This window comes from Cupressus sempervirens, chromosome 1 (genome assembly GCF_028749045.1).
Source record: "Cupressus sempervirens isolate cs-2001-9-10 chromosome 1, ASM2874904v1, whole genome shotgun sequence".
Classification (NCBI taxonomy): Eukaryota; Viridiplantae; Streptophyta; class Pinopsida; order Cupressales; family Cupressaceae; genus Cupressus; species Cupressus sempervirens.
This window is the reverse complement of record NC_143118.1, coordinates 166123297-166267475: the sequence shown is the minus strand read 5'-3', so window position 1 is coordinate 166267475 and position 144179 is coordinate 166123297. Positions and strand designations below refer to the sequence as shown.

Sequence of the window (144179 nt, the reverse complement as noted above, 5' to 3'; positions counted from 1 at the left end):
CATCATTAACTTGCTTCTGATGCTCGACACATACTGCATTACTTGACATCCACTATCAAACCACTTGGCATGAACTAAAGTTTATTGGTACTCAACATCAACCAAACTTTACTCAACTAACATTGTATTACTTGACATACACTGAAATTTGACTTTGCTCGACTCCAACAAATTTTATGCTCAACTTATACTAACTTCATTTGACACCTACTATGCAAATTGTTAAGCTTGGCAGACACAATAAATTTTATTTGTTTTTCTTAACTTAATTAGTGTATCCATCCTTTGCAACCTTAAGTAGATAATCAATGCACTATAATATCACTATCTTAATTAATCTTTGTACTGCTTTTTAATATCATAACTCAACCTTTCCTCTAGGTTCTATTGTTACCTCATTTGATCAAATCTTGTTCATCAATCAAACAAATGATAGTACTCAAATCATCTAAGCAATTTTCTTACCAAAAAGTAGCAGGTTTGACATTAGTGACAAAACAATGATTGAAACACATTCTTATACTTGTGTCAATCTATTTTCAACAATCTTGTCATGCCCAAAAATGCAAGGGCAAGAACATACATAATTTTATTTTATTTTTAGTTAAATAATAATTAAATTCTCTAGGTTTAAAATGTTTGATTTACAAGTGAAAGTAGAGGTCATTAAATTGAAATTTCTTTGACAAAGGATTATTAACAATTAAAGCAATTAATTTAAAGGCCTAAACATTAATATGTCTTTAAAGTTGACTCACAAGCTAATTAACAACTCACTCAAAACATAATTTTTATCTAATTTAAAACATATTAAAACTGGCCATAAAAACATTATCAAGCAAAATATTAAAGAACACTATATAGTAATTATTCTAATATCGATCAGGTGGAGTATAAGTCCAATTATTTCATAGCATAGACATCAAGAACTAATTACTATGATAACATGAAATAATTATCTAAACTACAATCAAACTCAATTCTACAACCAAATATATTTGGATTTATGATCTATTGTGAAATAATAATAATAATATAGCTAAAATCAAATTAACTAACATCTAACTAAATTATACTAAGATAATTTATATTTGTAACATAACAATTAACTTTCTTTATCAAAGAAAACTAGATTTACATTAACAAAACTTTTACTAATCATTTAATTTAAAATCTAATATTTAACCTCTAAAAATATTTATATAAATAAAACGTTTCTAACTATATTTACAAACAATTTTCCAATTTTTAACAAGCAATATAAAGAATCTACATACTAAATTTAATTTATACTAACTCAAAACTTAAAATAACTTAATACATCTAACTTAAATTAATAACATTAATTAAAAACAACTAATTTAATACAAACTAACTTAAACTACTAACATTAACTAAAAACAACTAACTTAATACAAACTAACTTAAAACTAAATAACTTAACCCCAAAAGAAATCCACTAACACATACCCTAACTACAACTTCCCCCCTTCGCCGCCCCCCCCCCCCCCCCCCCCCCCCCCCCCCCCCCACCCCCCCCCCCCCCCCCAACACTTTCTACTCACGTGGGCACATTGGTCAAAGGTTGTCCTATGCTGACCTAGCATACCCTCACATAGGTCTGGTCCCCCTAGTGTGTGATAGGGCTTACAACAAGTTGGGTGCTCAAAAAGGTGGCCAAGGGAGTTTAAAACAATATGCCATGCTTTGACTATGATACCCACATTCAAACTACCCTTGCCTTGCTAGTCCACTAGGATAGTACTTGGGCTGCGAAAATGATGTGACACAATGGGTTGAGTTTCCATAACACACATTTGACTATGTTCATTTAAAACTCCATCTTACCTTATTAGAATTGGCACCTAAGAAAGTGGGTTTTGAGAAGTTATGTGATAAAGTTAATTTGGTAGGATATTTAGGATATGTTTTTATATTTTTATTTCTTTATTTATTTATTTTTTCAATTACACAAAAGATCTCAAGAGAATCAAGGAGGGAATATTTCCTGTTGCATCCAAAAGATTAAAGCATTTTACTCATACAAAATCCAGAGGCTATATTGCTCTACGAAACACTTTTTTTTTTCTAAGTGTTATTTTGCCTAAGTGAAGATTTTTTTCAAGCAATGTGTTTTTATAACAAGGGAGTAATATATATATATATTTTACATTCTAATAGAAATTTGCTAAATTCTTAGTTAAACCAAGAAATTAAATACTTCATTTTAACAACATTGAAGATTTATCTTATTTCCCTATAACCCTGAAAATGAATTATCGTTCCAAACATAACATAATTTTTTTGCCTTAACATATTTGAACTTGAAATTTGCATAAGTGCACATCATCATCTTATCTCATATATATATATAAAATTGAAAACTACGAAAACCTTATAAGAAACAATATTACTCAAACATTATTTTATTGACACCTGAGTCAAAGGCTCCGCTAGGAAAGAACCAGGAAGAAAACCCAAAATCGTTGCCACTACTACAAAAAGTTTAAATACATTTTACACAGGGTTTCAATCCTGAACATAACTGAATTTCAACAGTCAATTTAAATTTCCTTCATGGCCCTTAACAAGGGACCTATTTCATTTTCTGTAATACATCACTAAGATCATGGAGAGAACGAAAATTGACCCAGTGACAAACAAACATAACAAGGAGACAAGATCAGACATTCATTCCCATACGGGGTTTTCACAACAAGTTTGACATTGAACCAAAACTAGGGAGAAGGTGGATTTTTCCAACAGGAGATGTTAGACGCAACACCAAATAGGTACCCAATCGGGGCTATAACTCAAAAACTTATGTTCTTCCATTTTTACATGCCATAACTCATACATGGTTTGTGTTGATAGGTAGGGGCCCATAACACCCTACCCTCTCCCCCTCTTCTTGTCCTAAGAAGAGACTCTACACTATTGGAGTTCAACTGAAGACCTTCCCTCAAAAATGGCCACTTTTGCCCTATCCGAGGGTGAGTAATGCCATAACATCCATAAAAGAAAACTTCAAAATTCAAAACAAACACAAAGGAAAGACATCGAAGAAAACCTATTTTCAATCCCCCCCAACATACTCAACACACACACATACATACATAAACAATAAAACTGAAACATGAAGCACAACATGAAACCAAAAAAAAGATGTGAAGTATTCCTACCTTCAAGAAATCAGTTTATGGAAAAAGAACATGTTTGAGATGAGCTTGCTTTCCTCTCCTTCTTCTTCAATTTTTGAAAATCCCTCTTAAACTAGAGGTTGGGTGAACACCCCAAACCTCCTCAAAACTGCCTCTAAATAAGGTCCTAAACTCAACCACCTCTAAAAGAAATAACTCCCCCCCACTTGCCCACAAGTTCTAGAGGCTTCTAACCCAATTAGACCTAAGGCTAACCTCAAGGTGGAGTTAAAGTTCCCAACCCATGATGAAATCAATCAATTTTCACAACAAAGCAAAAATTGGATTTTTGAGTGACCATAAAAGTCAACAAAAGGGGCTAGGGGGGTGGAAAATGCCCCCAACCCATACCCATACCGTTTGGGTATTTAGATTTCATGAATTTAGGCCTTAGGGATAAATTTGGGACCTAACAAATGCTAGGAAATTTTAGGACTAACTAACAACTTCAAAAAGTAGATTAAACACTAATTTGGATTAGGGTAATTAATCTCGATTATAAACTAAGTAGCAATAGGGTCACTAACTTAGTCCAACTAAGATCTTTAGGTTACTTGATTAACCCTAACTATCATGTTGGGATGCACATACAATTCACGAGTGTCAAGTGACACTAGAAAACACTGTTACAAAACATTAACATTAACTGATTACGAAATGACACATTCATACATCTCATGATGTAAATAAAATACATACAACGAGGTTTCCACAAATGGTACATAGGATTTAGTTTTGTTTCTCCATTAGATTTTTTGGCTAAAATATCCTGCACACTCATCACACACATCAGTAGCTTAAGAAAATCACATGCATATATGTATATAACATATTAGTGAAATCACATAAATTAAAACATTCATCTTTCAAATAATTAGTGGTTTATCTCATTCTACTCATATTCTCAATCATTAAAATTGCATAATCAAAGTGTTAATTCTACATTTACTTACTTCATCAAAATACATGTTCATAAAGCATTAAAAAAAAAGAAATCAAGTATCTAAAAGTAAACATCACACAACAGGAAATAACATAATATGCTTAGTGGATCCGATAGTGTCTCGACATATCGAGTCATTAGTATCAAAACAATAATAATGTATCACTATGCTATGATGGGTCAAGGTGAGGCCTCACAAATCTCCCTCTTTGGCATTGATGAAAAACCAAACTAAATTAGTACAACTAACAATAATACCAAAAGAAAATAATTTCTTGTATTGAAATCCCCTCCTCTATCAGCAACTTTCATCTTCTAAATAGGTTACAAAATTATGTTCTAATCAATAAACAATCAATCAACTCATCCTTGTGACTCCCTCTTGATCACTTCTTATATCTCCCTCAACACTATCTACCTCTTACTAGGTAGATGTAATTATTTATTACTCTGTAGTAATCAACAAGTACACTATCTCCCTTTCAGTAGATATTTCATGTTTCTTCTATCTGTATCTTCTATCTCCCTTGGATTTCTTTCTCCCTATATCTTCTATAAGCTTCCTCTTTGAAAACAATGACAAAGACTTGTCATCTTAATATGAAATTATGGACATATTTAGTTTCTCCCTCTGTCACCTAGCTTGTGGTTGATTTGTAACTCTAGCTCTTTGATTACTTTAGGCAACTCCTAAAGTAAGATCCATTGCATCAATGTGTTACATATGTCAATCATTTTGTTTGATGCAGGGCACTTCTCATCCTTCTTAAATAGCCTTGGATAGGGGTATCACCCCTAATTTACCTCGTAGATACTCATGAGCATCCTTAGGTAATGTGTTTGTGGAGCTATCAACTATTTTCTCTTTTGTGTTAACATATTCCATCTTCACCTCTTTATCTTGAACTAACTCTCTCAAGTAATGATACTTGATTGGAATGTGCTTAGTGTTTGTATGCATCACATGATTCTTTGATATATTTATAGAACTTGTATTATCACAATAAACTATCATAGGTTCAATGATTTCCTCCTTCATACCTTTTAGTAGTTGTTTGATCATTACAATGTTTGTACAATTTATTGCAGTAGCAACATATTTAGCTTCAATAGTAGATTGAGATATGCAATTTTGTTTCTTGCTACTCCATGTAACCAACCTTTTTCCTAAAAAAAATGCTCCTCTTCTAGTGCTCTTTCTGTCATCAATATTTCCAGCCCAATCAACATCAGTGTAGGCTCTCAATTCAAATTTCTCATTTTTCTTATAGTATAGACCATAGTTTTGTTTGTCTTTCAGATATCTCATGATTCTCTTAACAACCATCAAATGATTCTCCCTAGGATTAGCAAAGAATCTTGCAACTATCCCAATAGGTAATGCAATATCAGGTATGATGTGTACTACATACTATAATTTGTCAATCATAGACATGTACAATGTTTGATTCACCTTACCTGAATCATCATTCTTTGAAAATTTATGTCCTATCATCATAGGTGTGCTTACTAGCTTAGAATCTTCCAAGTATCTTCTTTACATATTTTGACTGGGTGATTTATATACCATATTTTATCTTATGTACTTGCAAACCCTCAAAGAACTTGATCTCTCCAACATAGACATTTCAAATTATTTCTTCATTTCATTTGCAAAAGCCTTACATAAAGTATCTTGGCCTCCAAATATGATATCATTAACAAAAATTTCAGATAGTAAAATGCATTTCCTTTCTCTATCTTCAAGTATAGATTGTTGTTATCATCAGTCCTCTCAAATCCAATCTTCACAAGATATTTATGAAGACTTTCATACCATGCTCTTGGTGCTTGATTGAAACCATATAAAGCTTTGTGTAGTCTACATACCATGTTTTTATTGTTAGCATCAACAAATCCTTTTGGTTGTTCTATATAAACCTCCTCTTCCAATATACCATTCGGAAATGCAGATTTAACATCCATTTGATAAACTTTGAAACCTTTGTATGCAAAATAACATAGCATGTGCATATCCTTTACAAACTAATCTTGCCTTGTTCCTTGTGACTTCACCATTTCCATCTAGCTTGTTTCTGTACACCCACTTGGTGCTAATCACAATTTTATCTTCTGGTCTAGGAACTAGAGTCAATGTCTTATTTTTCTCAATTTTTTCAATCTCTTCTTCCATAGCTTTCACTGTTTTATTTTCATGCATGCTAAGAAAACAAGTATCATTTCTCCACCTGTTCCTTGTCATTGGTCTTGCATATTTATCTCTAATGATATATGTTGCAAGGTGACGAGACATACTTTGACAATCTTGGTTCTACTTTGTTTTGCTCATTTGGTCTCTCAACTTTTAAATCACTATGTACATCTCTATCAGGTAGTTTAACATCTCTTTCATGTACACTAATCTCAAAATTAGAATGTACCTCAACTTCATTATGTAACTTGACATTCATAGTATGTATCTCAACAATCACTAAAACTTGTTGATTTGCAACTTGATTTACAACATCTTCATCAGTAGGCATACCTTCATAAAAATATACAAATGATTTGTATTCCTCTGGTTCTTTCATAGATTCAACCTTATGCACTTCTGTATATTCATCAAATTTCACATTTGCACTTTCCACAACTTTATTAGTGTTAGTTATAAACACTTATAAGCTTTTCTTCTTGTGGAATAGCTAAGGAATATACCTTCTTGACCTTTTGCATCTAGTTTACCATTTCTGAAATCCTTGAGAATATAACACTTGCTTCCAAATACCTCAAAAATTTTTACATTGGGTAAGTATCCATACCATAGTTCAAAAGGTGTTGAATGAGTACTTTTCTTGACTTGCACACAGTTCAAGGTATATATAGCTGTACTTACAACCTCTCTCTAGTATTTCAAAGCAACATTCTTCTCCATCATGAGTGTCCTAGCACAATCCATTATAGATCTATTCCTCCTTTCAACAATTCTATTTTGTGGAGGGGTCTTAGAGGCAAATGCATGTCTTTTGATTCCTTTGTCATTACAAAACATATCAAACTTATTTAATGTAAATTCTCCTCCTCTGTCAGATCTCAAACATTTTAGACTTTTACCTATTTCCTTCTCAACTCTTGCTAAGTACCACTTAAACATTTAAAAAGCATCATATTTCTATTTCAGAAATATAACTATCATCATTCTAGAATAATCATCAACAAATAGCATAATGTACTTATCTCCGTTGTAGCTTTGTACATAATTGGTCCACACAAGTCAGCATGAACAATCTCTAATATTCCTTTAGAAGTATGAGTCTTACTCTTAAAACTTGACTTTTTCATTTTACCTAACTAATATTGTTTGCAAATTACATTGTTAGGTTTCTTCAATTTAGACAAACCTCTAACTCTTCTCATGTTACTGATACTAAACAAGTTATCAAAATTAATATGACATAACCTCTTGTGCCATAGCCACACATCATCAAATTATACAACTAAACAAGTAGCATCCTCCATATCAAGGTAGAATAGATTACCTCTAGTTTGATCACCTTTAACAATTCATTTTCTATCAGTATCATATATCTTAGAAATCTTGTTCTCAAACTCCACCTAACAACCTAAACTATTCAGTTGTGACACACTCAACAAACTATAGTTAAGTCCTTCAACATAATAAGCATTGTCACATAAAATCTTTTCTATGAGTTTGATATAACCTTTTCCTTTTATCAGATAGGGTGCATCATTACCAAACCTAACACTATCTCCATCATAATAATTCAACGTAATGAACTTACTTTTTTCTCTATTCATGTGATGTGAACACCCATTGTCAGTGATCCATTTGTCATTCTTGTTCACACAAGACACCAATGCAATTACCTCATCTTCATTAGAATTATCCTTTATTGCAACATACACCACTTCATCACCATGATCATCAAATCCATCTTTAGTTCCCTCTTTAGCAATGTAGCAAGACTTCTTGCCTTTGTCTTTGTAATCTTTGTTGTCTTCATTTCTTCTAACCTCTATAATTTTTCTTCTCTAGACATCTAGAAGCAATATGACCAACCTCATTGCAATTGAAACATATGATAGGTAACTTACCTTTGAATTTTCCTTTACCTCTATGAAATCTCCTTGCAAGTAGTGCTTAAAGTTGTTCTACATCTTCCTCATATGTATCACTGTCACTTGAAACATATTTTACCTTTTTCTTCTTCTTCTCATTGGGTTCCTTCAATGAAAACTTGGCTTTGAAAGTAAATTCAACATTGTCATATTTGAAATTATCAAAATTAGATAGCTCAAAAGAAGTGAGCCTACCTACCAGACCTTCAAGAGTCAAATTAGAACCTGGTATGCATCTCAGTTCTTGTATTGTAGAAACTCTAATAGTATAAATGGGCAATAGTGTTCTCAAAACTTTGCTTAGTATAGTCTCATCATCTATCTTACTAGTAGCTCCTCTTATTGCATTAACATCTTTTATCCTAGAGAAATATTAAGCAACATTCTCACCTTCTTGCATTCTCATATCATCAAACTTACCTCTAAGACTTTCAAATTTGGCTCTTAAAACATTTGTGTCTCCTCCATAAATAGTGTTAAGAGCATCCCACAATTTCTTTGCACTATTACAACCCTTTATATCATCAAACTTGGCATAATTTAGAGTAGCGGCAATCTCCAACATTGCCTAGTTGTGTTCTTTATTCTTTTTTAGATCTTCAATAGTTAGGGCTCCAACAAGATTGACATGCTCTATGATGATGGTAGATTATGCATGATCTCCAAGACCTCCTAGGTGTAGCTTCATTAGAATTTACCATGCAGGGAAAATATTCTCTATTAAGCTTGGGTACCTCTCTTTTAGATATCTTGATCTTTTGCTTCTAGTACCTCCAAACTAGTCCTCTTACCTAGATGGCTCTGATATCAATTGTTGGAATTCTTTAGAATAACTGAGAGGGGGGTTGAATCATTTATCCAAAGTTCAGATGTACAAATAAAACTTTTCATAGCTTATTAAACCCATATCCATAAAACATATTCATCATGTATGCATCCATTAGATCATACAATCACTTAAACTTTGTAGGTTATTGTCAAATCAACTTTGCAGAAATGTAAGCATGGAACATAATAGATTCAATAATGCATTTGACACAATGATTTTATGCGAAAACCCAATTTGGAAAAACCACCAGTAACATGCTACTCATTCTCACTCTTCTGAAGTGATGCCTTGTGAAAGACCAACCCTAGTAAAGGTTACAATGCACACTATTAAATGTGACCTAGTTAGAGGATTTCAATCACCCTATTAGGAGTGATCCTTGTTAGAAGAATTTAGATCATTCACTTCGAATTTCATCCAATTAAAAGATTTACAAATGATTTTTGGGTTAACCTTTTTCTAAAAGATTTACCCTTTACTGATACAATGGTTAGAAAGTAATAGTAAGGCTTGATATGATAAAAATTTAAAACTCACTTTGTAGATTATAGATCTCTATTTCGGTCCTCCATTCTTCTTGACATTCACACACTTCAGCTCTGATAGGTTGTCCACCCTTCCAACATCCATACCCTTAATCCTTCTTGCTTTGCTTGCCAATAACAGTCTCTTCTCTTTGGTCACTAACTGAAGCAATACCTTAGGCTCCTTGTCTTCCTTAAGTTCTCACACATGACAACCTTTGCTTCTGACCAACCATCTCTATAGATAGAAAATTTAGATCTTTTGTCGTTCATCCTCTATCATCCATTTTAAGGTTAGGTAGGATTCAATAAATCCCATCTTTTCATTTATTCCCTTCTAGAAACTTCTTCTTCAATCCTCTTTAAATTTGCCTCAAAATAGTTCATCTTGAATTTTGTGACACCGGCTCATCAAGCTTATCTTCCACACGATTCACACAATCCAAGAAATCAAACTTGTCTACTTAGATTCATCAAATTCATGATCTTGCTCATAATGCTGACACTCAACATTAACCTACTTCTGATGCTTGAAACATACTACATTGCTCGACATCCACTATCAAATCACTTGACATGAACTAAAGTTTATTAGTGCTTGTTATCAACTAAACTTTACTCAGCTAATAGTGTATTACTTGGCATACATTGAAATTTGACTTTGTTTGACTCCAACTAATTTTTTGCTCAACTTATACTAACTTTTCTCGACACCTGCTGTGTAGATCGTTAAGCTTGGTAGACGTAATTCATTTTACTTGTTCTTCTGAACTTAATCAATGTATCCATCCTTTGCAACCTTAAGTAGATAATTAATACACTATAATATCACTATCTTAACTAATCTTTGTACTCCATATCATAACTCAACCTTTCCTCTAGGTGCTATTGTTACCTCATTTGATCAAATCATCTTCATCAATCAAACAAATGATAGTACTCAAATCATCTAAGAAATTGTCTTACCAACAAGTAGCAAGTTTGACATTAGTGACAAAACAATGATTAAAACACATTCTCATACTTGTATCAATTTGTTTTCAACACATTGTCCAAATCACTACTTACTATACGAAATTTTCACTTTTTTCATAGAAATCTTATGAGTTTTATTCTTAGACTTATTTAATTTTTTATTTAATTAGTAAATGACAAATACATGTCTTATCTAGATGTTTTAGTTGGTTGTGTAGATGGTTGCACTAGTTCATAGTGTAGGTTCAAAAGTCTATAAGTAACAAGTAGTTAAACAATATAATTCCACCTAATCAAATCTCATTATATTTTCTAATTATGTCATATTTTGATATTTCATAAAGAAAATTTAAAACTTTCTAACAAGACAAATTAATCAATTAGTTTTCCCAAACTTGATTGGCTAAAATTTTTTATTGATAAATTGCTTTAATGGGAACCTTTGATGCCCTATTTAGAAAAAAACACTAGTTTACTTAATGTAAGGTGCATGTTTTGCGAAGTTGTGAGACAATGTTTTTGTTAGAATAATAAGGTGTTCTCTTTTTAGCTCTATTTTACTTAAGCTAAACATTAGACATATAATTAATTATTTTATTAATTATTATCATGCAACCTAGAGTAGACCTTTTAGGTTTTTGATCTCTTGTATAAGGATTGATCTCTTGGTAATTATTCATTTAATTTTTGATTAATATCAATTTATCTATTTGCTCATCAAGAATGTATCTTCTATTGATCTATGAAATCCAACCTCCATAGCTTTTGCTTGTTTCTATTAGGATTAAACCACAGACATAAATAACAATTACGTGCAAATATAACCAATAACAGAAAATAATAGATCACACAGAAAAGAACGCAAGGCACCAAGATTTAATGTGGTTCACCCAATCCCTAGGCTATGTCCACCAAATAGCAAGTCCAATATTTTTATGATCCAGTGATTACAACCTGATTACAATCTGTAATCACTTACAGCTGAATACTGCCGCAAGAACCAATTTCCCATCACACCTTATAAAACAATCCCTAACCCTAAGCCCTTTTATACAAGTATTTTAACCGCTTTAGGGTTATAATTAATAATTACATGTCAACCCAAAATCTTGATAAAATAGGGCCCAATTTTATTTTTTCAAGGTGATGCCGTGAACCACAAAGAATTTATGAAGTATGTACAGTACTTTCCTGATTAGTCACCACAATCTAACAATCTCCTACTTGGGGACTGATTAGGCTCCACACTAAACAACAATCTCCCACTTGGAGACCGATCTTGTAGCAATACCGCTACCACATGGGGCTCCCACTGGATCAAACCACCCTGGACTCTATTGTTTTTTTATTCATATTTAGTCTAGAAGACTAACCGAAGCTGAAGAGGAGTTCAACTTCTCCCTTGTGACTACCTTTGTCAACATATTTGCTGGATTGTCATTGGTATGTATCTTCTCCATCTTTAATTGTCCATCCTCCAAAACTGACTGAATGAAATGGTACTGTAACTATATGTGTTTGGTCTTTGAATGCAGAGTTGAATTCTTTGTAAGATGAATGGCACTCTGACTATCTGTGAACAAATAATTATCCTTCTGAGGATGTCTCAATTCTTACAAGAAGAACTGAAGCCATAACATCTCCTTGGTTGCCTCTATAGAAGATACACACTCTGCCTCTGTACTAGATAAAGCATTAACCTTTTGTAACCTAGAAACCCAACTCACAGCTACCCCACCAATTGTAAAGACATAACCTGTAGTACTCCACCTAGTATCAATATCCCTTGCCAAATCTGAGTCAACATAGCCCTATAAATCAGTAGTAGAGCCCTCAAAGTGTAAACACTTATTGGATGTTCCTCTCAAACATTTGAGAATCCATTTGACTACATTCCAATGCTCAATTCTTGGATGACTCATATACCTGCTAACAACTCCCACTGCATGCACAATATCTAGCCTAGTACATACCATAGCATACATCAAGCTTCCTATAGCTAAAGCATAGGGTACCTTGAACATCTTATCCTCCTCTTCCTGTGTCTTGGGACACATCTCCTTAGTCAATTTCAAATGACCAAGTAAAGGTGTGCTGACAGCTTTAGCATTCTCCATAGAGAAATGTTGCAACACCTTCTCAACATAATCTGCCTGAGATAGCGTCAATGTTCTATTTTTCCTATCTCTGCAAATCTTCATGCCAAAGATTTGTTTTGCTACCCCCAAATCCTTCATAGAAAATGCATGTGCTAATTGGCTTTTCAGCCCCTTGATGTGATCCATGTTAGACCTAGCTACAAGCATATCATCAACACTTTCTAAAGACAGAAGCAAAGCATCCTCTTTGAATTTGTTACTTACCACATTTGCCTCCTTGTCTCCATCTGATTTATCTCCTTCATTTTTCTTTCAATTCCAACAATCTTTCTCTTTGTGCCTTGGTTTCCCACTGTACCAACAATCGTTCGATCCTCTCAATTGAGACCTCCTCCCCTTTGACTTTCCTCTTGATTTCCCATGATTTCCAAAATTACTTCCTCTCTCAGTCGTTCTGTCCTTGCTTTATGCATTCAAAGCACTTCCTGATGTAGATTCACCTGAGGTTTTCCTACAAGTTTCCTCACTCAAAATAACATCGATCACATCATCATATTTTAGGGTACTAGATCCAGGAACAGAATTACTCACAACCATTACCAAGCCATTCCAGCTTTTAGGCAAAGAACAAAAAATCAAGAGAGCCCTAATTTCTTCTTCAAAATTGATACCCACAAAAGATAATTGACTTGTAATAGTATTAAAATCATTTAAATGATCTGTAACAGATCCACCTTCTGCCATTTTCATATTAAATAAATGCTTCATAAGAAATACCTTGTTTGAAGCAGAGGGCTTTTCATACAATGTTGCTAGGGTTTTCATCAATTCTTCTATCGTCTTTGCTTTTGTAATATTAAATGCCACCAATGGTGTGAGGCATAATTGAATGCTTCCAAGTGCTTTTCTGTATCGAAGATCCCATTCATCATTTGACATAGATCCCTGATTCTTGGCTTTTCCTTCCAACGGCTTCCATAAATCCTTCTGATACAGATAGTCTTCCATTTGCATCTTCCATAATTGAAAGTTTTGCCCATTAAACCTATCAACCCTCAGCTTACCCTCATCTACCATTTCTCCCACTCAACCATAAGACTCTCACTCAATCGTGAAACTTTCTTGCAGAGGATAACTGAAAAACAACTAGGCTCTGATACCACTTGTTAGAATTAAACCATAGACATAAATAACAATTACATGCAAATATAACCAATAACAAAAAATAATAGATCACACAAAAAAGAACACAAGGCACCAAGATTTAACGTGGTTCACCCAATCCCTGGGGTACATCCACCAAACAAAAAGTCCAATTTTTTTATGATCCAATGATTACAACCTAATTACAATCTGTAATCACTTACAGCTTAATACCACCATAAGAACCAATTTCGCATCACACCTTATAAAACAATCCCTAACCATAAGCCCTTTTATACAAGTATTTTAACCGCTTTAGGCTTATAATTAATAATTACATGTCATCCCAAAATCCTAATAAAATAGGGCCCAAATTAATTTTTTTCGAAGCGATACCCCAAACCCCAAAGAATTTATGAAGTATGTACAGTACTTTCCTGATTAGTCACCACAATCTAACACTTTCTTTCTTTGATAGGTATTTGCATGTAGCTGATTCTTGGGAGCTATGTGGTCGACCTTTCATCAACTTCAACATGGTATCAAAGCTCTAGATCTTCATACACATGTAATTTTTTTTATGTTGACATGGTCAGTTTTTTTTAGGCCTTTTCTAGTGGTGGATTTATTTCCAGCCACACGGTTTCTTTCATTGCCACAATTGTCAATAACTTTTAGATGTATGCATGTCTTTTCATGCAATGCCAAATTTTGTTTCATGAGGATGACTCAATATTTTGTTCAGGTTAGACCCCAGACCATGCCACCAATGTGATTCGACTTCGTACACCAAGGACAAATCCCACACAGTTGACCTTGGTATGTATAGGCTCCTCCCAAGTTTTTTAGCAAAACACACAAATTTTTTTATTGTCGGTGATTTGTGATTGGTGGTTTTATGGTGGCTGGTTTGGCCATTCACAAGTAGTATTTTTTTGTTTTCTTGTGAGCAATTTTTTACTAACCTAGTGGTTTCATGCTCCATTGTTGGGTTGGATCCTTTCTTGGCAGTTTTTCCATGCACATTGGTGGTTTTTTTAACATGTACATGGATTTTGTTGGGTTTGTTAGATATTTTTAGGTCATCAGGGCTCTTTTCCGAGCACTAACCTCCTCTTTTCTGGTTGGAATTATTTTTTTGGGCAATGATGAACCTTTTTTAGGCAGGCTTGTATTTTTTTGGTAGAGGAATACTTTTCCAACGACCTAAGTTTTTTTTCCTGGCATCCTAGTTTATTTTTATGGAATTTTTTTATCTTGATAGCCATTTGACCATCAAATTTGTGCTTGTGACTTGCAAATATCACCGCTGTATTAGCACATCTAGTTACCCTTTTGGATCTGTTTAGACGCACCTTTACATTTTTGCTCATATCTTAGGACTGCAAACTCTGTTTTCCACAAATGAGATATCATTGTAAAGTTGGTTTTGATCTCATTCCAGTGATATAGGTACTTTTTAGTTTTAATGTTCTTTTAATAACTTTATTTTCTATCAAAGTTAAAGAGTTATATTTTGCACACTAGGAGACATATTTTGAGCATCTGATCTTCGATTTGGGAATTATTTATATTGTTGGAAAGGTCTTTCTATAATCTTTCTAGTGATGCTTGTTGTTCTTCTAGATTCTTCTTCAGGCACATTCTATTTAATTTTTTTAATTTTTGCATTCTGATGGATATCTTGATTGTTTTAGGTTTGGGGATCAATTTTGTTTCTTCAGATGACTCGTCATGGGTTGTGGTATCTATTGTATTAGCCTTATGTCTCTTATAGTCTCTGTAGACATCTATTGAATGCATTTTTATAAATGTACTAAGATAAAGTGTCATATTTCATCTGTATTTTTATTTCGGTTGTTTTACCTTGTTTTGTCTTTTGAGTTGAGTAGTGTCATCCGAGGACACTCATACATATCACTATATTCTTGGGATTCACCATATCTTGTGCCTTATTGTACATGCACTACTTTGATTAAAGTGCCATGGGGGGTTGATGTTTTACCTTTGTTTTCCATATACTTTGTCCAATAAGTTTCCCTTCTGTGACATTAGACTCATCATGTGTCTAAGATTGATCACCTCAATACACACATATGTATTCATTTCTACATCTTGATTGTGGTTCCTTGACATGAAGTTCCTTTGGCCTACTTTTCCAGTTTCCTATCACCTCACCCTTGTCTACATTAAGAGGGGTTCTTTTGTTAGTTCGTATGCGTCCTTGGTTCGACAGAGTGATATATGTATTCAATATTTATTCCTATGTACTAGGTAGATGCAGTGGTTGGGTACCTATGCATTTTAGTGAGATGGATTATTTACCATACATACACTTTTGTTTTCATTCATATCTTGGATGTAACCTTCCATGTTCGATTGATCAACTCTTCAAGATTTGGTTTTTCATGACATCTATATCTTTGAGTTTAGTTGTTTGCCTTTTTGTGCATCTTGATTTGAGTAGCATCTTCTAAGAGAACTCATGTAGACTATAGTCTTCTCTATCAGGCTAGATTCTATTTTGGTGGAGGTTCTTCAGATTAGTAGTTACTTTTGACATAGCTTTGCAACTTCTACATGCTTCAATGGTGTTCTTCATGAATATTCTTTATTCCCATCTTCTTAGACATTCTCTAGTTTTGAGGCTTCTTTAGTCCTTTACTAGTTCTTTCAACGTTCTTTCCATTTCTTCTTGGAGTAGGGTATTTCCCATGTGGTTTTCTCTATTTATCCTCTTTACAAATATTTGATTGTGTTTGGCTACCTCATCAGGCCTTGATGTCAGGACCAAAAATTAATTTTAGCAGTAGTTTCTAAGTTTTTAGTTATGCCCTAAATTTATCTTAAGGGGGGTGGTGCTAGAGTAATAAGTTGTTTTTTTATTAACTCTATTTTACTTAAGCTAAACATTAGACATATAATAATTTTTCATTTATTAATTATTATCATGGAACCTAGGTTAGACCTTTTAGGGTTTTGATCTCCTTTATAAGGACCAATCTCTTTGTAATTATTCATTCACTTTTTGATTAATAGCAATTTATATTTTTCGTTCATCAAGATTGTCTCCTTTATGGATTTGTAAATTCTGGTCTCCATAGATTTTTCTTCTCTCTTTTTGTGATAGGTGTTTGCATGTAGGTGATTCTTGGGAATTGTGTAATGCCCACCCTCAATTTACTTTATATTATATATGTTGAAATCTTTTAGGCCTATTTCGTACATGTGTTAATTTTAGAGATATATGGTATGATGTTATTTCATGACTTCAAAATATCATTTATGATTACATTACATAGTTGATTATATTTCATGTGTTGTCTAATGATTATGATTACTTATATGTTAGTGTTGGTTTAATGATTCTTAGTAAATGTGATTGCTTTCATAATGATGTCAAATGATATATCTTTAAAGGTGATTATTTTACATTCATAGTAATGCATTGTTATATTTGAGCATCTGATGAGTTGACTCATGATTTATGATGGTACTTACCCCATACTTGCATGTGTATGGTGTTTGTGTCTATTTTACTTTTCTGTCTGATGTGGTTAAGTAGGGAGTCGTAGTCACTTGCTAGTTGAGATTTACATGATGTACCACTCCCTACAATTACCTATCAAGTTTAGTTATATATATATGCACATGTACATGCTTGTCTTTTATGCAAGTTGCAGGTACCATGCATCAACTTCCCTAAATTGTCAGGATGAACGTGCCCTATCACAATAACTCAATGGTAAGAATGAGAAGATAATGATTAGGTCCAATCCTAGCCATAGCCTAAATAGTTGTCTTGCAAGGAGGACTTGTAATTGACTCTCTACCCCTTTTTAAATTCATGATTTTATCTTTGCATGTGTTGTTTGAGTTTGGGTAATGAATGATTTTGCTTATGTGAATTTGACTTTGTTATTTTTTTGGTAAAAGGTTTAATTATGATATTTAGATCAATCACATAGTATTAGAATTATTAAATATTATTTAAATAAAAGGAAGAATTATAATATCATGATATTTAATTAATTGGAAAATAAAATAAATAAAATATTTATTATTATTAAAAGACTTGATTTAAAAAGTCTAAATGTGAAAGTTGGAAAAAAAAAAATTAAAACATTAAAAACTAAATCTTGATTTATCATGAATATTTAATCAATGATAAAAAAATTAGAGTTGCACCTAATTAGTGGGCTTTAATTATTATCAATGATTAAACTAATTATATGTAATTTAATTGCACATTAATTACTAAAATTCAAATAAGATTTTTGAGTGAGAAATAAGATATTTAATTTAAAAGAAAGGATGTTTATTTTATTTTATTATAAAAAGATAATCTATTTTGTGAAAAGAAAGTAAATAAATAAAGAATATTTATTTATTTAATATTAAAAGAAAGGAAAATAAAAATAAAAATTATGTATTTCTTTTCTTTAAGAAAAGGTGAAGTAATTTTATTTATTTTTGAAAAATATAAGAAAACAAAGAAAAAATATTATTTTATTTTAGTTGAGTTACCTTCTTTTGTAAGTTTACTCATTTTAGAAACTTTAGTTTTATTAGTTTTACTTATTTATTTTTCTTTATTAAGAGGTCATTTTGGTCATTTAAGAAAAAAAAGGAAAAGGGAGGATTTTTGGAGAACAACTAGATAATTTAGAACAAAGATTCTAGAAGAGAAGTTACCGGTTATGCATTCAGATTTTGAAGTAAAAGATTTTTTCAAAGCTTGGGAGTAAGTCTACAATTGGGTTTCTTTATTCTTCTTAACAAATCAACTCAGTGTTTGAAGGTAGGGGTTTTCAAATCTCTTTGCAATTTTTGTTGGAAAGATTGTATTCTCTATGTTTTCTTGATTATGAATAAATTTGTTTGCAGTTACTTGTGTGTCAATTTGAGGGTTTGAAACATGCAGTTTTTCTATAAATTTTATTTATTATATTTTATCAAAAATGTAAAGATAATTTTAGACACCCTTTTGGATTTTATTTAACATATACAAAAATCATATAAGATTGTTTTGTACAGACATCGTCAAATATTGACTATCATGCTAAAACTAGACCTATTTGAGCTTGACTTTTTTAATTATAGACACTCGAACAATCACTTATAACTTTTGAAATATATATATTTAGGAAAATATATTCTTTTTTATTATAAACAAGTCTATTATGAATACTTTTCTTGATTTTGATGAATGTCCAACAATTCGAACAAAAGTTGAGCTCTTTCCTCTAAACTGGTAACCTTCAAATTTGAATAGTGCTTCTAAGAAGATTTATATTTTACACCATTCAAAATAACTTTTCTTTAGAACTAGTAATAATGAAAAATGTGTGAAATTGAATTATCTTTCCATCAATATGGGTTGCAAATCTATATCATCCCATATGAGATTATAACATTTAAATTACCAGCTGCTTTACATAGAGAAAATGTATAAAAACTCACTGTTATGAACTTTGAAAACATTTTATCTTTATTGTTAAATATTATTGATTTAAACAAAAAATCATTCTAAACTTATTATATAATTAACATACTAAATTTATCTACACTTATATACCATTTATATAATCGAACAAAACTTTTGAAAACAATCTAATCCAAATCATTTGATGGAACCTTGTATTATTTGATGTGTGTTTATTTGAGGTTTTGTGGCATTTGTTTTGTGATGGCTTTTGAAAATTTTAATGTGATGTTTTATTTTGTGATGGTTTTTATATGAACTATTTAGCTGGCCAAACTAGGATGTGCACTAGAGGTGTCTTTTAAGATTTCTTTTATGATGGTTATTTAACTAGATGTTAGGATGTACTTTATGATTCAAAATTGAGGCTTATATTTATGAGATTTTTATTTGGTGAGCATATATGATGACTTGGTTTTTGAGAACCCACTTATTTTTGGGTTGCCTATTAAGGAACCAAATTTGATCATATGAGTGTTGTGATATGGGACACGATTGTGGTTTATGTGCTTAGGGGAGGTTGTCTAGGTACATGTCTTTGGGAGCGCCTTGCAATAGGGCTTCAAGACCCAAAGTGGTCAGTACCAGGAAATCCTATTGTAAGTTGTGTAATAAGTGATAACATAGTAATTAAAATATCTTTCCTAGCCCTTTTTCTTTGAGATACACTAAAAATATAAGTTAGAGATGTGCCTTGCCCATGCCTTGAGTGCTTATACAGGGTAAGGATGGTAATGGGATGATACCTAGTGAGAGGTATGATTGGTTTCCTCATCTTTATGAGAGGGTATTCTAGTTCTACATGTTTCATGTTCAACATTCGGTGTTCAGGGTGACCAATCTAGGGTAACTCAACACTTGAGGGTCTGGGATCTAGTGAGAGACCAATCCAGGGTAACTCAACGCTTGAGGGTCTGAGGTCTAGTGAGAGACCAGTCTAGGGTAACTCAATTAGTTTGACCATGTGATGACACTCCCTAGTATGTAGCCCTAGTCTCCTTCATAGATTTTGTATTTGCCTCAAGTGGTGCAGTTATTGTTGGATGTATTTATTGTTGTTGTTTACTTTCATTGATGGTGATTGGATTTATTTTATTTTCATTGATGGTGATTGTACTTTTGACATGTATCTTTTGAATTGAGGTGGATATCTTTTGTGGATTTTATCTTGTGATTTTGGTACTCGATATATACTTGGTATATGTATGTTGACTTGGTATGTGGTGTTGGTATTAGATGAGTGTTCTTTCATCTCTTGTTATCATTTTTCTTGAGTAGATTGTGTTACCCTTAAGGTAGATTTGGCTATTAGGATTCCTTGCCTAGGATTGTTTTATAGTTTAATTTTCCATATGTGTATCATTCATTATCTTCCCTGCACGATGGGAGTGGAAGCCTGACTAGGTCACCATGTGGTCAGGAGGTAGTGACTTCTTACTATTTGGGCCCCCCTCAGATTTACAGATGTTGGAAGTTCGATGATGCAGTTGCACTTTTATCATTCTTATCCCTATCTTGGAGACTTCTATTAAGTTGATGTATTTATATGTTATCATGTATCTTGTATCTTGATATACTTATATCTATTCTTGCATACCCTACAACATGTGAAGTGGATGCTATCTATTATATGTATTTCATTATATTAGTTGTATTCATGCATTTGCTTATGAGATTAATATGTTATATTTTCATGATAATGAACATTGCACTTAAGTATAAAAAAATAAATAAAAAATCTTAAACATGACTCAACGTGAAGGAACCCTTGAGGAATGAAATCTATATTATAATTGCATGTGTAAATTTTGTGTTTGTGTATATTGCTTCCACATTGTTACTTTGATGTTGTATACACTTTAGAAAAAAAATAGTTCAACAAAATTTGTAACATATTAGGTTTATTTCTCTTGGGTTCTCGAGTGGGGTGTTACAAGTTGCGGAGTTGATCTTTCATCAACTTTAACAGTTTCAAAACACTCTTAACCTTGATTTAAAATTTGAAGGTTTTGATGTTTACAAATCCATCTAGAAAAGTGGGAGCTATGTGAGAAACTCGTTATCTAGGAATAGCTTGCTTGATCAAAATAACCAAATTTATGGGGAGAGATCAATTTGGTGGAATCTCGCTCACAAAAATAAATTCCCAACACCAAATCAAGAATGATTTGCAAAAAATGGGCTTCTAAAGGAATAAATTGCTTCCAATGTATCATACAAAATAATAAATTCATAAGGTATAATGATATGGTTGAAAGACTTGGCTTCCCACTCTATACAGTGGAGAACATATATCTCTTTGAGAGGTTCTTATAGCTTCCTTAACCTTCCTAAACACTATGGGAAATCTTATGATGGAACTGCCAACTTGAAGTGGCTGGATGGTACTCCCCTACATGTGGTCAAATCCAAACTTGTCTATAATCTTCTCATACTCTAAGTGGACATCATTGATCACCTCAACTACATTTTGAATCTCTCCCTTGACCAACCTACTTGACGTAAACACACTTTTAACCTATGACACCACCTCATTGAGCCCAAAATTTCTTGCTTCCTTTGGCGCCTCCTTCTAAACATATTTCCTTTCAAGAAATCGAATGGTGAACTTGATATCTTCTTTGTGTGAAAATGTTTTGAATTTGTCTATCATGTATTTTTTGACCTTGTATTTGCAGCATAAGTTTGGGGCATCTTTGGTTTGGTATTGAACAACAATCTCAACTTATTTCATGTGGAATTTGGAACTATTTTGAGTAATAATAAAAATAGTAATAATTTTGGTCTATTATTTCTACTCATTTGTTATGGCCCATCTAGAAATCAAGGGATGATGATATTTTCAATGAGAATGCTAGGTATCTTAGTGAGTATCCATGGTGACTCATTTAATCTAATTTTTTTAATAGGTTATAGTCATCCTCAAAATGAAGGAAATAAATTTCATCATGTTGGAAATGTAATGCAAGCTAGGTAACTAAGGATTTGTGTGTGTGGGGGGGGGGGAGGGGGCGAGGGCGGGTGTGTGCATCACAAACCACTTAAACTTCTTGAACTCAACCACTTTGTTAAGTTGTCTAATCTACTTGAATGCATGAAACATAGAACAATAAAGTAACAACACCATAACACAATATTGGTAACCCAGAAGCCCTCCAAGTAGAAGGTAAAATTGGGGTGGGGATGACACCCACAATGCTTCACTATTGCAGTAATAAAGTTGACCTGTTAAGGCTTACAAATGATCACTTTTGATGATCTTACTTGGCTAAGAGCAATAAGGACTATTAGTTCCACCTTGGGAAAGGATTTATACAATACAGTTAAGTATGTACTCTGTTATGAATTTCTACAAAGGACTATTAGGTCCACCCAGTTAAAGGATTTGGGACTGATGCATCTATTAGGATGAATTAGTGGATTGATCTCTGATGTGCAACTATAATTGCTGATGGAACTCCTTTGAAGTAAATTGATCACCTGACTATGATATATGAGTCTCTTCCTTTCCTTGGAATGCTTGTACCCTTCAAACAATCCGCTCTTCCATATTCACTGAAGTTCTTCAATTACAATTCTTACATCTTATATGTTTGGATAAGCAAAATAATTCATACTTATATCCATCAAAATAATTTCACCAAAGGTTTGCTACAACATAACTATTCCAAAAACAATTACCAAGTTGGATCAATGTTGTAACTCGGGTCTAATGACTTACTCAGGTAATGCTAAAGATAATTGGGCAACACTATCACCTTGGCTAACTCTGGCACTCATCTGGTACTAGATGCTTAGTTCATGTTGATCACTTGGTAGAAATTGCTAACTCGGTTCACTCTATTCTACCATCTTGATTATCACCTTGGAAAAAAATTGCTTTCTTGACTCGGTTCGCACTAGAGATTGTAGACACTGACAACTCGGTTGACACTATAGATCAGTGAGAACTATCAACTTAGCTAACAAAAAAACTCGGTTGACACTCGAGTAATGCTAAAAATAATTGGGCAACACTGTCACCTTGGCTAACTCTGGCACTCATCTAGTACTAGATGCTTAGTTCATGTTGATTACTTGGTAGACACTGCTAACTCGGTTCACTCTATTCTACCATCTTGATTATCACCTTGGAAAAAAATTGCTTTCTTGACTCGGTTCACACTAGAGATTGAAGACACTGACAAATTGGTTGACACTATAGATCAGTAAGAACTATCAACTTAGCTAACACAAAAACTCGGTTGACACTGGTCACTTCTTGCTTAGTTAACATTGTTTGTACGGTTCCTTTGTGAACTCAGTTAACACTACAGACTAGTAACTCGATTACTACTATCTGTCCATTACGACTAAGTGTTTTGACACTAACTAACAATATATCTTGCAATAAGATTAACAATCTCCCCCTTTGGAATTGGTGACAAATACACTTATCATACACAAGATCTAAAAAACTTCTTTAGTCAAACTCCCCCTTTGAGTATGCTCTATTCTATAGCTCGATTTGCACTAAAAAATTTGCAACTTGGTTTCAACTGAAGACTCCATTTTTGGTTTTTCAAAATTGTTTTTTTTTTTCTGCTTTTTTTACATATCTTTCCTACTATACATATTTTATCCTTCCTATACATATCTCTCTTTACATTTATAAATATATACATTCTACTTTCTCTATATACTTTCCCCTTTTTGTACACCTTCTTTCCCCTATGTACATCTTCTTTCCCCCTTGTTTTTGTTAAAAATGCCCAAAATTTATAAAGATATACAAAAATGAGAAAGAAAATCATCATGCACCTTCAAAATTATAGACAATGTCTTGTCCCTATTATCTTGTAGCACCTTCAAGATGTGTAAATCGATCTGAAGCTCTATTGATAATTCATACATATGATCTGCAACGAACAAATTTGTGTTTATGACCAATTTCCTTGCATGATCCATTCTCTTCTACATAATTTCCATGTGGGGAAGTGTAATACCTTGTATATCAATCAATGTTGCTCTTATTCTAGCCTCTTTCCTTAGTAGTTTTGCCTAAATATCTATCAATAATTTGGTTTTTGCAAAATGAATGGGACTAGAGCTAGGATTGAGTGTCAATTGATTTGCACTATCTTTCAAGTCTGTGTCAACTTTGACCAATTTCTCTTTTATTTCCTTGGGAAAGTTAGAGGAATCACTTAACTTTATAAATAAAGATAGAATATTATTTACAGTAATTTCTAATACAAAAATTAAAGTAGATAGTTCTACTTGATTTATTGTTATCTTCTGTGCTACATTTTCTAGCACTTTATTCTCAAACTTCCTTTCAACTTTCATAGGGAGTTTGTCCTGCCCATCAATGTCCTTATTGAATTTATGCACAATATCAATTAATTTATCAATGATAGGGACTTTATCATTTACCTCTATAGATAGAGCATCTATAAACATTTCTTTGATGTCTTCCAAGACTTTTCTGTTATCTCTAAATTAGCTCTTATCATTCATTGATTTGCTCTTTTCTTCCATAGTTCTCTGAAAATATCCATTTCCTCAGCTAATAGATTTGATTGGTCCTAATTTAGGATTACAATCTCCTCATCAAGATCAATTCCATCAACCATGTTCCCTTTTCCCTTACTCTTGGCTATTGAAGAAGGAATAATATATTTTCCTTTGTCAATTGAGTCCTTCTGTTGCTGCTCGGTTGAGACTATGGGAGCCTGCTGCTTGGTTTCATTCATGAAAGAACTCAATAAAGGTAAAATATACTTCACTTAAAAGCTTAGATGAACTATGCTCAACTCAATTGATTGTTTCTCAAATTTTGCCTTAGGTGGAGTGGAGGGGAGTGATGCCATGACTTCTGTTGCAATCTTCTCAACATCAGAATCCTCAATTGTCTGAATCTCTGGAAGAGTTGCTTCTTCGTTGATGCCAAAAATGTTCTTCCATGTCTTTTTTGTGGACTGTACCACATCTTCTATATTATTTGAGGAAACTTGAAAATTTTAAAATCTTGGAGTTTGTTTAGTTTTATTATTGGACATTTCCTTCTTTGTTTCTTTATCAGAGAGATTAGGCATGAGACTTCTTAGGGTCTTCTCTCTAATGTCCTTCTCTATTTTGTTGCATTGTCCAAATGGTGTGAAACAACATTTATTATATTTTCAAGAGCATTCCCTTTAAGCTTAGAAGAGTCATATTTCAACTTTTCCATTTTCACAACTAATGCTTCCTCAATCTATTTATGCTCCTCTTTGCTTTTGGAGTCATACTTGAAGTATTTAAATCCTACAATACCACTTCCTTCCCTTACATTTTCTAGTTATTTCTCAAAGGTAGGAGGTATCTTGTTCAAAGATATAATTGGAGTTTTGTCTTCATCTTCATCCTCATCTTGTAGCTTTAGCTTCTTACTTGGTTTTCTTGGCTTGGAGGTAGTAATCACAGGAGTAGACCATGTAGATCTCCTAGGTGGAGGCTTGGATGGAGTCTTCACCTTCTTCTTGGGAGGTTCATCTGCCTCTTCTTCTTCTTCTTCACTTTCCTCCTCCTCTTCCTTATCTTCTTTCTCTTCTACATCATCACCCTTGCCTTCAATGAGCTCGAGAAGAGAATATGATTTGACAAGTTTCTGTCCAGTGATTTCTAGTCTCTTCTTCCCTCTTTTTAGAATTTGAGGAATTTGAGTATCAAGTGTGATTCTTATCGTAGCTTCATCATATGTTCCAAAATAAGTAGTCTTGGGGTCTGTAGGCTCATTGATGGGTGCCTCAACAATGTCTTTTGTATCATCAATATTCACCCCATATGCCAGAGGTTTTACCCATGCAATCCTAGGTCTGACTGCTTGTATGTGAACTCTATCATAATCAAATAGGAAGCATATATCATGCTCATAATCCTCTACAAATTTCTTAGGGATCCTAAGCTTTCTTTGCATCCTTTCTTTGAAATTTTCAAAATATGCATTCATAATGTTTTCAAAGTTTTTACCCATTTCATTTATGAATTCATCTCTCTGATACATAACTGAGGTGTCTTTCTTCCAAACAACATTTCTTTTTCAAGAAAGAATTTCATAACATAAAATAATAAATAGACTAAGTGAACTGAACTTACATGTGTTGTTCTTTGAGGCTTAAATGCTCTCCATGTTCTTGCTTAGCTTGGTGCATTGAAGCTCGACAAGGTTGAAACATAGATTCTTCTTAACAACCTTGTATGCTAGGTCTACTGCCTCACATGACATGTTCTTACAACTTGACTTGTAGATCTTGTGCACAATGACATGGATGCAAAACTTGATTTCCATGTCTATTACATTGTTTAGCTTCATGTCTCTACCATCCTTTTCAGCTAGGGTTAGTTTTGTCAGTTCTACCCAACCTAGGGTTTTGGTCGCCTTATATTTCTTTGTCATTGGATAACCTGTTATCTTGTGAATCATCTTCTTTGAGATGGGATAGACCTATTCTAGCCAAAATGACATATCATGAACTTGGCTTAATATAAGCCTAATCCATTTGACATAGAATTTTGTTGGCATGTAGATGATGTGGGTCAAACCCTTGACCTCTAGATCTTTGTGCTCTAGCTTCATCACATCATTATCGTACAATGCACCATATGCCTGATCTAGCTCAAGATTCCCTAATTCTTGAATAGAACAATAATAAAATGACTTGATTTTGTGAATGAGGAGTACCTTTGGATGGATTAGCCAGTGAGCTCCTCAAGGATCCTTCTCAAAAATTGCTAGATAAAGCTAGAATTTCATAGGAATGTAACAAGAACCTTTTACCAACATTTCTGAACCCTTCTTGACCTTTGAATTGGAAGATGTTGCCATGATGCTTGGTTCATGAAAGTCTTGAAGTTGTTGACTTCGTTTGAGAATTTCCTTCAACACACTTGCTCCTAATCACTTTGGAAGCTCGAGGAATAGTCTACTCTTTAGAAAACTTTGAATTCATGGTGAAAATGAAACTATGATTTCATCTTCTTATCAAATTTTTGATTTAGGTCTTTATTAAATGCTTCATACCTATTTAGGTAGAAGAAGCTCAGTTTGGTCTTCAACTCATGAATGCTCGACTATCACTAACTAACCATGCTTGGTTAAGTTAGTAACTTGGTCAATTCTACCCATGCTTGGCAAGGTCTAAGGAGTGACTTAGCTTGGTCTAATAGTTGGGTTAGGCCAAAGGAGTGACTCAGTTAGAACTAACAGATCGGTCTGGTTTGAGTCTTTACTTCTGTCCAAGTGCATTTGATATGCTAATTTGGACTATCTTGCTTGGATGACTGGAACTGATGTTTAATGTGAGTTTGATCACAACTCCAATAGTTTCCTTTCCTATTCAAGTAGAGATGATTGAATCACCCAATCCATTGTCTTGGATGTCAATAGTGTCACTGCTTTCACTTGAATTCTCTAAAGATTTCCTGACCCATTGCTCCTTCATTTGAGTCATGATATTGTTAGCCTTTAATTTCTTTCCATCTTTAATTTTACCTCTATTCATGCAGTTCTTTGCTAGATGACCAAGCTTTGTGCATACATAGCATCTTTTGGTAGGATTTCTCTTTCTAAGGTGAGTCTTCATGCAATTATCTCCTAAATGTCCGAATTCTCCACATAAATAATATTTGTACCAATTATAGTCCCAGATAAAGATACCTTTAGCAAGTTGTTCATTAGGATTCCAACTCTTGGTGCCACATTCTGAAGATTTATGGCCTTGTTTGTTGTGTGTGAAATATTTTCCTTCAAACTTGGTTTTCTCTATGCATTCACTTGCCCTGTGTCCATGCTTATTACAACTATAACATTTGCCATTAAATTTTGACTTTCCATTACTCCAACATTTGTTTGAAGCATGCCCTATTTTTTCACAATGATTTCTTGTAGGCCTTTTATTGTTTTGAGTTCCTTGTTGTGATGACTCTCCTTGTTCAGTGTAGCCCAATTCTACTTTCCCGTTATGTCTTTTCTGAGATATTTTAGCTAATTGATCCATGCTTTCTTGTGATCTTATCATTCTTTCATTGGTTTCTCTTTCTGTTCTAAGATCATTCCCGAGTCCTTCATTTTCTGTCCTTAAATTGATGACTTCTTGATTTGCATCGTTCAATTGATTTTCCATAGCTTCTTTATGTAGTGAAAGATGGTGGATTTCATTGTCCTTTTCTTCTATCCTCATGTTGAGTAGTCTCCTATCTTCTTCTGCCATGTTTTTGTCATTTTCAGCTTGGTTCTTTTATTCCATGACTTCACATATCCCAACTGAATGAATCTCCTATTCCCTTTTCAATTTTCTGACCTCTTCTTGTAGAATAAGGTTCCTTCCAAGTAGATCTTCTATAGTTGCATCTGCTTCATCTAAACTTCTCTCTTTGTTAATATCTTCAATTCTTTCTTCTAAGTAGATATTGTCATTCATCTTTTCTGCTAATTCTTTTCTTCTTATCAAAGATTGAGAGAGTTTCTTCTTCAGTTTCTTGATTTTTTCTATGGCCACATGTAGATTTAACTTTTTATTCTCAATGGATTTCACTAGTTTGTATACTTCTATTGTCTCTAATCTTTTCTCTCAAGCTACTAAACATTATGATATGAGAACCTTGCTTTGATACCAATTGTTGGAAATGTAATGCAAGCTAGGTAACTAGTGCGGGAGGGGGGAGTGAACCAGGAACCACTTAAACTTCTTGAACTCTGCCACTTTTTTAAGTTGTCTAATCTACTTGCATGCATGAGCATAAAATAGTAAAGTAACAACACCATAACACAATATTGGTAACTTAGAAAACCTCTTAGTATAAGGTAAAATTGGGGCAAGGATGACACCTACAATGCTTCACTACTACTGTAATATAGTTGGCCTATTAAGGCTTACAAATAATCACTTATGAAGATCTTACTTGGTTAAGAGCAATAAGGACTGTTAGGTCCACCCAGTTAAAGGATTTGGGACTGATGCATCTGTTAGGATGAATCAATAAATTGATCTCTAATGTACAATTTTGATTGTTGATAAAGATCCTTTGAAGTAAATTGATCACCTGGCTATGATAAATGAGTCTCTTCCTTTCCTTGGAATGCTTGTAGCCTTCAAACAATATGCTCTTCCATATTTGTTGAAGTTCTTCAATTACAATTCTTACATCTTATATGTTTGGACAAGAAAAATACTTCATTCTTATATCCATCCGAATAATTTCACCAAAGGTTAGCTACAACATAACTAATTCCAAAGACAATTACCAAGTCGGTTCAATGTTGTAACTCAAGTCCAATGGTTTACTTGAGCAATGTTGAACATTCTCGGGCAATATTGTTAACTTGCCTAACTCTGGCACTCAGCTTATACTAGATGCTTGGTTCATGTTGATCACTCGGTAGACACTGTTGACTTAGTTCAAACTATTTTTCCAACTTGATTATCACTTTGGAACAAAATTGCTTTTTTGACCCGATTCACATTGGAGCTCAGTAGACACTATCAACTCAGTTAATACTACAACTTGGTGAGAACTATCAACTCAGTTGACACTGCTTACTTCCTGCTTAGTTAACAATGTCTGCATGGTTCCTTTGTGAACTCGGCTAACACTACAGACTAGTAACTCAATTACTATTGTCTGTCCATTATGACTAAGTCTTTTGACACTAATTGACAATATATCTTGCAATGAGATTAACACATCAATCACCTCAAAGACAAAAAAATCATTGATTAGCAGAAATGAGGTGGCTTACGAGTGTAATAACATGATCAAAGAGAAGAATCAATTTTACATTACCTTGGTAGAAATGTTACAACAACTAAAGGATGAGAGAAGAGTAGTGACATGGTCAATACCAACATGCCACCTTCCATAGAACATGCCTTTATTACCATAAACCATGTAGATGATGTCATTGCCACATTACCCACTAAGGAACATGGTACAAATTCCCTTTATATTGATGCCACCTATGAGCACCCTACAAGACCCAATCACCTCTATATTGTTCCAAATGTTATACCTCTTGAACATTCAAAGGCCATAATCTTCAATGCACCTATTGTTGGCAGGCCTCCCACCATTGATAAAACATGATTTTCCATGTTCTAGCTAATTAGCTATAGAAAATTTATGATTTTGAAATTAATTTTGTCACAATAAGTAATCAACTAGTTTAGAACTCTAGTTTTGTTTGACCTATGGGTATGTATTTGTCATCAAGGTAATACTAAACTATGGATCGACAATGTTACTATGTATGTTTATAATATATAATCAATAAAAAAATGTTGCAAGTTTAACATGATGAATTAATTAGTTATGTTTTTCAAATTTGATTGGCTAAAATATTTTATCGATAAGAGCACTTTTGTGGAAGAAAGTGATGTGAGTGACTTTAATGGGGCTCTTCGGTTCCCTATTTTGTAATTTTTTTGGCTTAATTGATGTAAGATGCCTATTTGATTGAGTTATGAGGCAATTTTTAAAATGGTCATTATACCAAAGGGAAAACATCAAATAAGGATAAACTTAAGAATGACTGAAATAATTGGTATGATTATTATTATTATTTTTTTATAGTTTAGGTTACAAGTCAATTCTTTCCTATTGACATTTCTAACATAAACACAAATTTTGGGAGTTTACATGTTTTCTATTCTAGATGAATATCCAAATCGTATGATCAAGAATTATAAATTAAATCCAAATTTATAAATGTTAACTCAATCAAATTTTATGGTTAAGGATTTAAGATTCATCTATAATTAATTGCAAATTAATAACACAAATAGAGGAATACCTATAGAAATATTGTGCTCATTTTAGTATGATTTAGTGGTTAGTTTCAAAATTTGTAAAGATGAATACCAACAAAGATTAAGATAAGGTGCAACAATTTCCATTTTTAAAATAGAAAATCTTTCAGTCAACTTATCTAGTAAATTGTATGGGTTTCAAGTCTACATTAATTGTGCTCCAAAACTCCTAGATTTGGCTTAGAAAAGATAAAAAGAGAATGAATGTGCAATGATTATGTATGTGTGTATAGACATATACACACATATATATACACTACATATATACATATATATACATATATATATACATATATATGTATATATATGTACATATATATACATATATATGTATACATATATATATATATATATATATATATATATATATATATATATATATATATATATATATATATATATGTATATATATGGACATATATATACATATATATGTATACATATATATATATGTATATATATGTCTATATATACACATATATATGTATGCGTATACCTATACCTATACATATACATACACACACTCACACCCATGATTAGTTCTTTGGGATTTTGTGAATGCATATGTTGGGTGGAGATGTTATTCACTGAATTATTTTTCATCAACAACAAGGACATCCATTCCTCAGGAACCACAAATTTCAGGTGAGGTATTTATAGATACTTAAAATTAGAGGTAATCATTATACATTCCATCTCATCTTTCAATACAAATTGGTAACATCATATACCTAATTTTTATGTTACACTAACCACTCAAAAAAAAAGATAATAACTTATATTAGATATACAATATAAAATAAATATCAATAAAGTTAGCAATGAACATCTAAGTATGAGAAATATGTAGGCACAGAGAAAATGTGTTCAGCATTATCTTATGTTAAAGTGAAGACACATTATATATCTTGCAAACTATTGTCTATATCCACCACCTGCAAATTCTTGAAATAACTTGCTCTTGTAAATATCTCATTTGTAAAATGTCTGTTGCCCATTTGTGTTGTAATGCGATATCCATCTTGTTGAATGTTTACAATTTCACCATCCCATTCTATCATAGTTGGATAATTTGATAAGTGGGTGAAAAGACTAGAAGGCCAAAATCCCACCAATGTATCATCTCCAAACTCCATCCACTACTTTCCCTCCTTAGTATCCTATAAAAAAAATCCATCACATACCTCAATTTATAATTATTATGTAAGATGAATCTAATATGATAAAATTTGTTTTTGTTTTGTTTAGCATGTGTTTTATTATCATCAATGTTTTAGATCATACTATTTGATCGATCAAAATGATGATAAATAAATCATACTGTAAGAGTTTGCATAAGGAAAAGAATAAAAATGTTAAGATCTAGAAGCTCAATTGATAACAAAAGAGAGAAAAATGGTGATCAAATGAATGATCAAATGATAGTGGATGCCCAATCAATATTGAGATATGTACAATGTAGATGCACATCAGTATATAGGTGAAGCATGATAACTAGGAGTGATACAATTGATAACCTATCAACTAGACAAGGTGTAATCACATGTCCACTAAAGGTGGATCATCCTCCATTTTGTAGAAAACTATGTGAAATATGTGCAACAATGAGTGGATGATAATACAATGAGAACATAAAGGTGGAGCTCACAAAAAATGAAGTGTGAGACAACAACAATGTGCAAGCAAATTTATCCTACACCACATGCTAAAATATAATGCAAACTCCTATGTGTCCACATGAAAAATGATCTACAAATGCATTATCCTAGGTAAACTTAAGTGAATTAAAATTAAGAATTTTTAATTACACTTACACCCACCCTTTAAGTGCAACTTAGAGGAATGCACTTAATCTTACAAAAGCTAGATGACAATTCATGATGGGTCCTGACTACTAGAGCATGCTAGGTAATGCAAAAGAAAATGATATGCAATACAATCTCTTTTTAAACCAAAGAAAGATAGAAAACCTCATGGGAAAAACCCTCCCCCAAACAAAGAAATGAAAAATAAAACAAGATATATGCATGGATGGAGTAATCAAGATCACCCCCCCATTATGGCATGTATATACAATAAAAAATAACCCCATAGGAAGGAAATAAGAATACATGATATCCATCCCATAATGAATAATATCCTCTAAGGATGGTGATTTCTTTAATACAAAAGATATTCCAATGCCTACATGCAACATTTATCCACTGAGGAAGAAGATAGATCAAGTGCAAAGGAAAAAATGCTTCTCATTGTGGATAGGAAGAAGGAAGGGGAACCCAAATAAAGTGTGCCACCTTTGAAGTTTGATGATGTCTATCCATGTCCTTGGTTGATGAATATTCCATGAACCAATAAGGATCAAGCCCAATAAAAGAAGGTGACAAACAAGGAATCGATAGTAAATGAACCATGTAAGAATGTGGATCAAAATCCAAAGATAAAGATTTATCCTTAAAAAAAGTAGTGAGAGAAGAAAATAATCTCCCCCTCAATTTAGAATGTAATAAACCCACCAAAAATGTTCCCGAATCAATGTAGAAGCTACATCGCGAAAACTAAATGATGGTCCCCCTTTAGGAAGAAATGATGTCATAGGTATATTAATGCATCATCTCCAATTAATAGGGAGAGCCCTCAAAATGTATGATGTGTTAGGAAATTGAATAAGAATCTCCAAAACATGAGTATGATCAACGTAAACCATGCAATATTTTATCTCAAGTGAAGCTTGAGACTCATGAATACCAATCTCCAAAGTCTCAAATTTCTTCTCTGAAGTCAAGTAGACATCCTATGACAAATGTACCAAAGGATCTAAAATCATGTCAAACTCAAAAGAATGATCAAGTGGAGAATGATGAGGGTTAGAGTGTTCCCTCACAAAAACTAAAGAATAATTATCATGAGCAAAGAGAAGATGAATGTCATCAATGTAGTCTCATGGATACTCAATGTAGGTATCCACAAACAAACCTACAATGTCTATCAAGAAGTAATTCTAAGGCGCTATAACTAGAAGACAAAAAATGTTTTGTTGCACTAAATCACAAGCAACTACGGTGGGAACAATACAAGAAATATAAGGAGAAATAGTAGATGTGATCTCAATAGGAGAAGTAGGAGCTATAATTGGAGGATTTGGATAATCAAGACTCAATATGTTTAAGAATTGTAATGTTAGATAAGGTATGTTCATCATAGAGAATGTTGTCTTCATCATCAATTGGAATGAGACAAACTACAATAGGATCTTTTGGAAATAGAGGAACATGTGGATCTCCAAACAATTCCTGAATAATATTCCAAAATTAGCATGGACAATAAGTATGGTCAAGAGTAGTCCTAAATTTAAAAAAGCAAGGATCTGTGGTGTAAGAAGTCAATCCCATATATCCAGAATATCTTTGCTTCCAAGAAAACTTTAATTCTTGGACTTTGGCTTATGAATAAGCCCATAAATATTATGCAATAATTTTATCTATCTACAAAGTGATGATTCCATTTTCCCATGATGCATTATCATCTCCAGTGAAGAATATAATTGCAAGATGAATTGTATATTCATTGATTTTACCCATGATGTACTTCTCTCATGAAACAAAATAAGATAACAAAATCATTGCACCCCCCACAATGCAATAAATCAAAGAGCACTCCCTCCACACCCCCTCCCCCCAACCCACCCAAAAAAAAAAGACTTGGCACTTTATACTTAGTGCGTTCACAATTTCCACTTATCAAAATGGACCAAAATAAACTTGTATTTTGGATGATTATACCATTAAATATGAAGCTATAATATACTCAACAATATAAGAAACCATATCACTCAAGGATCTAATTAATTACAAATTCCAAAATAGGCCAAAAATGACCAAATGATGAAAGTACTATGCTCACTTGCAATTTATCCAAACTAATACTAGATATGGAAAGTAGATATGTTTGTATTAGCCCAAACGAAGCCTCTGAAGTTGCAAAAACTAGGATTGGACACATATAATCACCAAAATTTGTCAATTTTACAAATTCCACCCTCCAAAACTAGAAAATAACTCCAATACTAGTAAATTTGAGAAATTTAGACCAAAAAAAAAAAAAAATTGCTCCTAGTTTAGAGTCCAAATGACCAAGATATGGCCTAAGACAAATATCACTTCTAACACAATGTAGTGGATGGAAAATGTCTCGAATGTCTTGTCTCCAACTTGTGACAAGGGTGATCAAATGTGATCAAATCTCTAAATGCAATGTCAATTGGATCACTAATTGAATGTAACTCGACTCTTCACGATCAATGTCTTCTCAAAGATTGCCATGGTGATCAATATGGACTTTCACATTTGAATGCACTATGGCGCTACAATTTTGACTTCCCACTATCACTGAATGAGAATTTTATCGGTATAAGAAATTTCAACTTCAGTAATGTTGCAATCTCTCCCATGGTGGAATAGCCTAACATTACCACCCAAACAAAAAACAATGATAAAGAAGATCCACATAGTAAATTTTTTTTGCTCAATGTCAAAGATTAGAGTGTCATTGATGTCAAATGAGCTCATGGATGAGACCAAGATGGGTGTGTGCAAAACACTAGCATATCTAGGTAGATGTGAATAGAAAATGAAGATCAGTGCTAGACATTATTAAAATATGTTGATTTTTTATTTATCAAATAAAGAGCTTTGGCTAGCCTACAAATTGTTGACTAACAATAATTGTGGAATCTAGTTGGTGTTGTTATGACGAGTAATTTTCAAATTAGGTCTTCAAATTCTATTTGCAAAAAAATGTCTCGATTTTGACTTTTACCAAATATAGGAAATTTTATAGCATGAATTTTGTAAGGTTTCTCGATATTTAATGAATAGCACGAATAGAGACTTATAAAGAGTTCTCAATCTTTTTTTCTTTCTATAAGTGTTTATTGGGTGTTTAAAATAATCAATGCGTGTACATCTCTAGGCTCTATATTCGTAAATTCTTATGTAAACATCTTTTTTCTTCTTCCATTTTTGGGTGTTTTCTTTCTTTATTTATTCTTTGAGTTTTTGTTATTTTGTTTGTTATTTCTTGTTTTGTCCTCTCTTCTTTCTTCCTTTCCTTTTATGTCCAATTCTTGATTTTTGATTTTTTGGTCTCTAATTTTTTATTTTAAAACTTTATTTAAACTTTTTTCTTTCATTTTTTCAATGTTGTGTTGTGTTTTTGTTTTTTTTTACTATCTATATATCTATTATTTATTTGTAAATTTTTGTTTCTTTTCTTATCCTTCTTTTAAGTTCTAGTTCATTGTTGAGTTTTTTCTTTCTTATTATTTTTGGGTCTCCACTTTATTTTCTTGTTGTTTGGGTAGTTTTATTAATGCACATATGTGTGTGTGTGTTGATTTCAAATGGGTTTTGACAAATGAGTGTCAACACACTTAAGTTATTTACTTAGTTCATGTCAAACAAGTAGTATATGCCAAGCACAACATGTATATATTAGACCATGCCAAGTCATATTGAATGCTGAGCCACTCACGTGTCAAGTTACTAAAGTGCCAAGTAGGTAGTGTATGCCGAGTGATTTAGGAACCAAATAAATAGTGGATGTCGAGCGTCACAGATGCCAAATCATAGTATAAAGATTAGCACATGCCGAGCATTAGAGACTTCAGATGCCAGGTGAAATAGTTTACACATATTTGTTTATAAAGGCACAAAAAACTATGTAAACTATTTTTGAGCCAACATAAGGATAAATTATGATATTTTGGATATAAGGAGGAATCTGTAGTTGGATTCCCTATGCAATTACATGCAACCAATTAGAAAATAGGAAGGAGTAAGTGGAAAAATGGATGAATCTTAGCCATAGATTCATACCTAATCCTAAGTCACTAAAGTCCTCTTAAGGAGGACAAACCCAAACTTTCTATGAATGTTGAAGGAGCGAAGAGAATAGTTTACATGAACAAGCAAAGCATTCATGGTGGCTTAGAAGTTATGAAGTGAGATTACATTGTAGAATCAGTTAGAGCAAAACAAAGGAAAGAAAAGGATACAACAAAGAGACATCTGGTCAAGAAGGATAAAAAAAAATCAGTTTAGAGGTGATCTATTATCAGGCAAGCAAGTGCTAACGGCAGGATCATTGCTGAGACATTTTAACAGGTGATTTCAGTCAAAATTTCTTAACAAAGTAGTCCTAACAGGCTGTATGAAATCCTCTAATAGGGTGCTTACTTAATTGTAAGTTAAAGTCCTTTAACCAAAGACACTTCTAACAAGGTGTTGAAATCCTTTAACAAAGTGAGATCTAATAGTCTTTGTAAGCCTTTAACAAGGTAGACCTTTCACAGGATAGATCATGTTTCATGATCAAAACATTGTAACCTTCATTGGATACAGTTTATTATTGTAGTAGTGAAGATTTGTGGGTATCATCCCCACCCCAGATTTACCTTCTCATTGGAGGGTTTCTATGTAATCATATCTGGTGTCATATGTGTGTGATTGCTTATATGTTTATATGCTTTAGATATACGGATTCACTCCCCCCCCTCAGAATTTTACTTTTCCTATTGTAATTTCAACAATTGGTATCAAAGCCTTGTTCTCTGAAAGAGAAGCTTTGCATCTATGAGGAAAGATCTTGAAATAGAAGTCTACAAGTTGGGAATGATTATTAAGAATCAGGGAATTGATATACAACTCATTCTACATCAACTGAATGAAGCAAGGGAAGAACTAAAGAAATCTTTAAAGAGAAGGAAATAAATTGACATTGTGGAGAATGACACACAATACAAAGAGTTTGACACTACCAAGCTATTTGCTAATGGTGGCTCCAATGAATTTGATGCAACAGTTGTAGATCTAATGGAAAAGAATAGACCCCAAGCTGAGAAAATTAGAAATCTCATGTTAGAGCAAGAATCACAAGCCATACTACTATGTGAGGTGATTGAACAAAAGAAGAAAGCTATGGAAGACAAAGCCATGATTGAAGAAGACAAATAATTCTAAGCAATAGACTAGAAGACAAGTCAATAGAGCTAACCAAGATTTCCAACATGTAATTGAATACTCTAAGTAAAATGATGAATGCCAAATATGAACTGAATGTCAAGGACATTGAGATAACTGTGTTGAAGTTGCAGAATGAACAATTGTAGAGTGACCTAAAGAGGGAAAATGAATTTGCTGAAAGTTTCAACAAACCAAATGAAGCCATCAAATACTTTAAGCAATTATTGAGATCCTCTAGACCCAATAATGATAAATCTGGACTAGGATTCACAAGTACTAAAGAAGGAGAATCATCTAAAAGTGCAGAAGAAAGGAATAAAAAAGGTAAGAACTCCAAACCTACTTCTCACAATTGTGGTAAGAAAGGACATACTGAAAATGTGTGTAGGAGCAAGACTATAAATCAGAATGTCAAGCCTAAGAACATAGTTCACTGCCGCAAGTGCAATAAGCAAGGTCATCAGGCACATGAATGCAGATTCAAGACCATGCACACATAGAGAGATTTGAAGGATATTGTTATAACTTTCAAAAGTATGGACATAGAGCTTTTGAATGCAGATCCAAACCCATGTGGTCATCAAATAGGCAAACAAAGGTAAGGAACAATGGCAACTCTTATAATTGAGATTATAATACAAGGTATAGCTATCATTATTGTCATCAATATGGACATGTTCCTGAGAATTGTATCAGGACACACTTCAGTCGTAACTACCAAAGGTGGTTGAGTCAAACCAAATGTTTTGGCTATTTGAAGACTGCTCACATAAGTATATATTGTCCAACAAGGTCAAAAGCACCAAGTTGTGAATTTGATAAAAGCAAAGGCAAGGTAGATGTTGAACACATCAGAGATGAGATGAATAAGACATGGAAAAAGAAAGATGATTGCAATACATCAAATGGAGAAGGGATCACTTCACCCAATGGGTCAGGTGATCACACCTCATCAAACTAGGCAACCAAGAGGTATGTGACATTGAAATTCAAATGTTATATCATACATCAGTTCCAAAGGATTTAGTACTGAAAATATTACATTGGCATGAATAAAGATGTAAGACGTTAATAGGAATCCAAGATAAATCTTTAAGTTTTTCATGTTACTAGTGAGCATGAAAAGTTTCCTATATGTGCTGAGTGGAATGTTAGAAGATGACTAGCTAACATACTAGGTAGTTAATGCTGAACTCATAGTGATTACCAAGTAATGGAAATGTCAATGGATGTTGAGTGAGCCTGAAATTGGTTTATGTCAAGCTTACAACTGTGTAAGCACTCAACATTTATTGCAAGGTTTTCAAAGGGTATTTGATCGATTTTAGCTCATTTTTCATCATTTCAAATTTGAGAAAGAGTGAGTAGAGCAAAAGGCGATCTGGAAATCCATTCCAAGAATTTGTAGAAGATCCAAGTAGTGATTCTACAATGGTTTGTCAAATTTCATGAGGTATTTATTAAGAGCTGAGCAATGCAGTTTTTATTTTCAAAAACCCTAGTTTTGCACAATGGCATCAAGTTCAAAGAATGTAGAAGGGAAGGAAGATTTAAATTTTAGTTAGTTAGTAATGAATTAAAACAACCCATTTTCAAAGTTGTTCAAGATATTGCTTATAAGCAAGACCCTTCTGGTGCAGTGTTAATGATTGCACCAAACGTTTTAATAGTACAAGATGTAAGAAAATGCTATAACTGTAAGATTGGTAGTATTGGGGATATGGAGATTAGGGAAACATATGGCAGACTCTGTGATAATGGTGTACTAAAGGAAGAATTCAAAATCGTAGAGAAGAAGGGATTAACACGAGCCCTAGAATTTCCAAATGTGTTTAAGACAAAGTGGATTAGGATAGTGCTTAGCCGAATTCATGATGGTTCACTATGGTTGGATAATGGACCTATCAAGATAACTAAAAGGATAATTCATAGGGTTACTAGTTACCCAACCCTAGATTTGGTTGAGATGCTAAGAAGTGATGCTAAAGAGGTAATTGAGAAGAACACTAGAGCTGTCTGGAACAAGAGAGCCATAACAATCGATACAATTATTGATCCATTGATTGTGTTTGTTGTAAGGGTTATATCACACAAGTTCTATCAATCTAGTAGATTGAATAGTGTGCGTTGTATAGTTGTGGATGTGGGATATAAAATTGTTAAGAAAGATCATACATATGATCTAGCAGAGCTACAATTGCAACAATTGATGGAGAACCTTGGACCAATTAGAAAGACAAAGAGTGCACAATGTAAATTTGGTTTTATATTGATATGCATATTCTTTTATGTGCAAAACACCTTTCCAACATTTGGAACAATTGCATGGAAAAAAAATAGATCAGTAGTTGTACAAATTGGTGAATACATTGGGCGATTAGGTGAGAACTTTGAATCTATGATGACTAGCTATTTTGAAGATTTCAAACAGTCAATGAAGAAAAGATTCTTAATGTTGGAAATATGATTGAAAAGCTCATTGTTGAAGATCAAAGAGGGAGATTGTTGCAAAGAAGAAAGATTGTTGTTTTCAATTATTGTTTTGTCATTGATGTCAAACTTGCTACTTGTAGGAATGACATTGGCTTATAAGATCCAAGTACTATCACATAGTTGATTGATGAAGAGGATTTGATCGACAAGATGTAACAAGAGCACCTAAGGGAAAAGGTTGAGTTATGATATTGTAATGAAGTGCAAGGATCAGTTAAGACAATGTTTAAATGATGTATTGATAACATACTCAAAGATACAAAGGTTGGTCACGCTTAGAAACATTGGAGGAAGAAGTTGTAACAAGGTTGAATGCAAAGCTTAAACTAAGATCATTAGTGGGTGTCGAGCAAGTTAGTTGAAGCCGAGCAAATTCTCAGTTGGAGCCAAGTAACAAGAAATTCTAGTGTGTGCCGAGTGATCTTTAGGTGCCAAGTGAAGTTCAAGTGTTGAGCATCAAAAAATCTTACTTGGTGCCGAGCATCGGGAAAAACACAGTTGATGTTGAGTAACACAGTATGTGCCGAGCACCAGTATTTCAATTGTGTCAAGCTGGTGCATTATTTCAAATGATGAAGATTCACCAAATCTGAGCTGACAAAGTGGTTACTTTGAATTTTGTGAACTAGTTGGAAGATAAGGATGATGAGCTGGTGGCACAGAATTCTATGTAAACCATTTTTGGGCAAATACAAGAGGATTATTCAAGAAGTTTCTAGAGGAAACAAAATATGGGTTAGATGTAATGAATCCTACCTAATCCATATGAATTTAAATTAGAAGAAGGAAGAATTAAGCGGGAAAAGAACTCCAAGACTTCTATTTAAGGAGCCATAGACCAAGAAGCAAATGATGCTGATACTATTGTTGTTGAAGTGCCAAACTGTGAAGTGGTTAGAAGGGTGTCAAGGAGAAGACATCTAGGAGAAGGAAGAGCATAGAGGCTCTACTTCTGTAAGTGGTCATGAAGAGATTATTGCACTAGTACATTAAGCATGGAGACTTAAGGAGACTAAGCTTGAAAGGAGGGCAAGCTATCAAGAGTTGCAGTGATTGAAGGCCAGGCAATGGTATGAGCTAAGAAGTGATCTAAGATCTAGAAGTTAAGTTGTATGTTGTAGTCAGGTCAAGATTTTCTAATACTCTCTAGCAATTGTATTAGATATGAAAATCCTATGGACTTAGGTTGGTTTAATAGTCATTTGTAAATCCTTTGACAAAGTGGCATTCCAAGTGAATGTTCTAAAGTCCTCTAACCAAGCCCACTTCTAATAGGGTGGTTAGATCCTCTAACAAGGTCACATTTAGCAATGTGTTGTAAGCCTTTAATAGGGCAGGCCTTTCACAGGGCATCACTTCAGAAGAGTGAGAATGGAGTAGCATGTTACTGGTAGTTTTTTCCAAATTGGTTTTCCACATAAATCACTATGTTATGTGTTGATTTCTTATGTGTTATGCTTGCATGTTGATTTACAGTAACTTGCTGATTAGAAAAGTTAAAGCTTGGATGAATGAATGATTGAATGGGTTCACTATATTTAGTGAAAATTTTAAATAGTACATTTGGACCTTGAATAATTGATTCACAACACCCCCCCCTTATGCAAAGGATGGAGGATCTAACCTCAAACTTGCAAATTCAAGCACAATATGGACCCAAACCCCTATGTTTCAATGGTGTTTTCAAATGCACAAATGCCACCAAAGACTCCAAACTTGGATTTACCTTCACCAAGTGTTTCCTACACCTCTACACACCTTAAAAAACTTCAACCAACATGTTTCTAAGGTTCCCAAACCCACAAATCTTCAGTAGATACAAAAAAGACCAGTTTTGCCCTTTACTAGGCTATTCTCTTCTTATGTATCAATAGACCCAATTTTCTTGAATTTTCTTCCAAAATTTCCAAAACACCAAGCAAATAAATAGGATTTTTAGATACCCTTTTTAGAGTTTTATAATATATCCAAAAATTAGATATCACTTCTTTGGAAAGATTGTACGGAACAGGGCATTTTGTCTCAGAATTAGGCCTAATTAGGCCACTTTTACAAAGCAAGTACCCTTCAAATTTTCAATCTGACTTAATCCTTTTATAAAGTATTTATTTAGATTCCAAAACCAAGGATTTTCAAGGTTCTAAGTCCTAGTGACACTCCTAGATACCCAAACTCCAAAACCTTCCTTAAAATGACTCAAAAACTAGAGCCTGCTTGTTCAAACCCCAAAACTCAATTCCAAAACTTCTCCTTCAGAATTCACCATGAATTTACCTTCCCCTTAATCAATTTTCCATAAAAAGCCTACATCCTTAAGGTAGATCTTGTGCTGCTACACCTATGGCAGCACTTCAATGCACTTTTCAACGAACTCTCACGGTGTACACATGCAAAATCTCTTGATTCCTGTCATGAAAGGGTTAGTGACATATTATACAAGTCCTTAGGTATCCATCCTATGAGAATCAGGCCAGAACATTCATAGGATGGACCCAAACATCCTAGAAAAGTCACAAAATAGTTAGAAAATGCTATATTTCTGTGAAAGTCAATGCAAAACAGAAAGTATTATCCTTCTTAGAACTTCAAAATGTATTGATCATGCATAGAACTGTCAAGGAACCTTCAAAAAATTTCCTTATCAATCTTGCAACCTATTCAATACCATAGAAACCCAGAAAACATCAAGTTTTGACAGAAAATAATAAGATTTTATTGCTTTTCTATAATAGTCTGTACAAAAGTCAATACAATGCCTTGCTTTCTATCACAAAATGACTCTAGAGCCTTTATAAGACCTTTAAAAACCAATCCCAACCGCCCCCCAACTAATCCAAGTGGTTGAGATAGCAAAACAACTCTAAATCCATTTTCCCTCCAAAGCCATTGGTATTTAAAGTTTGAATTATCAACCTTATTTCTAATGCGTTTAACCTACCAAAGCCTACTCAAATCCACTCGTTTTGGCATAATATCATCATTAAAACATAATAGACCTCTACCTAACCTCTCTAGACTCCTTGACCAATTACATTGCCATTTTGGTACTTAGGCCTTTATCAGGACCTTTAGGACTTTTACATACTTTATTGAGTTCATCATTACAAAATGCCATTATTGGCTTTAAAATGTTCCAATTAACATGCAAAGATGTCTTCAACCTTCTATCTTCTTCTAGATCTAGGGTGTTCCTCAGGAATTGGCTAGGTGCCCCTGCACCACCCCCCCTCCCCCTCTTAGTTATTTTAAATAATTTCTAACACATAATACCAATGTTACTAGTAGAGAAACACTATGATGATGTATGTTTTCTTGTGGATGATGATTATACATTTGTACAAGATGCTACACCAAGAGTGAGATGGTTGAGGCCACTTGGTTATGAAATAAATGTGGATGAGGCTTTTGTAGCTATAATTGCATTACTGGCAGAAGAGGTAGATAAGACTATAAAGGTATTTGGAAATTATGAAATGGCTAAATCTAAAATTACCATGGAATTAAAGAATGCCTCTTCCATGAAGAAAAAGGAGAAGATAGTGAAGAAGCTGAAAGCTAAGTTCGGAGAGGGTTCCAAGAAGGAAGAAGAAGAAGAAGAGGATGAAGAGGAAGAAGAAACCCAAGCACAAGCACCTCTTGCATTAACTCAAGGTATGGGTGAAGATCAACTAGGAGATGAGGAGACTAAAATAGTTGAAGGTGTTGAGGAGAAGATGTCAAGGAAGCACCTACTCCTGCCGAGCCAAAGAAGAGGAGGGCTAAGGTCCAACCAATGACTAAATCTAAAAAGGTAGCTAAGCCGAGTCGGCCCAAGCCCATTGCACCTACTAAAAGGGCTAGTACATGTGCAACAACTCAAAAGGCTAAGGAAAAGATCAAACCAATAGAGTAAGGAGGTCAAGAGTAGAAGACCAAGAAGAAAATATGTTGCACAAGCCGAGTCTAATGAAGAGAAAATAGAGTCAGATGACAAAAACCAATTTAAGGTGGTGAGTCATAATCCTCTTTTAGACTTAGACAATTTATGTGAAAATATTAGAAATAGTGCAGACTTATCAAGATTTAGTCATGTTGATCTTGACACTCTTGGTAAAGTGGAGAAAAATCAAGTGGAAGAAGCCATATATGTTATGATGGAAAAATTCAAGACAACCCCTCTAGAGATTTCCAACTCAATGCCAAAGAGTTTATATGATAGAGTTGAGCAAAAATGACACTATTGTCTAAACTTGGAGAGACAAATTAGAGAAACATCTCTAGCCCAAGTTATGCCTGAACTTACTAAGGCACATATTGCTAAGGCTATAAATAAATATGTAGTTAGGTTTACACCTAAAAAAAAAGCCTTCAACATTTTAAAAAATAATATTGAGGATGTTGTTAAGAAGTCCACACAGATGTGAAAGCTCACTTATGGGTTAACTACAGTTAAGGAAGGAGAACAAGCACCCATTGAAGTGAAGGATGATGAAGAAGATGATCATAATGACATTGCTGAGGGAGGAGTAGAAATGCAAATAGAAGACAAGGCAATAGCTGAGCCAGAGCAACTAGAAGAATAGAGTGTACAAGACACACAATTGCCGAGTGTTAGTCCTCAACATGTCACAAGGGAGACTACTGTAGTAACGCTTAGGGATTTTTATGATCTATCAGCTCAGAATATCAATCCCCTTACTAAGGAAGATCTTAAGAAGATATTAAATTAGTCTACATTGGAGGCCAAACTTTGTGATAATCCTGTACTGGTTAGTGTGGATGAATTACAGAAGAAGTGATTGATATTGCAAGGGAAAATATGAATCCACAAGAACCATATTTTATCATCCCTCCAGTCACTAATGTACAATCTTTGGTTCAAATACTAGGTGATATAGTTGCCAAGGTTGATACAGTAGAGATGAGCATAGTGGAAACACAAGTTGCTACTGTAGAACAACAAGAAATAGGTCAAATAGACTTATCTACACCTACAACACAAGATCAAGGTGCAAGTTAGGTCATTGTGACAAAATAGGGCAAGCTTGAAGAGATAGAGCTGACATCTAAGGTGAAGGAGCAAGTTGCCATCCAAGCACTAGTAATCTTACCAGCATCTAACACTCCTTCTACACAAATTCTTCAGAAGCCAAGCACAGATGCTACACCATTGCAAATCTCAGTGCCGAGCCCAGGTTCATTAAAGGCAGAAGAGGTCATACAGTTTGGAGATGTGAGCATTGATGAAGAAATCATTTTGCCCAAGTATGACTATGATACAAGAAGTATAGAACAAATGGGCATATTGCAACAAGCCCTAGCAAGGAAGAAGCATCAAGAAATGTTAGAAGGGAGCACAGGTAGAAGTAGACACTACAGGATATTAAAGACATCTTTTTAGATGCATTTAGTCTGCCAAATCTTGAAGAGACCAAGCCACTAATGGAACAACTGACAGACATAGTGGAGAAGGTCAGTAATGAAGACCTAGATACTAATGCTAAATTACTAGAATGGTCATAAAAGAAGTTCCAAAACAAAGTGAATGGGAAAATATCAGGTGACATAGCATTGACATAAGTTGCATTGGCAACTAAGGTTGAGGATGTGAAGAAGGTACTTGAGAACATATTCTCATTGTACACTAAATTGTGCAATCCCTCACTCTTCACCCAAGAGACTAGAAGTCACGTCTTGAGCTTGGAAAGCCAAATTACTTCATTAGGTGTCAAACTACCTATGAATCCAGCTCAGAGTGAGAAGTATTTCAGGGCATTAATTCAAACCCAAAGTTAGTTAGCTCTATTGACAACAAATGAGGCCAACATAAGGGCCAAATTTACTAGCATCTAGGCAACTCTCACCCCCCATATGGAAATTTTGCACAAGGAACTAGGCTATGTTGAAACCCTAATGAAGAAAGACCCAAATATTTCTACACTAGATGATCTAGTTCACCTTGTTGTTGAGCTAGCAATCCAAATCAAGTCATTGGATGTAGCATGCGAGAACTGGGATGCAAATCTCAAGATGATATTGGATGTCCATAAATCTTTTATGGACAAACACACTATAATTGTATAGCCCATTGACATAATTCAAAAAGGAGGAGAATAAGATAAAGGGGGAGAAATACTTTGGGCGAGAATAAGTGTTTTGGAGAGATATAAGGAGAATGAGAAATGTGAGAGTAAGCAAAGGGGGAGGCAAAAGTAAGACAAAGGACAGAGTAAAGATAGAACAAGCTAAGAGAAGAGAAGCATACTCAACATGAAGTCAAAGAGTATTAGATTTACTCAGTAGGAGTACTAGATTTTGGATATAGAACAGACATATCAACTCAAGGGGAGTTATCAAATTTTGAGGTATACAAATTATTACAAAATTTTGACATTTTGAAGCTTTGTATATAAGTCAAGTTATAGATATGTTATACTCGTAAGGATAAGGATGTTGATGCATACTCAAGTGCTTTTGATACTCATGTCAAAGGAGGAGATTGTTGATCTCATATTGGTTTTGACAAATGAGTGTCAACACACTTAAGTTATTTACTTAGTTCATGCCAAACAAGTAGTATATGTTGAACACAACATGTATACAATAGACCATGCTGAGCCATAGTGAGTGTTGAGCCACTCATGTGCTGAGTCACTCAAGTGCCGAGTAAATAGTGTATGTCAAGTGATTTAAGAGCCAAGTAAACAGTGGATGTTGAGCGTTACAGATGTCGAGTCATAGTATAAAGATTAGTGCATGCCGAGCATTAGAGACTTCAGATGCCGAGCAAATTTTTTTTGACATATTTGTTTGTAAAGGCACAAACAACTATGTAAACCATTTTTGAGCTGACTTAAGGATGAATTATGATATTTTGGATATAAGGACAAATCTCTAGTTGGATTCCCTATGCAATTACATGCAACCAATCATAAAATGGGAAGGATTAAGCGACAAAATGGATGAACCTCAGTCGTAGATTCATACCTAATCCTAAGTCACTAAACTCTTCTTAAGGAGCACAAACCCAACACTTTCTATGAATGTTGAAGGAGCATAGAGAATAGTTTGCATGAACAAATAGAGCATTCATGGTGGCTTAGAAGTTATGAACTAAGATTACATTGCAGAATCAGTTAGAGCATAACAAAGGAAAGAAAAGGATATAGCAAAGAGACATCTGATCAAGAAGGATCGAAAAGACATCAATTTAGAGGTGATTTGTTATCAAGCAAGCAAGTGCTAACCGCAGGATCAATGCTGAGACATTTTAACAGATGATTTCAGTCAAAATCTCTTAACAAAGTAGTCCTAACAAGCTGTATGAAATCCTCTAACAGGGTGCTTACCTAATTGTAAGTTAAAGTCCTTTAACCAGACACACTTCTAATAGGGTGTTGAAATCCTCTAACAAGGTGAAACCTAACAGTCTTTGCAAGCCTTTAACATGACATACCTTTCATAGGGTAGATCATGTTTCATGATCAAAATATTGTAACCTTCATTGGATAAACTTTATTACTACAATAGTGAAGATTTGTGGGTGTCATCCTCACCCCAGTTTTACCTTGTCATTGGAGGGTTTATGGGTAATCATATCTAGTGTCATATGTGTGTGATTGCTTATATGTTTACATGCTTTACATGTCATTTTAGTTTATTTATTAAGGTATGAGATGGATGTGTGGTGAAAGTTTTATGGGTCCAAGTTTAAATTACTAATTCAAACCCCCCACCCTGAAGTTTACCTCTCCTATTGTAATTCCAACAATAATATATATACATGCATATGTATAAATATAGATATAGATATATGTATATATATGTATTTATGTATATGTATATATGTTTAGATACACACACACATTCTTTATTTGTAAATTTTAATTACTTTTATTTTTCTTCTTTTTAGTTCTAGTTCATTGTTGAATTTTTTTCTTTCTTATTATATTTGGAGTTTCACTTTGTTTTCTTCTTGTTTGTGTGGTTTTATTAGTCTTGATTTGTATGAGTCTCTTTTCATCCACCCGTTCTCTTGATTTTTATTGAATTCTTGGTCTACAAGCCACATTTTTTGCTCCTTATAACTTTTTCACCTTGATGATGGATCACGTAGTGTGATACAAAACGTTGATGCCAAAATTGCTTACACAATCTAACCCAAAAACTACTTATCACTACATCATCGGATTATGGAAATCTAATAGCTTGACATGTTTTTCACTCCTTACCATTTCACAAGAGCAAAATCACCAAACTTCATTCTGATATCCATAAATCTTGCTAGCTTTCTTATCTAAAAAGATCTCACCTAAAATTTGTGGTTCTTGAGAAATGGATGGTATAATCCTAGTTGTTGATGAAAAACAATTCAACCAATAACATCTCCATCCAGGCTTTGCATTCACAAAATCTAAAACAAATAATCATGGTGGCACATGTGTGCATGCATGTATATATAGATACACACACACACAAAAACAAACAAACACAACTATTGCACATTCTCTTAATATTGTTGGTATTCATCATTACAAAGTTTAAAACTAACCACTAGCTCATACTAAAGTGAGCAAAATATTTCTATAGGTGTACTTGTATTTATTTGATTAATCTTGAATTAAATATAGACAAATCTTACATCCTTAACTGTAAAATATGATTGAGCTACATTTGTAAATTTGGAGCTAATTCATAATGCTTAATCATACGGTTTGGATATTCATCAAGAATAGAATTCCTGTAAACTCCCAAAATTTGTTTCCATGTTATTATTATCAATAGTAAAGAATTGACTTGTAACCTAAACCCAAATAAAACATCAATTTAATCATACCAATTATTTTAGCCATTCTTAAGCTTATCCTTATTTGATTTTTTCCCTTTGGTGTAATTTGTATATATAAAAATTGCCTAACAACCCACTAAAATAAGCATCTTACATCAATTAAGCAATTTTTTTTCCAATATAGGAAATTAGAGATTCCCATTAAAGTCACTCACATCACTTTCTTCCACAAAAGGGCTCATATCAACAAAATATACTTAATCAAATTTGAGAAAACTAATTAATTATTTTATCTTGTTAAACATGCAACTTTTTGCAATTGATTATATATTATAAACATACATAGCAACATTGTTAATCCATAATTTAGTATTGCATTGACAATAGATACATACACATAGGTCAAATAAAATACAAACTTCTAAACTAGTTGATTACATATTGTGACAAAATTGATTTCAAAACCATAAACTTGCTACACCCAAGTAGCTAGAATATGAAAAACCATGCTTTATTAGTAGTGGGAGGCTTGCCAAAAATAGGTGCATTGAAGTTTCCGGCCTTTGGATATTCAAGAGGTATAACATTTGGAACAATACAAAGGTGCCTGGGTCATGCATGGTATTCATAGGTCATACCAGTTTAAGGGTCCCTTACATCATGTTCCTTAGTGGGTAATGTGGCAACACCATCAAGTTCATGGTTTATGGTACCATAGGCATGTTCTGCAGAAGGTGCCATGAAAGTATTGACTGTGTCCTTACTCTTCTTTTCATCCTTCATGCGTTGTAAGGTTTCTGCCAAGGTAATGTCAATTTCATCCTTCTCTTTGTCTGTGGCATACTCGCAAGCCATGTCCTTCCTGCTAATCTCTACATTGTTATCTCTCAAGAGATTGATAAACTTCTTTTCCTTCATTTTGAGGATGATTATTACCTGCATAACAATGTTCGATTAACTGAGTCTCCATAGAGGCTTAGCAAGATACTTAGCCTTCCGATTGAAAACATCACCGTTCGTTAATTTCCAAATAGAGCATAACAAATGAGTAGAAATAATAGACCCTAAAAGTATTACTATTTTGATTGTTACTCAAAATAGTTCTAGGAATCACATGAAATTAGTTGAGATTGTTGTTCAATACCAAACCAAAGATACCACAAACTTCTCTTGCAAATACACAGTAAAAAAATACATGATTGACAAATTCACAACATTTGCATAGAGAAGATATTAGATTCACCACTAGATTTCTTGAAAGGAAATCTATGTAAGAGGAGACACCTTGAAGGAAGAAAGAAATTTTGGGCTTAATTGGGAAGTGCCTGAGGTTAAAAACATGTTTACTTCAAGTGGGTTGGTAAAGGGAGAGGTTCAAAATAGAGTTGAGGTGATCAATGAATCTCATTAAACAACTTGGTTTACATAGCAATATATCAACAACATAACATTCTGTTCACTACTTAGCTCTCTATTCAATATATGTGTATTGACTAATAGTGAAATAAACAACTGAAAAATAACATGCATAAGATAACATTCAAACAAGTAAATGACATCATGATTTAACGTTGAAGCCTAATTTGGGAAAAACCACCAAGTATCATGCTACCACTTTTTCACTCTTCTAAAGTGAGTTCGACTAAGAGTCAACCCTGTTAAAGGTTACAAAATGAAAAGACACTGTTAAATGTGACCACGTTAAAGGTTACAAAACACACTATTAAATGTGACCTTGTTAAAGGATTTAATCACCTTGTTAGGAGTGACCTTATTAGAGGACTTTGGATCATTCCATTCAAATGTCACCTTGATTAAAGGATTTACAAAATGATTGTTAGGTCAACCTTGATTAGAGGATTTTGACTGCTACAATGGTTAGAACATAAGAATAGGTTTGATCTGTTAAACATAACTCACTTTGCAAATTCAGATCTCCATTCACTCATCTGCTGGTTCATTGACTAACCTCCATTATTATCTCCATCACTGATATGCTTGGTATCCCTTCAAGCAATCACACTTCACCTATCTCCTCACTTCTCTTCTGCTACTCTACTCTTCACAAATTCTCCTTAAGATTGCCAATAAACAATGAACCAAACTTAGAAAACATCTCTTATGCATCCTTAAATAGATAATTTCAATCTTTTTCCACTTAAACATCATCATAGATCTTAGGGTTAGGTCAAATTCATCGAATCCTTCCATCATTTTGTTCTCCTTCTCTTTTCTTGAAACTTCTAGAGACTTCTAACCAAATCCTTGCTTTTGATCACATAACAAACTCTCATCATGCATTAAATACACTAGCTCATCAATCCTTATTATCCACTCATTTTGACTAATCCAAAAATTCAACTATGTCAGCATCAAACTTGATTCTTATACAAATTGTAACTTTTGTTGTCACTCGACAATCATTAAGTTCTTTTACTCCGTCATTACTATGTAGCTCAACATACATTGTTTTGTCTCACTCGACATCAACTGGCTCGCTTGACCATAAATATGCTCGGTCACTACTACAACTTTCTTGGCCATAACTATCACTTGACTTATACAATTTGTTCATTTTCTTCTTAAGTTCTTTAATCTTCCATTTCAGCTCCTTCGTTGACCAACCAACACTAATACTCGATCAAGCTTAGAGTATTACACAACTTCTTGTTATCTCACTCATACATCAATCCACTTGCCCTTTTTACTTTATGTAATGATTAAACAAAACATTATCTTGTCAATGACTAACTTATAAAGTGCCCACTGTAATTTCATGATACTTAACTTCTTTCTTCTCAACAACTTGACTAGCTCACCTTGCTATCTTCTCTTCTCAAATCCTCTTCATCAATCAAATGCTATGACACTCTACATTGCTCGTAAATGTCTCTCTAGTAGGTTTGACAATGTCTCACTAGTAAGTTTGACATCAATGATAACATAACAATTGTTCCAATTGTGATTTCCAACAATACCATCTGACCACTTGAAGTTGGTAGTTCTATCAACATATTGCCCATAATATTTGGGAAGGTTAAGGCAACTATAAGCATCTCTCAAAAAGGTATATGTTCTCCCTTAGGAGCCCATTTTTTTGCAAATCATTCCTGAAACAATGCCCAGGGTTTGTTGCCATGAGAGAGATTCCACCAAATTGATCTCTCCCCACAAATTTTGTTATTCTAATCAAACAAGCGATTCCTAGATAACAAGAACCTTTTCTAGATGAATTTGAAAGCGCTAGAACCTTCAACTCTTAAATCAAGGTTAAGAGCATTTGGAAAATTTGCCTCACAACTCCATAAAACACACCTTACATTAACTAAGATAATATTTTTGCAAAATGAGGGATTGAAGATTCCCACTAAAGGCACTCACATCACTTTCTTCCATGAAAGGGCTCATATCAATAAAAGCACTAGAACCTTTCAACTCTTAAATCAATGTTAAGAGCGTTTGGAAAATTTGACTCACAACTCCATGAATTTGAAAGCACTAGAACCTTCAACTCTTAAATCAAGGTAAAGAGCGTTTGTAAATTTTACCTCACAACTCCATAAAACATACATCTTACATTAATAAAGATAACATTTTCACAAAATAGGGCATTGGATATTCCCACTAAAGGCACTCATATCACTTTCTTCCATGAAAGGGCTCATATCAATAAAAAAATTTAGCAATCAAATTTGAGAAAACTAATTAATCAATTTGCCTTGTTAAAATATTACAACTTTACCTTTATTTATTTATTGGTAATATAGTTTGTATTGATATTTAAAAAGAGAGAGTGCATTATATCAATATGGCATAAAGCCTTGCTTTTACAGCTATCCAAACCCCAACATACACCATTAGGTAAACATCACCAAAAAGGGAGTATTAACACTCCACCAAGAAACACAACCACCCACCCCAACATTAACCAGTAAAAAACAAAACAAGTAATGACACTACCTCCATCATCAACTACAACTTAAACTAGCTGGCCGCTTCCTCCCTAGTGAAAGTTGGGGTAGCACGATCATCCACCTCTGAGAGTCCCTGTCCCACTCTGTGCCACTTACCTTTGCCTTCTTCCTTCTCTGGAAGCAAGGAAGCATCAACCCATAATCCTTCTGTAGTTGACACTCCATCTTTTAGCTGAGCTTTCTTTACCAACTGGTGCCTGAGTTTTCTTCCTGGGGCCAAGGTGCTTTTCCTCGCCGTCGCCTTCATGAAACCATGTTCCTCCTCCTTTGACTTCTAGATGTTCTCAGCCATATACTCCACAATTAGTTTCCATCCCTCTGTAGCTTTTGGGATATGTAGTCCTGTGGGTTTGAGGATAGCCAAACCACCAACGACTAGATAGAGGAACCCCCTCGCTAGACAAACGCCAGGGTTTAGTGCCCATTTTGATGTCCACACCTAAAATCACTCGATCAATGATTTCATCTAGACCCAAAAGCCATTGTCGATCAATGCTAGCCACAACCACCCTTCGAACTTCATCTTTTCATTCCTCCACCAGCAGAGCTAAGGCCACAAATAGAGAGGCAACATCCAAATTGGACCTTCTTTTCCAAAAATCGTCTAGATATTCTAGCCCAAGTAGCAACTAAACACCCTTCATAAAGTTTGTATCCTTAATGATGAAAATGTGTTTCAGTCGTCGTAGAGAAATTTGTCCTTCATAAGTTTGAATTTATGAATCTGAACCAAGGGCAAAATTTGCCTCCATTTTTGTCCTATGTGATAAACAATGATCTCACCCTTGTCTTTCGCCTGAATTTAATACCCTCGGAACTCTCTAGAAACACTAAAAATCACACCCAAGCCAAACCTGCCCCTCTTTGACACACATGAGTGATGCTTAATTTCATGATTGATTTTGCTTTCCTTGTAGTGCTTAATGTCCTCGTGATTCTAAAATATGATGTTTCAGACCTCCAAAATGGAGTACCACGAGTGGGATATTTACACGAATGGTTATCAACTTGTCTTAATTTACTCTTCGAGGTAGCATAAGTCCTCACAAATAACATATTGAGGACCCAATGCTGAATTGGCACCTAGGTTGGCTAGTCGATCGCCACATTATTTGCTTCCCTGTAATAGTGAGAAACATTAAAGTCCTCAAAGTCCAGCAACAACTCCTTGATTTGCCTATGCTTTGATCCAAATGCCATGCTTCCATCTTTCCTTTCTTTATTCTATTGACGATGATTTCTGAATCCCCTTCCAAATGTATTCGTTGACCTCCAATTTTAACTCCTAATTCCAGAGCTTCCTTGGTAGCTTGACATTTTGCAATATTATTTGTTCCATCCGGCAATCTTTTGGCTGTAAATGCAATGATATTGCCTTTATGATCTCTTGCCACATATCCACATCCTGATACACTTGGGTTGCCCCTTGCAGCCCCATCAAAATTAATTTTGATCCATCCCTCCTCTGGAGGTGTCCATAACGCCTTCTCCCTTTTCAATGTTGGATTAACCCCACCACACCCATGAATAGGCAATTACTTTACTTTATGAAATATCAAAATATGACACAATTAGAAAATATAACAAACATTAATTGAGTGAATTTAAATTGTCTAACTACTTGTTACTTATAGACTTTTGAGCCTACAACATGAACTAATGAGACCATCTACACAACATACTAAAACATTTAAGACATTTTTCTATCATTTATTATTTAAATAAGTCCAAGAATAAAGTTCGTAAGATTTCTGCCTACAAAGTGAAAATTATTGAGTGGTAGCCTAAGTAGTGAGATATGGAATAAGAACAAAAAGAAGCTACACTTTTCCCAAGATTTATTATTTTCGTAACAACATTGCTACATATTAATGACAAAATTAATTCATACTTATCTATAAACATTATTTTTGCTATTTTTCGAATTTAAAAATCTAATTACTTAACCAATAAGAAAATAAAATTTATTAAAATATAACTATCTAAACCTTATAGTTTTAGATTTTTTTACCATTACACAAATTAATTAATAATAATAAAGATACTAATGAAAACTGACCAATGAAAAGAGGCAGGGACGCTATTTCTAAACTTACAATCTATCACTTTTAAAACTCATTCGTTTTCTCATAATTATTAATAATTTTCCTCCATCCTTTAATATCCTCGAGACCACAAAAGAATCTTGATGTAAGGGAGGACGACGAGGCTTGCAATAAATATCAGAAAGGTTCGAGAAGATTTTTAATGAACTCTATCCGTTTCTTTCTTCTGGTTTGCCCATTTCAATGCGCCTGAGAGGGAGAGGGTGAATGCGTTTTGGCTAATGCACCATATGTGACCACACAAAATTGGTTTTATTCACTGAGTTTAAGTAGTGCAATCTACAAGTCAGGTAAGAGCTGGAAACCAGTTTTGCAGATAGGATTTCTTAGACTTCTATGATAGTTTAAAAACTGGTCTGGATGGTATAAACTCCTGCAATTGAGCTTTGGGTATATTGGAGTTCCATATATTTTCGTGAGGAATGGCATTAGCGCCTGTTGGGCCAGCAGGGCTATTCGAGTCCTTCCACAGTTCCACGTCTCTTCATTCACATGCTTCTGTATTGCCAATTTCCTTGCATTCTAGAAAATACAATAGGTTTCAGTGTTTTTATTCCCAAGTTGCCCTCAATCCGGAAAATTCAGAGAACCCACAGAGCCAAAAGCACGAGCAGAGGAAGCTACATTCAAGATTGAATGAAAAGTATTGGTCTGTCAGGCCTAGTGTTAAGAGACATAAATTCCCATGGGAAGAAAAACAAGAACGTATGGAGAAAGAAAGAGTAAGAAAGCAAAGAGAGTCCCCCGTTGCATTGGATGACACGGGAGAAGAAGGATTTAAGCGTCCTGCACCAATAGCTCCTTGGATGCGCATCAGGAAGAAGAAGGATATTCCGGTACACTCGGGCAATGATGATGATCATGACGGCGACCCAAATGCTGCCGCTGAGCAATACGATGCGGTGCAGAAATTGGAAGAGCCAATTGAGAAGACTGCAACGGAGCGAATTGTGGCCAAGCTGAGGAAATTTAACTATCCCGACGAGGACACAAAACCAGAATCCGAGCGCAGTTTAATTGAAGATTTGTTTCCTGTAGAGGATGAGCCAGGAGCTCCGGTTGCTGATACGAACGGTGTATTTGATCGTGATAGGAGCTGGAGTGCTCCCATTAAGGATATCCCATCTAAATTGCCATGGGATGGGAAGGAAGATAGCTCACAAGGGGTAGAGAATCGCAGGACAGAGAGAAGGGGCAGAGAAACACCTTCATTGGCAGAACTGACCATTCCCGAGCCAGAGCTCAATAGGTTGAGAGGTCAGGGAATACGACTGAAAGAAAGAATCAAACTGGGCAGTGCTGGTGTCACTCGTGACGTTGTTGAAAAGGTACATGAAAAATGGAGAACGTCGGAGATAGTGAAATTCAAATGTGAAGGTTCATCAGCACTGAATATGAAGAGGACTCATGAAATTTTGGAGGTATGTAACAGTAAGTCAGTTTCTCGGCTACGCATTTTAATTCGCTGACGTTTTAGTTTCTCTAGCTCAGGGTGATCATTAAACAGCACGCAGACGAATTAAATTTACCTGATGTATCTACCAGGAGACAAATTAAATTTACCTGATGTATCTACCATAAAACGGTGGTACCGGTAGTGGTATAGGGATTGGGGACGTTAATCAAATTAGGGTACGCGAGAAACTGAATAAGGAGACAGTTATATTGTATGTAACAAAAAATGGGGATACGGGCCTACGGCTACGGGTATGTGGCCCATGTTTCTATAATGAAATTTCCTGGCAACTGTGTTGCAAATCCTCACAATAGTATATTGACACAATACAATATTTTTACATCTGCGAAGGTACTGTGAAACTTTGCTACATGCGGCCAGGAAAAAAAAGAAAGAATTGGGACAATGTGAACAATGAACATTCAGGTAATCATGCTAGGGGAACAAAACTAGCTAAAAGAATTAAGAATATCCAAGGACTTTTGATTCGTAAGGCACATCAACATTATATTCTCCCGAAAGAGTGCATTTAGAGAATCTACAACATAATCTATTGACTATCAATAACACTCAATCCCCATCATTTGAAACATTTTGAAAATTAACTGTTCTTACATGTTGTTTTATAGAGTCCAACTTCTGCAAATGAACCTGTGATTATGTTTCGGAAATCGAAATGATGGATCATGTATTGTGATTACAACATCAAATGCCAGTGTTTCCGAACATCTTAACACTAATTTTTTTAACAGAAGATTTTCCCTATTAATAATAATTATTGACCATGGACGACTCAAAAAAATGATGTTTAAAGTATATAAGGAAATGTTGGTGCAGCACATTATGTGTCGACCTTCTGTCAACTGAATCTCCATGTCTGTATAGGCGATTTTACTTTATAGAATTATATGTCCAACCAACAGTGTGATCCTTCATATAAATAGTAATACAAGAGTCATGGATTTAAGAGGATCGGATAGTGTTCAGCATTAATTAACTTGCGCAGTTTCTTTCAATGGGCTTATAGCAACTCATATTAATTCAAATAATTTGAAACATTCGTGGTTGTTCCATCATCCTTTAATAGCTGAATACTGATCCATTGACTTATGGTTCAGTCATTTTCTTGAGAGTTAAGGTTAGTCCAGAGTGTTAGTGGACATTGGAAGATATCTTCTAGAAAAATAATACATCAATAGGACCGTTCCACGGTTCCTCTTATAGGTGGCCATGCTAACCAAGCTGAAGAAGGCATGACATTCATATCAGTATACAGGGATCATTACAAATCCATATCTTGAATAAGTACAAGATAGTATGAACAAACTAAACTTAGCCCATCCAAAAAAAACTTGAGCTAGGCTGAACCCAGTAAGAAATTTTCCTACTATATGCTTATCAGTCTGCAGATTTCCACATTTTAACAAATTGTATTTTAGTAATGATTTCTGGGATTTTTCTTCCAGATCATTGTTATGACCCTTTTTCTATGGTTTCTCGAAATACCATATGCTTAAAGTGCTAGCAGTTTTCCACAATCCATAACGATTTATCCTATGCTTCTGGATCTTGATTGTGTACAGATTTTAGAACCAATGTTTCAGGTCAGACTTTGTGAACCATCTCCTTGAGCTCTCTTATGTCCTGATGATGGTTCACAGAGTGTGACCTGAAACTTTGACTCAAAAATCTGTACACAGTCAAGATCCAGAAACATACGATAAACCACATACTTCTAAACAATGATTAAAATAAAAAAGGATGATGAAAATTGAGTCATGTCATTAAAGATGTGATCCATTCAAATTGTTTACAGATTATACTTTAAGAGCCACATGGACAACTTTTTACTTCATCCTACAATACCATTAATTTGAAATCAATTGAGAGCAGATCTCTCGAATATATAGTGTACATCTCTAGTGCTACAAGTGGATGTTCTATTTGTACTGAGCAACTAAGAGTCGTAGTCATATTGATTTCTGGAAGAAATTTCAGATCTTCTAAAACGTGCTTTATCAGCAAGACAGTCACAGTCAAGGCAATAATCAACACAGTGTCGAGTGTAAAAGACAAACAGATTTGTCTTTAATAAATTCCAATACGAAAATGCAAAAACTTTAGTATATTAAAAGCCTAGGACATCTACAATTACTTCACTTTACAACATATGCACCCCATGAAAAATTGATAGACCTTGCTTTTCTTTTTACATTGTAATATGTATTTTCAGCTTGTAAGGTGATTCTGAAGTAAACTTTTGGCAGGGGATGCATCCAGGGTTTGAGTTCTTTTCCAACAACCTTGCAATTAATATAATCGTAATGGCTTTTGGAAATAATTGCATTGATTTTTATTTGCATCAATGTTCTGAGCTCCCTCCATGATTCATCGTTAGGATGAAAGGAGCAAACTTCCGTCATATTAGTGTTTCTTGAGGACATGCCCCCCTACTCAAATCCATGCGTCTCTTGAATGGGGATGTTTTTGGGATGGTGGGATGTGGGGGAGGATTTCCCCTATTGAATTGCCACCATTGCTGAAAAGTACGGGATGCCAGTAGGAAGTTAGGGGTCTCCAAAAGATCCTTGATCGTCCTAAGGACACTAGGTGTCTTCAATGACAGAGGCAAAAAGTGAATGTTTTCTTAGTTGAATCACTGCCTAATCTCTAACCTTAACAGTTAATGGGTCCCACCAATGCTTCCCAAACCCAATAAATCTCCCTCATAATCCTTATTTTTACACATTGATTCAATAGCAAGGTTGAAAATAAGCAAAAGAGTGGAGTGAAAGAGTGAGAGTGAAGTGCTGCAAGGGCAAGAGGGGTTAGAAAGAGCATGAAGAAAAGCAAGAGGAGGGATTCTACACCAAGTTAGAAGGAGTTATCAAGCATAACATAGGATTCTGTGACTATGGTGGTTTCATATTTCTATTTTATTTTATTCATAATTTCATCAACGTGGCTGCATGTGCATGTTCATTGTTCAATATTTGTTGTTCATATTATCATCAAGATTCAACATTGAAATTTAAAAAAAAATCATATTCATAGACACGTGTATCACATTTACTTATTTAAGTTTAATTTACTGTTTTACAAATTGAAATCAATAGTTCAAGTGTCAAATTAGGATGAAACTTTTCTGTAGACTTTACTCGTGCACTTCCAATGGCCTGGATGTTTTTTATTTAAGTTTAATTTACCGTTCTACAAATTGAAATCAACACTTTAACTGTTAAACTGGGCTGCAATTTGTGTGTATCCTTTGCTTTTGTGCTTTACATAATCTGGAGTAACGAAAAATACTTGGTTGAGAAAGATTAAGAACAAAGATTTTTATGTGTATCCTTTGCTTCTGCGCTTCATGCGATCTGAAGTGAGAAAAACAAATAAAACATCTGTGTCTCAATCCTTTGCATTATGATGCTTATATTATTTTAATTTTAATTTTATAAGATTTATATTGTTTATTGCAGTGTCACAATAAGTTCTCATGGCATTGTTGGACAATTATTGTCATTGATGTCAAAGGTCAAATAAAGGTTATGCCGGAAGGAAATTGATGGAGTTTGGTGCGTGTATTAGGTATATTTGTTGCAAGGATCAAATCTGGGTTGGCACTCCTCTAGGAGATATTCATTCAAAATTAAACTAAGTTTTTATACATTCCTTGGGCTGCCTTCCATTGAGATTCACCCCTTTTGGAGTTTAAATTAATTTAAATTACTTTGCTATTGTTGAGGCTGACCCCTTTTTATTTTGGATCGCCAATTTGAAATCTAAATCAAATCTGCCTTGGGATGACCTATTTGTGTGCCCAAGAATTTTTTGTTAAGAAGGTTACATGAAAAGCTGGCCGACCTGTTTTCGAAGAGATGCATCCATTGATGGATAGGTGTTTGATGGATATAAAGAAGAGATGTCTTTGGAGTTTCACAATCAAGCATCTAATTGAATATCATTCCTATTTAAGGCAGTTGTGAGCAGATCTTATACCAGATATAACTTCTAAGGAGTCTTTTGTGAGCATATTGTTTAAGATTTATTTTGGACAGAATGAGCAGATTTTTCTTAGTGTTATGTATTAGAATATTATAATGTTTCTTTAATGGTCAAATTAGTTAGTTTCTATTTTTGTCTTTTAGTTCACAATTGTTTCATAATAGAAACATTGTCTTTGTAACTCTACATAAGGAGCTTTCATCTCCTCTGTTTAAAATAACATTGATTTACCATAACATGGAATTAAAGCGGGTCAATGGAATTTCATAAAACTTGATGAATTTTTTAGAAAAATTTGAGCCTCTTCTGATCTGAAATGTTTTTCTAGAAATTTGTTTTTCAAAATTTTTAAAATAAAAATTGTCGGAGGTATTTTATAAAAAAATTGTGGTTCTTCTTCAAAGATTTTTGCTGAAAATTTCAAGCCTAGCCAAGGGTTTTGATCATGTGATTTCCTAGTTTGAGAAAAAGTTTCTAATTTTCGAAGGTTGCATGTACTTGCATGTGCATCTTGTGAGTTGCATGTACTGTTTTACTATGTGAAATCTTTTGTTTTGCCACACGAAGGTTTCTCTAATGGCTTTTCATAAATTTTTCCCTTAAAAAATTTATGATAGGTTTTCATAATTTTTCCCTTAAAAAATTTCTGATGGGTTTTCATAAGTTTTTCACTTACTTTTAAAAAATATTTGATTTTGTAATTCACAAAGCCATGTGGGATCCTTTTGTGGGTTTTAAATTTTTTTCCTAAAAAAATTATATGTTGAGTTTTAATGTTTTGTCCTAAAAATTGAAGCTTTGTATACTATGATCTATGTTTTGGAGTTTGTTGTCTAGTTTTGATCAATTTTTCACCTCAACTATTGTGTTTGGGTTTTGCAAATTTTCTGGTAAAAATTGCAGCTTTTTGTAGTCTGTGTTGAGTCGTAGTGCTCATTTGCAAAAGTTCTTGATGAATCATCTTGCAGTCTGTTTTGGGGCATAGTGCTGATCTGCAAAATGGTTTAATGTTTTTCTCAAAATTGTGGTTCCAGTTTCATCTTGGTGTCTTTGGCAACAAGGAGTAATACCTTTGTTACCCAACATCAAATTGGATGGGTTCTTGGTCGTTAACATTTTGCAGATCCAGGGAGGGTCTCAGTGGCAACAAAATAATTTGAAGAATTTGTGACCAAAAGACAACACTTAGACAATGACCATTAAGGGAGGGTATTAGAATATTATAATGTTTCTTTAATGGTCATCTTAATTAGTCTTTAGTTTATTAGATAGTTTTTGCTTTCACCTTTAGTTCACGATTGTTTCATAATAGAAACATCATCATTGTGAATCTATATAAAGAACTTTCATCTCCTCTATTCAAAAAGATTTACTGTAACATTAAGATCAGATTATTGTAGACATTAAGCGTGAATAAGTGCAGACCTATGAGCAGAATTTCTTAAAGAACATAAGTAGATTTGAGAATCAATCTTTGAGAAGATTTATGAAGCATTTCAGATCTAATTGAAGGAGCTCATTCACGAAGAGATTGGTGTCTCTTGCTGAGTTGGTGCTTAGTTGTGTGGATTGGTGCCTATGAAATTATCTAAAGGGGATTGGTGTTTTTTGTGGGTTAACCTACAAAATTTGCAAGAAGTTTTCAAGACAAACCAATATTTTTTCATGGTTTTGTTCCATAAGGGTCTCCATATAAATTCTGCGTTTGTTTGTGTTCTTACTTTCTAGATCTTACATGGGTGGTTCATTGAGCTTTTTGAAGTATTATATTTGCATCTAATCAAGTTTTGAAAAGTAAAAGTTTGTTGATATATTGATCCATCCCTTGCTTAGTATTGTTGTGGAAAATATTGTTATCCACAACTTATTGCCAAGTGTCAAAAAAAATATCAGATATCAGTGAGTACTTGGCAACTTATTGGCAACTTAAGAAATTACTTAAATTTAATTAGAAATACTTTTATTTTGCTAAATTCAACAAGGAGCTGCATCTAATGCATTATTAAATGAGCAAACAAGAAACAAGTTGAGTCTAGATGTATTCAAATGCAAACGGGGTACAAAATGACTTCTCCATGTGGAATGCTGATGGCTAGTAGCTTGATGTTTTGAAGCAAAATTAAAATAGCAAATTGTCTTTGTAAATTCATAAATAAATACGAGTACGACATCAAAATAGTTTGCATCTTCCTCAAAACGCAAAACTTCAAACTAGTTTGAAGTTCGGGTCCAATTTGCAGTCCTGTTCGGGCAGGGTTCCATTTTTTGCCTACTGGTTTGATTTGGTTTGAACCAGGCAAACCAAGCCAAAAAAATCGAACCAAGTTTGAACCATGTGCTTTCTAGGCTTTGCAGACGACAATAAAGTGTTTTTTTGCAAAAATTAATAAGTTTTTGGTGTCCACAACCCTAAAAGATTGTTATGAAATGCTTTTGGTGGTCTCTCATTGTCATTGTCATTGTCATTTTTTGAAGAATTTGATGCCAATACCATTGGTGTTGCTGCTGATCCCCTTGGCCTTAGCTCTATTGTTGAGTCAACTAATGCCAGAGAAGAAGAAGAAGAAGAAGAAGAAGAAGAAGAAGATGAAGATTGAAGAACTTAAAATATTAATAGATTTTTATTCCATTAGTTGAACAATGAACATGAAACAACGATACTTGAACTTAATGCTATGATTTATTTTTAATGTTTTGAATCTTTGATGTTGAACTATGTGATGGTATGATCACTATGATTACAAGTTTATGGTGTTTTTGTTGTTTAAATGTGTTTATGCTACATTATAATTTTAATTCATGCTTCATAAATATGTATATATATCATAGTTCCAAGAATTACGGCGATTCACGGGACTCATGCGATTCAATTCAAGCCAAATGATTTTTTGTGAATTGATGAATCGAATCAATCATTAAGGGTTAATGAAATAAGTTACTAAATTTCAAGGGTTTCTTTAATTTGCCGATTCGTGGCCAATTCGTTTCCGATTTATGGCCGATTCATGATTCGATTTGGCCTTGCTGATTTTGATTCTTGTTACTTTGATATAAATATAATTTTTACATGTTTTTGCACTAACGAACCCAAATGAACCCAAACCCCTTTCCAAAATTTTGACGAAATTGCGAACTGGTTCTTAAACTTCGAACTGAATCCGAATTGGTAACTTAGCTAGAAACAACTCCTTGTTATCTGTGATGCCCCCTTTTGGAAGGAGAATTTAAAAAATAGTATTACAATATAAAAACAAATAAAAATTACAAGAGACGACTGTAAAAAGAATGTTCTCTTTTTCAAATAGGTTTTAATAATAAAAAATAATAATAAAATATAAACCAAATATAAATTAGAATTTAAGAGAACTAAATTAAAAAATAAAAGAAATATGAATAAAATCTAAAATAAAATATAAACAAATAAAGTTTAAAATATAACTAAATATGAAATAATTATAAATAAAATCTAAGTAATTAAGTTTAATGAGTAGTCAAAGGGCACGGAATGAAAAGATGTCTCCTTGAAACATGAGATATAAAATGAAGAATATAATTTCATTTGAAAGGGAGGAGAAAAAGAAGAAAAAGTACATCAAGAGAGAGAATAACATATAAAGAAAGATTAATTAATTACTGAGAAAAGGATAAGATAAGATAAATTTATTAATGTCCAACAAGAGACCAATAGGGGTCTAAGGGATTGGAAAGAGTACAAAGGGAAAACGCTAGCAAGGGGAGCACCAAATGGTGTCCGCTGAAAGAAAAACAACATAACAAAGAAAGAAAGAGTTAGGCACTCATAGATGAGAAGTAGTCTAGAATGGAAGGGTGGGCTCTAAGATGAGAAGGTACTCTGGAATGCTGCCCCTGAGGCTTGTTGGAAGTAGAGAGGCACTGCTGAGTGTGATCTCTATGGGGTCTCATAGATCTGGTGTGGCTCGAGATAGGGTAGAGAGACCGCTTCAACCCCTAGCCAGGAACCACGAGATTGCAAAAGGAGGTGATGAGTTGCGCAAGAGTCAGTCTCAAGGGAAACTGGAGCTGTAGAGTGATCACGAAGCCACAAGGTCTCTTGGAGGTAACTTGCAAGACACCACTAGTTGGTATATTTGAAAAATGAAGAAAGGGACTTGCACTCTCTAAACAAGCAGTGGAACCTCCCACGAATCTCATATTAGATGGGGCAATGGAAAATAAAGTGAGTCTCGGTCTCTGCCTCCTCGAGGTGACAAAGGCGACAAATCCTATCCTCCTTGTCAATCTGGTAGTGAGTTTGGATATGTAGCCGATGAGAGCCCACTCTAAAAGATCCCAAGGAGATGCGAAGGGTGCGAGTCCAGTGAGGAGTGAGGGGTGCAAAATGATCCAGTCTTGGATATCAAGGAAGTGCTTAGCGTAGAAGGCCATCCGCGGACAAAGCCCACCCGGAGGGTTACTCCAAGTTGCGATAATATATTGTCTATAGATGTCAAGTCTGACGTGCTCATTCAACTCCTGTTGAGGTGGAAGGAGGTGAGCAGGAGCGTCCAAAACAAACTAAAGGGGGGAAAGGCGATCCATAGTAATACCAATCAAGCCAAGAAGGGCAGAGACTTAGGCGAACCAACAAAGAGACTTGCTACCAAGGTTCGAGCCTATGACTGCCTTAGAAGAACAATAGGCCAAGTAGGAATATCTGTGAGGACCTTGAAAAGAGTTAGCGAAGCTCTGAAGCCGGTGAAGAAATCAAACCAAATAAAAAAATGGTCCCAATTTGAAAGGATGCGCCCCAAACTCGGCCAAACGATGCTGTGAGGTTTGGACCAGTGACATTTGATAATACATCGAAGAAAAAGAGTCTGGACTCTCTCAACCGAAGCCTAGTCGGACTCCAAGAGGGAGGGACCCCACACAGTAGAGCCATAGAGGGTAGTCGGCCTAACCAGAGAGTCCAGAAGGGACATCTTGGTTGTCGTGTCCTGGAAGTGGTGACAAAAACATTGTCTCTCAAGCATAGCAAGGGAGCTGAGCCCCTTGCTAACTTAGGGCTACATGGCCGGTCTCAAATTGAAACTAGGTCCAGAGAACTTAATCCCCAAGTAAGTATATGAAAATGCGATCTCAATCTCAGCACCTTGGAAGTGAAAATGGAGATGTGAGGTCTTCAAACAATTGAAGACTATAACCTGGGTCTTACCCAGGTTCATTACTAACTCATGTGAGTCGCAGAAGGAGGCCAACCCGTCTAAAAGTCGCTGAAGCCCATTAGGGAAAGAAGCTAGGGAAATCACATCATCAAAAAATAGAAGAATGGAGATCAAAACCTGGTGTAAGTAGTAGCCATCGCTAGGGAGCGAGAAATCCCGAGGGAATGCCTCAAGCTCGTCGATATAGCTATCGAAAAGAGTGGGGGAGAGAGGGCAAGGCTACTTCACCTCGATGGTGTTTTGAATAGGATCTGAGAAACCTTGTGGAGTTTTGAATCTACCCACAACACTCTCATATAACCTCATAATAGCTATCAAGAGAATCTCCGAAATCCCAATGGTAAGTCGCTAGAAGAGAGCCGCCTGAGGAACAAAATCGAAGGCTTTGCGAAAGTCCACAAACAATAATAAACTTTCACCGAGTGGTGACGAGCCTCCTCAATAATGACCCATAGAGTCAAAATGCGATCCGTGGTCTGAAAATCTGTACGAAACCTAGCCTGACCTCTAGCCCAACAATGTTGCTGATTGAGCTCCCTGGATAAGATAGTGCTCAACATGGTGACGTAGAGTTTGGCAAAAGTGTGCCTGACCATGATGGTCTTGTAGTTGTCGGGGTCTAGAAGCTATCCTGGACTTATGGACCAAATAAATAATATGTTGCGACCAAGAGTTGGGGAAGCCGGTGCAAACCACTCTATTAAAGAGCAATGTAAGAAAGGAGCCTAGGACTGAGATACCAAGCTTGAAAAGCTCTGCTTGGAACCTTTCCTCATATGGTGTTCTGCTAGTGTTCATAACTCTAACAACCTCATTAATGTTGGAGAAGGAGAAGAGTTGACAACAGGGAGGAGGGCTGAGGTGAAGAGGGGGCTAGCTAGGGATATCGTAGAGGGTGGTGTTGAAGATGGTAGCTGCGATATAGATCTTTATCTCTAGAAATGTGAACGTTATTATTGTTATTGTTATGTTCAGCTGAAAAGGACATTGTACACTTGAACATTTTCATTTTCAATAAAGATATACTTTTGTTGTGTGGCTGAGTTTTTCCCTTTATTCTTGAAGGGTTTTCCCAGGATATTTCTGATGTTCTTTGTTTCAGTTTTGTCTCTTTCTTATTGCTGATTATCTTCATGGATTTCTGGGCTCTAGTTTAACATGGTATTGGAGCCTAGTTTGATTTTATTATTGAAGGAAGCCTATTTCTGTTCTTGGTGCCATCAACTTTTGCATAAATATTGTTATATTTTTTTCGTGTTGTGTCATGCTTGGTAGATAGTTCCGTGTCTTCCATGATTCCATCTAAGATTCTTGAGAAGATGTCTATAAATGATGCCCAGTTTGATTAAGGGAATTTTATTTTTGTTATCTTTCATTTCTAAGTGATGCCTCTCTATGACTTCTTGAGTATTTTGTCTTATGCAGTTTCCTCTTCGATTTGGTGTATCTGCAACATCGGGAATCTGCGATATCTTGTATTTCTTTAGATTTTTGCCACATTGGATATAATTTTCTTTGGCATAAGTTGAGATTTGTATTATTAGGAAGCCATTTGTAAATGCTTTCATAAATATATCTTGGTGATGTCGTCTCTTGTATTCAAATTTGTTTTGTGATTGTGTTTTATTCATTGCTTTGCCTCTCCGCAGTTCAAGTATTACTTATATTGGGTCACTTTTGCTCGTTTCTTTTTGTCCTTAATATCTTTTGAATGCATGGGTCTCAGTTTTAGATTATCTGTGAGTTTTTGTTTCGAGGCATGCATATCTTGATATTTGCAGAGTTTCATTTTTCTTTGCATCTTTTGTAATAGTTTTTCGTGTGTTTGGTATTTCTTTGATATATTTCCTCCCATAAGTTTGAGGTGTTATGCAAGTCTTTTCTTTGCATAATTAAAAGTTCTTGGGCCCATTACTTAATAGATGTGCTGATTGCATGTGTGTAATGTCTTATGTGTGTAACGTCGTGGAGTGAGGGAGTTGGATAAAATTCTAGGGTGATTGAGTTTTGTGTGTCGTGTCTTTGTGATCGACTTAACGGATTTGCACTACTTGACTACTGATATAGACCGTGTAAGCTAAGTCATCGAAAAAGGATGTAGAGGCAGAAATTATTTCCATCGAGCTCCCACCTTTTCATGGTGAAAGTCACAGATGAACCACAGGAGATTATTTTCTCAAATTGGGAACTCGTAACCTGTATATTTTGTTAGTGATCACTTTATTTTCATTTTTTTAAAAATCCTGGGTTGTCGTATTAAGATTCTATTGCATCAAGCTTTGAAAGGAGCCCAAATCCTGAGGATGCTTCTCATGCGATTTGGTCCATCTCAGGCCGTCGTCAGTGACATTCAGATACGTCGTTTTTCTTTATCTTTGATTCTTGCAGTCTATATGATATGTTTTCTTTGCACGTACCATCTCATGCACTTCTTTGAGTCATTTTGTAGCAGTATTATGGTTTTGTATTATGCAGATGACGTCCTTGACTTCTATCGGCATTGGTTATATAGCAATTTGACAGGTGTCAAGAGTTATCATGATTATTGTAACGTTTCTCCATATGTCGCTCCAACGATTTTTCCAGCTTGTCAACTATGATTTTGTGGTGTTTTGTATTGCATGTCTTTCATCTTGCTGTGGCTTTCACTATGCAATTATTTTTATTTATTGTCGATGGTGTATCTATTTAATTTTGATGAAGCTGGGTCTATCGTGTCAACTTTGCATATAGTATGGACTTCAACAGTGGTAAATGAAAAGGTCGAGAGAGTTCATGAAGAGTGTTATTGTTGGTCTCCAGCACTAGAATTCATAACTTGTGCCAATCTTGCAATATTAGAAGTTAATGTCTACAAATAGCGACAAAGAAGGGATTCCATCAAGATGATGCTTACAACATCTTGCAGGGGGACCTGCAAGCATTGTGGAAGCACAAAGCCCTTCTTTTTCTCTGTGTTGGTAGATCGACAAGAAAGGTTACTCTCAGGATGCATGTCGGGTTTCTTCAGCTTTCTCAGAGACAATAATATTTTTAGCTGGAAGAGGATAAAGCGACCAAATATGGATTATTCTGATTGACATCTTCTGTCCATAGTGAATTCTTTCTATACAAAGTACGGTCCATCTCTTTAATCAAAAGGAGAATCAGTTTCTGCAAAGGGTGATGATAAAGTAAAGGTTGTGTACCTTGACTAAGTCACAAAAATATTTGGACCAGTTTCTACGATTGAAGGTATTTTTCTATAAAGGAACAAATTGGATGCATTGTTTGGAGCAGTTGATAGATATAACTGAGATGTTAAGGAAATCAAGTTGCTTAGGAAACCAGATAACTTGGAGATAAGTATTTTGATAATGAATAGTTATTATATCATTGAGAATAGTTTATGCTTTTAGCATTAATTTATTTGATGGGTTGATTTTATGTTCTCTCTTTGTTACAAGATGAAGTAATGAGATTATGTTGATTTGCATTAAGATGGAGATGTTGAGCGAGATTTTAGCTTTAGAGGGAGGCTTCATAAGTAAGAGGGAATGCTTATGGAATCTCCTTCAGTATGCTTGTGATGCGTGAATATTTGTAAAATTTGAGACTTAAATGGAACTAAGCCTTATTTTGTTATGCTTATTTCTATTCTTGTATGAATAAATGAGATTGTAAGATCAACTATGATAACTCTTTCACTATGTGATAGTGAACATCATGTTGAGAGAGTCCATGATGTCATCACGTTGAGAGATTCCGTGATGAGAGTTAGATGTCATGTTGAGTGATTCCATGACAGTTCACCTTGAGAGAGTCTGTGAACAAAGGATTAGCTGTGAGTCTTGCAAATCCTTTCATGTTGAGTGATTCCATGAATATGATTGATTGTTACAGGTTTTCATGTTGAGTGATTCCATGAATATAATTGATTGTTAAAGGGTTTCATGTTGAGTGATTCCATGAATATGATTGATTGTTATAGGTTTTCATGTTGAGTGATTCCATGAATATGATTGATTGTTACAACGTTTCATGTTTAGTGATTCAATGAATATGATTGATTGTTACAGGTTTTCATGAATCTTATAGGATATATGGGATGAGATTTTATCATTAACATTTGGTTGCAGTCTTGTGTGATTGTTCAGCTAAAGATCTCTCTTTGGCTAAGAGGGAGTGTTGAAGATGGTAGCTACAATATAGATCTTTATCTTTGGAAATATGAGCGTTATTACCGTTATTGTTACGTTCAGTTGAAAAGAACACTTATGTTTAAATTGTAATATTAAAAGTAATGACGTGTCATTCACATGCATTGAGGCATGAATGTTCGAAGAGTCTTAATTAATTATAGGAGTTATGAGAATCTCAAGAGACTTTCAGTTATTATGTGAAGAGTCTCTCCTATTGTTATATAATTGCATCAAGCAAAGGTTATTGTACACTTGAACATTTTCATTATCAATAAAGATATACTTTTGTTGTGTGTTTGGGTTTTTCCCTTTATTCTCAAAAGGTTTTCTCAGGATATTTTTGGTGTTCTTTGTTTCAGTTTTGTCTCTTTCTTATTGCTGATTATCTTTATGGATTTCTAGGCTCTAGTTTAACAGGTGGAGGTGTGAGAAGTGAGGGAGCTGTTGTCTGGAGTGAAGGGTAGAGGGTGGTGGTGGGAAAACATGGTGGGCTAAAAGAGTTTTGGAGACTAGTAGAGAGAGGCACAAAGGGATCTACATTGCAGTAAAGTGAACTTCCGTTTCTTGTGGCGAAGAAAGTGGTAATAGGTAAGCCTCAACTAAGTCGAAGAGGGAGAAGGGGTGGATGAAGCATAGTGAAATGTGCAGTGCGACTTGCTGTCTTTCATCAAACCATTGATTCATGGGGCAAGATTTGCGCTTGGGGCTGTAGGTGAGGGAGGAGGTGCAATGGGGAATGGAGAGAAGGGCAGACACCCACAAAGCAGATGCAAGTGAGCTAAACATGGAGGTAATGTCTCCAAAGATAGTGAAGGGATTCTGGGGGAGAAGCCATCTGAGGTGGTGGATAAAGAGCTCACAGTCACTATCGATGAAGTTAAAGGAAGTGCGGGTAAGGGGAGGGGAGAGTTCGCTAGATGAGGGAGGGAAAGGAAAAGCGAGGAAGGGAAGGTGGTGGAGGGGCTCGAAGAGTGATGCTAAGGAGGGCATGATTAGCTAGGGGAAGGTGAGAGATTGTGATGCGATTGATGAAGGGGATATGTCTCCTAATAAGATGCAACTATTCATTACCAAAGATATATAATGAGGATTGAGATCAATCCTCAAGGCATGGAATAGGAGAAGAATATACATTTGGATACTCTTTATGGAGGGAATAAGAATGGAACAAGAGATAAAAATATTTTAATAATATATTATAGTGAGTTATATATATCATGGGGGTAGTTACTAATTAGAAAATTATATATATATAAATCAAAGCACATGAATATATGATTATATCAACACAATAAACCATGCTGGTCTAATCTTCAATCTTCAATATTATCGATGGAAGGATTTGTTGATGTGAGTTTTGCTCCGCTACACCATACATAATCAAACACTCAATGATTTGAGATAAAACATCAAACATTGAATCCTCTCTTGAATAAGGCCATCTCTGTTAAGCTTGCAAAGTAAGATCAATCAAACCTCTTTTGAATAAGGCCATCTCTTATGCTAAGCTTGCAAAGTAAGATCTTAAATGACTTCAAGATTCCTTCTATTGTGGATACTCGCCCAATGAAATAATGTGATTTGCTAGTAATCACATAGGGGACTTATGCTAGTTAATTCAATTGCTATCAACCGCTTGCACTTCTAAAAATTTGGCTTCACAATGTGCAAGGAAAATATAACTTTTGACTTTCAACTTTCTCTTCAACTTTTATGTTACTTCTACTCTTTACTACTGTGTTAGATGGTGCTTAATTAGGGAATCCATCATCTAGTGCAAGCTTCTAAGGAACACTTAAATGGTTTTCACATCAATATGTCCTCTTCAATCCCATCAAATGGACGTAAACTAAAGATTGAATATCAATTGAAGTTAAGTTCTTTCATCGGCTCACCACGCAAGGCACACTTACAATCAGCAAGAGGCTAGTGGCCTAGAATTGTCGAGTTGAGCAGGTAAACATCCACAACACTTTCATCCAACTAAACTACTTCAACATGAAAATAAATTTACTCCAAGCGAAAGCTTGAAGAAATAATGCAATACTTGAAAGCAACACCAAGTAATTCACCATGAAGAACCAACAGTGAACTATTTATTACTTTGAAAGCATTATAGCAACAATTTGATCAAGTCCCTCCCTTAGCTAGCCTACTCTAATTTTCAAAATCTAATTCCTCCAATCTCCTAAGTTAATGCTAATCTTCTCCCATCTAATCCCTTATAAATGAGAAGGCCTTGACCTTATGTAGTAGTTCAAATACAATGAAGGGCCAAGATTGATTCAAGATCAAGGGCCAATATTTCTTCTCACAAACCCTAATTAGGGTTGCCAAATTTACAACCAAGCACAAGAGGCCACCAATTCATGGGCCAATAAGAAAATTAAAGTGATTCTAATAGCCAATGAGAAAATGGGACACTTGGCATGCTGTGATTGCTTGTGCTTGAATGTAGAATTTTCCTATTGGAGTAGACAACTAGGCGCCACCTCATCAACCTTACCCTGTAGATCTATTTAAGAACATGTGCTTTCAATCTTGTCTTGTAGAAGGTGTTTGTTAAAACTGCAAATATTCTTGCTTGATTGATAGAAATTGATGAAGAAAACATCTCTTCAACTCTCTTGAGGATGATTAAATGTTCTCAAATTCTCTCATCTTTCTGAATGTTTTCCATTCGGTGAAAGTTTTCTTCATGGCTACGACTTGAATTTATATTTGAATTCGAGCTTGATGTGAACTTGATTGCATTGGTGTTCTTGATAATATTTGCTTTGATCTCGAAATTTCCTTGGATGATTGATGCAAAGCCTTGTATCCTCACTTTTTATGTTCTCCAATAGACCCGAACCCTCTAAGCTTCACCTCTTCAACAATCAGACCTTTAATCCTTCTTTCTTTGCTTCTATGCTATGTTCCCTCGAGTTTCTAGGATGGGGACGACAAGGGACGACAAGACGGGTTTTTGGGACGACAAAGTTTTTTGTTGATTTTGCGTACGGGGGAGGGGGAATGACAAACGGGGATGGCTATATATATAGAGCAATTGCATATATACATTATATTCATCAGAAGACATGGATAAACCATGCCATTAAAACATCATAGAACCTTAACATACAACATTTCAATAATCAAACTCGATGCTTAATATGCTATAATGCATAAATAATTTGGAATTATTGTCAATGTGCATATAATATTAAAATAATAACATAACAATCTGAAATATATCCAAGAACATAATTTAGAATTAATTTTCAATAGCAACAAGAACAATAATCCACCTTTCAAATTGAAACACACTACTATCATTTACTTTTGAATCTACACACCCAATTCATTGTAAGTGGAGTGATATTAATACAAAAAGGTCCTCTATACAGTTCTAATCATGATATAAGCTTTTATATGTAAGACAGTATCTTGATGCAACTTTAAATATTTACCATATCTTCCACAAAGGACCCAAATCATCCCAAGACCAACCTAGCATTGATTTATTGCCAGGAAATGACATAAGGATGCATGTTCTAGGTCTATAATGCACTTTTCAGTCTTTTCCAACACTTTCCAAACAGTCTGCTATATAATTCTGAGCGTGTAGCGTGACTATAACAGCAATATTAATTCCACGACCATTAACGTGATGTTGTCAAATACTAGTTAGAGGGCCCCAAATAACAGGAATTAACTACCAAACAATAATAGGCATGTTAGGGCAAACTTGGAGGGAGGGGTGTACTTTAAAATTAAAAAAGAAAAACTATTTTATGAGTGCTAATGTTGTCTATAAAATAGGGAATGCCCAGCCATGCTGAGGACTTCCAAGGCATCCCCAACCGTCCCCGAAACTTAGGGACTTCCCAAATTTTTTTTCCAAAGTCCCCAAGTTTTTGAGACGTTTCCTAGGAATTTTTAGAAAAGGGGGACGCGGGGGGGGAGGGGGGATTCCCATACTTGTCCCCTTGTCCTCGGGACATCCCCGTTTCCGAAACTTGGCCTTTTTGGGTGGGGATGCATCCCTAGGGAATGTAGCTACTATGCCTTTGCTAGGCTTCACGAAAACACTCAAATGTGGATCCCAACTTCAGTGGCTTATCCTAACACATTTGATGGTCTCAACACACCTATGAGACCCTGACACAAGGTTCTACATACCCAAATTCTTAGGTTCAAACTCCAAGACACAAATTGTACTTACCAAGCCTAATTCCCTTTAGCCCTCCAAATCGGGCAGTTCAACAATAACTCAAATCTTTCCCAAAACACTTGATAAACAGATTATGGATTCAAATACCCTTTTCCGGGTTACACAACATACTCCAATCTCAAGTATGCTTGTTTTGGACCAATACCCTTCCGCCCTTACAACTAGCCCTATTAGGTCACTTTTACGAAGCAACCTTATTCAAATCTTCACCACAACACTTCAGACCTTCAAAAGTCTTGACTCATGACGCAAATCAACAGATTTTCAAGTTTTTTTAAGGTGTCACACAAATCTAGTCATTATACAATCAAACCCTCCTTTTAAGCCTACAAAGCAGTGCTTTCTCAAACACACCCTTCCAAGCACTTCCAGATCCAGCCAATGGACCATTCACCATCTACTCAACATGTATGATCACAATCTCACATAAAATGTTACTCTTATTCAGTGAAATCTCTCAAATTCAATACATGGCACGATGAATGTACTATGTTTTACAAGCATTCCTTTCCCCTAGGGTATCCAACTTAGTCTTTTGTGATTTTCTCTGCATTATTTATGTTAGGATCAACTATATTACATTCATCTAGATCCATTCTACTAGCCACAATAGTGACATAAGTAGAATGGGTCTGTTTGCCATTTGTGATTCTCAAACCCTTGCCAAACTGTCTTACGATGACAGACATTCTGAACCAGTCGGTGAGAATGATCAAAAAAGATTTGGAAAACAGATTAAATGAATTGAAACACTCCAATAGATCATCTACAGTAAGAATCCTTTCCACAAATAAAAGTTAACAATGTTTAAAGCCAAAGAACAGGCAGATTCAAGCAGATTTGCAAAGAAAACCAGTCATTTTTATTGCTCTTCTTGCCCTTGCAATTCAATCCTTCATTCCAAGACCAACTAACTTCTCTGCCTTTTTGGCATGTACATGGACCATTTAAACTTGACTCCTACCCTCTTAACTGATATCAACTTCCTAGCTATCTTTTGTATTAACTAGCCGTTTGGCCAAAAGTTTTCAGCAACTTGAAAAGTTGCTTGACAACTTTTTGTGCAATATATGTAACTTTTTGGCAACTTATCTTTTTACCTGTCCTATCATCTCAAAATGATTGTATTTAGCGTCCTTACATAAAAAATGACTTAAACTCTGAGTTTTGCCCTTGGTTTCATGCATTTGATCAATCTGACTCATATAGGCAAATCTTGCATATTTGACAACTACTGGACAACATAACCCTTACAGACTAGCTATTACATTGTTTGACCTCCAAATGTCTTATTACATCATGTTTGGTCCTGAGATACCTTATTACATCCCAAACAACCTAACAATGCCATATTTGCATTTGTGGTCTTTTGGACCCTTGGGTGCTCCTGCACCAATGGCCCTGGTGTTAAATCCTCTTCTGCACTTATTGAAAGTCTCAGGCTTGAACTTGCCTCCATACTTCACTTTCCATGCCTCATGGTTTTCAGCTTGCAAAAACAAGAGCGGAACAGATGCATTAAGTTCATGAAATGATGTGAAGGTAATCGGAAAGTATGAAACGAAATTGCATTGCATCAACATCAAACACGGAGGCTAATGGGTTCCAAGATCAAATTTCTCTATCTTCAAGTTTGATTTTATTGATGAAACAATCCTACTTATGAATTTCACTTTAAAATCTGGAAAATGCATAAGTTTTTCAATGAATGTTATGCCCAGATTTTGTTTTCTCAATTTCTTTATCCCATATTTTTGAAGGAAATCTGCCAATTTAACCCAGAATTGCTGTCTTCTAACTGATTTTAACTCACTCCTAATATTGATCCACCAAATCTTATCTCACTCCAACACTCCCAGAAGTAGCTTTCAGTCCATTTATAAATTCGCTGCTATTCAGAAGATGGTTGCTAGTCTAAAACCGTTGTTTCTTTCAGGCTAATTAGTTACTCCCTCAAATGGCAGTTTGCTGTGTTGGTATTTTTCACTGATGTTTTTGTTGTTACCAGATTTTCACACACATGTTTCAATTTAGTTGGAGCATTGTGTAATCAAAGTTAAGGCACATTTGTTTAACCCTTATTATTTATATTCATAAATTTCAAACAAAGATTTCATGATACATCAAGTGAAAAACAATTCTTTCTTTTGTATTAAACATTAAGATATTTTTATCTGTTTTTGCAATTGATAGGAAATGAAAATAATTTCCTGAATACAAAAATGTCTCCCACACAAGGCTGTGAGAGTAGCCCATATTATTTTCAACACAAATGAAAATCATGATAGGAAAGAAAAAATGCATGAGTAAAGGGTCAAGGGTAATCGGTCATTGCTTGTCAAAGGTTGTTGTAGCTGTGCGGTGCATTGGTGTTTGTCTAGTTCCTAGGTCTTTCTAGGTCTTCAAGTGTCCTTTCATCTTGCATTTGTAAAAAAGAGAGTTAGATCTAATGGATTGAAGCAATGGTTGGCTAAGCATAATCACATACTCATACATTTGAGCTATACCATTATGATTCACATTTGCATACAAAGAAAAAGAAAGAGCAAAGATCAAGAATATCATGCATACATCAGAACACTTATTTTGCTAATGAGTTTGCTTCATATGCAAGTAATCTTGTCTCTCACTGCCATGTGGATGTAAATGGGCCATGTCATGTCCCCATTTTAAGATAGAATTTTTAATAATACACTACTATTAAATAAATAATGATGATAAAACCATATTAAAATTAAAAATAAAAATAAAAATATAATAGTAAGAAATAAAAATTAAATGTATATAATCTATTATCAATAAAGTAAGATTTAGTATAAGATTTAAAATAATAAAATAATAATAAAATTACGATGAATGAGTACAATGGAATATAATTGGAGAAACTATATCTAATCTAGGTATTTGGAGTTATGAAGGTGTGGCCGGGGCACATATTGTGTTTTTTGGCTTGTGCTTTTTAGTAGCTATCTGGCATTGGGTATATTGGGACCTAGACGTTTTTTTGTGATTCCCGTACAGGAAAACCTTATTTAGATTTGCCTTACATACATAAAATTAAATATAGTAGATAAGATAAGATAATGATATTAATGTCCAACAGAAGACCAAAAAAAATCTATGGGACTGAAAAGATTACAGCAATAAAGCAAACCCTAGGAGGAGCATACAAAGATGCCGAACAAAGCAAAAACAGCCAAGAAATAACAATAAAGAATAGAGACCAAGAAAGCGCTAGGGATCTTTCTTGGTCGAGAAGAAATCTGTCACGGAATGAAACAACTGCTGATGCGAAGAAGCACTGCCCTGTCTCTGTCCACTCCTAGAAGAGTGTCGTTGGTGCATGTAGTCAGAATGGGATCTGACACATCCGAAGAGCCCATTAGCCTGAATAGAGCTAGAAGATCTTTTCAAACCACGCAAAGGGGATAGTGGTGTGAAAAAGACAGTAATGAGCTGAGTAGATGAGTGCCGGTGAGGAAGCAGTGACTGGATCGTGCTATCACGGAGTGTGGTGGCCTCACGAATATAAAGAGCAAGACATCTCTGGTCATAGTAGCTGAAAAAGTCATGTAGAGAAGAGTAGTCTCTGAACAAACAAAAGAATCTACCTCTAATCTCATAGTAGATGGGGCATCGAAAAAGGAAATGAGCTTCATTCTCCACCTCCCCCAAAGTACAGAGAAAATAGATCCGCTCCCCACAATCAATATGATGATCAGTCTGAGCACGAAGATGGTGGGAACCAACTCTAAAAGAACCTAAAGAGATCCGCAAGGCATGGGACCACCTTTGTAAAAGATAGCAAGGACGAGTAATGATCCCATCAGATATCTCAAGAAAGTGCTCCGCATAAAAAGACATACGTGGGTGTAGCCTGCCAGGAGGGTTAACCCAGGTAGTAGAAATGTAAAGTCTATAGATATCAAGACGAACATGCTCATTCAGCTCTTGCCGAGAGGGGAGAAGATGAGTAGGGGCATCCAAAGAGAACTGAAAAGGAGGGAGATGATCCATGCAAATCCCGATAGAACTCAGCAGAGAAAAAACCTGTGCCTACCAACAACGCGTGCGAGAACTAGAACCAGACTCAGCAGCCGCAGTGGAAACAGAAGAATAGTAAGCCAAGTAGGAGTAGCGGTTCCGATATACATTTCTAGCTAAGATTTAATAATAAATACAAAACAACGTAAATAAATAATATAATAAAGAATAATATAAATTAACTAAATCTAACGAAAAGTCAAGAGATATGTAATAAAGAGATGCGACTCCTTCAAATTGGTATATAAAAGGAAGGAGATTTCATTTTAAAAAGGGGAATAAGGAGGAAGAGAAGAAAATAAGGGAGGGACTTTTTCAAAGGTTGCAATGATGAAAGGATGTGACTCTTCAAAAAGGTTGTAGTTATGAATAGTTGTGACTACTTAAAAATTTGTGATTATGAAGTACTGTGTCTTTTCAAGAAGATTTTAATTATGAAGTGTCTTGACTTTTCAAAAGGATTTTAATTATGAAGTGTTGTGACTTTTCGAAAGTATTGTAATTATGAAGCGTTGTGACTTTTCAAAAGGATTGTAATTATGAAGTGTTGTGACTTTTCAAAGGATTGTTATTACGAAAGTTTGTTGATTATTTGAAAAGGACATAGATGACAAATGAAACAAGGTAGGAAAACAAGTGGAATCACAAGGACCAATAAAAAAAAGTATCAACAAGATTAAGCATAATTCATTGCAGGGTCAAACATTTTCTGAGCAAAGACAAGGTAAGGAAGATATGTTGTGAATTATGTTTACAATTGTTTAATTATAATTATGAATTCATTTACTTTCATATGGATAATTTATACATATTTATAAACGTATATATGTATATATAAATATAGATTTCTTAATGAATGACACACATGGACTTGATGGTTAAAGATTTAAAATCAGGAGAGTCCTTTTTTAGGGAAGAGAGTGATCTTAATATGACATCACCTCCTTATGTCAATATATGAGATTAGTCTCCATCTGACCGACATGAGTGAGGATGATATATTCTTTAAGGCTGGAATATTTTGTTGAAGGTAACATATGCATATGTGATAAGGGACCTGGATAGAGGATATCTCTTTTAGGAAGGACCTTAGAGGGAGCACTCCATAGAAGACAGAGGAATTAATTGAGGATGGTGCTAGAATTGATATTATATCACTCAAGATCTGGAGATCCTCAGGAGGGTTAGTAATCTTGATGTGGAGACGTCTTTAAGGTTGGGGTTAGGATAGAGGGTAGAATAGTATAGTTAGATTTATTACTATTTAAAATTTAAATTCTAACATATATTTTGCAGGTATTACTTGTCCCAAGCTAACCCTAATATATGGGACGTTACAGTGGTACCAGAGCATGATATTGCCATCTTGCAAGGTAAAAGAGGATATAGGAAAATAATTTATTTGAATGCTAATGTGGAAAGCCAATGATGAGTGGAAGAGGTTCAATCATATTATTTACTTGACAATTCTATAAGTCAAATAAATATTAATTAATTTTTGATGCAAAAGTAATAACCTCATTTTCAGTAATTTCACTAGAGTTTGAAGTAAGAAGATTGCTAGACATATTGATAAGTGGATTAATTTGGAGAAAATTGATTGGAGACTAGTTGTGGCTTGGAGTTGGAATAGTAGGATTGTCGTTTTCATGATGCCAAGTGAAGGCTTATGAGTAATAAGAGAGAGATGTGGCATTCTGACATGCATTTGTAGAGTTGAGATGCAGTGGTGGCATTTAGATGTTGGCACATCACTTAGAGTTTGTTTTTGAAACTCGAAGTCAACTTGATGACTCAATGGGGATTTTTTGGGTCATGGAGAGGTTTCAGATTTGGTGAAGACTCGAATAAGCAGTGGTGGTGTTTGTGCTTTGCCACATCCTAGATTTCAGTTTGACTGGGCATATTTTTTTTGACTCACTTAAGTGTTTTTAGGGAGCTTTGGAGATAGTTTTGAGTTATCATCATAGCCTATTAATGGAGGAAGAGCTTGGTTTTTATGGGACACTGAATAGGAGCTTCTAGAGTCCTTTTTTGAGGGGATTTTGAATTCATCCGAGTTTGCATTTTTGAAATGCAGTTCCATATTTCAGGGATCTTGTTTTGAATTGAGGCTGTTATATACAACTCTCTTGTACTTTTTAGAGGTTTGGTTTTTTGGACTGCCTATGTTTTGTGACACTTCTGTCCTTCACATTGTGCTTATTTTTCTTATGAGAGCTATTGCTATCTTTTGCCTTAGAGCATAATATACAGCTTATTGGATCCATCTTGAGGCATGTACTTGTATGCAAATTGTGATTGATGTTCTTCCTTATGTTTCATTTCTAAAACCTTAGTTTTATGTCTCATTTCTGCATCTTTTTAGGATAGTGATTTGCATGCATGCATTATAGGTTGTGTCCATATTCAAGCATTGTTAGCTGTGATTCATCCTTCTAACTATGTTGGTTGAAGCCTTCTGATGAAACACTCATATGCACGATAATTTCATTTAGGATTGTATACTGTATTAAGCTGTATATGCTTTATTGTGTCTTCATTTGTTTTATTTAACTATAAATTCCAGAATTTCTCATCCCTTTTACAAACAAGTTTGCTTTGCATATTATATTTTAGGTGATTCATCTTACTTGGAGCCGGCCTATCTGGAGGTCCAACCAAGCTATAGGTTACCCACAGCCTGTTGGTTGTTCCCATGTTCCCCAAGAGTGTTAGATTCAACTAAAGCTTAACAAGGGTGCACTTTTGGGTGATAACAGTTGTTTCTATGGTTATGTTTTGTTGTGACACTAGTCTAGATTCTGTCTGTTCATATCAAAAAACAATATTCTAGGTGGCACTTCTGGTTCGTGGACGCTGACATTGCCAACATGGCACAAATGTGGAATATCCCCCATGGACAATCTAGGTGAGCACATTTGCTGTTTGGTCAGGCATTGTCAGTTTGCAGATCAGTTATAAAATGTCGAGGAGTTGCCAATTTGTGGATCAGTTATAAAGTGCAGAGTAATCATCATTACATCTTAGGCTTCATCAGTTGGCTGATCAGTTATAAAATGCAGAGGAATTGTCATTACATCTCAGGCATCGTCAATTCGCAGCTCAGTTATAAAATGTAGAGGAATTGTCAGTTTGTGGATTAGTTATAAAATGCACAGGAATCATCAGTCTGCAGATCAATTATAAAATGAATTTATAAATTGTAGAGGTATCAATTATACTGAGGGTACAAGTGAACTTTATTAGGTGGTGAGAACTGTTGGTATATCTGAAGTTCAATAACTGATGAAGAAGTCATCTGTTGGTGAGGAGAGTGAGCATTGTTCATGTGAGAAAGGCTGATATTCATTAGCTGTAAAAGGTTTGAATGCCTTTCTGAAAGTGAGACTGAAAGTCTTGGGCATTGGCTCTTAAAGATTTTGAAGTTGTTTAACATATTTTGATGGAGTCTTTTTGGTTAATGCATTCCTAAAGGAAGTCACTTTAGAGAATATAAGTTGTTGTAACTTTCTGCTATCCTATGTTTACAACATCATTAAATTGTTACTTTTGTGGTTGAAGCCATTTAATTTGTTGAGTTGGAGCTCTTTAATTGCAAGGTTTTAGCCTTGAGTTGAGTTGAAGCTCAAATGATGTACTGGGTTGGAGCCCACATTTGATATTAGTAGATTGCAGTTGTTCACCCAAAAGGGTTTTCCACGCGATAAAATATTATGTTGCTGTCCTCTTGAGACTGTACAATCTGCATAATGTTTCTTTCAACTTGGTTATTTAAAATACTGATTCATCCTCTCCCCCTCTCAGTATTTTCTTTTGTTTTCAATTGGTATCAGAGCCAGGTTATCTCTTTTATAGCTTAAGAGCTTGAGAGTTAGTTTATCTTGAGTCATCATGAGTGCCTTAGAAGGTATAGCTACTATCTTGAGTCATCATGAGTGCTTTAGAAGGTATAGCTACAAACCGCGCTGCACTTTTTGAAGGAAATTTTTATGCCTTTTGGAGTGTTAGAATGAAGACCTACATTATGTTTTTTGGTTTTGATGTTAAACACACGAGTCTAGTAAATGGATATACTGTTCCAACTTAGCCTTCTACTGATGCAGATAGAAAGAAAGATTTTGAGAACAATGCAAAAGCCGTGAATGTACTCTTATAGAGTCTCTTTGAATTAGAATTTTTCAAAGTAATGCATTGTGATTCAGCAAAAGAGGAATTGGACTTGAAGCTGGTCAATGCTCAGTGTCACAAGGAATGGATCAACATAATACAGATGGAGAGAGTAACTCCATACCTACAAGCAAGATCACTTGAATAGGTCTAATAAAACCTTCTGTTATGGATATTGTTTTGCTTGTAACTGCTTTGGCCACAAGGCCACTAATTGCAGATTTTTTGTTAGAAGAAAGTTACATTTCCTAATAGGAGCACCTTTGGATCTTTTGATGACTACAATGCTATTTGTTATAGATTCAACATATTTGGTCATGCTACAATATTTTGTAAGGGTAACTTTGCAGAAACTTCTAACAATGTTGAGACTAAGAAGTAAGAACAAGACGAGAGTTGTCAAAGTTTGGAGAAGAAAAGATCAAGAGGTATCTCTTAAATCTCTAGTTGTGCAAACTGCTCTTCTTGCACAAAATGAAAAGGATATTTGGTATGTTGATAGTGGCTGTTCTAGACATATGACTGCCGACTCAGGAAAATCTCGTACACTTAAGAAAATGAATGGTGAAAAAGTCAGATTTGGAGGTAGTGCATTAGGTGAAGTTGCTGGTATAGGTCCTCTTATGTTGAATAATGGTGCAACCAAAGTTGAGAATGTGCTATATGTCAAAGGTCTGAAACATAATTTATTAAGTGTGAGTCAACTTTGTGATCAAGGATATGATCTTTCTTTTAATTCAAATTGTTGCAGTATTAGCAAAGGAGAAGAACACATTGCTAATGCTACAAGGGCAGTGAATAATCTTTATATTCTTGATGGTGCTAACAATGAAACTTGCTGTTTAGTCAAGTGGATGAAGCATGGCTTTGGCATAAAAGACTTGGGCATGTTAACTTCGAAAATATTGTTAAGATCAACAAGAAGGAAGCTGTTCGAGATATTCCACTGTTAGAAAAACCAGCTAACATCACTTGCAAAATTGTCAAATGGGAAAGAAAACAAGAACATCCCTCAAACGAAAGTGTCATTCCAGCTCCAAGCCTCTCAAGCTAGTGCATACATCTCTATGTGGGCCAACTAGAACAGCTAGTCTACAAGGTGAAAGGTATTTTATGTTGTTAGTTGATGATTTTTCACGTATGACTTGGGGTTTTTTTCATCTAAGAAAAATCTAAAGCTTTAGATAAGTTTAAGGCTTTTAAAGGCTTGGTTGAAAATGAAATGGGTTTAAAGATCAAGTGTTCACGTTTAGATAATGGTGGTGAATTTACTTCTAATGAGTTTGTTAGTTTTTGTGAGCTACATGGAATCAAAAGACAAGTTTCAGCCCCTAGAACACCACAACAAAATGGTCTTGTGGAAAGGAAATACAAAACAGTTCAAGAAATGGTTCGTTGCATAATGAATGAAGGAAAAGTTACTGACAGATTTTGGAGATAAGCTGTTCAAACTTCATACAACTGTATACATTCAAAACATGAGCTTATTAAGAGCTGTGGGAAGGTAAACTAGCAACTGTTAAATACTTAAAAATTTTTGGTAGCCCTTGTTATATTAGAAGAGGAGATGATGATTTGGGCAAGTTTGATTCTAAGATTAAATGAAGGTATTTTCCTTGAGTACTCTTCTAAAAGTAAAACATTTAAATGTTACAAAAAAAACTGCATAAAATTGTTGAAAGTGCAAATGTTAAGGTTCATGAAGTTACTAATGAATCTTGTGAGAGGGTAAATGGCAACATTATGGGCAAAACGAAGAGACCAACATCACTGTTCAATCTTCTCCTCCATCACCTCAAGCTGGGACAACAAATAAAGATGAGCAAGGTACTCAAGTAAAGATACATTTACAAAGCGACATTGGTTCTTCCTCTATTGATGAAGCGGAAACTACAAATAAATCATCAAAGAGTGAATCACAAAAGGAAATACAACTTCCAAAACTCCCTCTAAATTTATGCAAAGAAATCATCCTGTTGAATAAATTGTACCTAGAAATAGAACTAGAGCTACTACAAAGAATATTAATTATTATGAGGATGAGGATGCTTCTCTACTTTCCTTGCTTGAGCCCGAATGCTATGAAGAAGCAGCCAAAAATAAACATTGGATTTCTGCTATGGAAGAAAAATTAGAGCAGATTCAGAGGAGAAACACACGGAAGCTTGTTCCTAGACCAAATGATAAAAATGTTAGTGGTATAAAATGAGTTTACCACAACACAACAAATGAATAAGGTGAAGTGTGAAGGAATAAAGTACGCCTAGTTTGTGAAGGTTCTGCTCAGATTGAAGGTGTGGATTGTGATGAAACATTTGCACCCATAGCAAGCATAGAAGCCATCAGTGTTAAAGTTGATGAAATATTGACCTCATAGCTCCCAAGAATTATTTGCATGCAAACACTTGTCATAGAAAGAGAGAGGCAAAAAGCTACGGAGACGAGAATTCCCAGATCCATAGACGAGACATTCTTGATGAGTAAAAAGATAGATTGCTATTATCAAAAGTGAATGAATCTTAATTGAATTTTACAATGAGAGACCGCCCTTAGAAAGGAGATCAAAACCTTGAAAAGGTCTAACCTAGGTTGCATCAAAATAATTAATATAATAATTAATTATTGGATGCCTAAAGTTTAGCTTAAGCAACTAGAGTTAATTAGGAAATCTCTAATTACTCTAACACCTCCCCTTAAGATAAACTTAGGGAGTAGCTAAAAATCTAGAAATTACTACGGAAAGTAGATTTTGGGTCTCGGCAAACAAGGCCTGATGAGGTACCCAAGCACAACCAAATCTCTGAAAAGAGGAGAAATAGACAAAACCACATGGGAAAAACCCTACTCCAAACAGAGATGGAAAACATGCTGAAAAGACTAGTAAAGGACTAAAGAAGCCTCCAAACTAGAGAATGTCCCAGAACAAAGGAACAAAAGATGCTCATGAAGAACATCACTGAAGCGTGTAGAAGCTGCAAAGCTCTGTCAAAAGTAACTACTGATCTAAAGGACCTCCACTAAAATAGAACCTGACCAGCTAGAGAAGACTGTAATTTGCATCGAATTAGGAGGCACACAAAGGCAAACAACTGAACTCGAAAATATAAATGACATGAAACACCAATGCCTGAAGAGCTGATCAATCGAACCAAGGAAGCATGAGAAACAATAGAAGAATCCCCCCTAATGCAGACATGGGTGAGGTGACAGGCAATTGGAAAAGTGGGCCAAAAGAACTGCATGTCAAGGAACCATGATCAAGATGCACAAAAGAGTACATATGTGTGTATTAAGGTGATCAATCTCAGACACATCATGAGGCTAATGTCATGGAATAGACACTTATTGGACAAAGGAAGATGACAAACAAAGGCAAAAACATCAACCCCTTGTTGGTTCCCAAAACTATAGATTGGAAATCCAAGAGCCTGCCACTTCTTTGATAGGACTTCTCAATCAGTTTTGGCCAACGAATGGGAATACTTTTCGATTCCCCTGCACTTCAGACTCCACTACACCCAGGCGGGTAAACCTTCACCTCAAACACTGTCTGGTTCAAAGCTTTTCTATAGCAAATTTAAGCTTTGGAGTTCTTTGACTGGCAAGGTCCTTGAACTCAATGAAACTGAAACTGGATGTTGAGTGTTTGAATGTTTTGTATAAGGTTTTTTAAATAATGGTTTTGATGCTTGGAGGAAGGAAGTTATAGATTTTGTGACTTCAATAATAAAAAGACCAGTGCCTTTGCTCATTCGGGCAATATAGTCAACTTCAGTGAATTTTTACGTACTTCATAAATTTCTTAAGCACTTATATTGCCAACAATTAAATAATCAAGATGTGATAGATCAAATATATACGCAAGCTTAAATTAGTCCAAATTGAACTTTAACTGCTCTGGTAGGGAGACAAACTGGACACAAATATAGAAACAATATAATATTTCACAATATCTGTGATGATCAAATTTAAAATGCTAAATGACCATGTCCACTTATCCAGTGTTTAAATTGTATACAGAATTCAAAAAATAATTACAAAAGGACAATTCATCTGCAGTTTAAATCTCCACGCCTTTAATAATAAACAAAAGACTTCTTATTTTATTATTAAAATTTATATTACAAAGTCATAATATAGCTCCTTATCCCTCCATACAAGTAATATAAAATGCTTCTTCTTGAGAATATGAATGTAATTGTTCGAATGTTTCTTATTCTTACAATTCATCCCATATTTATATCTTTTAATTCCAAAGGATGTGACTTTTAAAATATTGTAGTACATCCTTTTGTTAGGAATACTCAATTATCTGATTAGTCACACCTTTTACAATTAAGATAACATTATCATGTCTCTTCTTATTAACATGACTTTTGTTCTTTCATGAAACCATGGAGTGTCTTTAGTTTAACGAAATCAATGGAATAAATAATTTCTTTCACTATTCGATGGGCTTTGTTGACCTGTCAATAGAAATCTGACTCCATCGTGGCATTTCTTTGTCTATTTTGGCTTCAAGTTCTCGACAATCATGATATATCCTCAAACATTCTGAATAGTCTGCAACTCCAACTCCAATCGCTAAACTATGAGACAATATCATTGTGCGCTCCGCATTTCAAATACCGATTCAATGACTCACACTATTTCAATTTGACTGAATGCTTTAGTGCTCTTTGGAATAATATCGCAAGAGGCATTTGGGTATTTGAAGCACTATTGTTTTGGATGCCATGCTTTTGAATTTCATGAATCCTTTACCAAAGATATCGCTGCATCAAATCTTGCCATCAACGTTGCTATCTATGGGATTTGGTTGTAGGTATTGCTGTGTAGAATCAAATAGCATGGGTTCATGTGTTTGGCATTTGTGAATTTGGTGATAATACATGTCTGCAATTTCCAACCCCTTGAATTGTTTTTGCATAGGGAAACTGTCAAAATATACGTGTTTTACTTCTCAAAATTGGCAGCCAGTGTCCTCTGAGTCCTTCACAATCAAACATATTCACTTCCATCAATGGCAGACAACTCTGTTCAGTGGAGAGCTCTTTTTAAATCTTCACATGAGTTTCAATGAAAGTAATGAATTCAGAGATATACTAAACAACTGCTTAACAACATTGGCTCGCAGTTCTGAGTTCTGTTGTTGACTGGATTTGCTTCAGGATTCATGTTGCTTGGATGGTATCTTGACACAGTTTTTCTCACTGTAGTATAGCTATTGAACAATAATTGCCCTTAATTTTATCTCCTTTCATATTCATTGTCTATTAATGTTTAACATAGCAAGTTTGCAAAAAACTCCCCAACTTCTCAAAACTATACCACTCTGTATTCAGACTTGACTCTGCATTATTGAAGTTATTAGTTGTCTTTTTCTGAATATCCGTTGGTAGCTGAGATTTGTTTCCCAATTTACCACTTTCTAAAAGAGTTGTGGGACTGTCTTGTTGTTAACCATGCTTATGCACATCTTTTGATTTCTTTGTAGACATTCCAAGTTACTGTTGTAAGAAGGTGTAATTTGAATCAACACATTGAACCTGTTATCAACATGTTCTTGTTTGCCCAAAATCATATGTTTGTGATATTTTTAGAAGCCTAAAAATATACAAATGTAAGTGATTAATAGACATAACATAAATGGGGTAAAGGATGGAAAAATGTCAAAAGTTGGAGACCAATTTTTAGACTCCATCGCCCCCCATGACACTTTAATCATGAGTAGTGCATGTACAATAGGGCACACAATAATAATCTGCATGAGTGTCCTCAGATGACACTGCTCGAATCAAAAGGAAAAACAAGGCAAACAACTGAAATGAAAATAGAGATGCAATATGACACTTTATCTTAGTGCGTTTGCAAGAATGCATACAAAGATGTCTAAAGAAATCAGAAGAGACATAAGACAAATAGAATAGATAATACTAGTCATGACGAATGATTTGAAGCCGAAATCAATCCTCGGACTTGAAACAACCAAGTTATCCACTAGAATGCAAAAATGCAGAAGACTAAATAGAATGTGCTTGAAGTAGAATTTGGGAAAACAACCAACATCACTGGAAAGTGGTTAGAAAGACCTTTCCAACGATATAAAGAATTCCCAAATCGGAGATCAGATGCTCAAGATATGTCTTCCGGAGTTCAAAAAGGAACTCCGGACTTTGACAGCAGAAAAAGCCATAAAAAACATCAAAATTGAAAACTAATTGTACCATTGTAACGGCCTTGGAGTTAGCTTTTGGGTGATATTTCGTTTGTGGAAAATGGAGTCCGTATGCTCGAGATATGAGAAAAAAAGTGAAGGTAGGTCCGAACATAGCTCAAGGAGGTGATAGAAATGCTGCTGCAATGCTGATTTGGTGCTGATGTCAGCAATTGACGAGCCCAAATTTGATAGGAAAATGACCGTTGAGGCAAAAAATGCCAGAAAAAGACCCTTGCTGGAGAAAATGTCCAATCGCCAGAAACAAGAGTCAGATCAAAGGGCCTGTGTCAGATTAAAAACCAGTGGCCAATATGAAGCATGTGGGGAAAAAAGTTTCAAAACACAAATCATGTGCCTAATCAAAACATGTTAGAATTACCTTAAAAGGTGGATACAAAATCAGAGTCAAAGCTTGGAGATTGCGTGGGCAAGAAAGGGGAATTTAACAAGCGATCCACCCAAAAATAGCTTTACAAGAAATGCGTCCATGAACAAAAGCTTACAAATTCCTAAAAATATGTCCAAACCCAAAAAAATTGGTTGTCAACTCTTATGTAGAGGAGTAAGCGCTCTAAGGCACATGCTAACTTCGGAGATCCCTATCATAGGGAGATGCAGAATGCATGGAGCCCACAAGAACTCACCACAACCTTAGCCTCCAGCAACGCCATAATAATAATAAAAATGCGCATTGATCACTCCACCAAAATAAGCGCTAGTTCCAACTAGGTGTGGGGGCCACAATTCATGCACATTACAATCACCCACAAATGTCAAATAATGACAAGAAAAGCATTAAAAAATGCTGCCCATAATGGCTAAAACTTGTGGTGATGGTGTGAAGATTGTGGCATTACTTGCTCGCCAAGGGGGGAAAAGGCTGTCCTCTTTGCCGCGCACAACACATTGCTGCTAATCATGGCAACCAGATGTTCTCCAAATCGAGTAACCATTGCTCCAAGCAATTCTGTTGCCAGTAACTTTGAACCACCCAAGAAAGTTTCAAAGAGGGCCATGTGGGGGGGGGGTGGAGACTTGGATAGGAACTCCTCAAGATACAATGCCTTCACCAAGCATGCACTAGAAGTAATGAAAGGCAGAGAAAATTTTGAGTTAGAGAACAAACCAAATACAACTGGGACCTCGGGAGCAGCGACCAAATCCAGACAGGCATAAATCACATTCCTTTCAAAAACAAAGGCCCAACAGTGAATGCACAAGGTGGGTTAATCACCAGTCATAGTGCATCCTCTGTGTAACTTGATGAGTCCAATTAATGTAGCCTAAGCATGCGGACTCATAGACTGCCAAAAAGAATGCGGCAATCGTCGATCACACCCAAAGACACATACAAAAAAGCCATCAAAGCACTAATTATGCAGTTTGAACACCGAAAAGAAATATCTTAAGAAAGGGTCAAAAGCTGCCAATAAAGCTGTAGTTAATGCATGAGAACCCACCGTGTGGCTAAAGAACCCACCAAACAAAATGAATTTGAATGCCAAATGCATTAATTGGGTGTTGATGACAAAGTGACCTCGCAGAGATCAATACACTGACGAGACTCCAAAAAAAAAAACATTTACTACGCTTCCTCCACCCGAAATCCCAAAAATCGTTGGGTTGCATGGGGCCCAAAACAATGAGAAAAGTATGTCTCACCATTTGTTTTCAATGTCAGGCATGAGCAAGGTGGGTAGGAGAAGACTATCTCACAAACCGAGAAAGCTCCCATCGGTGTCGCCTGCCTGCCCCCCCCCCCCCCCCCCCAAAAAGGGCCAATCCCCAAAACTGTAGACATGTCAACATCATCATTGACAAAAAAAAAAATGTACACAACCCTTCCAAAAAATGCCTTCATAAAATTTTCATGCGCTTTCTTTGCCATATCAAATGCGCATTAAAAACTTTGCATTTTTGATAAATAAAATAAAAAAACATCGCCTCAATTTGAGTGCCCAGGTTAAAAACGACTTGGGTGCAAAATTTGTTTTTGCCTCAGATTTCAACAATGTCGAAACTGAGTGTATTTTATATGGAAATGGGGGTTTTCAAGTGCTCTGAGCTCAACGGTGATGTCCGTTTTTGCTTAAAGAGCCTCAGAAATCAATGATCCCCTAGATCCAATAAAAAAAATTGCTGAAAGCTCAGATTTGAAAATTGATGCCAAATCTCTCACGAATAGAATAGGAGCATAAAGATCTGGAGCTCTACTACCATGTTGAAGTTGATGAAAGATCAACCCCGCAGCTCCCAAGAATCACCTGCATGCAAACACTTGTCATAGAAAGATAGAGGTAAAAAACTATGGAGGTAGGAATTGCCAGATCCATAGATGAGACCTTCTTGATGAGCAAAAAGATAGATTGCTATTATCAAAATTGAATGAATCTCAATTGAATTTTACAATGAGAGATCGTCCTTATAAAGGAGATCGAAACCCTAAAAAGGTCTAAACCTAGGTTGCATCAAAATAATTATAAAAGAATCAGCTATTAGATGCCTAAAGTTTAGCTTAAGTAACTAGAGTTAATTAGGAAATATCTAATTACTCTAACAATTAGAAGTTTCCTTGCTTTTGCTTCATTTAAGGGTTTCAAAGTTTTTCAAATGGATTTTAAATTGACATTCTTGAATGGTGATTTAAATGAAGAAGTGTATGCTGAACAGCCTCAAAGCTATGCACTCATGTACTAAATACATTCCAATCTGGTTTCATTCTTTAAAAGAGCAGGTTGCTAATCATGTTGTCAAGCTGGATTATGTGTGTACTAAAGAACAGGTGGCTGATATATTTACTAAACCATTACCTTGAGAATGCTTTGAATATTTCAGTAGCAAACTTGGTGTACGTTTACCTCACAGAGTGGCTTGCTTCAAGGGGGAGTGTTTAAATACTTTATCTTTTACCCCAATGTTTCAGCCTTGTGTTGTGATCATTAATGTCACAGGGGGAGTAGTCCTCAGGGGGAATAGTAAGGGATTGCCATCAACAAAAAATGGGGGGAGAGTATTTTTCATTAATGTTTTTGTTGTCATTATGGTTATGTTGCTGATGTAACACAAGTCTAGATTTTGTCTGTTTATATTAGAAGATAATATCCTAGGTGATGCTAATGGTTTATGGACACGGACTTGTGCCAGCATGGCACAGATGTGAAATATTCACCGTGGACAGTCTAGGTGAGCATGTTTTCAGTTTGGTCAGGCATTGTCAGTTTGCAGATCAATTATAAAGTGCAAAGGAATTGTCAATTTGCAGATTATTTATAAAGTGTAGAGGAATCGTCATTACATTGCAGACATCGTCAGTTTGCAGATCAGATATAAAATGCAGTAATAAATTGCAAAGGAATCAATTATACTGAGGTTACAAGTGAACTTCATTAGGTGGTGAAAACTGTTGATATATTCGAAGTTTGATAACTGTTGAAGAATATCCTCTGTTTGTGAGGAGAGTGAGCATTGTTCATGTGAGAAAGACTGAGATTCATTAGCTGTAAAAGGTTCAAATGGTGTTTTGAAAGTGAGTCTCAAAGTCCTGGGCGTTGGCTCTTAAAGATTTTGAAGTTGCTTAACATATTTTGCTGGAGTCTTTTTGGTGAATGCGTTCTTGGAGGAAGTCATTATAGAGAATATAAATTGTCCTGACTTTATGCTCTCCCATGTTTACAATATTATTAAATTGTTAATTTTGTGGTTCACGCTATTTAATTTGTTGAGTTGGAGCTCTTTGATTGTGAGGCTGCAGCCTTGACTTGAGTTGAAGCTCAAATGATGTACTCGATTGGAGCCCACATTTGATATTAGTAGATTGTGGTTTTTCATCCAAAAAGGTTTTCCAAGTGATAAAACCTTGTGTTTCTGTCCTCTTGAGACTTTGCAATCTGCTTAAACGTTTTTGAGTTTTTTACTTGGCTAAAATTTTAAAATGTTGTTTCAACCCCACCCCCTTGTAGTATTTTCATTTGTTTTCACACTGCTCATGCTGGGCAGAAGTCGCTGTTATAAGCAGAGATGCTCAAATGAATTAGAAGCCTTAATTTATAGGCGCTTGGGTGTAATGACACATTGCTCAAGGAGGGCTGACCTGGCCGACCCCCTTACATGACATTTTAGATTAGATTAAGTTTGTTTTAAAAAACTGTTTGGATTCCTGTTGGGTGTAAATGAGCAACTTTTGGGCAAGAAATTGGGCAATGTATTCAATCAAAACAAACTCCAATATCCAATTTACAAACAACATTATAGCATGCCCCCATTCCTAACAAGGAAATCTGGTTCCAACAAGGGAGTGGAAATCATAGGAGTTTGGACATTAGTGTTCAAGAAAGGGTGTTTTCCACCCTTTTTTGGGAAATGTAAAAGAAACTACAAACTTGCACTTATATTCCCTTTTAGACACAAAAAATTCACCACTTTTTGTGTCGGATTTTGGTCTAGACAGAGGAGGTAGACATGTTGAATTCTTAGGCAAAAAAGGCCTAGGAAAGGGTGGATTCCACGGAAAGGGTGGATTCCACGGTTTCTTGGGAAGTGCATTAGAAAAAAGATCATCCTTATTGCCAAGAGTTCCAAGCTTGGTACTAGTTCCCCACTTCGATTCTTAATGAAACATAGCCATGAAAGGAGGATACTTTTGGTTTGAACAAGTAGGTGGAAATGTTGGAGTTTTGAGCAAAAAATGTTCCACCCCTTGGGCAATGCCTTTGATTGCAAACACTCAAAGAAACCCCTTCAAACCATATTCCAAACCTCATTTACTTCCTTAAAATTTCCTAGGTCTAATGATTTTTCTTGACACTAAACCTTGGGGTAAAAGGAGGGAGTGGAAATTGACAAAGTTTGGGCAATATTTGCCCAAAAAGTGGTGGTTTTAACCTTTTCTTGGGCAATTTCAATAGACTCAACATTTCCACCAACATTTCATCCCTTTCCAACTTTTTTTTCTCATGTTTTGCCGAATTTCATCAAATTGCTCAATATCCCCCAAAGATTTTGTGAAAAGGTGAGGATAATGCCCAAAAGGGGTGGATTCCACCATGTTTTGGGCAATTTAGTCATAAGAAAAATTTGAAGTCCACAAACTATTGAAATTGCTTCCCTCTCTCAATATTTCACTCAAACTTTGAATTGCCACTGTATTGTGCTTATAGACCTACTTGGGCGATGGGTAGAAACTTGTGGATTTCTAAGTTTTGAAAGCTTTTGATTTGTCTACTCCGCCAAAACTGAGACTAACTTTTAACAAATCGTGGCTTCTCGACCTTCAAAACAACCCAAATCTAACCCCCAAAAGGCCCATTCAAATTTGCTTTGAGAAACAAATGCTACACTAGATAAATTGCCATTAGAGATTTGACCTTTATGTCCCCCCAAAAACTTCCTTGACCAAAATCATGACAGCATGACCTAGCTCAAGACACTTTGACCCCTTAACATCCTTGACCTAAGGATAATACCCGAAAGTAGTTGCTATAAAAGGACCCTAAAGAGTACTTAGGCTCTACCAACAAAAAAGGGGTGACCATTTGCAATTGGGGGGAGGGGAGGGGTTGCATGGTGTGTAAACCACACAACATCTAGGATTGATTGGTATATGTAGAGAGGGGCGAGTAATTTCCTTCACCAAATTAGGTGATTCCCAAGGGTGGTATTGCTAGTTCATGAAATGCTCGGGCCAAGCCATTGTATTGACAAGAGTTCATGAAATGCTCAAGCCAAGCCGTCATATTGACAGGAGTTCACGAAACCTGTGGGCCTAATTACGAAGTAGGTATCAATGCTCTATGATAACAATTCTCTAGTCCTCCATGAAGTTAAAAGCATTGTTACTGGGGGAAGTGTCGCCAGCCTAAAAATCCCTTGCCCTTGTACCAAAAACATTTCAAGGTTTTAGGGATGGCTAGGGGATGTCTCCACCTTGTCTGCCTTTTATGAAAATTCACAAGAAACATCTTGGAAACTTAGGGGCTTCAGTTTTTTTCTTGGGACGCCTGCATGTCCTAAGGATGGTTGGAGATGCTTGTATGTCTCGGGGAGAGTTGGAGATACCTTGGAGCTCGTTGAGAGGGATGGGCGTCCTTGATGAGATAGGCAACGTAAAAACCTACAAAAAACATTTTTCTTTTATAAAACTCTTTCTTTTTTAACTTTAAAGTGGGTCCTCCTTCCAAGTTATCCCTAGCATGCTCAGTATTGTTTGGCAGTTAATTCTTGCTATTTGGGGTCCCCTGATTAGTATTTGACAACATCACATTAAGAATCTTGAAATTAAGGATGTTGTTACAGTCATGCTACACACTACACGCTCAAAATCATATAGAAAACTGTTTGCAAGGTGTTGCGAAAGTCTAAAACGTGCATTACAAACATGCATTTTTAAGTCATTTTGTGGCAATACATTAGTGTTGGGTTAGTTTGGGGTTAATTTGGGCCCTTTGTGAAAGATATGGTGAATATTGGAGGTTACATCAAGGTACCATCTTACTGTACTAGACCTATATCATGATTAGAACTATATAGAAGATCTTTTTGTATTAGTATCAATCCACTTACAATGAGTTAGAGGTATTGTTTTATGTGTGTATTCAAAATTAAATGATAGTACTATGTTTCGATTCAGAAGGTGATTATTGTTCTTTGTTGCTATTGAGAATGATTATGAATTATGTTCTTGGGCGTACTTCAATTATTTGTGTTAGTATTTTAATATTACATACACATTGACAATAATTCAAAATTATGAATGCATATTGAGCATTGAGTTTGACCATTGAAATGTTGTATGTTAAGGTTCGATGATTTTTAAATGACATGCTTTATCCATGTTTTAATATGAATATAATGTATATATGCAAATTTCCCTATATGTTTTATATATTTTGTAAATTTATATAGCTGTCCCCTTTGCCATCCTCATTGTTGGCAAAAAAAATTGCTGTCCTAGAAACTCGTCGCCCTGTCCCTTTCCATCCCTATCCCCAAAACTTGGGGCAACACTAGTTGAAAGGGACTTAAGATAAGAACAAATATAGTGTTTAAGATTTATATTATGAATAACTTAACTAACTCCTTAATAATGTCAAGACACTATATTGTGTTTTCATAAATAGGCATTCCCTACAAGGGGACATTTCATCATCCCGAACCTCCTCAATCTCATCCAATCCCATTGTGAATCCACCCTCCATAATCTGCCTTTCCAAATCGTATCTCATCCTCTATAAACAATGGAGGCCGCTCTTGTGATGTCCAATCACTATAACAATCTGTGTCATCTAATTCAAGTGGACTTGTTGGTGTTTCCTCTACCTTCCTTATGTGCAATTGAAGGCCAAATTATATAGAGACAAGGTCATGGAGGCATTTTTGCACTAACTTGTTCCTCTTCTTTGTGTGGGTAACCTTGAACAAGCTCCAATTATACTCACAACTGGGTAGATGTAATAACCCTGTTTGGTTATGCTTCTAGCAATACCACTTATTCAGACATTTGACATTTCAACAAACACTTCTCACACAACCCAATTATCACTGAATATATAGTATTTAATATTCCGAAACACAGTATTGGAAAATGCAACAATTGTTTACAAATTCAGTTAACTTTTAGCCTTATACATTGCTCAAATAAATATCAATAACTAGTATATAGATCTGCCATGTGAATTTGCCTATTTAAATCAGAAATCATAGATGTAAATTACCAACCTCTCGAAGATAGAATTGGCCTCTCAGCTACAGTCAATATAGTAAGCGAAGACACTCAGTTGTGAATTAAAAACCACTTCTCAGCATAAAAACCCTTATACCTCAGCAAGGGTATCAAAATTCAAAACCTCAGAAAAGGCCACAAAGGCAACAAAAATAAATAAATATCCAAGCATACTTTTCTCAACAAATGGGCTTGCATTTATAATCTCCAAATTCGCTTTTGTTGCCAAAATGTAACTTCACTCAAGAAGCTTCACTATGCGATATTAATTAGAAGCTTCCTTTAGATTCTCTAACTTGACTTGGCTTAACTAATTAATAAATGACACTTTCCAATGATAACTCAACTCTCAACTTAAGTGAAATTATAAAGTTAAATTATAACTTTATAATAAGCCATTTAATAATTAATAATAATTTGGCCACCCAAAATATAATAACTCTCAAAATACTCATCATTTGAATATGCCGTCTGAAATAGGAGTCATACTTATTATTTCTCCATGTGACTAAATGCACTTTCCAAAAATAGAAAGGGTCCATATTGATCAACACCAACTTACCACAAATAGTAAGTACGCAAAACTAAGCCCAAACAAAGTTTGATCTAAGCCAAACGAAGACCAACCTGTAGCTTACTAAAATGTGGAGAAGATAAGACCCTCCCAAGCCAAGCCACTACCACAGAAGACCCTCTATCCACAATAATTAGCCTACGAGGATCACAATAATAGGCTAATCCTTGAAACTCCAATGTTGAGAAAAATGGGGACACTACAGTCCTCCCTCCCCAAGATTGCTTGTCCTCAAGAAATCCGGCAATATAGTGAACTCCAACCTCCACTTGGATCCCAAATGAAGAAGTGCGTGACATCTCTATAGATACTAAACCAACTACAACTGAGCATCATTAGGAGCAACTTCATGTTCTACAGCCTCACTCCCAAAACTTGTGCAAATGATGTAGAAGTCAGAATGTCATTTGAAGGCAACTCCATAGAAGATCTTTCCATCCTCTTCTTCCCTGTATACACCCACATAATATATATTGGACAGAAATCTTGATCATCACCAATAATCATTGAAAAAGATGTAGCTACAAGTGAACCGTATGCACTCATGCCTACTGTATCAACAATAGGTGTAGCCACATCAAAATATGTGGACACAAAAAATTGAACCAAATCTGCTGTTGATGAAAACTCGTAATCATCAACATGTGCACCCATCATCAGTATACACAACTGCATGCATATTGCTAAATTCCTCCATAGATGGCTCAATCAACGCAGAAGTAGCTGCCAATGCCGATATGATTCTATCATCGCATGCTCCTACTCCCACTATCATCACATCACCATTGAAACGATAATCTTGGTAACTCATGCCAACAATTGCATCATCTGATTCTTTTACAATACCCTGTATCTCAGATTCTTCATCCCTAGGCAGAGAAGTATGTCTTCTACGAGTATAATATCTACCTAGAATGAATCTCTTGTCACCATTCATGTCACTATACTAATCACAATTAATTTGACAATCTTAGAAGTAAGCACCGACCAAAATAATAATTAAGCCCAATTCTTGCAGGTTGGCAAGAAATCACTCTAATACCACTGTAATAACCCTATTTGGTTATGCTTCTAGCAATACCACTTATTCAGACACTTGAAATTTCCACAAACACTTCTTAGACAACCCAATTATCATTGAATATATGGTATTTAATATTCTGAAACACGGTATTGGAAAATGCAACAACTGTTCACAAATTCAGTTAACTTTTAGCCTATACATTGCTCAAATAAATATCAAGGACTAGTATATAAATCTGCCATGTGAATTTGCACATTTAAATAAAAAATCAGAGATGTAAATTACCAAACTCTCCAAGATAGAATTGCCCCCTCAGCCACAGTTAATATAGTAAGAGAAGACACTCAACTGTGAATTAAAAACCACTTCTCAGCATAAAAACCCTTATACCTCAGCAAGGGCATCAAAATTCAGAACCTCAGAAAAAGCCACAAAGGCAACAAAAGCAAATAAATATCCAAGTATGCTTTTCTCAACAAATGGGCTTGTATTTATAACCTCCAAATTTCCTTTGGTTGCCAAAATGTAAATTCACTTAAGAAGCTTCACCACACAACATTAATTAGAAGCTTCCTTTAGATTCTCACTTGATTTGGCTTAACTAATTAATAAATGACACTTTCCAATAATAATTCAACTCTCAACTTAAGTGAAATAAGTTAAATTATAACTTTATAATAAGCTATTTAATAATTAATAATAATTTGGCCACCCAAAATATAATAACTCCCAAAATACTCATCATTTAAATATGCCATCTGAAATAGGAGTCATACCTATTATTTCTCCATGTGAACAAATGCACTTTCCAAAAATAGGAAGGGTCCATCTCGATCAACACTAACTTACCACAAATAGTAAGTACACAAAACTAAGCTTAAATGAAGTCCGATCTGAGCCGAACAAAGACCAACTTGTAGCTTACTAAAATGGGGAGAAGATAAGACCCTCCCAAGCCAAGCCACTGCCACAAAAGACCCTCTATCCACAATAATTAGCCTACGAGGATCACAATAACAGGCTAATCTTTGAAACTCCAATGCTGAGTAAAATGGAGACACTACAATAGACTACAAGGCTGATATAAGATTCAGAGGGCAAGTCTTTGCAAATTTGGGACATTTCCACTCCAATTTTGCCATACAGTGTTAGCAAAATAAAATATTTAAGAGTTAGAGAGCAAGGTGGAAACATATTATAATGTTTTACTTATCATGCATGTATAAGACTCCAAAATTCCAAATATTATACCTGGGGTTTGAGTGTTTCTTTTTCTCTTTGCCATTTTTGAGGAGAATAGCTTGCCTCTTGCATTCTTGTACGTGTCCAACTCAGAATAAACGAGGTTTCTTACCTCAGCCTTAGGTATCATGCTTTGGATGCATTTAGTGAGGCCCTCCATGAGCTCTCCATTGGGATTCAAGTAGGATGATGAGAAGCAAAAATGAGAGTTGAGGAAGTACCCTGCAACATGAATGGGTTGGTAGAGCTGATTGTTCCACCTCCTATCAATAATTTCCTATATGGGGTCAAATTTGAGGCTATCTCCTTGTAGAAAGTTTTGATAGCATCTTTGGCCCTATCTATGGCCTCATAGAGATATCCCATTTGGGGTTTAATCCCCATTGACCAAGCAGAGAACTCTAACCAAGGTTCCAACACCTGCAACTGAAAGCATAACAAAGATAATCATTAAAATCACAAATTAATTATTGAAGATTTGAATATGAAAAAAAATTCAAGTTTCAAAGTTTCCAAGTTAGCTTCACAATCTTTGTAGCTCATTGTGTAAATTGGTTGTCAAAGACTACAGATGCAACACTTTATCCACTAGACTTCTTTGAACAAAGATGTAAGAATACTTTGCAACATTAAGAAAATCATTGCAAACCACGTGATTCATGCTTTTACCAACTTCTTCCCTTGGGTGTGTTATCTCATCAAGCAAAGAACCCAAGGGTGATTGTACATATATTTTGCGATCTTTCTTGCATCCTCTACAATTGGTCTCACCCAATTAAGTTTTCTGTGTCCTCCAAAAGAAGGTCAAGGACAGGCGCTACCCAAGGAGTCCAAAAAAGTGTACTATATATATGTCTTCAGGGATCTTACCTGCTGCCACATATGTTGTTGCATTATCTATTACGATTTTTACCACATTATCAACTACCACCTCCACTAGAATTTTCTCTAAAATTAGAGCCAGAGTTTTAGCAGTCTTCACCTTGTTGGAGGCATCCACAGATTTCAAAAACACACCACTATCCTTGCAAGAAACCAAAAAATTAATTAAGATGCAATTTTTACTATATGTCCATCCATTTTTTGACCATTTTTCTCCACCTAATTACAGGGTAATAATTATATTAATGAATTTAGGTTATGATCTGTCTGATGCTAACTATTTGGATTTAAAAGGAAAGAACCCTGAGTAATGTGCCATGGATAGACTTTCCTCACAATAAAGTCTATCTATGTCTACAATGCCTTTATTTGATGTATATTAAGTTTTATAATATTAACATTCTTCATCCGTGGTGGAATGGTTTGGAAACAGGTTGCAGACTTTCTGTTATGTGCAAAAAGCGATTGAACTTTTGGCACTTAATATTGTTAATATTTGAAGTGACAGTTTTGCTATGTTTTCACTTAATTTAGTACATTTTATTTCTTGATGCACATTCACTTGTCCTGCAATAGGGGCAACTCTTCATTTTCTTAAGCAAAACTTTGCAAATTTGCCTGTGTGGCTCTATATCCTTCTCAGTAATTATAATGTTTTCTGACAGAGACGAACAAGAGGACTGGTTATTTGGAGATCTGGAGGTTCCATCGTTCTATACAGAGGAATGACCTATGAATCGCCATCTCTAAAAGCTGTGAAGCGTCAATCTGAAAACAATTTAGGGGTTGCTTTGCAGAATGAAGCATATGTGCCATCTGCAGCTGAAGGTACTATAAAAACCAAGCTGGGAACAAGTAAAGATGGAAGAGGCATGATTTCTGAAGCAGGAAGAGATATGCCAGATAATATGCTGAAGACTGATATGTCATGTACTCATATTGCCACAGAAATGCCTGAGGAGAATGGTCTCCAGCAACAACCAAGTGAACTAGACTATGAAAGTGAAATGAACAAAATACTGGATGAACTGGGTCCACGGTTTGCTGATTGGACAGGAATTGAGCCTTTGCCTGTAGATGCTGACTTATTGCCAAAAGTAATTCCTGGCTACAAGGAACCTTTCAGGCTTCTTCCTTTTGGCAAGAGACGGTCATTGAGTAATGTGGAAATGACAAAGTTGCGAAGGCTTGCAAGAAGATTACCTCCTCATTTTGCCATAGGTACATTGTAATTTGTAGCTATAGCCTTTTTTGAGTTGCTTAAAAGTATTTCTCCAGATTCTGATCTTATATTTTCTGCATTGCATTTCTTACCGTGTAATTCGTTTTCCTGAAAAGGGAGAAACAAGCAACATCAAGGATTGGCTGCTGCTATTGTGAAGCTCTGGGAAAAAAGTGAAATTGCCAAAATTGCAATCAAACGTGGTGTTCTAAATACCAGCAATGAAAGAATGGCTGAGGAAATCAAGGTAAGCACAAAAATGATTATTGTTTTCTAGTGTAGAAATGTCATTAACAAAATTTTATGAGATATGTAGGAAGCTATTGTTATGGTTGACATTTTTGTTTTGGATCAACAGAACTAGTTAGTTTAAAAGAGTATAGGAAATACAGTGAAGAAGAGCATGTTCATATGATGTGCTGTTACTGATATTAGCAATAGTTTGATAATTATTGCTCATTGCAGTATTAGGTCTTTGCTAAAGTTTTCACATGCAATTGCTCATTATTGATATTTTTTATGTTCTTTTCTTATATATATATATATATTTGTTTATTCTAGAATATTTTAGTGATCATAATAAATATATTGAAGAAGTATTTTTTTTCATGGAAAACAGAAGTGAAAATTCAGATCTGCAGGAGTTTGCAATATAAATAAATAGACATGTTGCTTATTTAGTTGACCAATAAGAGTCTTGGACTTTATAGTTTAACTTTATACCTTTGAACTTTCAGGAGGTGAGTAAATGCTCAGACATGCTAGCATAAAAATTGGTATTTTTCTATTTATCCCAAGTAATCACGACCCATCACATTTGTTGCATCATCTTGTCAGTTATTCATAGAATGCTTCTGATTTTCTCTTATGCACAGCTATCAAAATTTTTTGGCCTATTTTTGTAAAGGACAAACAAACACAGCATTGTTAGTCCGAATAACTATTGTAACCCTTTTAAATTGATGAAATAGTTAATTTAATCCAAAATAATTTTTAATGATTAGCATTTTTATAAAGTATTGTCTAATTTTTTCTATAAATTATATTGGACATGAAATGGAAAAATTAGTTTTTCATCTCCTGATTTTTTGCCATTTCATGTCCAATATAATTTATAGAAAAAATTAGACAATACTTTATAAAAATGCTAATCATTAAAAATTATGTTGGATTAAATTAACTATTTCATCAATTTAAAAGGTTTACGATAGTTATTCGGACTAACAATGCTCTGTGTTTGTTTGGCCTTTACAAAAATAGGCCAAAAAAATTTGATAGCTGTGCATAAGAGAAAATCAGAACCACTCTATGAAAGACTGACAAAATGGTGCAACAAATGTGATGGGTCGTGATTACTTGGGATAAATAGAAAAATACCAATTTTTATGCTAGCATGTCTGAGCATTTACTCACCTCCTGAAAGTTCAAAGGTATAAACTATAAAGTCCAAGACTGTTATTGGTCAGCTAAATAAGCAACATTTCAATTTATTTATATTGCAAACTCCTGCAGAAGACATGAGTAAATTAATTCGGCATACACTTTTCCAGACCATACCAATTGTCTTCTAAATGGTACTCTAGTACGCACTCTGCAACTCAGCTAATCCACAAGAATATTGACATAAGGTGGCACCAATTCATAGTTGTTTGGTCATGACCAGTTCCAAGGTAGAGGAAAAGCCCATATTTCAATTTAGATTAAGACAATAAACTCTGGTTGTTATTATCATAAGTGCCTTAGAGCAATTTGCTGGAACATTACACATATATTTAAGCTTTTGGCTATGAGAATTAATTGTTATGGGAATCAGTAATCTTCATTGATAGTCTAATTTAATGGCTAGCATACTACAATGTTAAACAAGATATCTGATGTAATAATTATTCTTGAAAAAAGACAACCTATCTTTTCCTCTGCATAATACATACAAAATTTTAGCTTTCCTCTGATTCAAATGCAGTTTATGTTATATTTTTCAAAATACATTTAATATCCCTCTGTTTACATCTGATTATTTTGGTTTCTGCTGTGCTGTAAAGTCCCCAGCATCATAAACATACCATAAAATGCCTCTGTACTGAGTACCTGTGAGATTTTCCTTTCGATCTTTCTAGCCATTTGTTGGATCTAATTTTGTTGGCACTGAGCTTTTTTCTCATGTGTATGTCCATTTATTTCAAATTGATATTTGTTTGATAGACAAATTGAATTGATATGTGATTTATTAAGTGAAAAGTTACATGGGCATGTCTGACAGAATGAATTAATATAAGGATGAAGGATCCAAGAAGATTACAATTATGCCTGTTTGTAGAAAATGAGTTCTTTTTAAAAGTGCATTTTGGATGATGTGCAAATTGTGTTTTCATGGAATTTTACAAGTGATTTCTATTGCAGAAGCTTACTGGAGGCACTCTTCTTTCAAGAGATAAACAGTTCATTGTCATTTATAGAGGAACAGACTTTCTTTCTCCTGCCGTCACAGCTGCTTTAATGGAGAAGGAAACATTGGCAAGAGAACTTCAGGATGAGGAAGAAATGGCACGATCAAAAGCATCTTCGATAATGCTAAATGGATATGAAGAGGCTGAAGTAGTACACAGTGTTGCTGGTACTTTGGCTGAATCTTTAGAAGCCAAATCTCGATGGTCAAAGGACATTGATAGCAAAGAGCATGAAAAGATGATAATAGAGGCAGCTAAGGCTAGAAAGGCTGATCTAGCAAGAAGGATTGAGAGAAAGCTAGAGCTTGTAAGCTTATCCCTTAATGCAAAATGCATAAAATTTGAAATTCAACAATAGCATTCAAGATGGTGAATTTGGCATTTAGTTGGTTTCAACTTTCTCCCATTTATAAATGGAGCCAGTCCTTTAAGTGAAAAGTGTTTGCTCCCCAAAAATATTAGGCTTCTTGCATGCTTTCATGTTAATATTTAAGTCCACTCCTGTTTGATTGGTGGAGTCTGGCTAGTTCAAAAAAGCACTTGTTAATTTGTATATTTTCTGGATTTGCAGGCCCAGAAAAAGGTTGCTAAAGCGGAAAAAGAATTGGCCAAAGTAGAGGCATTTTTACTGCCTGCCAAACCTTCATCAGATCAAGAGACAATAACTGATGAAGAGAGATTCATGTTCCGGAAGCTTGGTCTGAGAATGGGTGCATTCTTACTTTTAGGTAAGTATTTTCATTTAAAGAGATCATTATTTCTTTGTTTCTGCAACAAATACTAGTAAAATGGATTCTGTGCTTTTATGATCATTATTGAGTGTGGCATGCCTTGCTTTTTTTTTTACCTAAATAACAGGGAGACGAGGAATCTTTGATGGTACAGTGGAAAACATGCATTTGCATTGGAAACATAGAGAACTAGTAAAAATTATATCTAATGGAAAGAGTCTAGCAGAGGTGAAATACACTGCACTTATGCTGGAGGCTGAAAGTGGGGGAATATTAGTGTCTGTTGATAAAGTAAGCAAAGGTTATGCAATAATAGTTTATCGGGGTAAAAACTACTGCCGCCCACCTGCAATAAAGCCTAAGAACCTTTTAACCAAGAGAAAAGCATTAAAGAGATCGATTGAACTCCAACGGCGTGAGGTAATGTGTATCTTAAGGTTCTTGATTGACTTGTTGTTAGTGACATTCTTACAGAGAAGGAAATGGAGTTTCCGAGTTAGATATTTCTTTTTCTCTGGTACTTATGTATAGTTTTCATGACATCTGACGTGCAAGGCTCATATCTGTTGTCTCTGCTGCATTTTCAGTCTTTGAATCGACATATGTTACAGCTGGAAAAGAATATGGAGGAGCTCAAATATGAACTTGTATGTCCTTATTTAGCAGTGCAGTTACTAATTTTATGACACTACAGGGGGATTTATGTTTTTGAAAATTTTAACACATAATGGATAAGAGTAAAATGCTGGAGGGAGTTTTATGTGAATTTTTCAGACACATTTGGCCTAAATTATCTCTTGAGATCCATAAGATAAGATAGAATCTGATAGATTTCCTGCTTATCCTGTACTTCCAGAATAGAATCGATGACATTGATGTGAACCAGAGTACTGCAGTTTTTACTTCTGAACTAGATTCTGCATATCTTTCAGAAGATGTGGAGGTGGGATGTCATATATGAGCTAGAAAACTATTTCATCATTCATGTACATTCTTTTGTTATGTTCTGTTAAGCAAGGAAGGCTTTTTTCATGATTTCATTTTTTTGGATATTATTTGAGTTCTTTTTGAAATTACGGTTTATGTGCCACAGAGTGAAGAGGAAGACATATATGATTATTCTTATGACAGTTATAGTGAAAACAACGTGTCTTCTGAGCTGCACAGAGATCCTCTGAAGAATCAGAGTGCCACAGCTTTCAGTGCACAATTTGACTCTGCAAATACTTCAGAAGGATTAAAGGTAGGATGTGTCTTATTTGTGTTAATGTTCTATAAACAGTAGCAAAAGATCATCAAATTGGGAAAAAATCACATCAGTTCATTTTTCTGGCTATATGGATAAATCAAAAAACTTTTGTCTTTTTTGAAGTGTCTCAATGTTAACATACTCTCTCCTTATTAATCTCAATTTATGATGTTTTATCAGGATTCAACTGCATAGGTTTTGACTCTAGTCCATTGAACCACTTTTTACGATAAGAGGTTCACTTGAACCCATCTCTCATGAGCATGAATGATCCACTAAACACTCATCACATCTAGGCTATGTTCATAAGGGCAAAGCACTGGGATTTCTTGTGAGGCCACCCACCCCTATTCTACAACTTACATGTTACATGGAGTTTCCCTTAAGATCAAGCTGGCTTAGCTTGCTTACCCAATGGTGTAAAATCCATGGCTAAGCGAGCTTGAGTTGGAGTAGTACTGGGATGTGTGACCTCCCAGGAAGACCTAATGCTTCATACCCATGAGCATTGCCTAGATGCAATGAGTATTAACTAGGTTCATTCATACTCATGATAGATCGGTTCAGGTGAAACACTACTCATAAAATATGGGCAAATGAGTTTGACACAAAAAAACTGCATGTTGGTGTGTTTCATGACAGAAACAACACAAAATAAAGTACCAAGGGTATTCTATCCTCTCTTGAGCGAAATTTTCAATGTGCTAGACTGATGAATTGTGAAATCACAAAGACAACCCCAAAGGCTCAAATGTATGTAATTTTGGTGTTCAGGATAGACTCTTGTCGTAGGTAAGATAAGATAATAATATTAATGTGTACAACAGGAAGTGTAACTTTGTTTTGCTGTACCCACATACCATACCGGATGTACCAGTACCAGTACCGTACCCAATTCAGCAACTCATTAGAATCCTGATAAACTAAATGAGAAATTGTACATGAAGATATTTATAGACTGTATGCGTTGTGATATTTAGTTTGACTTTAAAATAAAATCTTTTTTCTTCATGTTTCTTCTGAATTTTAATCTCTTGAAAGCGTTGTGATATTTAGTTTGACTTTAAAATAAAATCTTTTTTCTTCATGTTTCTTCTGAATTTTAATCTCTTGAAAGCTTTCTTATCTTTTTTCTGAAAGTCTCTTGTTTTTCATAGACATGGTGACCATGCATTATAATGGCAATTGTATCTTTGCTTATCGCTTATGTTTCTATTAGACAGGAAAAATATTAATATTTATTTATTTTATTGTAAGTGAACAATTCATTATAACAGTTATTTTCTTAATGCAACAGCATGAAGACGATGAAGATCACGATCGTGATAATAACTACAGTGAAAATGAAGTGTTATCTTCCAATGTGGACGAAGAATATTCTGAGAAAGACAAAAAAGTGGAACATGAGGTTACAGAACTTTTGATGGGATAAATAATGAGGAATGCTGTGTAGATAATGGTGCTATGGAGAGAGGAAAACTAGATCCACAGAGACTTGCTCTCCTGGATATTCCAAACATATCTGCAGATATCAGAGAACTGCAGGAGAGAGATTCTTCTTGTATTGCAGCTTAATATGACAAGATGAGAAGTACAACACCTAAAGATCAACAGAAGCTGTAATCTTATTAAGAGACAATCCTTTAACATCGATGGGGTCAGATACAAGAAGGTGCTACAGAAACAACCATCATTATTTCATCCTTAAGTCATTTATCCATGGTTTCAGCTTGGATCTTTTCAACAGGTATTTTCAAAGGTCCAAAATGACATAATCCAATCTCGACATCATTTAAATGGGTAAAATGATACACCATCCTGTAATTTGTAAATAAACTTTTCCTTTAGGAAATTTAATATGGAAGCATCAGATTGGAAGGGAAAGGATACTCTTTTTTCAACTTGTGTTCTTATTAAATATATATCAACTTTAACTATTTGCAAAGTCAAAAGTTTTGGACACTTGTACTATTATAAAGTTTAGCAAAGAAACGACAAAGAAACAGTGAGAAGTGGCTATAAATGTTTCTCAAAACATTTTGTTTAAGAAATGTTCTTGGTTTGTTTCATCTATGTTTCCTAAAGAATGACAGGGAACTTTCTCCTTGGAAACAAATGTTAGAGTAAATAATTAATTAATTATTAATTATTTATTCTATTTACTTAAGCTTACTTAGGTTAATGCATTTATTTAATATTTAGTATTTAATGCATGTAGTGATGAGTTGTTGACAACACAGGAGTTTGTTCTTTTCTAGCATGTTTCACTTTTTTGTGGAAGAGTGCTTAGTTGTCAACCTTATTTTCTACCTTTTTCTAGCTTGTTCTACAAGCTTCCTTGAGGCCTTTATAAGCGGTCTCTCTCACATTGTAAATTCATCCATTCTCATAGTAATTTCATTTTCCTATTGTGAAATATTTTCTCTTGCTTTGTTTCCTTCAATCTCTTGCTCCTTAGGTTTCTCTTCGGCAAACTATTTGCACTGCAGGTGATCTTGGCGACTGTGGAGTTGGATTTCATCAACTCCTACATAGTATCAGAGCCTCCCTGCTGCTTTTTATTCGAAGAATTTTTTTGAAGCCGCAATTCAGAAATACAAACTCTAGTTTGTTTGTGATTTTTTCTTCAATCAGGAGGAAGGGCATTTTTTTTCAGTATTTGGAAAAAAAAGAGAAAGAGGGTTTGGTATAACAGATCTGATATTTTTTGGGCTTTTTTCTTTATTTTTTGGAGGTGCAACGGCGGCGATTTAGAAAAAAATAACTACAGAGATGATTTTCAAACAACAATATCTCCTTCGTACGGACTCGTTTTTTCGAGCAATTTTTTTTGTTTTGGGGTAGAATTTCGTGATCTACACATTGGTGCAGGTGGTTTGACATCTCTGTTCCTGAATTTTTCTGCAACTCGCAAATTCCAATTTTTGCCACTTTAAATGCTTTGTACGAGCTCATTTGGACACATAATCAGGTTCCATATTTTTTGAAAGTGCATTTTTTTTCTCTACTTTCCAGATCTGCAATTAGATAATAGGTTTTGTGGACAGAAATATTACTTTCAGAAATAGGTCCTAAATTAGCTATTGTAATCGCACTAAGTAAAGAGTGCCCAATTTATACATTGTGGGGTGGGGGGAGCATTTTCTTTTCTGTAATTTACTTTAGAATAAGAACCTTCTACTTCTATCTTCTTTCTCTCAATAGTGGATCCATCTGTGACCTGTCTCACACCACACAACTATCACACCTGGAAGGCACAAATGACACAGCTTCTCATGTCAAGGGGCTTATGGTCATGTGGGACAATATTAGATCTTCTCTTCTACTTTCTACTTCACTATGGATGCATTGGGTGACAGACACAAGATGCCTTAATTTGAGATATTTTGTGATTGATTAACAAGTGAACAGTCCAAGATCAATCAAATGGATTCACTTTCAGGTTCACAATCACATGCATTGCTTGTCAAGGATACACAGGAGCAAAATTCGAAGCAGATATCAGATCTCTCTTCTACCGATTCATCATCTTCTAAGAAGGAGAAAAAGAAGATCGAGACTCCTACCTGTTCCTATTGTCAGAAAGGATCTCATGATGAGGCACATTGTTTTCAAAAGAGATTTGATGGCTATGCGAAACAAATTGCAGATTTGCAAGCTCATTTTTAGAAGAACACTGTTTCTTCTCCATCCTCTTCTACCTCATAAGCGTCTGCCTTTCAGTCTTCTTCCACATCTTCGCCATCTACATCGGATCTTGGAAAGGGTCATGCATTACAGGCTACTATTACATCTCCTTCATAGGTTCCTTGGATACTGGATTTAGGTGCTTCTCACCATATGACATCTTCTCACAATGTCTTCTCTACTCTTGAGGCTTCTCCCATTCCTCATATTCGCATGGGGAATAACACTATCCTACCAGTCTACAGGAAAGGTTCAATTAGCATCCATGATGGTATATTCAATAATGTATTGTATGTTTCATCTTTGTCTGCCAACCTTCTCTCAATTTCTTAGATTACACGTAGTGGATCAGGGAAGACAGTTGAGTTCACTGCCGATTCAATCTTCATTCGAGATCTTGCAACAGGAGGTCTTATTGCTATAGGGGCCATTGATCCTTCCACTCGTCTCTACACCCTCTCACACTTTGGTCCACCATCTTTATTGTTGGAGCACACTTCTTCTCTTTTGCAGGAACATGTGGTGCAGTCAGGATACTTGAACCTTTGTATTGTTGTTGAGATCCCTATTTTGACTTCCACACCACATCCAGTTGAGGGCTTTTCTCTTCCACAGGATTCTTCTTCTGCTCTACTTGATCCTCTAGCTTCATTCATTGAGACTCTAGGAGCACTTGTTGCAGATACTACAGTGGACATTCATGACAGTGTCATCACACCTGCCTTGGGGATTCCCTTTCCGGTTCCTCATACATCCTCCTCTTGGCAGCAACTAGGCTTTCCAGTTTTGCCTCTCATTCAGGGATTCCCTTGTTATGTACCCTTGTTTCTTCCACATTAGATTTGCATTGGTTCAATCCCTCCTTCAGGGGCTCCTTTATTTTGGGGAGGCTTTAGTATCTGTCATGGGGGGGCTGGTTGTACTTATGGTATTGAGCGGCTCTATTGACTCTTTTTCGACGAAAGTTGTCCTTGTGGGCATTGGTTGAGGCCTTCCTTCCTTCACTTCATGTTTTTTTTTTTTTGCATGTTTTTACCTCTTTTTGGGGGAGGGTTTTTCCCACATGGTTTTCTCTCTTTCCCCTTTTACAGAGGTTGCATTTTTTTACATTGTACATGGGTACCTAACATGGCCTTGTTGCCGGGACCCATTCTGCATTTTCATCTTAGTTTTGGGAGCTAAGGCATTCCCCTAAGTTGCACTTAAGGGGGGGGGGGGAGGGGGTGTTAGAGTAAATAATTAATTAATTATTTATTATTTATTCTATTTACTTAAGCTTACTTAGGTTAATGCATTTATTTAATATTTAGTATTTAATGAATGTAGTGATGAATTGTTGACAACACGGGAGTTTGTTCCTTTCTAGCATGTTCCACTTTTTTGTGGAAGAGTACTTAGTTTTCAACCTTATCTTCCACCTCTTTCCAACTTGTTCTACAAGTTTCCTTGAGGCTTTTATAAGCGGTCTCTGTCTCATTGTAAATTCATCCATTCACATAGTAATTTCATTTTCCTATTGTGAAATATTTTCTCTTGCTTTGTTTCCTTCAAGCTCTTGCTCCTTAGGTTTCTCTTCGGCAAGCTATTTGCACTACAGGTGATCTTGGCGATTGTGGAGTTGGATTTCATCAACTCCTACAACAAATAGAGAATTTGAGCGCTACGATTGTAGAGATTTGATGTAACCCAATCTCGTCAAAGAACAATTCAGAAATAAACACAAGACAGATGATTCAGAATACCATAACTCTTTATTAAAACTTTTGCAACTCTACTCTGCCCCTAAATGAAAACCAACACCTACTTATTGCAATTTCGAAAATTACTATATTTGGTAGATTTTTGGTAATTTTAAAAACTCATCCCATGAATCCCAATTTTTCCCAGGAAAAGCCCCCAACTAAGACAAGACAAATTGCCAACTAATCAACGAAATCAAATATATGATTTTGGATTTATTACAAGAACAAATTTCTAAAAAAATTGGAAAAAACACAAAAAGCCAATTTTAGAGGTCAAAATGAGATTTCAAACTCTTGGAAAAATGTCGAAATGGCCACCTATCGAGCTGAGCTCAATTAGCAATCCAAATAACTCCTAGTGCAACTACCTGTAAAATTTCAGCCAAAATCCACATCCGAGTTAAAAGTTATGACCCTCGGAAGTAAATCTTGACCAAAACCCTCATATGAGTCAACAACCTTGACCCTCAGATGCCCTTACATCATTCACCCCTGTTTGAAACGAAGCTCCTACAAGTTTCGGTCCTCAAATTGCTTCCATGTAGGCTCATCTAACTTATGCAACTCCCATTCAGTAATCCAAGTGCTCTTTTTCAGTGCCAACCCTTCCCACTGCATGAGATATTTGTTGTAGTCACTCTGGCAAGTCTGAACAATCTTCTTGTCTAGAATTTGTGTAATGATCCCATCTTTTGGCCTTCACGTTCTCCAAAGTCTAAGTGGAGGATAAGAAAAAATTAAATTAATTTCTTATAGAGTCATTAAATAAATTAAAATTAAAAGGTGGCTTTATATTTAATTAATTTAATTAATTATTGTATTACAAAGGAGATGTGTCTAGAGTGTGTATTAATTATTGGAAAGGTGGAAGCCTCTAGAAGCACAATTAATTATTGCAAGAGAGGAGTTTCTAGAGAGTGCATTAATTATTGGAAGGGGGAAGCTTCTAGCACTTGCAATTAATTAATGTTTTAGTTCTTTCTAGAAGGGTGAAGGAATAGGATAAATAGGGGTGAGAGTCTCATTGTTTAGCATGGGATTATTGTATCGAATGATTATGACTTGCATTTGATAACAACTTGGATGTGTGAATCACACTCTTTTTTGGCAATAGGGGACGTTCATTCTCTGTTGTAACATTTTAGACGTCATTCCCTTAGGGTTTGGCCTTTGGAATACATCTCTTTGTACTTGATTGCAGCATTTTTAGAATTAATATAATTTCAGCAGTTGGTTCAGCTTTTGGGCATTCCTGGGTGTCCATTACAATTTGTGCAACCTTTTTTCTCTTTTTGATGGGTATGGTGTGTGTCCTATCTACCTCATCCTCCTTTCAACAGAGGTATCATGACCATGGAAAGTATACAAATCAGAAATATTAAATACACGAGATATATCGAGACCACTTGGGAGCTCTACCTCATAAGCATTGTCATTATTCTTCTTCAAAATCTTGTGGGGACCAATTTTCTTATATTTCAATTATGATAAGTTCCAGTAGGAAACCTCTCCTTTCTAAGATAAACCATCACTTGATCCCCTGCACTAAAAACTTGATACCTTCGAGTGGCATCTGTAGAAGCTTTGTACCACTCATTGCCATCCTGCAACTGGTAGAGCTGCTCTGCAAAGGCTTCTCCATCATCACTAATTCTGTCACCCAAAGGAAGCTGCACCAAATTGAGAACACCTTGAGGGTTATGTCCATAAACAACCTGAAATGGTGACTTACCAGTTGACCTGTTCATTGAGATGTTATAAGAAAATTCTACTTGAGGCAATGCCAAATCCCATTGTTTGGGCTTCTCTCCAACAATACATCGCAACGGATTACCCAAACTACGATTGACAACTTTTGTTTATCCATCTGTTTGTGGATGGTAAGCACTACTAAACTGTAATTTTATTCCCATTTTCTTTCATAACGTCCTCCAGAAATGACTCAAGAACTTAGTATCTCGGTCAGAGGTGATCATTTTTGGAACCCCATGCAATTTGACTATTTCAGAAAAGAATAACTTGGCCACCCTAGTAGCATCACTAGTTTTCTTATAAGCAATGAAATGAACCATTTTTGAGAATCTGTCCACAACTACAAAGATAGAGTCATTACCTCGCAGTGTATGTGGCAATCCTAATACAAAATCCATACTCAAGTTTGTCCATGGTCTAACTGGTACTGGTAATGGCATGTACAATCCAATGTTCTGGGAGTGCCCTTTGGCTACTTGACAAACTTGACACCTCTCCACAAACCTGGTGATATCTCACTTCATCTTTGGCCAATAGTACTTATCTACCACCAAAGCTATTGTTTTATCCTTAACAAAATGCCCAGCCATACCACTACTATGAAATTCTCGAATAATATTTTCCCGCATTGAGCCTATAGGAACACATAACTACTTCCCTTTGAATAAGTAACCATCTTGCATTAGATAATCACCTTGAATAGTGTTTGCGTGTCTAGGTACTGGATTCTTCAATTGATCAACAACTTCCCAAAAGTCACTATTAGATTCATACAAGCCTTTGATTGCATCGAAGCTAACCACCTCTGTTTCCATGATGGTCAAAAGAATAACTCTCCTGCTCAAGGCATCTGCAACTTGATTCTGTTTCCCTGATTTATGCTTCAAAACAAAGGTAAACCCCTATAGGAAAGAGACCCACTTTGCATGTCTAGTGTTCAATTTCTTTTGTGTTCAAGTATTTCAAAGCAATATGGTTTGTAAACAACACAAATGCTTTGGCTCCTAGATAATGCTTCCAGTGCCTCAAGGCTTGCACAATTGCATAGAATTCTATATCATATGTAGAATATTTCTTTCGCACATCATTCAATTTTTCACTAAAACAGGCAATGGGTTTACCTTCTTGGCTAAGTACAACACCAATGCCCACATGTGAGGCATCACAGTGCACTTCAAACACTTTGTCAAAATTTGGTAGTGCTAGTATTGGAGCTTCAGTGACTTTCTTCTTTAGGTATTGGAAACTCTCTTCAGCCTCTTTGGTCCATGAAAACTCTCAACCCTTAGTGCAATCTATCACAGGTGCTACAATGCTGTTGAAATTACGAATGAACTTTCTATAGAAAGTAGCCAAGCCATGGAAACTTCTCACCTCGGTGATACTATGCGGACTACACCATTCAAGAATGGCTCAAACTTTCTCTGGATCCATCTTGACACCATCTGCAGAAATGACAAATCCTAGAAAAACCAAGCTTTCTTGCATGAACCTACACTTCTTCAAATTAGCATAGAGTTTTTCTCCCCAATATGATCCTCAAGTGTTGTAGATGTTCTTCCCTTCCCTTACTAAAAATCAGTATATCATCAAAATAAACTACTACAAACTTACCAATGTAGGGACGCAACACAGTGTTCATGAGTCTCATAAAAGTACTAGGTGTGTTGGATAAACCTAAAGGCATAACCTTCCATTCATACAAACCATCCCTAGTTTTGAAAGCTATTTTCCATTCATCCCCCTCTCGGATGTGGATTTGATGGTACCCACTTCGTAGATCAGTCTTAGAGAAATACTTTCCTCCAGCGAGAACATCCAACATGTCATCCAAATGTGGGATAGGAAAACGATACTTGATGGTTATCCTATTGATGGCTCGACTGTCTGTGCACATCCTCCACATTCCATCTTTCTTTGGAGTTAATAGTGCTGGTACAACACAGGGGCTCATACTTTCTTGTACTAAGCCCTTTTGTATGAGCTCATTCACTTGTTTGTCCAGTTCTGCATGCTGTGTCAGACTCATTCTATATGCTACTTGATTGGGGAGACTTGCTTCTGGAATAAGATCAATATGATGTTGGATATCTCGTTTTGGGGGAAGTCCATTAGGTAGCTCCTTTGGAATGATATTTGAATATTCTTCCAACACTGCAGCTACTTTTGGTGGTATAGTCAAGTCTTCCTCTTTCCCCTTTTGTACTACCAATGCATAACAACACCCTGTCACTTTCATCTCCTTGACAAGTTCCTTTTCAGACAACATACTCTCAATTTTTCCATCACCCTTGAGAGGTAATGAGACTACTTAGATCCATCATTCTAAAAGGTGTAAGTATTCTTTTTCCCATTATGGATAATCTTTCTGTCATACTGCCAAGGATGACCCAAGAGGACATGGCATGCGTCCATCAAAATCACATCACACCATAGCTCATCCTTGTAGACCTTCCCTATGGAAAATTTAACAAGGCATCTCTTATCTACTGTGACTTCACTTCCCTTCTTAAATCATGCAATCTAATAAGGACGGGGGTGCTTTTCACATTGGAGATTTAGTTTATCTACCATTTCTTTAGAAACCATATTCTCACAACTACCTCCATCAACAATTACTTGACATACCTTTCGCCTTGAGGTACACCTTGTTCGAAATATGTTGGTCCTAAGCCATGAATCATCAACAAATTTCTCCTCAACATCCTCCTTGCCTAGAATAATCATTGTTCTTCTCATCATGAGACTTTCTTCCATATCTGGAGATACTTCTTGTTCAGATTCATTGTTAGCTTGGGCTAGGTTCACTCTGGATGGCCCTCCTTGGATTCTATCTCGCATGTTGAAATTAGAACATTCAAAAGCCCCGTGGCCTTCTTCTCCACACCTAAAACAAGTGAAAGGCCTTCTTTGGTTTTCCCAGCCTCTTCCACTTCCATAGCCTCGACCTCGCTGAAACCCCCTTCCTCTTTCTTGATTTGGAGGATCTTGCTTAGCATCTATATTTTTTTCAGAACCTTGAAAGCTCTCTCCTCGGCCATTATTAGAACCTCCCCGAAATGGAGTTGAGTTACCCCTTTGACCACCTCTATTCCTCTGGTTATATTGCCTATTCTGCTTTTCTTCAGCCTTAGAGCTAATTGATAAGCCTCCTCTATATTGTTAACAGAATGCATACTCAATTCATCTTGAATAGAGAATTTCAAGCCATTCACATATCTAGCAGCCATCTGCTCATTATTTTCTTGATGCTCTATGTGCATGGATAGCTTGTAGAACTCATTTGTATAGTCTTGCACTGAAGACAAGTTTTGCTTCAAATTTTGGAATCTATGAAAGAGGGTTTGTGAATAATCCATGGGTAAGAATTTTTCTCTCAACTTTTTCTCCATCTTGGTCCATGTCTTAATCTTCACCTTGTCATTTCTAACTCGTTCCTTCTAGAGGTGATTCCACCATATCATTGCATGCCTTTTTAGTTTTGTGCATGCAATCTTCATCTTCTTTTCTTTTGTCATAGGCTTCAATTAAAAAAGAATTCCCATCTCGTTCAACTAGTCTATTACTTCTTCTAGCTTAAGACTACCAACATAGTCTGAAACATTAATCTTTATTGCTTCACTCCTTCCTTCTAAAGCCCTAAGAACTCTATCTTCGTAGCTCGTTTCTCCTAGGCATTCGTCTACATTTTCTCCCTCTTCCTCAGATTCATTTCCTCTTTGTATTCCTTGATTATCTAGTCGCTCAATCTCCCTCTGCATATCTAGTACCAATCTTTGTATTGGCGTGACACCTCCTCTTCCTCTTCCTCTTCCTCTTCCTCTCCCAGCCATCTTACTGCTCTGATACCAAATGATGTAACCCAATCTCGTCAAAGAGCAATTCAAAAATTAACACAAGACAAATGATTCAAAATACCATAACTCTTTATTAAAACTTCTGCAACTCTACTCTGCTCGTACAATGAAAACCAACACCTACTTATTACAATTCCGAAAAATTACCATATTTGGCAAATTTTTGGGAAAAATAAATTATTCCATTTGTGGTAATTTTTAAAACTCATCCTAGGAATCCCAATTTTTCCCAAGAAAAGCCTCCAACTAAGGCAAGACGAATTGCCAACTAATCAACAAAATAAAAAATATGATTTTGGATTTATTACAAAAACAAATTTCTAAAAATATTGGAAAAGACACAAAAAGCCAATTTTGGAGGTCAAGATGAGATTTTAGGCTCCTGAAAAAATGTTGAAATGACCACCTATCAAGCTAAGCTTGATTAGCAATCCAAATAACTCCTAGTGCAACTACCGTTAAAATTTCAGCCAAAACCCACATCTGAGTCAAAAGTTATGACCCCCGAAAGTAAATCTTGACGAAAACCCTCATTTGAGTCAACGGCCTTAACCCTCAGATGCCCTTGCATCAAGATTCATTTATGCCCAATACCGAACATATTCTTAATGATATTATCACTACTTAAGGAGGTTTCAACAAAAGCATGTACCAAACATTTTCTGTTGCTGCTGTGCTAAGTGCTATTTTCCATATTTCACATTTTCTTTGATTGCGTTAAATTTATCAGACTTTTATCTCTGAGTGAATGGTTACTTATTTCTGTATGGAGAGGATGAATATAAATAATAAAAAGGGGGCAATCTGCTTTGTCCAATTGATTGTTTGATTTGATGGCAAAAATCTAACTTGATGAGAATCAGAACTTGTGAAGTCTATGAATGCACTGTTTGTTGTTTCATTCAACAATTTCCACGCACGCAATATAAGTGACTGAATGGTCGTGGCTTATCCTGAAGCAAAGGACATAGAGTCAAACCTTGTAGTCTCTAATCGACAATATGAAATCTACATTAGCACAACCAATCAAATGCTTGCCTGTCGGTTAATATGCGACATCAGTCAAAAATTAAAATGTTCAATCAATCTTTCTTATCTTATTTTTTAATTATTGTGTGTGTGTGTGTGTGTGTGCGCGCGCACACACATAGTTTTTTTTCAATAATAATTTTATACAATTAAACTAACACATAAACACTCCCTCTTACTTTTAGAAGGATAAACACTCGTAAATAGAACACCATTTTAGAAATAACACATCAAGTAAATCTTTAATAAGAAGATTTCTAGTATATGAAGTATTGGCCTATCAAAATATTAAAGCAAGATACTCACCAAATACAATTTTGATATCATTTTAGGTAACATGAGTATTGGCCTATTAGAACATCAATCAATTGATATTCACCAAGTACTTTGAGTAATGGTCTATCAGAACATCAACTAAATGATATTCACCAAATACTCAATGTGGTTATGGCCTATCAGAATATCAAGGCAAGATATTCACCAATACTTGTCATATATCTATACAAACAAATCATAGACAATCAATTTAATGACATCTAACACTTAGTTGTTGATTTACAAGATAATGCCTTTCATTATCTATTTCAACATTTGCATAAAATGTTTATCATGGTTTAAGTTATTGTAAGATTGTCACCTTCCAATAACTTCTGTAAATACAAGTGAACATCATTTCAAAGTCGTCACTTTCTTATGATGTACATAGGTTTCATAAATTCATAGCATTTATAATATATGATGTACAATAATCAATTATTCAAAGAAACTTTCTTAGAAATTACAATCATACCAAGTTCCTTACGAAAGTATTCCACCTTTGTCTTAGCAAGTGGTTTGGTAAGAATGTTTGCAATCTGATTCTCTATACTAACATATTTCAACTCGATCACATTCTTCTCAATCATGTCTCGTATATAGTGATATGATATCGTAGTGTGTTTTGACTTGTTATGAACTATTGGATTCAGGGAGAGTTTGATGCAATTTTGGTTATCACAAAAGATAGTTGTAGGTGCTAGTGGCTTTTCGAACTATCCAACTAGAAGCTTCCTCAACCATACTGCTTCTCGAGCTCCCATGGATTTTGTTATATATTCTGCTTTAGTGGAGCCTTGAGCTAGGGATGATTGTTTTCTACTGAACCATGATATAAGTGTTGATCTCAAGGTAAAACATCCTGAAGTACTCTTCTGATCTAAAGAACTTTCTACCCAATAGAGTTTGTATAACTACACAAACTTAGTTTAGTATTTGTGTATCTCAAGCCATATTAAACTATTCCATGAAGATATCTGAGGATGTGTTTTGCTGCTAATGAATTTGTTTGGGTTCACACATGAACTAACTTAGTGCATTTATTGCATAACAGATGTTAGGTCTTGTATTCACTAAATACATGAAGGACCCAATAATTTTTTGGTAGAGAGTAGGATCAACATTCTCAAAATCTTTAGTTGATTTTCTGGCCCATAGAGGTCTTTTCTTATTTTCTTTAGATGTATATGTCATATAAGGAGTTATCTTCTATTTGATTCTCCCTCTGAATCTCAGACTTTGATTCTTCTTGTGTTTCTTCATTATTTGATTAATTTTCAACTTTGGATCTCTTGTACACAGTATCTTTGTCAAATATTACATCTCCACTCAATTCAATGTTTCTTTGTCAAGGGATTTATATATGATATGCTTTAGAAGTTTCACGGTATCCTATGAAAATTCCTCTTTTCCTCGAAGGTTCTAGTTTAGTTCTTTTCTCTTTAGGAATGTGAATATAAATAGGGCACCCAAATATTCTTAGATGACTAAGATTGGGTTTCTTTCTAGAAAATGCTTCTTTAGACGTTTTATTTTCAAGATGTGAGTGTGGGCATCTATTCTAAATAAAGACAACAACGTTAGAGGCTTCACCCAAAGGAAGTTCCTAGGTTTTGATCATGCAACATGGCTTTAGCAGCTTCAACTATGGTTCTATTCTTTCTTTCTGCTACCCCATTTTTTCAGGGATTGTAAGGAACTGAAAACTCTCTCTTGATCCCAACACTTTTACAATAATTAAGAAAGATCTTTGAAGTTTATTCCTTACTATTATTAGTTAGAATATTAATTTTTTTGCTGATATGTTTCTACAAGAGCTTTAAATTCCTTTAAACTTTGTTAAAATTTCTAAGACATCTTTGGTTATGCTTTCACGATTATGAAAAGTGGTTTTAATATTTTTCCCTAAGGCACACCCTTTACAAGTTCCTTCAAGATTAGGTTGGAGTTGGGTAATCCTATTACCATTTTCTCTAAAGAGTGTGATGTAGGAGCATCCTATGAAAGTTAGTAATTTTGTATGCAAGGGCTTCAAGCTCCTATTTGTACAGTTGTGGTTCGCACAGTCAGGGATATGTTCGAGACATATTAGGCAACCTTGTCCTAATTAAGTGCGCATGACAATTGGAGTTAGAGCCATTTTGGTGACTGTTGGTCACGTGCAACTAATTTACTGGTAGACTTTGGAGATTGTATTTGTGAGTTTCGATCCAAGGAAGTTGGCATGTGCGCTCTTGGATTTGGATCGTTGGATGGCACGTGGATCTATGTCTAAGTGCGTGAACTCTTTTGTGGTCTTTTGAGTTAGTTATGCATTGTAAACTTGAGGTATGTCCTAAGTATTTAATTATTTAATGTTTGTTGCCAAGTCGACTTCTTGGTTGAGGGTGTATTTAATGTGAGTGTTTATTTAATGTCTATTATGCTAGGCTGACTTGAGGCTTGGTTTAGTATAAGTAGGTGGTCTTGTGGAGTCCAGATTCATCATTATTCAGTATGTAGAAGATGGAGTAGCTAAGCAGAGCTAGTAGCTAAGTGTGGGCTTGGAAAACAATAAGGTTTCTTAGTGGCTTGCGAGCACAAGTTTAGATTATTCTTAGGGTTTTCTACTAGATTGTGGGTTTGGGCTAGCTAGGAGTTGGATCTTTTGAGGTCTTGCAAAATTGTTATTGCATTGCATTGTATTTGGCCGTAACTCGGAAGGCCTTACAACTGGGCAAGTTGGATGTAAATCTTATGATTCTATTGTGAGAGTTGGCATATTTGGATCTAAATCTTTGTGTTATTGTTTATATTCCGTTGTGTGATTATTTGCTGGGGGTTATGACATCTCCTTTGGGGATTCTCTTGCCTTGTATTGCGTCAGAGGGTAATCCTCGAAAATGAAGATGCCCTAGTCTCCGATGGCAGATTTCAGTTTCTTTGAAGGGATCATGAATTAGTGCTATAGGAGAGCATGAGTTTAGTTTGTATAGGCATCCATGTCTAGAGCCAAATTTGTGTGCATTTTTGATATTTGAGTTCTTAGGCCAAGCTAAGAACCCTCCATAAATGTGACCATGTATCCTTCATCTTCTGTAAAGACTCGAACTAGCCTCTACCTAGAACAACTAATGGTCAAATCTATTTTTTGTATTTTCTTGGATATTTTAATTTTTTTGAAATTTTGGAATATATATATATTCTCCTCATAGAAATAAACACCAATTTCCAACGAAAATATTGAAATGAAATATGTATCTATTTATTAATAAATCCAATTTGCTGCAAATATGTATGGGAATTACAATTCATATAATGTGCACTTGAATTGTTTATTGATTTTGCAATGTGATCATCCAAATTCTCCTTCCAAAGAAAAATTGCAGCCTTCACCAGATAATCTTTCAGCCCATACTCAAACAATGGCATCCAACCCTCAATCGTACACCACCAATTTGCCAACGTAGACCATTAGGGTGTGTCCACAGGTTGGCCACATGCGGGTCCAGTCAACGTGCACCCAAGAAATGCAGCAACAGGTAGCCAAAGACATCAGAGGGGGTATGATGATTAAAATGCAGACCTTGGAGGGAAATCCACATGCCCAATTATGAGTTGCCACTCCTCAATAGTGAATTCCACAGTTTATATTAATCAGACACAACCTATATATATATATATATATATATATATATATATGCAGCCCTTTAAAAATAAATTCAAACTTCTTTAGGAAAGAAATCACATGTGCAAATTGAAGACTAATACCCAATGGAATTATAATTCTTTAGAGCCAATCACTTCTTAGCGATAGGAATACAATATGAAGACTTAGCAAATTGTATACAACAACACAATTTACAAAGAAAAATCTCAAAACAATTTCCAAAGCTCAAAAACCCTTAGCCATATGCTCAATAAGAAAATAATATAATAATCAACATGAACAATTCTCCCCGATGAAGTCATATTTATAATGCTTTTTGTGCTAATTAGCTTCACCATCACTCTTTTCACTTAGAAATAGCTTTATATATAAACAAACACTTTATAATATAAATCACAATAATAATTAAAAGTACATTGAATATTCCTTAAGTCCCATTAAAATTGAAATAAATCAGACTTCACCAAGTAATCCACCTAGAGACTGAGAGAAAAATTGCCAGACAACGACCTCGACTAGAACTACCCTACTAAAAAGAAAAACCAACCAAAAGTGACTTACTAAAAATAGTAAGTCCAAAAATAGAAAATCAGCAACAAGGGACCCTCAAAACCAAACATCAACTCACAAGGGTTGCAATGACGAGCTGACAAATCCAAGTTCGGGATCCTACTAAAATGTGGACATTACAATCCTCCTTCCCCAAGATTGCTTGTCCCAAAGAAATCCTAATCTAGGGTGTTGCAGAACATCCTTAGGCTCCCAAGTAGCATTCTCATCCAGTAAATCATACCACTTAACCAAAAACTCTCTGATAGTCCTCCTTCACAACTATCTCTCTGTAATATCAAGAATCGCCTCCGGAATCAACTCATGTCTCCCTTCATCCCCTAAGGGAGGCAACACAGAAGATGACACCACATGTCTGCCCAAAGCTTTCTTGAGGTGTGAAACATGAAAAACATTATGAATCCTATTATCCTCAGGCAAATCTAACTTATATGCCAACTCACCAACACACCTCACTATGTGGAAAGGACCATAATAACGTGGCTTAAGCTTCTCTGATCCACTCTTCTTAATAGAAGACTATCGATATGGTTGCAACATCAAGTAGACCATGTCACCCACCTAAAAAGTACGAGCTGTCCTCCATTGATCAACATACTGCTTCTGCTAATTTTGTCATCTTTGTATGTTGTCCCTCAAAGATCTCACAACATCCTGACTACCCTATAACAAGTCCCTTGCACTTGACACTCTGCTATCACTACACAACAAATCCATAATGTTGGGTGGATCATATCCATAGAAAGTCTTGAAAGGAGACATTTGAATGGTCTTATGGTGAGTGGAATTGCAACATTACTCACATGGATAAATCCACTTCACCCAAGCCCTCTATTGAGAAGAGACATAATTTTGCAGATAACCCTCAACCCATTTGTTTACAATCTCCATCTAACCATCTATCTACGAGTAATAATTGGTACTAGGAGTCAATTTAGTCCCACAGTCAAAAAATTTGTTGCCAAAAATCACTCATAAACCTGCTATCACTCACTATGGTCCGGGATAAACCATGCAACCTGAATATCTCTCGAAAAAAAAAACTCAACTAGTTGCATGGCCAAATAAGTAGTAGTAATAAAAAAGAAATGAGCATACTTCGTAAGCTTTTCCACTACCACATAAATGTAGTCCCAACCTTGGGCTTTAGACAAGTCCATAAAGTGAGTGTCCGTCTCGACCTCCACTAACGTAAAAGACTTACAAATCCGGTCTCCTTTATCAATATGATGGTTGGTCTGAGCCCAAAGATGGTGAGAACCAACCTTGAAGGACCCCAAAGAGATATGTAGAGGATGACACCATCGTCGAGAAAGATAACTAGGACGAACAATAAGCCCATCATAGATCTCCATAAAGTATTCATCATAGAAGGCCATCCTCGGACATAAACCCCTAGGAGGGTTAGTCCAGGTGGTGACAATGTAATGTCTATAGATATCCAGTCTAACATGCTCATTTAACTCCTGCCGTGAGGGTAAGAGATGAGCAGGGGCATTTAGTGAGAACTGATAAGGAGGAAGGGGATCAAAATCAATCTCAATTGAACTTAGTAGAGAGGATGCTTGCGCATACCAGCAATGAGCTCAAGAACTAGTATCAGAACTTGCAATAGCAACAAAAGACCAATACACCAGGTAAGAGTATCTATCTCATTGTTCAATCAAATTTGCGAAACCACAAAGGCAATGAAGGAACCAAATAAGATCAAATATGGTCGCAAGACTAAACGGATGAGCATCGAACTTAGCAAGAATGATGTTATGAGAAGTGAACTTGTGGCATCTAATGATATGCCATAAAAGCAATTTCTATACCTGTTCGATCGAGGCCCAATCAGAAACAAGGAGAGAAGGCCCCCAAACCATAGCGCCATAAAAAATAGTCGGTCGAACAAGGGATTCCAAGAGGTATAGCTTGGATGAGGTATTCTAAAAATGGTGTTTGAAACATTATTTCTCAAGCATAACAAGAGAAGCCATACCCTTATTGATTCTGGGCTGTATCGATGGTCTCATGTTGAAGCGGGGTCCAGAGAACTTCACACCCAAATACATATAAGAAGTAATCTCAATCTCTTGTCCTTGAAAGAAGAAGTGAAGATGAGAGGTCTTTAAGTAATTAAAGACCATCACTCAAGTCTTACCTAGGTTAATCACTCTCTGTTGCTGATCACAAAAGGAAGCTAAACCATGAAGAAGCCTCTGCAAGCTCTCTAGAGTAGAAGCAAGAATAACCACATCATCCGCAAACAGAAGAATGGAGATCAAGACATGTTATAAATAGCAACTGTCTCCTGGGAGCGAGGACTTCAAAAGGAAGTCGTCAAACTCATTAATATACAAACCAAAGAAAGTGGGGGAGAGAGGGCAGCCTTGTTTAACCCCAATGGTACTATGGATCCAAATTGAGAATCCCTCAGAAATCCTAAATCTACCCACCACAGTTTTGTATAATCTCATGATAGCAGTAAGTAGCATCTCCAAAATCCCAATCTCACAAAGCCTCTGAAATAGAGCCATCCTAGGAACAAAATTGAAAGCCTTGTGAAAATCAACAAAACAACAATAAACTTTCGTCGATTTGTGTCTAGCCTCCTTAATAATAGCCCGTAACGTGAAAATGTGATCTATAGTTTGATAGTCTGTTCGAAAACTAGCCTGCCCTCTAGCTCTACAACCTTTCCTATCAAGCTCTCTGGATATGTAATGTCCCTTTTTTGGGACATTAGAAATGTTAAAGAACCCAAAAGGATTTATGCATCCGCACTAATCAAGTGTTTGAGTTGTGCCAACAGCAGAGCACTTTAGGTACGCAACCTCCTCCCTAGTCTATATTATTTCTATGTTGTATGTTGTTGTCTCATATTTTTGTTAGTTTTTGAAGTTGTCAGGAGATGACTTTTATTTTCTGGGGGGATGATGTTGTCTGGCAAAAAAGATAGTTAGACAGTTATTGGTGCAGAGACAGTTGTGCCATTTCATTGGCACCATTTTAGACATTATAAATATTGTGAACACTTACGTATTTTGGCATCATTATCATTGTTCGATATATCATTGTTGTGTATGGAAAGCGTTTGATAATGAATAGTATTTTTCATTGATTATATGTTTCTTTCTTGTTCACCTACAGGTTGAACACTTGCCTAACCTTACCTTCATGTACCCAAGAGTGTTTCGTGACCCTGATTTGATTTTCTACTTCCTAAAGAGAAAACTGAATTTCATCCAATGTCTCCGAAATAGACTTAAGCTCCCTATTGAGCTCCATAATCCCATTCCTTTTCTTTTTCAGCTGATCAACATGTACTTTAGCAACCTTAAGAATGTTGTCAATATTGGAAAGAAAATATAATAAATCTGATTTCATAGTTTCAAGAGTTGTTTTGATCACTTGCAAATTAAAAACAAGCCAATCGACTTCCACTCCCTTTTGAACATTTCTGTAGAGATCTTCCACCATTTTGTGAGTATTGTCATAATGTACCAACGATGCCAAAACCATGTCATTACTAACCTTCAATTTATTCTTTAAAGTATGCATTTCATTATTGTCCTATTGAAGCAGTTCATCGTCTTGTAGTGTCATCTTAGATTGTTCCTCTGAATTCTTGTCATAGGCATAGGAAATATATGGTTCATCACACAAAGACCCCAACTTGCTATTACCTCGTGTGCAACTGACCTCATCAACTTGCTTGTCAAAGTTGATCTCCAAATCACCAACGTAGAAACTTGCACCTTGTGTTACCTCTTCTACTTGATCACGAAAAGGCTGCAAATCAATGGGGGTTGACTGCTCTTCTTTTTCAAGGTCCCTTATTAGATGATTTTGGTCTGCTGGAAATTCATCATACATAATTTTGCATTGGTCTTTTGCAAGGAGATCATGAGCTAACTCAACACACTTAATTTTTGCCAAATCGGTCTTATTTTGTTGCTCTAGATGAAGCTCCAAGTAATTGCTTAATGGTAAGTCATTCTGAACCTGGTTAGGAAGTTTTTTATATTATTTGTAAATGTCAAGTATTTTTCCCCTTACATTAGAATTTTGGGTTGACTACTCTTGTAGCTTCATAGTACCTTTCCTAATCCCTATAACTGAACATCCCTCTTCGGAAGATGTCCAAACTATATTAGATTGGTCATATAAAAATTTGGAGTGTATTAATTGTTTCCTACTTTGCAAGAAATTCATGAGATCAACCATATAATCTTTGTCCTTGTCCACACAATTTTTGAATTGATTTTGATGGTTGTTTGAGGACCATCTATGCTTGGACATCTTTTCATGCAAGTGGCTTGAGTAGTCTTTGTGCACCAATGTTTCTTCCAGTATGTCACCTTCACTGGAATAGGAATAAGAAGAATTGATTCTATTATTTATAATAGGACTTCTCCTATTTTCCGTTTGTCCTTCTGAAATACTTCTCCTTGAATGTAATGAAAGAAGTTGAATTTTTAATCAAGGAATTTTATCAAACAGTTGGCATACGTAGGACTGTTGTTAATTAAATGACTACTTGTAGCTTGGGTTAGTGATCATAATCCAATCTAACCATCACTACCCAACATATTTGATTTAACGTTTGCAAAGGCTCATAATATTGATATGTTAGATACATCCAATTTCAAGACTGAGTTATAGCAATATGATAATGTAACAAGCTCTAAAATAATTGAGATACAGTCGGATTCCTATATACTATGGAAAATCATATGGAACCAACTCAGTCGTTCAAGAAGGTTATGGGAATACAACACAGAGACTAATCTTACAATGAGTAATGTTGCATACTTTGGAAATGAAGTACTCATTCTTTTCTAGGAGAGGTGAATCCGTGCAACACTAGTGTGAAGATTCTACACTACTGACATGTAAGTGTTCCTGTGAAACCACCTGGAAGCCTCCTGTGATTACCCACAAACTCCTTGTCTTGGGCTAACTATTGTCAACACCCTTACTACCTCACTATGTTTGAAGTTACAGTTGCATGAGTTGCCAAGGAATTGAAGCTGGATGTCGATTTATAGTGAACTATTAGATGGTAGATGACCGTGATATTGATGTCTACAATAACCTCTCTCGATTCTAGGAGATTCAATTTCGTTTGAAATTGGCACAACGATTTCAGTCGATGCCAAACCTCACAATGTTCCTTAGTGCATCGATGCACCATTGTGCAACTTTTGAACCGTTCCTCATGGCATTGTTAGCTCTGTATTTTCAGGTAAACCCTAGTGACATGACTGTTTTGTCTATGGAGAGCTTAGAACATTTGCGAGCACCCCAAACTAGAGTGTCTCCAAGGTGTCCTAAGTATGTTTGGACAGGGATCTTTTGACAATTATAACTCAGAGCTCATTATTGATGTCTAGAATAACCTTTCTTTGTTCTAAGAGATTCAATTTCGATTGAAATTGGCACAACGATCTCAGTTGATACAAAATCTTGTAGTGTTTCTCAGCGAATAGATGCACCATTGCGTAACTTTCAAATCTTTCATCGTGGCATCATTTTATTTGCATCGTTGGCCATGGATGGTTGGGTGAACCGTAGTGAGACCAGTAGTTTATCCATGAAGAACCTAGAATGTTCGCAAGAAGCCCAAACTAGATCGTCTTCAAGGTTCCCTAAGCACATTTGGGTAGCAACCTTCCAATGCTTGTAACTTGAGATCGTGAGGCCTATCTACGAATTTTTAGGTGCTACATGACCATGATATCAATGTCCACAATACCTCTCTTAGTTTTGGAAGATTCAATTTTGTTTGAAATTGGCATAGTGATCTCGAGCAATGCCAAACCTTACAATGTTCCTTAGTAATTGGTTCACCACAATGCAACTTTTGAACTATTCATCAAGGCATCATCTCGTTAGTGGCGTTAGCTCTAGATGGCCGCAAGAACCCTAGTGACACCACTGTTTTGTCCACGAAGAACCTAGAACATTCGAGAGCACCCCAAATCGAAGTGTCTTGAAGATGCCTTAAGCACGTTTGGGCGATCTTCTGATGCTTGTAAATCAAAGGTTGTGAGGCCTATCAAAAAACTATTAGATGCTAAAGGTCTATAATATTGATGTCTACAATAACCTCTCTCATTTTTGGGTGACTTAGTTTTGTTTGAAATTGGCACAACAATTTGGGTTGATGCGAAATTTCATGGTGATCCTTAGTGAATTGGTGCACCATTGTGCAACTTTCAAACCATTCATCTTGACATCATTTCATCGATACCATTAGCTCCAGATGACCAGGTGAACCCTAGTGACACCACTATTTTTCCACAGAGATCCTAGAACGTTCGTGAGCACCTCAAACCAGAGCGTTAACAAGGTGCGCTTAGCATGTTTGGAAAGCAATCTTCTAATACTTGTAACTTGGAGCTCGTGAAGCCTATCAACAAATTGTCAAATGCTATAGGATCCTGATATGGATCTCTACAATAACCTCTCTCAGTTCTAAGATATTCAATTTCATTTGAAAATGGCATAGCGATCTCAGTCGATGACAAACTTTGCAATGTTCCTTAACCAATCAGTGCACCACTACAAAATTTTTGAACCAATTGTCGTGGCATCCTTTTGGTAGTTCCATTAGCTCTAGATGGCCCGGAGAATCTTGTGACACTACTATTTCATCCTCAGAGACCCTAGAACATATGTGAGCTCCCTAAATTGGAACATCTCCAAGGTGCCTTAAGCATGTTTAGGGAACAATCTTTCGACACTTGTAACTCAGAACTCGTGAGGCCTATTGACAATCTGTTAGATGGTAAAGGATGATGATATCAATGTCTACAATAACCTCTCTTAGTTCTGGGAGATTCAATTTCATTTGAAATTAGCACAATGATCTCAATTGATGCCAAACCTCGCAACGCGCCTTAATGAATTTGCACACTACTTCACAACTTTTGAACCATTTTTCGTGGCATTGTTTCGTCGACGTCGTTAGCTCTCAAAGGTCAAATGAAGCCTAGTGACACCACTGTTTCATCCACAAAGAGCCTAGAACGTTCAAAAGCCCCTTGTGCCTAACCGTCTCCAAGGTGCCCAAAGCACATTTGGGCAGCGATCTTCCTACACTTGTAACTTGAAGCTTGTGAGGCCTATCAAAAAACTGTCAGATGCTTTAGGATAGTGATATTGATGTTTACAATAATTTCTCATTTATGGGAGATTCAATTTCATTTGAAATTGGCACAACAATCTCGATTGATGTCAAACCTCGCAGTGTTCCTTAGTGAATAGGTGCACCACTACGCAACTTTTGGAACCGTTTGTCGTGGCATCATTTCATCAGTGTTGTTATCTCTAGATGGATTGGTGAACTTGAGGTACACCACTGTTTCATCCTCGGAGAGCCTAGAATGTTCATGAACACCCTAAACAAATATTCACCACTATCATGCTAGGGGTTGTGTAGAATATTTGTTTCTACTATTTTGCGAATCATTGTCACTTTTATCACCGTGCAATGACTAACACTCAAATTTTACCCGCCAAGAGTAATATGTTTGCAAGAAAGCATGACTGGGGACATGGTCAACTTTCAAACCAAACCAATTCCAGTGCATTTACAATAAACAAATTTCTTTACTGTAATTGTGTTTCCCATTTCATAACCTCTTTCAATTCTAAGAGATTCAATTTCATTTGAAATTGGCACAACGATCTCGGTCGATGCCAAACCTCAAAGTGTTCCTTAGTGAATTGGTGTACCACTACACAACTTTCAAATCATTTGTCATGGCATCGTTTCATCAGCCCTGTTAGCTCCAGATGGTTGGATGAACCCTAGTGATACCATTGTTTCATCCATGGAGAGCCTTGAATGTTTGTGAGCACCCCAGATTGGAATGTCTCCAAGATGTCCTAAGTATTTTTGGACAGTAATCTTCATATGCTTGTAACTCAGAACTCATGAGGCCTATTGTCAAATTGTTAGATGGTAAAGGAACGTAATATCAATGTCTACAATAATCTCTCTTAGTTCTGGGAGATTCAATTTTGTTTGAAATTGGCACAATGATCTTGGTTGATGCCAAACCTTGCAGTGTGCCTTAGTGAATTGGTGCACTCCTATGCAAATTTCAAACCATTTGTTGTGGCATCATTTTGTTGGTGTCATTAGCTCTGGATGGTCCGATGAACCATAGAGACACCACTCTTTTGTCCACGGAGAGCCTAAAACGTCAAAGAGCACCTCGAGCCTGAGCATCTCCAAGGTGCTTGAAGCATGTTTGGGCAGCGATCTTCTAACAATTGTAACTCAAAGCTCATAAGGCCTATTGTAAACTATTAGATGTTGCTGGATCATGACATCAATGTCTACAATAAACTCTCATGTATGGGAGATTCAATTTCATTTAAAATTGGCACAGTGATCTCGGTCGATGCCAAACCTCTTAGTGTTTCTTAATGTATAGGTGCACCACTGCACAACTTTTGGAATCGTTTGTCATGACATTGTTTCGTCAGTGCTATTAGCTCCAAATGTATGGGTGAACTCCAGTGACACTATTGTTTCATCCACGGAGAGCCTAGAACGTTCATCACTAGCTCAAACCAAAACATCTCCAAGGTGTCTTAAAAAAATTTGGGCATAAATCTTCCGACGGTTATAACTCAAAACTTGTGAGGCCTATTCACAAAGTGTTAGATGGTACATGATCATGATATCAATGTCTTCAATAAACTCTCTTAGTTCTAGGAGATTAAATTTTGTTTGAAATTGGCACACCAATCTCAATAGATGTGAAATCTTGTAGTGTTCCCTGATGAATTAGTGCACCACTATGCAACTTTTGAACTATTCGTCCTGGCATTATTTCATCAACATCGTTAGTTCGAGATAGATGGATGAACCCTAATGACACCACTACGTCGTCCACAGAGAGCCTAGAACGTTTGCAAGTAGCCTGAACTAGAGTGTCTCCAGAGCATCTCCAAGCAGCTTGAATAGAGAGCTTAGAACGCTCACGAACACCCCTAAATGGAGTGTTTCCAAGGTGCCCTAAGCAAGTCTATGTAGCGATCTTCTGACACTATTGGCACAACGATCTCGGTTGACGCAATATCTTGTAGTGTTCCTTGGTGAATTGGTGCACCACTACGTAATTTTTGAACCATTGGTCCTAACATTGTTTCAGCAACATCGTTAGCTCCAGATGGTCAAGTGAACCCTAGTGATTCTATTTCATTCACGGAGAGCCTAGAACATTTGTGAGTAGCTCGAATTGAAGCATCTCCAAGGTGTCCTGAGCACATTTGTGCAACAATCTTCTGACACTTGTAACTCGAGCTTGAACCATTTGTTGTGGCATTGTTTCGTCATCACCATTAACACTGGATGGTCTAGTAAACCCTTGTAACGCTAGTGTTTTGTCCACGGAGAGCCTAGAACATTCACGAGCACTTCGAATCATATTGTCGCTAAGGCTCACTAAGCATGTTTGAGCAACGATCTTCTGACACTTGTAACTTGGATCTCGTGAGGCCTATCTACAAATTGTAAGATGGTACAGGGTCATGATATCGATCTCTACAATAATCTCCCTCAGCTCAAGAAGTTTCAATTTTGTTTGAAATTGACATAGCGATCTTGGTCGATGCCAAACCTGGCAGTGTTCTTTATTGAGTAGGTGCATTGCTATGCAACTTTCAAACCATTCGTCATGGCATTATTTCGTCAATGTTGTTAGCTCTGGATGGCTGGGTAAATCCTAGTGAGACTATTGTTTCATCCATGGAGAGCCTAGAATGTTCACAAGCACCCCGAATTAGAACATCTTCAAGGTGCCTTAATCATGTTTGGGCAACAATCTTCCGACGCGTGTAACTTAGAACTCATGAAGCTTATTGATGAACTATTAGATGGTATAGGACTATGATATCAATGTCTACAATAAAATCTCTCAGTTCTGGGAGATTTAATTTCATTCCAAATTGGCATAGTGATCTTAGTAGATGCCAGTTTCGTAATGTTCCTTAGTGAATCAGTGCACCACTACCCAACTTTCAAACTGTTTGTTGTGGCATCGTTTCGTTGGTGTCGTTAGTTCCAGATGGTCGAGTGAACCCTAGTAACACCGTTGTTTCATCATGAAGAACCTAGAATGTTTGCAAGCACCCTAAACCAAAATATCTTCAAGGAGCCCTAAGCATGCTTGGGTAGTGATCTTTTGATGCCTATAACTCAAAACTCATAAGGCCTATCAATGAAATGTGAGATGGTACATGGTTGTGATATCAATGTCTACAATGACCTCTCTCAATTTTGGGAGATTCAATTTGATTTGAAATTGGTGCACTGATTTCAGTTGATGTCAAACCTCGCAGTGTTCCTTAGTGAATTAGTACACCACTGTGCAACTTTTGAACCGTTCTTCGTGGCATCATTTCATTGGCACCCTTAACTCTGGATGGTCAGGTGAACCCTAGTGAAACCACTATTTTGTTCATGGAGAACCTAGAACATTTGTGAGAACCCCAAACTAAAGTGTCTCCAAGGTGCCATATGCACGTTTGGACAACAATCTTTCGATGCTTGCAACTTAGGGCTCGTGATGCCTATCGACAAACTATCATATGCTATAAGACAATGATATCGATGTCTACAATAAATTTTCTTAGTTTTGAGAGATTCAATTTTCTTTGAAGTTGGCACAATGATCTTGCTTGATGCCAAACCTCGAAGTGTTCCTTAAAAAATTGGTGCACCACTGTGCAACTTTTGAACCATTCATATTGGCATCATTTCGTTAGTGTTGTTACCTTTGGATGGGTAGTTGAACCCTAGTGACACCATTGTTTCATCCAAAGAGAGCCTAGAACATTTGAGAGCACATGGAACTGGAGTGTCTTGAAGGTGTCAGCATAGTGATCTCGGTCGATTCCAAACCTTGTAGTGTTCCTTAAAAAATTGGTGCACCGCTGCGCAACTTTCCAACCATTTCTTTATTATCGTTAGCTTTGGATGGTCAGGTGAACCCTAATGACACCATTGATTCATCTATAGAGAGCTCAGAACATTTGAGAGCATTTGGAACTAGAGCATCTCCAAGGTACCCTAAGCATGTTTGGGTAGTTATCTTCTGACACTTTTTACTCAAAGCTCATGAGGCCTATCAAGAAAATGTAAGATGCAAAACGTCTATTATTGGTGTCTACAATAACCTCTCTTAGTCATGGGAGATTCAATTTTGTATCAAATTGGCATAGTGGTCTCTGTTGATGCAAAATCACATAGTGTTCCTTAATGAATCGGTGCACCACTGCACGTCATTCATCCTATCATCATTTCATTAGCTTTGTTAGCTCCAAATGGCCAGGTGAACCCTAGTGACACTACTGTTCTGTCCACAAAGAGCCTAGAACATTTGTGAGCTGCCCAAACTGGAGCGTCTCCAAGGTGGCCTAAGCACATTTAGGCAGTGATATTTCAACACTTGTAACTCAAGCTCGTGAGGCCTATCTACGAACTGTTAGATGCTATAGGATTGTGATATCAATGTATACAATAACCTCTCTCATTTTTGGGAGATTCAATTTTATTTGAAATTGGCACAACGGTCTCAGTTGATGCCAAACATCACAGTGTTCCTAAGTAATTGGTGCACCACTGCACAACTTTCAAACCTTTCATTGTGGCATTATTTCATTGGAGCCGTTAGCTCTAGATGGTTGAGGGAATTCCAGTGACCACTATTTTGTCCATAGAGAGCCTTGAACATTCGTGAGCACCCTGAAATGGAGTGTCTCCAAGAAGCCCTAAGCACATTTCGACAACGATCTTCTAACCCTTGTAACTAAGAGCTTGTGAGGCTTATCAACAAACTGTTAGATGTTACAAGACAATGATATTGATGTCTACAATAACCTCTCTCTATTTTGGGAGATTTAATTTAGTTTATAGTTGGCAAAACTATCTCGATCGATGCCAAACCTTGCAATGTTCCTTAGTAAATTGATGCACCACCGCTCAACTTTCAAACCGTTCATTGTGGCATTGTTTTCTTAGCATTGTTAGTTCTAGATGTCCGGGTGGACCCATATAAAACCCCTAATTCTTCCACGGAGAGCCTAGAACATTCCCGAGCACCCTAAATTAGAGTCTCCAAGGTGCCTTTAGCAAGTTAGTGCACCAATCTTCCAATACTTGTAACTCGGAGCTCGTGAGGCCTATTGTCAAACTATTAGATGCCTCAAGACTGTGATATCGATCTCTACGATAACCTATCTCCATTCTAGGAGATTGCATTTCATTTGAAATTGGCACAATAATCTCGGTCAATGCCAAACCTAGCAATGCTTCTTAGTGAATAGGTGCACCAATACACAACTTTCACACCATTTTTTGTGGCATGATTTTGTTAGTGTTGTTAGCTTTGGATGGTTGGGTGAACTCCACTGACACCATAGTTATGCCCATGGAGAGCCTAGAACATTTGCAATCACCTTGAATTAGATAGTCTCCAAGGTGCCCTAAGCACGTTTGGACAACACTTTTTCAATAATCTTAACTCAAAGCTCATGATGCTTGTTGATGAATTGTTAGATGCTATAGGGAAATGATATCAATTCATTGTGACATTGTTTCGTCGACACTGTTAGCTCTAGATGGGTGGGTGAACCCTAATGACACCACTGTTTCATCCATAGAGAGCCTAGAACGTTCGAGAGCATCCCAGAGTGGAGCATCTCCAAGGTGCCCTAAGCACGTTCGGACAATGATCTTTTGACACTTGTAACTCAAAGCTTATGAGGCCTATCAATGAACTGTAAGATGCTAAAGATCTATAATATTGATGTCTACAATAACCTCTCTCAATTTTGTTTAAATTTGGCACAATCATCTTAGTTGATGCAAAATCTCGTAGTGTTCCTCAATGAATTGGTGCACTACTGTGCAACTTTTGAACCATTCATCTTGGCATTGTTTCATCACAACCGTTAGTTCTAGATAATCGGGTGAACCCTAGTGACAATATTGTTTTGTCCACAAAAAGCCTAGAATGTTTGTGAGTAGACCAAACTGGAGCGTCTCCAAGGTGTCCTAATAACATTTGGGCAACAATCTTCTGACACTTGTAACGTGAGCTTGTGAGGCCTATTAATGAATTGTCAGATGCTGCAAGGCCATGATATTGATGTCTACAATAACCTATCTCTTTTCTGGGGGATTCAATTCCATTTAAAATTAACACAATGATCTAAGTTGATGCCAAACCTAGCACTATTCCTTAGTGAATAGATGTACCACTGCACAACTTTCAAACCATTTGTTGTGGCATCGTTTTGGCAGTGCTGTTAGCTCCTGATAGTGTTGGGCGTTCATTTTGCACGAGGTCAACGACATGAATCCATAGTGTAATTCCTCTCTTGAAAAGAAAATCTTTTTAAGGATCCGCTCCAAGGTTCAGTGTTTGTATTGCGACGTACCAAAATTCACTCAGTAGAAGATAAATGTGAATGTTCACGAGGAGGCCTTTGTTGGTTCCAAAAACTCTTTTACCTTGGAATCAAGTAAAATCTATTCGCTGTCTCAAAATATCATACCAAGACAATAATGTTTTGTATTTTCTGTTTTTCAATGAATGCAACTCTAACAATGCAACTACTATGAGGTCCTATTTTAATAGGGTGGGGTTAGCAAAGCAAATAACGAAACTGAAAGAAAATAACATGAAATCAAACAACTTGAAAGTGAAATTCCTAAACGGACATAAGCTACAGAACACAACATGCTGTGAGTTAAACCTTTGAAGAAATTGGTAGGAAGCCAATGAAAACAGGAGTAGCGCTTCCTAGAATCCACTGATGCAATCGTCGATGAGAATCTGTAACAAATCGAATGATGTTTGACTCTTCATCAAATCGCAAGGCCATGGAAAGTGTGCTCATGCGAGACAAAAAGCTATGTAGACACAATCGGGTGATCTCTTCTCAAGCTCGTTATGTCAACGAAATTCATATATCTGTAGCAAACACCAGAACTAAAAGATCGCACAACCAGAAACAACGCAATAAACTTTTGGCTCAATCAAAATCTCATGAATAAATCCACAAAACAATGACACATTCAGGCAAGAATAACTACACTCTGAATGCTAGCACCAAAAGCATAATTTTATTGCATAATAACAATGGCCTTTGCTACATTTTACAATGGGGTATTTATAAGAAATTGTCTCCTCAATTTGTGTTGAGAGTGAGAGATATCTTGATGCAATAAAAATGCTTTTAAAACATTAAAACAAACTAAATATATACAAACTGGTAATCTAACTGGTGCTTAGAGGGACTCCATCCATATTTTATTCATTAATTGGATGCATGAGCCCTTTACATGTCAAAAACTATGAAAGCATGAGAGAGAAAGTAGGAGGACACCATCAGTCGAAGTAGAAGTGCATGGAGACAACAAAAATAGAAGTTGGCCCTTCACTTGATGTGTGTCGGAGTTAACTTGTCATCAAAATGCGTTTCCAATGCATGGAAAGTGCTATTTTTGAAACTGGCAGTCAACTGTCGGCGCACCTCTAAATTGCGGAGCTACACGAAAATGTGGAGCTACGAACCTGTGGACCTCGACTGAGTCAAAAATCTCAAAATTTTTCTAAGTGTCAAAATTGAAATTCTGGCATCTGGGTTTTGTTCATCTTTATCCTAAAGATATGTTTGGATATTTGCCCTTGAATTTCTCTATAATCTCAATAATCTTAGCAGCATCAGGAAGATCCAAAGACTCATACTTATCTTTGACCTTCTGTCTGTAGTTGTCCACTTCAATTCGAGTTTTTGCAAAATCCCCAAGTTTGGTATCCAACTCTAACAATGCTTCTTTGTCCTGAAGGCTTTCCTGATGTCTTCATCACTGGATGTTTCCTCTAAAGTCTTTCTGAAGTTTTCTACAACTACCTCAACTGGTAAAAGCTTCTCTCGTTCTTTATCTTCAAAAATATCCAAGCATGCATCACTATATAACTTTTCTGCTTCCAAAATTCGCTCTCGAGCTTGGTCCTTGAGCCTATGTATCTCATCATGCAATGTTTCCATCACTTTATTTCCCTCTGCAATCTTTTCTATCCAGTCATCTATCATGTCTAGCTCTTCGCTAGTATATACATCAATCAGAATGCGATACCTTTGTCCTTTTATGGCTTGTAGAATTTGCAAATCTTTGCTCCAAACCCGTACCTCATCCATAATGCTGAAGTCTTGCCTCAAAATTGCCACGATCTTATCAACATTGTCTTGTGTAGCATGCAATAATTTCAGACTTCCTATAATTATAGTGATACCCCTATCCTCAAGGTTGTCTTGCCAATCCTGACAAGCTCTTAGAAATGGATTGACCCGTACAACTTCCCCTTCTTTAAGAATGGTAGTCAAAGTCTCCTCGGGGCGTTCAGAATCAAGAGGACCAATAACTTCAGCTAGATATCCTTTCAAGATCTCAACTTGCCTTCGAAGTGCTCTGATTTCAATCTCATCATGTTCCATATGGTTAAGAACCTCTTTGAATCCCATAGTCATCATTTGTCGAGAAGTATCCTGTGTAGGTTTCCCTAACATGATATCCTTTACTTCATAGTCCTGAAGGCTGACAACTTCTTCATCTGTACCTTTCGAGGGATGAGCCACTTGTGCAAATAAGTCCTGATTCCGAGTAGTGGTAATGAATGCAAATGGTCTTGCATCCTGTAATGGAGAGTCAGACTTGTTCAAAATCTCTGCAATGTCACAAATATCATCCTCTGAAGCAAGGAATCGATGCTTAGCACTTCTTATTATTTCCTTTCGGAACCATCTCAGGATATGTCTTTCTTTAACCTTGGCTCTAGATGATGAAGGGATGTGTTCAGCTACCTCCTTCCCTCTGTCACTTTTGCTTGGAGTTTCTTGTTGAGAGGGTTCTTCTTCTATAGTCTCAGTTTCTGTAGATCCCGTAGTTAGATCCTCAACTTCCTGGGAAGGTTGTTGTATACATTCCATTACCTGTGCCTCTTTTGGTGGCTCATTAGTAGTCCTTAGTTCTGGTTCTCCTTGTAATGATGATCCTTTCTGAACATGTTCCTCTGAACTCGGAGGTGGAGGTGACACTGAAACCTTATCTACCATCATAGCTCGAGGTGAAGATGGAGGCGTTGGATGAGGACCTTGTGTCTCAGGTGGCATCTGCGTCCAATCTTGTTGTTGAGATTCACCTGTAGGAGTATCTCTAATCTTATCTCCAACCAATTCTGTACCCACTGGCATGAAATCAAAATCTGGAATGGAGAGAATATCATCACCTAGCTCTCTTTGCTCATTCACCCATCGTTGTACTTCATCTTTTGAAGAAGAGAGCTCTACCGTTTCAGGTTGGGTGGGTGGTGGGGTATTTGTGACATTCTTCTTTCTTTCCAATTCTGTGGCTTTGGAAAACTGAGTTCTCCCTTGTAAAGGCACTTGTTCTTCCTCCTCGTCTGACTCTGTTTCATCCTCATCTGATTCTTCCTCGGGAATGGTTTCAGGAACATATGGATTAGGCACTAATCTTTTACAAACTCTCTGCCTCTTGTTCATTCTAACCTTAACCCTCCTTTGCTTCTATGGAACCATAGGAGAAGCGGGTTCTTCATGCATCGGATGAATGGATGTCTCTGGAATCTCTCCTTCTTCTTGTTGGCTTGACAAAATAGGAGGTAATGGAAAATCAACCTATATATGAGAAATTGCAGGGTCTCGGGGGTCTTGGGAAGTAGATTCATGTTGTTGCACATGGGCTTGTTCTTCAACATGCTCTCTCTGGATCCTCTGAGGAGAGGCTCTCTTCCTCTTTTCTTTCTTCTTCTCTGAAGGATGGTAATATCCCACTGGATGATCAAGCTGGTAGACCGTTTCTGGCCTGATAGAAGATTGGAGCGCAAAGATAGGAATTGTGACCTTCCTCCCCTTTACCCTTTCTAGGTGAGCATGTGCATGGAATATCATTGTGTCCGAAATCAGATCAAGTGGAAAGGGTTTCTTGATCCAACTCTTTGTCATTCTGATGACATGTCTTGCTCGGTGATTGATATCATCTCCTTCCTCCCTATCAACTTCTGCATTCAGGATGGGCCTCTCGCCAACCTTATCTGTATTGAATAAGGGATCCAGTAGCTCTTGCGAATTTTGTAGCCTTATCTCATTCGGGATGGTCAAATGGAGAGCCTTCTTTGCTAAATATAAAGTCATTCTACAATAGTCCCTAATACGAACATCATAGTCATTTGTGGCATTCATCCAATGATCTTCAATGTCATCCTCGTGGTAGAACTCTTTTCCTGCCAGATTTTCCACTTTACCAACATTTTCGAAGAATGGCCGGGGAGAGATATATTCTTCGAGGGGATAGTTCTCCCATTCCCACTCGAAAGTGGGATATCTTGCTTTCTCTTTACCTGGTATGCTCCTATTACAAATGGCCAATCCCAATAAGGTCTTTGTTGTTTCTTGATCCTCTCATATGCTGACTCAATCTGCCGAGAAATTTCCATTAGAACCAACTTGTCACTTGGGTACCTTGGGAGCTTCTTTGGATGAATAGATGCGCCACCAACTCGAATGTATGTGAATGTTCGAAACTGGATAAAATATGCACTGAGAGCTGTGATCTGTGCCTTGGCCTCATCAGACAATCTCTTTCCATAATCGCCTTCGATGAATCAAATGATGGCAAAGATAAAGGCATCATTCACAATCCTGTACTCTTTGCTTTGTGGCGAGAGCTTCTTCTTAACTAGCTAAGGATAAACTATATACGGCCATGTGTTAGGGTCCTGCATACTGCCCTTTTTGTACAATCCGGGATAGTCAGTGGCTCTTGCTGCAAGTAGATATACCACATAAGAAGTCATATAAAACTTCTTCTTGTCCTTTACTGTCCGTAACTGATCACACACGTTTCCGCTAAGTGTGGTGGCCCAATCCAGTGGCATTTTTGCGTGTCTGATAGCTTTAATGGAGTTAACCATGAATGGAGCGAGATGACCTGCTGCAGGCAATCCCATAACTCTGCTCAGAAGAATGATTGAATATCCAATGTCATCCTTCATGTATCCTCGCACCATATCTACTTTATTGATTGTCTTTCCCTGAGATGGCTTCTCAATGAAGTACGAGGAATATATGATGTCCATGGCCTCCTGGTGATGATCCTTATGCCACCTCTCAGCTGTTTAATATGAAAGTTTGATAAACTGATCAGCTCTAGGTAAGTGAAAAACTCTCTCGATATTATCAGCTCATAGATCTAAGACCACTTCCCCAGTGACACTTTTTACCACCCTTTCCTCGGGAACAAAATGTCGAGATAAGGTCAAAATCAATTCGGCTGACTGAACGGTCCTAGGATGTGATGCTGCATTTACCAATCCAGACCGGATTAAGGCGGATCTCAAAGAAGATCTTTCAGTTGGGTTGTTACAAACCCTCAAAAATTCTCCCAAGCCTATGTGTCCAAGTTCCGTGTCTTTGATTTCAGAGTGCTCATTGTGTAATCGTGACTTAGGGGTTACGCCTTGGAACTTGTACACAACTGGCTTTGCTATTGATCCAGATGTGGACGCCATTTGATTATATTACCTGTACATCACAAAGGAAAAAAAAACGATTAATCACTGGATAAATATAAAACATTTTTAAAAAAAATGATATTCTTTATTTATTTTACTTTTTTTTTTTTTTTTTTTGGGTTTTTCAGAGATTAAAAAAAAAAAAAAAAAACAAATTTTTTATTTTTTTTTAAAAAAAAGTTGGGGTTTGAAAATGCAGCGGTGGCCCCACGTGCGTTGCCCAGAAGGTGCGCGCTACGGCGGCCACGTGCGACCCTGAAGGTGCGCGCGCGTGCGCGCCCAAGAGGGTGCGGCGGTCGCACGTGGCCTTGAAAGTGCACGTGCGCGGCACGTTGCCGCACATCCCTGAAGGAGCGTGCACATGTCGCGCCACCGCGCGCCCAGAAGGGTGTCGCGGTGGCGCAGCAAGCGCGTCCATAAGGGCGCTCGCAGCGCCGCGCCATGCGCTTCCTCTTCTGGTCGCACACGCACGAGCGCTAAGCCTGCGTGCAAGGTGGAGGGGGGAAGGTTTCCATACCTTTCCCTCCTCAGCTCTACCTCTTGAACATTGAAAAATAAAAAATAAAAAGGGGGGGAGGGGGCATTTTATAACTTCCCTCCCCTCTTTTCTTTGCATGCGTGCGTACCTCGGTATGCGCGCGCGAGTTTAAAAAAAAATAAAAAAATAATTATTTTCTTTTTAAAATTTTATTTAATTTATTTATTTATTTTTTAAAATTTTTTTTGAACTTTTCCACTCTAACTGATTTAATCGAGACATTCTCCTTCTTCCGATTCCCGAACTATGAGTTCGGGAGTCAGAAGAAAGTAGGGGGTCCCATTCCTAGTGAGGAATGGGGCGTGTGTTGTGGATACCACAACAGATAGCAGAGTGAATCCCAGTGATACCACTTTTTCATCCACGAAGAACATAGAACATTCCGAAACATTCCAAATCAGAACATCTCCAAGGTGCTCTAAGCACATTTGGGAAGCAATCTCTTGATAATTGTTTTAAATATTTTATTTTATATAATGCAAGTATTTAAAAATGTATTCAATACAAAATAAATTTAATAGATTTATCCATGTATTTATTAAAATATTAAATATTTTTTATTTACATCTTTTCATGTATATTTTGTTTATTAATTTATTTTCGAATTGAAGAAATATTTAATTTTTTTTAAAAAAAAATTCTTTCTTTAAATTGAGAAAATTTTAATGCTCGTTTGGCTATTGGAATTAGCAAATACATATATCTAATATTAGAATCTATCAGATGATTGATTTATTAATTCAAAATTTGATTTTGGGAATATGATTGGACTCATTTGGTTTGCCTAAAATTTATCGGGCAAGATTCATCCTAATGATGACATTGCTCTTTCTTATTCCTCTGGTATCAGTGATCTTCCAAAGGGCATTAGCTCACACATTGGACTATCAATTTCAATTACATCTCTTAAAGTAGAATCAACAAATCATCATTTTGGGTCAAAAAAGAAATACAAAACCCAAATACCAATTCTAGTTCAATTCTGACAAAGAAACAAACACTTAGTGATAGGAACATATGAAATAAGTTTAAAACTTTTTTAAAATCAATATATAACATGTATAACATAATATAATTTAATAATAATTATCATACTATGGATCTTTGATTTTGATTTAATATTATCTATAATCTGATTATTAAGTTATTTAAGATGATAGTTTTAATTTATTAGTATATCTGATAGATTGTAGTTTTAATTTATAAGTGTACTTATATGGATGATAGTTTTAATTTATTAGTGTATTTATATGGATGGTAGTTTTAATTTATTAGTGTATTTATCTAGATTATCATTTTAATTTTTTAATTTATTATTTTGTGTATATAAATTGTGGTTTTAATTGAGACTTAGACTTTTAATTTATTAATGCATTTAAAAAGACGAGTTTTAAATTATTAGTGTATCTATTTGTATGATAATTTTAATTTGTTATTATTATATTTATATAGATAGTACTTTTAATTTATTAGTGTATATATATGGATAAGAGTTTTAATTTATTAGTGTCTTTATATAGATGATAGTTTTAATTTATTAATATATTTATTCCGATGAAAGTTTTAATTTATTAATCTCTTGATGATAGTTTTAATTTATTAATATATTCAAGAGATATCATAGTTTTAATTTATTAGTGTATTTGTATTGTAGATTTAATTTATTAGTCTATATATATATATATATATATATATATATATATATATATATATATATATTGTAGTTTTAATTTTATTAGTATATCTATATAGATGACAATTTTAATTAAGAGTTTCAATTTATTAATATATCTATATTGATGATAGTTTTAATATATTAGTGTAGCGATATGGATTATAGTTTTAGTTTTTTACTGTATATATATGAATGGTAGTTATAGATGATAGTATGTATGTATGTATGTATGTATGTATATATGTTTTAATTTATTAGTGTATGTATGTATTTGATAAGTGTAACTAATTTGTGTGTGTGTGTGAGTGAGTGATAGTTTTAATTTATTAATGTATATATATGGACGATAGTTTTAATTTATTAGTGTATATATATAGATGATAATTTTAATTTATTTGTGTATGTATATGAATGATAGTTTTAATTTGTTAGTGTATTTATGTAGATGACTATTTTAATTTATTAGTGCATTTATATGAATGCAAATTTTATTTTTTATTTATATACATAGATAATAGTTTTAATTGAGAATTTTAATTTATTAGTGTATATATATGGATGATAGTTTTAATTTATTAGTGTATCTATATGAATGATAGTTTTAATTTATTAATGTATCTATATGGATGATAGTTTTAATTAATCAGTGTATTTATATGAATGGTAATTTTAATTTATTTGTGTATTTATATGA

At 35.6% G+C, this 144179-nt stretch overlaps 1 protein-coding gene across 2 annotated transcripts; it reads left to right on the top strand.

The window, feature by feature from the left end:
- The first annotated feature begins 55554 nt into the window (after nucleotides 1-55554).
- LOC149576670 (CRM-domain containing factor CFM3, chloroplastic/mitochondrial-like) lies at nucleotides 55555-108000 on the top strand. 2 transcript variants are annotated; one of them, XM_089818889.1, is made up of 10 exons: nucleotides 55555-56918; nucleotides 101080-101635; nucleotides 101753-101883; nucleotides 104037-104390; nucleotides 104655-104811; nucleotides 104942-105234; nucleotides 105402-105461; nucleotides 105671-105757; nucleotides 105908-106057; nucleotides 107361-108000. In XM_089818889.1, exons 1-10 carry the CDS (start codon nucleotides 55920-55922, stop codon nucleotides 107493-107495), a joined length of 2922 nt encoding a protein of 973 aa, XP_089675015.1. In that variant the 5' UTR covers nucleotides 55555-55919; the 3' UTR covers nucleotides 107496-108000. The 2 variants fall into 2 exon arrangements, with proteins under 2 accessions (XP_089675015.1, XP_089675024.1); XM_089818898.1 differs by having other exon boundaries at nucleotides 55591-56918; nucleotides 104040-104390.
- Nucleotides 108001-144179: the final 36179 nt, after the last annotated feature.

What these genes read in the sequence shown, in the direction of transcription:
- LOC149576670 (XM_089818889.1), top strand. Translation starts at nt 55,920, where the DNA reads ATGGCATTAGCGCCTGTTGGGCCAGCAGGGCTATTCGAGTCCTTCCAC. An exon ending in TTGAGAGAAAGCTAGAGCTT is followed by an intron (nt 104,391 to 104,654) that starts GTAAGCTTATCC and finishes CTGGATTTGCAG; the next exon opens with GCCCAGAAAAAGGTTGCTAA. An exon ending in AGGAGCTCAAATATGAACTT is followed by an intron (nt 105,462 to 105,670) that starts GTATGTCCTTAT and finishes CTGTACTTCCAG; the next exon opens with AATAGAATCGATGACATTGA.